Source organism: Rattus norvegicus, chromosome 18 (genome assembly GCF_036323735.1).
Source record: "Rattus norvegicus strain BN/NHsdMcwi chromosome 18, GRCr8, whole genome shotgun sequence".
In the NCBI taxonomy this organism is placed as follows: Eukaryota; Metazoa; Chordata; class Mammalia; order Rodentia; family Muridae; genus Rattus; species Rattus norvegicus.
The window spans coordinates 30319416-30461282 of NC_086036.1; the positions used below are offsets into that span (position 1 = coordinate 30319416).

At 45.7% G+C, this 141867-nt stretch overlaps 4 protein-coding genes, 1 long non-coding RNA gene and 1 other non-coding gene across 20 annotated transcripts; 3 read left to right on the top strand and 3 right to left on the bottom strand.

Moving 5' to 3' along the window:
• The first annotated feature begins 5953 nt into the window (after nt 1-5953).
• Nucleotides 5954-29870, top strand: Dele1 (DAP3 binding cell death enhancer 1). 3 transcript variants are annotated; one of them, XM_006254634.5, is made up of 13 exons: nt 5954-17038; nt 17704-17818; nt 17901-18018; nt 20078-20225; nt 21063-21221; nt 21424-21512; nt 21614-21710; nt 24134-24276; nt 25457-25615; nt 25699-25791; nt 27237-27396; nt 28306-28524; nt 29105-29870. In XM_006254634.5, the coding sequence occupies exons 1-12, from the start codon at nt 16990-16992 to the stop codon at nt 28521-28523; spliced, it is 1548 nt and encodes a 515-aa protein (XP_006254696.1). In that variant the 5' UTR covers nt 5954-16989; the 3' UTR covers nt 28524; nt 29105-29870.
• A 5624-nt stretch (nt 29871-35494) lies between these two features.
• Pcdh12 (protocadherin 12) lies at nt 35495-51070 on the bottom strand. The gene is made up of 4 exons (NM_053944.1): nt 47858-51070; nt 44615-44712; nt 41861-42012; nt 35495-36214 (listed from the first exon to the last, which is right to left on the bottom strand). Exons 1-4 carry the CDS (start codon nt 50735-50737, stop codon nt 35805-35807), a joined length of 3540 nt encoding a protein of 1179 aa, NP_446396.1. The 5' UTR covers nt 50738-51070; the 3' UTR covers nt 35495-35804.
• Nucleotides 51071-61656: 10586 nt separating this feature from the next.
• Nucleotides 61657-87444, top strand: Rnf14 (ring finger protein 14). 12 transcript variants are annotated; one of them, XM_063277541.1, is made up of 10 exons: nt 63890-64021; nt 65964-66113; nt 66543-66712; nt 67264-67425; nt 68404-68555; nt 75332-75874; nt 76976-77204; nt 80357-80529; nt 82271-82401; nt 86130-87361. In XM_063277541.1, the coding sequence occupies exons 4-10, from the start codon at nt 67272-67274 to the stop codon at nt 86185-86187; spliced, it is 1440 nt and encodes a 479-aa protein (XP_063133611.1). In that variant the 5' UTR covers nt 63890-64021; nt 65964-66113; nt 66543-66712; nt 67264-67271; the 3' UTR covers nt 86188-87361. The 12 variants fall into 12 exon arrangements, with proteins under 12 accessions (XP_063133610.1, XP_017456519.1, XP_006254699.1 ...); XM_063277537.1 differs by lacking the exon at nt 63890-64021 and adding an exon at nt 65060-65822; XM_063277539.1 differs by lacking the exon at nt 63890-64021 and adding an exon at nt 65064-65147.
• On the top strand, nt 64693-64795 carry LOC120098448 (U6 spliceosomal RNA). The gene has a single exon (XR_005496606.1). It is a non-coding gene; the product is annotated as a U6 spliceosomal RNA (small nuclear RNA).
• A 9739-nt stretch (nt 87445-97183) lies between the features above and the next one.
• Nucleotides 97184-109215, bottom strand: Gnpda1 (glucosamine-6-phosphate deaminase 1). Of its 2 annotated transcripts, none has more exons than XM_063277590.1 (7): nt 108860-109174; nt 108383-108512; nt 105639-105740; nt 102725-102907; nt 101517-101701; nt 99826-100000; nt 97184-98572 (listed from the first exon to the last, which is right to left on the bottom strand). In XM_063277590.1, exons 2-7 carry the CDS (start codon nt 108504-108506, stop codon nt 98472-98474), a joined length of 870 nt encoding a protein of 289 aa, XP_063133660.1. In that variant the 5' UTR covers nt 108507-108512; nt 108860-109174; the 3' UTR covers nt 97184-98471. The 2 variants fall into 2 exon arrangements, with proteins under 2 accessions (XP_063133660.1, NP_001128467.1); NM_001134995.1 differs by having other exon boundaries at nt 97192-98572; nt 109173-109215.
• A 20028-nt stretch (nt 109216-129243) lies between these two features.
• On the bottom strand, nt 129244-134561 carry LOC134482933 (uncharacterized). Its single transcript, XR_010059678.1, has 2 exons — nt 134397-134561; nt 129244-134273 (listed from the first exon to the last, which is right to left on the bottom strand). It is a non-coding gene; the product is annotated as an uncharacterized LOC134482933 (long non-coding RNA).
• Between the last annotated feature and the right edge of the window lie 7306 nt (nt 134562-141867).

Below are 141867 nucleotides of genomic sequence, written 5' to 3' on the forward strand. Positions count from 1 at the left end.
TATTAATATTGTGTGCAAGAGAAGGCAGGCTCCAGTGTATCACAGCACTGTGAATGGATGTCTGCCTTCTTCCCTGGGTCCCGGAGTCCACTTCAGCTGCCAGCCTTGCCCAGGAAGCGCTCGCACCTGCTTACCCATCTTGATGGTTTTGCTCTAGTTCCAGATACACCTATTTCCACTTGATACACCTGACATAAGGCCCAGGATCTGAATTTTTTGGTAAGAGCTCAAACACTTCTGATAGGTGGTCCAGGGACAAACAACATTAAATTGCGTTAAGCATCTTACATCTGCTGGGCAGTTACCCTCTGTAACCCCAGCATTCAGAAGGGAGGACCATAAGACTGAGCCTAGTTTGGCCTGTATAACGAAACCTTGTCACAGGCAAACAAACAACCAACTTCCTACCTCCAGTTAATACACATTTGAGCTTCTCTTTTGCTAACATGTGTCAGAGATTTCCTGCACATCTTTCCCCCGTAGCAGTTAGTTTTATGTTAGTTTGACAGCGACTGAAGTAATGGGAAGAGAGAACATCAAATGAGGAAGTGCGCCCATCAGATGGGCATGTAGGCAAGCCTATGGACTGTATTCTTAATTAGCGATTGACGTAGGAGGGCCCAGCCCGGTGTGGGAAGTGCCATCCCTGGGCCCGTGGTCTTGAATATTTATTATAAGAAAGCAGGCTGAAGCCAGGCATAGTGGCACATGCCTTTAATTCCACTATTTGGGAGGCAGAGGAAGGCAGTCTCTATGAGTTTGAGATCGGTCTGATCTACATAGTCAGTTCCAGGACAGCTTGAGATACATTGTGAGGCCCTGTTTCAAGAAACAAAACAAAACAAAACAAAACAAAAAAAACCCAACCCAAACCAAACCAAACAAAAAGACAAAATAGGAAGGCTGTCTGCGCAAGCCATTAGGAGCAAGCCAGTAAGCAGCACTCTTCCATGGCCTCTGCGTCAGTTTCTGTCTGAGTTCTTGCCTTCTGTTCTTGTCCTGACTTCTCTAGATGATGGATTATAAGATGTAAGATTAAATAAAACCTTTTCTTCCCAAGCTGCTCTTGGTCATGGCATTTTATCACCGTGTTTTATTACAGCAATAGAAACCTTAACTAACTCATCCCTAAATTGTAAACTTCATGAAAATATTATTTATGTCTTTCTTGTTTATCATAATAACCCCAGTATCTACAGTTTCTACAAAAAAAGGCGTCTGGATATTATATGCAGTCAGTAGACACAGGGTGAAATGTAGAGTACCCAACTGAGAAGACTGCTCATTCATGGGTTTAAACCAATAGGAAGTCACCAGCCAGTGACGATAGCAGGTGTTTGGGATCCCAGTGAGGTCCAATGAAACTTCAAAGCCTTCTCAGAGTGAGCTTTTTTTTTTTTTCCTTTTTTCCTTTTTTTTCTTTTTTCTTTTTTTCGGAGCTGGGGACGGAACCCAGGGCCAGGGTGAGCTTTTAACACACACACACACACACACACACACACACACACCACACACACACACACACACACCACACACACACACACACACACACACACACACACACACTGGGATGACATACTTCAGTTAGCAAGAAGAGTTAGCCAGAAAAATAACTCCCTAAGCTAAAAGGGAAGGTTTTGAGACATTTAGAGACTTTCTCAGAACTATGGACTTTGATGGGTTGGGTCTTTGTTTTCATTTTGCAGGTGGTGCTATCCACACTCTGGGTTTTATGGCCTTTATCATACTTCCATCACGGCGTCAGTTGTGATAAGGTCTGCGGCCCAGGCATCCACAGTGCTGGTGGTCAAGCTTTCATATGTCTCTGGTACTTTCACTTACCAGGGTGTGTGTCAACATACAGTGTGGAAATGGGTGGTGCTGTAGATTCAATGTTGGTCTCAAAAATCAGTTTGAAATTTATCGTTGTCGCCGTCTTAAGTGGAAGGCCTTCAAGAAATGATTAAGCCACGAGAGCTCTGACTGGGCTTATCCCTTTCCCTCTTTCCAGCCCTGTTTTTCAGTTTGGTGTGCTTAGCATACCCTTCTGCCATGTTGTGCAGCAGGGAGGCTCTGGTCAGATGTTGGTCAAAGATCTTGAGATCTCTAACCTCCAATACCAAGAGCAGAACACACTTCTGTTGTTTGTGGTCCACTGTGGCATCGTGTTATAACAGCACAAAGCAGACAAAGACTAGGTTCTATCTGGGGAGAGACATCTTGGAGCTTGTGGCAAGCCTTAAGCTTAGGGTCTTGGCTCCGAGACCCCTAAAAGGCTTCCATCCAGAGATGCACAGTTCTGCTGGCATCTCCTGGCTAGAGGACTCTGGCAAGACTTTCCTGGCCTCCCTGGCTGATTCCAGTGCCTTTTGGCGGGTGAGCCTTCTTACTCTTGGCCATTTCCACATTACCTTTATAGCACAAAGTCAGCAGAATAGCCTCCCTCACCATCAATGAGCTGGGCCTGAGCCAACAGACTGTCGCCTGGGCTAGCTTCTGAAGTCACATCCATACTGCAGGAAGCATGATACAGCCAAGTGGGTTCAGGCGAACATCCGGGGATCTACTGGAACCTCAGACCTGGTCCCCTCCTTTGCGGGAAATGGAATTTTCTCCTTTCTGATCTTATCCCTCTCATCTAGAACCAGTTTTCCCATTCCTTCCTTCTGTGTCTTCTCTGGGTGTGGGGGAGTTCAGAGTCATGTTTTCCAACTCTGCACTCAATTTGTAGCTGTCAGTTTCTCTAAATCAGTAAACACCTCCATATATACATACGCCATATATACATACACACAAAAATAGGCAGCCAATGCTTCAAAGGACCTTTTCTTAACTTTTGTCAGTGACTAATTATGTGGCTTTAAATCATTCCCTCAGCATGGAAAGTCACTTCCATTAGGTGCCTACTACAGATCAGACAGGGTTGGTTAGAGCTTAAACTACATAATCTCCCTCTGTGAACACACAACTTACCAAGTAAGTCATGTCTAAACAACTTTATTGTGAAGTGTAACAAATCCAGATGGTGCCTAAAATGTGCAGTTATCCCCCATCTTACCCTGTGGTTACTTATTACACAAATCTGTATGGTCATTGTGTGTGTGTGTGTGTGTGTGTGTGTGTGTGTGTGTGTGTGTGTGTGATTAAACTGGGGTCCTACTCATGCTTGGCAAGCATTCCACCATGGAGCTATAGATCCAGTATCCCTTGTTTTTCTATTTTTGGATTTTTATGTGATGTGTATGCTCTATTTCAACAATCTCAAGGACAAATTATAGATTGGATGAGTAGGCTTTAGTGTCCCAGTGAAGTCATGGTTCCAGCCTAGGTAGTTTTTGGGCAGAGTGAAGAGGAATGCTCTCTTATATGATCTAATGTTTGCACTGTACACCTCTTGAGTGCCCACTTCCTGTGTGAGCTGTAAGCGCCTGCCGAAGCACTACGTGGTGCCGTTCAAAGGGGCTCCAGAAGACAGCGAGTGTGCGCGAAGGTTCTAGATGTGTGCAGAGACTCGAAGTCAAACCTAGAGTCAACCATTCTCAGCTCTCCAGCTGTAGAGGAAGTTCCCCCAGAACATGTAGAAAAGGTTGGGCTGGGTGAGGCATGCATAGGGAAGGAATGTTGACCCCAGAGGAGGGTGCTATAACTCTAGTGTCACACTTCAAGTGACCTCAGGTGTTGTAGAGTGCTGCCTTCCAGACCACAGCATGGCTGTTGTCCAACTGCATTCTCAGCAACTGTGAGAACATGAGGGTCATACTTGATTGGACCCATTAACATCAATAACAGAGGGAGGAGGGCTTCACAAGGCTCTGCCTTTTCCCAAGGATAATAAATTCTCAGACTGGCTTCTGAGAGAGAGAGAGAGAGAGAGAGAGAGAGACTGAGACTGACTTTCTTTAGGAATGTAGCTGCCTGTAAGTTGATAGTGTTCCTATAGATAAACCATCACCTTTGATCCCAACTAAACTCACTGGTTCATTAGACTTGGTTAAAATTGTTTCTTCAGTCTATGGTTTGTTTCCTGTCTGGGACGAATAGACATTTGGTCATTTGTCACACAACATGGGAAACTCTGCTCTGCTTAGGCCTGACCTTAACAGCTATAGATCAGGACAGTGATAGGTCTAAGGGGTGTGTTCCATGGCAACTGTGGTTCTTAATGTTCAAATACTCCTATCCCACAATCTGCAGGCCTCTAGAGGGGTGGGGTAAGACAGGGTTACACTATGTAGCCTTGGCTGTCCTGTAACTCTCTATGTAGACCAGGCTGGCTTTATACTCAGAAATCTGCCTGCTTTTGCCTCTGCCTTTTGAGTGCTGGGGTTAAAGGCATGTGACACTATACCTAGCCTTGTAAGTTTCTTAATGTCTCAAAGTATCTTCCAATAGAACGTATTCCTGTACAGGTGAAGCGCCCTTCCTGTCAGGGAGGCCAGTATGGACGGATCAGGTACCCTGCAGGATGACTTCTCTGTTTCTCCCACGTTTGAGCCTATTTTCCAAATTCAATGGATAGTGTTCACAGTTATCCAAAGCTTTGAACCACCTAGTCTTTTCTTCTGCCTCCTGGGTGGAGAGTGGGAGGCTCTGATCTTTGCCAGGCAAATAGTTTAATATGGAATCCTGGCAGAGAAGGTGGGGTGGGGAACCAGTTGGTAGAGATGTGGGTTTGGATGGGATGAGTTGAACAATGCCCTAATTTGTTTCGGCATCGGTTTCCTTTTCTGTAAAACACACTGACATCAAAAAGGATGTAGTAACTGTTCCTATCATATATGTATGAAACCCAAAGCTCTAAAAAGTTAATTTGTTCAAGAATTCCCTCTGGAAAGTCGTCAAGATGCAGTCTGACTCCAGAGTTGGAGTTTGTAATGGTCGATGGGGTGGAAGAGTACTGGTCAGACGGGGAGATGCACAATCATATTAACATAAATGCCCACTATTAGATGTTTCCTACTATCCAAGGTGTCAAAAGGAAAGTGTACTTTAGTACCGAAAAGGACGGTATGAAGTGTTGGGGTGAGCAAGAAGTGTGCGGAACAGTTAGCCAGTCTGCCCCTCTCTCCTTCCCTTCCTCACTCTACCTCTCCCCCTGCCTCTGGAAGGCTCAGACAGAATCGCCACATTAGCGCTGGCCTGCAGAGCCAGCCCCTCCTCGAGGACGCCCAGCACCCACTCTGCAGGATGCTACCGCATCTCCCTGCCGCCAGCAGCCAAGGCTTGCAAGAGGGAGGAGGGCTGCAGTGGTTGCCACGGTTTATGCTTCTCCAGAGCTTCGAAGCAAGATTTCCCCAAAAAGCAATATTAAATAAATAAAAGGAAATTCAGCAGATGGGAACATGAATCAATGAAAACTCCCATATGAGTGCGAAGATTTATGTCAAAAAACAAAACATCAACATCTGGGAGCTGCCGCGTCTCCTCTTGGTTTTTCGTTTGGAATGGATTCTTGGTGTCGCTTTCCCCCTCTTTCTGGCTGCGAGAGAAGGCGGGGGGGGGGTGAGGGGGGAAGAAAAAAGGAGAATGAAAGCCATTTTAAAATAGTCGTTTTAAATCAGAAACGAAAGCCCGCTTTCCCCCCTCAAGGCCGGAGGGGATGTGATGCAGGCAGCAGAGCTGTGGGAGCCTGGGACCGAGAGCCCCCTGCCGGACGCGGCGGGGCGCCCCTGCCACCCGACCCGGGCAGCTCCCGGCTGCAGCCCCGCACAGCTGTGACGACCGCGCGCGTGCACACGCTCTAGCGCCCTCCGCACTGCGGTCGCTTCCCAGGCGGGTGAAGCCCAGGCCAGCGATTCTGTGACAGCTTCTCCAGGCGGTCAACCCCGCCGCCGGCTAGCTCATTCATGACCTGCAGGAGCCAGGGTTACCAATAGCGTACGGTCGAGATGGCAGCCCCACTTGCATTTAGCTCTTTGGCTGTACTACACAGGTATTTGTAGGGAAGGTGCTGGGGTCCTGATGTCTGGATTCAAATCTTAGCTGCTACAGCCCGCTGATGGCCTTTGAGCAGATTTACCTTCCTGAGGTAGCGTGGGAATAAGAGTACCGGATTCCTAGAGGATTGTGGGTGGTAAATGACAAAAGCACACAAGGTGCTTTAGCACAGTGTACATATACACAAAATTGAATAAATGTGAACTATTACCATTAGGACCGAAGCTCACGTCTCTCACTGTGGCTCTGCAGGATTCGTTCTCCCAGCTCTGCAGCCTTGTAGAAAGAAGCCTTCACATACCCTGTCACTAGGCTCCAGTTGCACCAACCTTGTCTTTTGCCCAACAGTCTTGTTCCCTTCTGCCTGAGGCTTTCTGTGGAGGCCTTTCATCTTCTGCTTCCACACAGCCTACTGTTCACATCATCCAGGAGACTCTTAATGCTTCCTCTCTCTCCAAAATGTGCCTTCTCTAGCAGAGCCTGGGCTTCTCCTTCCTTGCAAGGTTCCTGGATGAAATCTATCCTTCCTTAGCTTGGTTACATTCTTAATGTCCATCAATCTGACAGCTTGCTCCCGAAAGTCAGTGGTCTAATCTACTGTGGTCCTCGGCCTCCAGGCCAAGCCATTGGCAGTAGCTTCTTCAAGTGCAGTAAATGACCAGAGTGGACGATGAGGTTTTGAGGACAACCCCCTCCCCTGACTTCTCCATCACTCCCCCAACCCCTCCTACCTCCAGTTCACTTTCTCTTCTTGAGACAGGGTCTCATTGTAAAACAGGCTGGCCTCGAATTTACAGAGATCTGCCTGCCTCTGCCTCCAAGGTGCTGGGATTAAGACACACACTGCCACCCCCTGGCCTTTTCTTCTTTTATCGTTTTATGTATGCGAACACTTTGCCTGCATGTGTGTACCCTGTGGGAGCCTGGTGCCTATGCAGGACGGAAGACTGTCAGATATCCTGGAGTTATGAGTCATTACACGGGAGCTTGGAATCCAACCCAGGTCCTCTGCAAAAGCAGCCACTGCTCTTCATCGCTGAGCTGTTTCTCCCTGTATTCTGGATCTTCTTTACTGTCTCACCAATTCCTTCCAGCAGCAAATTCATATTCTTATTACCAACTATACCAGGCCCTGTGCTAGGAACCAAGAGCACAGACTCATACAATTTTATCTTTGACTGCGTGGAACCCAGGCCAGAGGTGGAAATGGAATCCAACAGAGGGCAACGCAGGAGGGAGACACACAGCAGAGTGGGGGCGGGGAGGGCCTTGGCTCTGAGAGGTAAGGGTGGACCAAGCTGGGTGCTTTCTCTGCATCATCATAGTAAAACTCAGGGCCACTGCGAAGGCCTATCATCATCCCCGCTGCACAGATGATGCATAAAAAAGTTGAGTCGCCCAGGGCCACGAAGATAGTGTTGGCAGCAGGGGGGTTGAAACGGGGCGGGTTCTGACTCAGAGCCAGAGCTGTGAACTACTTAGCCATGCTGCCAGGGAGCAAACAGCTGGGAGGCTGCTCGCCCTGCCCCAACCCCCAGCACTGTGCTTGTGAGAGTGGGAAGTGCAGTTCCAGCAGCAGGAGTGCCACCACCCAGGCGCAGGCAGGGAGAGCCAGGCTGTTGGACCCGAGGAAGTGGAACACTCTGCTCCACACACGGAGCCTAATGAGACAATGCTCACGAGGGCGCAGAGACCTGCAAGAGCTCAGCAGACTCAAGAGCACCTCTGGTTTCTGGCTGCCAGCACATGAGGAAGGCTTCGGTCTGAGCCTGGCACAACGCCCTAAGTGTGCAGCCGGCTCTCACCTCTCTCACCTCCTGCAAGCGCCGCAGATCTCGCTACAGCTTTTCATCACCCCCAGCATCTTTAAAGGCTGGATTCCCATGCTCTGTGCTGCTCTTCGATGGCAGCCGAACCTACATCCTCAGTTTGTAGCACAGGCTTTGGGAACTGGGAGGCGAATCCTGCCTCAGGCTCTTCTGAGCTGAGGCCTGGCTGAAGCCAGATAGGGCTTTCTTCAAGGAGCTGCTGAGACCACCTGTCTTTCAAGTTTCCCCATCCCCAGTACTCAGAAACCTGCAAGCTCCCCATCTGAAATGTCTTTTATTTTACTACATTGAGTTGAGTGTGTGTGTGTGTGTGTGTGTGTGTGTGTGTGTGTGTGTGTGCATCAGTGTGCATGCATTAAGTTCAGAGGTCAGCCTGCAGGAGTGGCTTCTCACTTTCTTTTTTTTTTTTCTTCTTCTTTTTTCTTTTTTTCAGAGCTGGGGACCGAACCCAGGGCCTTGTGCTTGCTAGGCAAGCGCTCTACCACTGAGCTAAATCCCCAACCCCAGCTTCTCACTTTCTACCACGTGGGTCTCTGGTATAAACTTGGGTTGTCAGGTTTGGTGGTCAGGTTTTATCTGCTGAGCCATCTCACCAACCTTTCTTTCTTACTTAAATGGTTTTTTTTATTTTATGTATATGAGTTATTTTGCCCCTATGTTCCACAGTGGTTTTTTTAAAAGATTTTTATTTTATGTATATTTGTTTTATGTATATGAGTACGCTGTCTTCATGCACACCAAAAGAGGGCATCAGATCCTATTACAGATGGCTGTGAGCCACCATGTGGCTGCTGGGGATTGAACCTGGGTCCTCTACAGGGACAGTGTTCTTAATTGCTGAGCCTGCTCTCTAGCAGAACAGCTGTGACCTCAGAAGTCCAGCATCTCAGGGGAAATCGCACAAGAGACACATTGCCTGGTGCAAGAGGGTGAGGGTGACTTTTGCAGAACCTAGTGATCAGCTGAGTGTGGGAGTGTCTGGCACCTTTGGGGTGTCTGTACCAATCAAAAGAAATCCATAAGGCAGGCTGGGGAGGGGCTCAATTTGTTGGATCCTGAATCCACATTTCTGGTCTTTCTTGGGATCCAACAGTATCCTGCTCTTAGGATTCGTTAATGTCCCACCCCCACCCCAGATACTGTTGCAGTTTTTATAGATGCCAGCTTCAGTGAGTCCCCAGTATTGACAATGACAATGCGAACTAACATGGGAGGAAGAGAAAGGTGCTGAGTCAACCCAGAGTTCAAGGTTGCTGCTTTCCTGGATCACTTGGAGAAATGCAGACAGAAATAAGGAAGCGGGGTGGAGAGTCCTTGGAGGTAAGATTGAAGGAGTAATGGGTTTAACTCAGTCAAATGCTCAGTCCAAATGTACCCTAGCGGTTGACGACCCCAGGGTCCAGGGCAGCAGAAAGACTGAGATAGAAGGGGTGACAAGCTTGAAAGCAGGGATTCATAAGGAACAAGAGGCAGCCTTCGTGTTGAGATTTGGCACTGGAGACAAAGAAACAGACTGATAATTGAAGAAGCAGAAGGATCAATTAAAAGTCTTGGCCAAGATAGGGAAGGCCTGTGTGTATTTCATAGGCGGAAAGCAAATATGTAGTGAAGAGATGCGTGCTTTGATATGAGGATCAGGATAATTATAGTGAAAACGCTGTAGAAGCGACAGGAAAGGAAGGAGACTGAGAACAGTTTGTCTTCGAACAAAAAAGCTCGAACTTCTCAAACTGAGCCTGGGTTCTTGTCATTCCTACTAAGTCACAACCATGTCCTAAATTTATTTGTATGGTGTGTGATTAAGTCCAAGTATGCTCACAGTAGCTCTCAAGTTCTCTCCACCATCACCACCACTACCACCACCACCATCATCATCGTGGTCTCACTCATTGTGTTTCCTCGTGAGATGGAATTAAGAGAAGTGAAGGGGAAGAACTAACCTAGCGAGATAACCAGGCAGTCAGTGGGGGTGCTGTACTAACCTATCGAGATAACCAGGCAGTCAGTGGGGGTGCTGTACTAACCTAGCGAGATAACCAGGCAGTCAGTGGGGGTGCTGTTGGTTATTGTGAAACCACTGCTCTTCTGCATAACTTCCTGACACTTCAAAGACTTGAAAATGGCCGCCTCCAGGGAGCCGGACTGGAGGGCAGAGAGCTGAAGCAGAGGTCTGCTGCTTTGATATAACCCTTTAGTACTATTTGACTTTTTTACTAGAGTAGAAACTCTTTAACGACCTTCTCTGCCCTCTTCCGCATTACCTTTTCAGTGGTAATGAGAAGATAATTTCGATTTCATCTATCTTTTTATCTGAGGTCAGTGGCATGCTCCCTGCTCCTTGCCAGCAGGCTCTTCCTCGGCGTGCTTCACACCCAAGGACAAATTGTCTGGCCACCTGACCAACCCCATGTCCAGATTCCTACCAGACAGCAGGTTTCCTGCAAAATGTTCTTTTAAAATTAAGTGAAACAAAACAAAACATTTGTAAGAGAGAGTTTGCGTTAAAAAATCCTCCAAGTAAAATGCAAAAAGAATTGATACCAACATTGAGGTAATGATGTAGCCTTCAGTGACAAACTTGAGGCTCAGAAGGGACAGGGTGACAATAAGGACTTGACCTCTTTCCTGGATCCAATCTATCTCTCTGTACCACACAGACACTACACTGACACTATACAGATAGACAGAGATTCTCATAGTTTGTATGTGTTTGGCCAAGGGAGTGGCACTATTTGGAGGTGTGGCCTTGTTGGAGTAGGTGTGTCACTGTGGGCATGGGCTTTAAGACCCTACTCCTCGCTGTCTGGAATTTAGTATTCCACTAGCAGCCTTCAGATGAAGCTGTAGAACTCTCAGCTCATCCTGCACCATACTTGCCTGCACGCTGCCATGCTCCCACCTAGATGGCAATGGACTGAACCTCTGAACCTGTAAGCCAGGCCCAATTAAATGTTCTTATGAGTTGCACTTGAAAAAAAAAAAAAAGAGAGTTGCAATTGGGGGCTGGAGAGATGGCTCAGTGGTTAAGAGCACTGACTGTTCTTTCAGAGGTCCTGAGTTCAAATCCCAGCAACCACATGATGGCGCACAACCATCTGTAATGAGGATCTGATGCCCTCTTCTGTTGTGTTTGAAGACAGCTACAGTGTACTCACATACATAAATCTTAAAAAAAAAAAAAAAAGAGTTGCCTTGGTCATGGTGTCTGTTCACAGCAGTAAAACCATAAAAAAAAACTAAACTAAGACACAGACACATACATACTCCCTAGTCTTTTTTTTTTTTTTTTGAGATAGGGTCTCATGCATTCTAGGCTGACCTCCAATTTGTTAGTATCTGAGGATGACCTTGCATTTCTGATTCTCTTGACTCCACTTCCCTATTACAGGCATGTGCCACCACGCCTTGTTTATGGAGTAATTGAGCACAAGTCTTCATGCAATCTAGGAAAGCACTCTCTTCCAAATGAGCTACATTCCCTAGCTTCAGCTGTACCTTTAGTCCCTCATTCAGCTTTGAAAGAAGTCAACCCGTGGGGACTGGTGAGATGGTTTAATAGGTCAAAGCTGCCACACAAGCATGAGGACCTGAGTTCAAATCTCCAGCACCCATGCAAAAACGTATGCATGCTTGAGTGGTAGGGGCATACGCATTTAATCCTGGCACTCAGGAGGCAGAGGCAGGCAGATCTAAGCAGGCAGATATAAGTTCGAGAGCAGCCTTGTATATAGAGCAAATTCCTGCTCAGCAAAAAGCTGCAAAAAGAAACTCTATCCTGAAACAATGGCAAAAAGTTGTGCATGGCGGTGCATACATATAACAACTCCAGTGTGGGGATGGATACAGAGACAATCAGATCCGAGAAGCTGCTGGCCAGAGACCTACCCAAACGGGAAGTTTCTAGTTTAGTAGAAGACCCTGTCTTAAAGGAATTAGGGTAGAGAGTGATAAAGGAAGACAATGTCCTTCTGTGGCTTTTGGATGCGTGTATCTAGGAACAGCACGCACACACGAATGCACGCACACACGTGTATACACAGAAAGTGGAAGAGAAAGAGAAGAGTAAGAAGAGAAGGAAGGAGGAGTTGATGTCACTGTTATCCAACAGGAGGCTCCTGCACAGCCTCTACTGGTCTCTGAAGGACACTTTCCCACACTCATGGCCTGGTGTCTTCCCTTCTATGCTACCTTGGGGCTGGCTCTCTGTCTCACTTTGCCTGACAGAGTGCGGAACGGAACCGGTGCAGGTGTCAGGTCTAGTTTTTGAGACACCTGGCAGTTCTACTTCGTGCCCTCTGAGCCACAATGTAAGAAGTTCAGCTGCCCAGATGGAGAGGCCATGTGGAGTCAAGAGGCTCTGAGACTCCATGCAGAACATACCCAGCCTTTCTGTAGCCCCAGTGGCCTTCATATGACTCTGGTTCCAGATGCCATCTAACTCTAACCTCATGAGAAACTCCAAGTGAGACCAGCAGTATCACATAGCCAAGCACCATCAATTCACAGAACTAGAGGAAAATAATGACTGTTTTAAGCCATAAAAATCTGGAGTATTTGTGGTGCTGCAATAAATAGCTGAAATGTCATTCTGTATTTTAATTGCCTGATGGCTTTGTTTGCACTACTATGTTGTTTCCTCAGTGAGGGTAGGGGCCATATCCTTCTGTTTTTATAAATTATCTTTATTCTTGAGAATTTCATACATGTATACAGTGCAATATGATCATGTACTAATCCACTGCCCACTTCTCTCTCCAACTTCCCCTGTATCTTCCCAGCACATCTCCTTCTCAACTTCAAGTCTTCGTTTCCCTTTGATAGCCCACAGTTAAATTAGTACTGCCCATATGTGCACGGATGTGGGCCGTCCCCGGCAGCCTAGGACAGCCCACCAGTGACCACATCCTCAAAAGAACAATCTTCCCTTTCCCAGCAGATATCAGCTGCCGATAGTTCCTCAAATAAGGGGTAGGGCCTGGAAAGCACCTCTCTCCACTCTATGGGAATTTTAGCTGTCTTGCCCTTGTGCAGGTAACCATACCTGCTCTGAGTTCCTGATGTGATAGTCACATTGTATCCTGAAGATAGCATTTCATAGCATCCCTCCCACCATCTGGCTCTCACATTCTTCTGCCTCCTCTTCCGACATCTTCCCTAAGCCTTGGGGGTTGGAAGGCGAGCGTTGAGGGCTGAGCACTCAGTCGATTCTCAGAACTTTGACCAGTTGTACATCTCTTCATTAACTGCTGCCCACTGTACAAACAAGCTGCTTTGTCTGCTCTGCGGTTGAGACTGGATCTCCTAGGCTGCCTATAGCTCATCGTTAGACTAGGTTGTCCTCAAACTCACGACAATCCTCCTACCTCAGCCTCCCAGCATCCTGAGTGCAACCATAGTGGGTCACGTGCATTTTCTTCAAGTTGTTAAATACTCTGGGCATTACCTAGCACTGAATAAACTCTCATGAACCTGATTAGTACAAATTAAAAATGCCTACAAAGGGGTTGGGGATTTAGCTCAGTGGTAGAGTGCTTGCCTAGCAAGCGCAAAGCCCTGGGTTCGGTCCCCAGCTCCAAAAAAAAAAAAAAAAAAAAAAAAGCCTACAAAAATAAAGGCAACAATAAATGTCTACAATACTTCCATTGTGGGAACAGAGTGGCTTGTATACACATCCCGAGAAGTGATTTACTTGGTACCTAGACAATAGGTTCTTTTTTTTTTTTTCCGGAGCTGGGGACCGAACCCAGGGCCTTGCGCTTCCTAGGTAAGTGCTCTACCACTGAGCTAAATCCCCAGCCCCCGACAATAGGTTCTTAATGACAACAGCTGGTCTTTGTAGAAGGATTGAATCAACTTGACTTTGGGTCACGATCCAAGCGCAGAGAGTGAGGACAGAAGAACAAAGTGGCTGATGGCTCAAGGCAAAAGTCAGGAGTTGCTCCAACAGCGTTGCTGTGGGTTGCACTGAGCAAGTGAATGGATGAGGAGTCCAGCAACCTCCACATAACTCACACCAAGCAGTCTCTTGATGTTCCCAAGAATCTGAGGGAAAAAATAACGTTCCTTCTTTCCCCCTGGAGCATGGGAAACCCACTAGCGACCACATCCTCAAAAATACAACAATCTTCCCTCTCCCAGCACAGATCAACTGCCAACATTTCCTCAAATAAGGGGTGGGGCCTGGAGAGCACCTCTCTCAGCTGTATCAGAATTTTAGCTTGCTTGATCTTGGGCAGGCAGCCACAGCTGCTGAGTTCACGGATGTACAGCTATGTCATGTCCTGAAGCCTTCTAGACCATGTCAGACTAACTATCTGACTTGCCTTGAACTCTCGACCCACCTGCTTCAGTTGTTCAAGGGTTAAGACTACCGGTTTTGTGTCACTACCCCTGGACTTGATACCATTTTGTAAATGGGGGCAGACACATTATTCTCCCTTTCAGACTCCTTCAACTAACGTCACACAGGCTGGGACCTAAATGGAAGTATGTACAATGAACATATTTTTGCTCACATCAGTAATTCTACGATTAGGGTCTGGTTCTTCTGGCAGTGTGCAGCTAAGGGACACTGTGTAAACATATTTTGTGGGCTGACGGTCTTGGTTAAGTCCCGTGTGGGACATAAAATGGGAAGATGCTACCCCTGCCCTGAGGGAGAGAACTGGGGAGACTACACTTACACAGATGAGATAATTAAATAGCAGGACAACATATAATTACTGCTAAACTGTGTAGTAAAATTAAGTGCTACAGGGATTGGGAAAAGCAGAGAAGTGAGGCTCCAGCACTTGGGGAGTCTTCATTGCAGACCCAAGATCTGGCTGAGCCTTGCAGAAGGAAGCCAACTAGAGACAGGCTGGGAGGAAGAAGAGCACAGAAGTCTCAGGAGAACAGAGCCAAGCACATTTGTGGGTTTATTTCAGGCAGCACATGAACTACGAAAGGTGTCCCAATTCCCCAAGCAAGAATGTTTCCGAATAGTTCCCCACATTCAGGTTCCTGGACACTCATTAGGCTTTCTCTGCTTGTAATGCCTCTCCCCTTCTCCTGATAAACTTGTGTTTAAAGACCCAACTCAAATCAAACCACACGTCTGAATCCTTCCACCATACATTCTCCCCACCCCCACTGCTCATGCTTCTATTAAGACGCTACTTACAGTTCCCTGCTCATCCCCTCCACTACTATAATTAATACTAATTTATATTTCTTGAGCACTTTCTATGCTTCAGGACCTCTGTAGACATTTATGTTGTTTTGACTCTCAGCTGCATAAGGTATTGTTTTCCCTACTTTTCAGATAACAGGCTGAGTGTGCTTTAAGAACCCGGCAATGTGGGGTTTGGGATTTAGCTCAGTGGTAGAGCGCTTGCCTAGCAAGCGCAAGGCCCTGGGTTCAGTCCCCAGCTCCAAAAAAAAAAAAAAAAAAAAAAGAACCCGGCAATGCTAACAGAGCTAGGACATCAGAAATCGGGTAATTGCGGGACTAGTGCCCATTTGCTTTTTGTCAGTGCTGGAGATTGAACTTGGTCTTCTGAAGGATTGGCCTGGCCTCTGACAATGAGCTCTGACTTCATCCCTACAACTCTGTTCTCTCTTTTTGAGACAGGATCTCACTATAAACCTCAGAATTGCCTAGACTCATTATGCCTTGAAACTGAGATCCTCCTACCTCAGCCTCCCTACAACTAGAACTATAAGCCTATACCCGACTCCATTCTTTTTTTTCCCCCTTGAGATCTCATGTAGCCCAGGCTGGCCAGGAACTATATAGCTGAGGACAGCCTTGAACTAATAATCCTCCTACCTCCACTTCCAAAGCCTTATGTCACCTCATCCTACTTCAGTCTACTCTTAATGTACTGGAGCCATATATTTTTGGAGACCACAAATGCTGTTTATCAATCTGTCCTCTCCTAGCCTGGAACGGTGGCTGACATATGGCTTGAGAGTGTTTTAAAGATAAACACAACTTTCACACCACATGCCTGGGTCTACGACTAGGTACAGCCAGTACTCCTTTATCCCAGACACTCCCTCCCACCTAAAAGTCACACACTCTGGGGGAAGGAGAGAGGAACTCTGAACACCTTTCATTTTTTTCACGGGACTCCAGAGTGCCGAAAGTGGGACCAGTTTACAAAAACTTAACTTTGACTGAAACTGAACTGGCAGCTCAGACTGACGAGGGCCTGTGAATTCTTAGGTGGTTTGAAAAGAGCAGCCACTCAAAAAATCTTCAGGAACAAGGAGTCAAGATTACTCCAGACCCTATCCTTTCACAGAGGCCCAGGCAACAGAGCATGAGCAGTAAGGGAAGGAAATAGCCCTACACTGTTAGCTTCAGCAGGCTGAGTTCTCCTAATTTTTTAGGGGCTTTGACTCAGGCCAAACCAGAATTCCTGGCTTAAAGGATTAAAAAGAATCTCAGGACTAACCACTCTGAAGAGCTGGAGATTTTACTAAAGATATCTTTAACATAGGTAACTCTAGGCATAGAAGACGCTTAGGAAAACAAAAACAATACATACCAGCGTGTCAATACGGACTCCTCGAGAGCTGCCATGTTAGCTAGATACCTCTTTAGTGGTTAAGTTACATCGCAAAAGGTTGCTAAGACCCACTCCACTCCTCTCATTGTTAAGTGAATGTATAAGGTGGTTTGTAGGTTGGAATTACAATGCGATAAAGTAAAACCAGGCGCCACAAAGGTTGCACAAAGGGTTTAGTACATGTCCTTTACCTGTAAACTGGGTTTCTGGTGAGATTCCTAAAGAAACAATAGTTTATGGCCTTAAACAACTATTAAGTGCGCTGGAATTCTGGCCCGCTGGCGAGGATTTCCTCTGCCTACAGCCTAAATGTAAAGAGACAAAACCGGACCAGAGCTAGAACCTGGGGGGCAAAACTGCTCTGAGAACTTCGGTCCACCAACCGGCCACCATTCGGATCCGCGCTCCCTCGCGGCTCCTGCAATGGCGATAGAGGACAAAATCTCGGCCCTGGCCCTGCTTCAAGTTCTTGTAGCTCTCACCTAGCTAGCGCCAAGCCCGCCCCATCCGCTACTTCCTTCCTAGAGCGTCATCCTTCCGGCAGGGCTCCTTGCTAATTGGCTGGCTGGGGACTCGGCTGCTAGGGACTGCGCAGTATCAACTCTGGTCCCTGTCCTGTCCTTCGGACCTCGATCCCTTGGCTGCAAGCTCTATGGTGCTGCTACGACATGTGGCGCCTGACAGGGATCCTGGGGCGAGGTAGGGGCTGTCTGCAAGGCGAGTTCCAGCAGGCGATGGACTTGTAACTACAGTGCGCCGCGATCCGCGGGAAGACCGCCATAGCGGCAGTGGGTAGAGTTAGATCTGGGGAGGGCGGGACATAGGGAGCAAGGCTCTATTCAGGCGTCCGGAGCCTTTGGAATTTGAGACGTGGTAGGACAAAGTGGGAAGAAGGTGGAGCTTAGATCCAAGGAGATGGGTGGAGCTCTGAAAGGGAGGAGTCAATGAAAGAAAGCCAATGGTAAGAGGAGGAATTTAAAGACACGTGCTCATTAGAGTGAGACTATATGGTTCTAGAACAGAAGTAGCCACTTGCATCAGAACTCCAGGAGGATTTTTTCAAAATAAACATGCTACATCCTTAAGGGTCTTGCTTTATTATTTCTGGGATGGTGATACCGTGGGATCCCTACTACGCTAAAGAGTTCTGTCTGTACCCTTGTTTAAGAACTACTTCAAGGGCTAGAGGAGCAGGCTCAGTGGTACAGAGCTTGCCTAGCATCTTGAAAGCCTTGGGTTCCATCTCCAGTAAATAATCACACAGACAATAGTGATTATTGGGCTCTCAGGATAAGGTGTTCTCAAAGGTTGGAGGGAAGATTGTAGATACCCTCCTCACTTCAATCCATTCCTGATGGTATGACTGTCCCTTGTCCCCACAGCTCTTCCTCGCCTGCTGGGACCAGGCTTCCGAGGGATAACACCCAAACCCACCAGTTCAGATGGGCCTCAGACAACCTCCACTACCCTGCCACTCCCTAGGGTCAACTTTGACAGGTAAGAGACTGACATTCTGTCATGTGTGGCCTTCAATTCCCAGTGTGTCCAGAACTTAATAGTCTCTAATTGCACCATCTAGATCAGGCTCCCATGGTTCAAAGAGGAACAGGGACCCAAAGTGCTGTGGATGGAAAGAGGCCTTCCACTGGATGTCTGCTCATGTCTCCCCAAACACTCTGCGGGATGCCGTCTCCTGGGTAAGGCTTCCCCACCCTGTCCTGGGAATGCTCTTGCATGGGGGAACATCCAAGTCTAGAAACACATATGTATTCATATGGTGAGGCCTATGACCCTGAGCATGTTCATGGAAACATTGTCATTCCTCCAGCCTCTGCCGTGCACTTACTCTTCTCCATTTGACAGACAGTTACTAACACTTCTGAGCTAATCATCAGGACAGAGTAGAGAACAAGGAAAATATAATTCTCTCCTTCATGGAGGTTAGTGCAAATGATAAGTATCTGATAGCACGGCTTACCAACATGAACTGTTATCCACACATTATCTTGTTTGATATTAAAAAAATCGTGCAAGGGAGATTTAACCTTCATTCCATACAGGAGGACAATCAGGCTTTGGAATGTTAGTAATATATCTGAGGTCACATGACTCTTAAGTGGTAGAACCAGTTTTTCCCGACTGACATTCAAGCTGTACCCCATGGCTGCCTCACCGAGTCTATCTTGTAGAATCACCTAATTCAGAGTCTGATGCATAAGGCTGCTTGATAAATATTTGTTGAACTTGATCTTTAAGGTTGGGAATGCATCAACAACATTAAGTCTCATGCTGGGCAGTAGTGGTGAATGGCTTTATTCCCAGCACTCAGGAGGCAGAAGCAGAAGCAAATGGAGCTCTGAGTTCGAAGCCAGCCTGGTCTACAGAGTAGGTGCCAGGACAGCCAGGATCACGCAGGGAAACCCTGTCTCGAGAAAACAAAACAAAAAATCAAACATTTAGTCTCATAGGGCAGAATCTTGACCCTGCAGGCAGTGTCCCACGTGGCCATTCTAGCTATAAGATATTCAGAGTGGATCACATCTCATTCTCAGGTCTTCTGCATCCCAACCTGGTACTACATGCTGTTTACCTTGGGCAAACGACTTGATCACTCTGATCCTCAATTTTTTTTAAACCTGCCATTTGGTGTCATCAGCAGAGCTGAATATGGAGTGTCTCTGTGATACAAGCATAGCTCTCTGGGTTTCTGTGGACTGGAAGAAGAGTATACCATAGAGAAGGGAGTATTTTTTTTTCATTGTGTCAAAGATCTGAGCTCTAGGTCGGTACCACACTGATTCTATTAGGGAACTAAGCCTGTTGTAGCCTACCAGCCAGCTCTCTAGGTTGTCATCTCTAGGTTCTTCTGTCACCACTGCCCACGTGGAAGGGCCTGCGCACAAACTGTTTCCCACGCCGTGTATCCGTCACCTTATCTTCCTAATGGTGGAGCCTTGTTTTTCTTCCTTCTGGCTGCAGCTCACTCGCCAGCCTCATGGGAACACTTCACGTCACCCTCCTCAGGCTCTGTGCAGCCCTCTGGTTGGCTTTCTTCTAGGTGTTTAGCATAATTGGTTGGTTATTGCATTTGTTTCTCTGTGAGTTTGGGTTTTGTCTTTTTCAACAAAAGCTACAAATGACATGCATTGTATGTTATATACATCTACGGCATAGATACAGACAGATTCTGCCTTTATCTGCTATGGTGCATAGTTCCTGCAGCAATGAAGAAGTATTGGGGTGTCTCCAGCACAGCACAGGAAGACGGGGTGAACAAGCAGCCCTGGGGATAGAATCAAGCCCAGCTCTTCTGTGTGACCTTTTCAAACTTCCCCTTATACATGTATGCTCTTAGGGCTTGGTTGGGTGCTCTGACTTGTCCCTAGATTTTAGGCTAAGCTCCAGCTTACCATAGCCTTTCTGTGCCTGCCTACAGCCTTTTATTCTGTCACTCGCTGGCGTATGCATTCAGCATGCATTTCTTATTGGCATCTACTTTTGCTTAACACTGCCCTGGGCTTTAGGGATACCAGAATGTTCATGGTCCATGGGCCTGCCTCTGTCTTGCTTATAAACTAAACAGGAGTGACAGACCCTAAGTGAATAATTGAGAAGGACTACAGAACACCAAAGGCCAGGCTCACATGCCATGAAAGTACACGGTGTGGAGCTGCCCCTGTTAGTCAAGAGAGGCTACCGGGCAATTGATAAATGACCGTTGGGGGCCGTGTCCCTGATGGACTGCTTTCTTTTCAGGGCACTCTGGCCGTGCTGGCCTTGCACCTGGCGAGGCAGATTCACTTCCATGCACCTCTGGTAGCAGGACCTCAGTCAGCTGAACGCTGCTCTTGGCACAGTCCCCTGTACCGCTTCCTCTCCTCTTCCTGGTGGCACCCGCACTCCTGTGAGTTCTTGGTCCTCAAGGGGCAACGGAGGGAGGCTGGGAGTTTTCTTTGGGCCAGGAAGTATCTCTGGCTACACCTCAGGAAGAGGGCCATCAGCGGCTCCTTACATTTCCTATCTAAAGTCAGAGGAAGAGGAGTGGGAAAATGCTATCCGCACTGGGTGTGGGCCATGCCGCCCCTAAGTGTTCTTCAGTGTCCTTCTGTCACCTCCTAGAGAGGAAGCCCCAAGGTCTAGGCTACTTTAGACCCTGGGTGTGGCTTCCTTTCCAATCCTCAACAAGTTAGGTTCAGTTCTACGGTCACTCATCAGTAACTCCTACTGAATATGTATTTTGGATTGTGTTCAAAAAGCCTATAACCTCATGATTATGACTCTGGAGTTAGCTTGAAAGGGTTCAAATCCCACAATTACAGTTTACTGACTACTCTTATGTCCCTGAAGAAATCGATTTTAATCTTCCCATACCTCAGTTTCTATGGCTAGCCGTGCCTAGCACATAGTATACACTTGGTTATTGTTGGTTGGAGTATAAGTTCTTGTCCTATTTAGCAGACAGTGTGTTAGCATTAAGCAGAGAGCTGGATACTAGGCTACAGACAGTGAATGAGGTAGGTACTCCCTGACACTGCGAGAATTCAAGTGATTTGTGCTTAGGACGGGACGTCACCATACAGATCCCTGTAAAGGAAGGCCAGACAAAGTAGAGAAGGAAGAGTAGAAAGGAGTTCCACAATTCTTCTGGCCTCCCAGATCTCAGAGAGACGGACTGGCAAGTGCCCCCTGCTTCCCAAGAACTGATCCCTTTCTCATGTGACATCTTGCTGGCTCTCTCCAGCACTTCGGAGGCATGTTCTTCCCAGTCCTGACTGCCCGGCTCCCAGGAACACTGGCCTGAGGGAACCAAGACTGGGCCAGGAAGAACCCGCAGCTCGATCCCAGGGCCTTCCTTCAGATAGCTCCCTGAAACCTGGCCTTCTGAACCTACCTGAAGAAGGTGCGACCTCACCTAATATCTACAGGTGGGGGAGGGGCTGGCAGATGGCCCTTTGTTACTCACTATACCCGGGTAACCAGTTGTCATTCCTTTGAGGCCTCTTGCTTTCTGGGGTGCCTGAGAGTTACTGGACATAGACAGGGCAGACAGGGAGACGTCACACCTTCTCTCTGACCATGGGGTGTCGGCCTTTCCCTTGCAGAGCCCAGTGACTTTGGCTTCCTGAATGCTAGCAGGGACTTCACATCCCAGGCAAAGGCAGCTGAGGCCGGCCCCCCTGGAGGAAAAAATGTATGGTCCAGGTTTGGAACCCTAGATACCCACTGCACTCTTGGGGCCAGTGGAGATCCAAGTGGATCACACCTTGACGCTGCTTTCTCTTTCTTCTCTAGGAGCAAGACAAGCCCAAGGCTCTTCCTCTGGAGGAGGCTGTGACTTCCATCCAGCAACTCTTTCAGCTCAGCGTTGCCATTGCTTTCAACTTCCTGGGTACCTGGTTCCCTAGACTAAGGAAACGGCATAGGGTGGGTGGGGTGCAGTCAGAGTAGAGAAGGGTTTAAACGAGGGGTTTATCTTCTCTTGGGTAGGTAGACCAGATGTGGCATGGTGGTTCAGCTCCCTGCTCATACAGGTTCAGCCAGTCTAAAACTAGCTCTCGCCTTGAGTCCTGGTCAGCTGGGAAGAAGGACACAGTATGCTAGAGGACCAGTCCTTTCCTCTAAGGGCGTGACCTTGAAGGTACCCTTTATGGAGGTACATAAACCACAAGGTAGACTTATAGGCCATCTGTTACAGAGGAGGCTGAGAAATGTCTTCAGTCAGACGGCCATGTGCTTCCTTGAAAATTCTGTCCTGTGTAGGCAGTAGAAAATAATTTTAGAGGACACCCAGCCTTCTCTGCCATGCTTAGAAAAGGCCCCAGTGCATAATGGGAACAAACCCTGATTAAGTCTAGGAGCTCCGCATGACTCAGCAGTTTGTCCTGGTTCTCTGGTAACTTGGCTCATGTCTCTACCATCTAAGGTGAATTCCCAGCAGCAGCTGATGGGGCCCAGTAGTTGAGTGGGTGAGAGACTGAGGCTCAGTTAGAGAATATTTACTGGCTGTACACCATTTTCTGTACACGATGTTGACCTGTGAATTGAAGGATAATAAATAGTAAACTGGACAGGTATCATGGTGTACAGTTTCAATCTCAACACTGGAGGCAGAGACAAGAAGATCCTTTGAATTTGAGGCCAGCCTGGTCTATGTAGTATATGCCAGGACAGACAAGGGTACATAATGAGGCTCTGGGTCAAAAAGGAAAAACAGTAATCTGGCAAATAAAATGAATTTCAGATGATAAATGTTTTGAAGAAATTGAATAAGGGGATGTTTTTGCAACTTGGGTAAGGAGTGACTTTTCATGTTGAAATATGCTGGAAGGGAGACCTTTGAGCTAACCCCAGCTGACGAAGGCAAGCTACTTTTGTTCCCATCTGGAGAAAGCTTTCCAGCAGAGGGGAAAGTGAGAGCAAAGGTCCTGAGGCAGCCTCAGGTTGTACTTGTCAAAGGGTAAAAGAGAGGTAAGCATAGCTGGAAGTTAGCGAACACAGAAAGGGTAGGTGGATGACGTCACAGAAGCAAGCGGCAGGAGCGAGATCACGTCAGGTTTTCTGAGCCCAGGAAGAGATTGTAAGACAGGAAGCCACTGAAGCATGAAGAAGGATGGTCATGTGACTCGTGTGGCTGTTTACAGAGCAACATGGATTGATGCCAGGCAGGCAGGAAGACCTTGCTGAGAACTAAGCAAGGTTTGATGAGGGCTTAGCCACGGCTAGGGGAAGCAGAGACCAGAGGAGTAGAGGAATCCAGGTTACTGGTGAACAGTGGCCTCTTCTGCCCCTTGTCTCTCCTTCCCAAGGACATGGGATCCGTGAACTCTAGACAGGGAGGGAAGTGACTTTAACTCTGCTTGCTGAAGGAGTGAGATCTGGAGGGGCAGGTTCTTCTCAGAATGCTTGTGCCCGTCCCTCCATTCACGTATTCATTTATTCAGCAAGTGCTGAGCCCTGTGGTGGAGCACAAAGGCAGCACAAGCTATAATCATATTTTGCATTTATGTAGAATTTTCATCCCATGCGAAATTACTTCTCCAGTCTTGTTCTGCCTGCCTCGAGGATTTTACAGTATAATTGAAGAGACAGGGCTTATTCTTTTGTAACAGCTGCGTCTGTAGACAAAGGTTTGGTATATTAGGAAAGTGCTAAAAAGAGTTTAAAACCCGGAGTGTAGTCTGAAGGTTCTAGAACAGAAGCGACGGGAGGCCTGGCAACAGAATCAGGACACGGGGTCTCAGGCAGGAGTCAGTTTGAGCAAAGATGAGAACTGGCAAAGTTGAGTCCTGGCTTTTTCCATAATGCCTGGGCAAAGGGCCCTGACTCATTCTCTGGGATCTCTTGACCTACTGAGCCTGGGGGACAGGAGTCAAGGATGTTCCTGAGACCCAGGGGCCAGCCCTTGATAGTGTTTCAAGGTCACCGCTGTCAGAATTACTTAGGATTCTTTCCTGTCTGTGAGAATCTTGTCACCCTGATTAAGATTCATACCCCTGACAACGTCTCATTGGTGGAGACGAGCACAGGCATATTGATGGACAGCCTCAATATGGAGGAGGGGGAGGGGTTCTTCCCAAAAGGCAGTCAGAACTTTGGCCACATAAGCAAACAGAGCCACCAGTCTCTGGCACCAAGCCCCTGACTTCTAACCTCCCACCCCCACCCCACCCCAGTGAGCCAACTGGAAAAGTAAATGTTGCACACTTGAAAGAGGGATTCTGGGAGGAGACGAGCAGCCGTCAGGGTGTGGTTGACGATGTAGAAACACAGTTTGGTGGGAACCGTGTGTGTGTTCTCCATGCTTTCCTACAGGGACAGAGAACATAAAGACAGGGGACTACACAGCAGCCTTCTCCTACTTCCAGAAAGCTGCAGACCGTGGCTACAGCAAAGCACAGTACAATGTGGGCTTGTGCCTAGAGCATGGCAGAGGCACCCCCAGGGACCTCAGCAAGGTACCGTTTCATCCCCAACCCAGCGAGCTCAAAAACTGAGCAGTAAGCAGAAGGGTAGTTCTACTTCTCTTCCTGGCTCTGTTGGAGCCCTGCTGTGACTCCAAAGTAAGATATTCCTAACTTACAGACATGTACTCAGAACCCAGGGGGTGCAGACACTTTGCCCTTCTTTGCAACTGTATGCTCAGAGCCTAGATTTGTGCCCTGATGGAAGAAAGTAATTTTAAGATAGAAAGACAGGTATACAAGGGTGTCATATGTGAAATATTTCGTTGACCTGAATGTGAAAGGAAGGGGGAGAATCACATTAATGTTCTTTTATGTCTGTGGTACCATAGTAATGATATATCAGACCTAAATCGACAGGCAAAAACACTCAAAGTATACTGTTATGTCTCCTTCACTGTATGAATGTATATTCATACATAAACATATAGGGGCCACAGAGATGGCTGAGCACTTAAGCCGACTAGCTGCTCTTTCAGAAGACCTGGGTTCAATTCCCAGTACCTACGTGGTGGCTCACAACCATCTGTAACTCCAATTCCAGGAGATCTGACATCCTCTTTGGCCTCCACAGGCACTGTACAAGCGTGGTGTACACACATACATGCAGGCAGAACTCCCATGCACACAAAATAAAAACAATTATATATTATATATTTTTATATATACCTGCAATGTATATAGACATGTATACAACCATACATGTGTAATTTTCCACATAGTGTGCAATGTGTATAACTTATCCATGGAAAAAACTTGGAAGCCTATACCCTATTAATTTTAATAAAGAATATCTTAATTGACCATGGTAACACATACCTATAATTCCATCACTCTGGAGGCTGAGGCAGAAGAATTTCCACATATTTGAGGCCAATCCGAGCTCTATAGACAGTGACAGGGCTGTTGATACAGAACTCTTGATATAAAACTCTATATCAACCCCCTCTCAAAAAAGCAGCAGATCAGAAACACCAGCAAAAGCCTAATGCTCTTTAGAATGCAAAATATATTGGGGTTTCACTATTGTATTTTAGGTTTCTGTTTTTAAGTTTTGACTTTCCACCATTTACCTGACTAATATATAATGATTATGTATTTATTTGAATGATTTTTAAAATTTCAAGGAAAGAGGCAAGTCATCTGCAGTCTGGTTCTCTCTCCTGTTGCCCAGGCTGTCCTCTTTTACCACCTGGCTGCTGTCCAGGGCCACAGCCTGGCTCAGTACCGCTATGCCAGGTGCCTGCTGCAAAGTCCAGGCTCTATGTCAGACCCCGAGCGACAGAGGGCTGTCTCTCTGCTGAAGCAGGCTGCAGACTCTGGCTTGACAGAGGTGAGTGCCGGTGCTGGGATCCGTCTAAGTGAGGTATCAGAGCCTGAAAGTGACCAAGATGCTTTGTCATTCCTCCCCAACAGGCCCAGGCTTTCCTTGGGGTACTGTTTACCAAGGAACCACACCTGGATGAACAGAAAGCTGTAAAATACTTTTGGCTGGCAGCCAGCAATGGGGTACGTATGAGGTCTCTGGTCTGTGCATGTTGGGGAGCAAGTCTGATAAGAAAAGGGATTTGGAAACTGGTTCTGAGCTCTGAGGTATGGTATGTTTTCTAGGAGCCTTTGGGCTGATTCAATAATCCTATCAATAATACTGATCAATAATGTCATGGCTTCCTCTGCTCCACTGTGTGACCTTAGACAGGGCCACTGGGGCGCTGAGGTTAAAGGTGGAGACTGCTCATCTGAGGTGGGAATGCTTGCTCTCCTTTGGGGTGTGGCATAGCAGGCTCCTCTACGAGCCACCGGGCCTGTTGCTACACATGCACCACACATCGGGCCGTCCATCACTTCTTGATTCAAATCTGCTTCATCGCCTTTAAAACAAGCACAAAATGCCCACCTTCTTCATCATCTGCTATCTGCCACCTCATGGAGAGATGCCTGGAAGCTATGCCTGAGACTAGCTGTCATGGTGGGACGTCAGATACAAATGGAGAGAGGGATACCTAGTTGTCTGCCCTGGGTGCTGACATTCAAGGGGCATCACCCAGTCTATTCCATGGGTGTTGGTTCCATGGGATGTTGATGAGGAATGCCAGGGGAATGACTGCTTGGATTTCAAGAGCACCAAGTGAAGACAGTTGTTTCAGTGTGGACAGTCTCAGAGATTTTTAATCACTGAAGCGCTGAGGTGATCGGCGGTTTGATGGATCCCTCCAGTGTATGGGATCAGTACGCATGTTCAGAAGAGCATAGACAAGTCAGCAGTCATGGATTGGAGCTCACAGTGTGCACAATGTCATTTTTCCTGCATAGGGCATCACTGCTTCTCTTTGAAAAATATGGTAAGAGCTCTAGTGAGGGGGAGAGCTCAGTGTTGTACATAGCCAAAGGGGAGTATGATGCTAGTGGCAATGACCTAAGCCTTTATCATGCAGTGACAACCTAAACAGGCAGTGCTTCTGTCACCTTGTTCTATAGGTAAGGAAACTTAGGCACCTAATACCTACTCATTCTGTCTCAAAGAGGAGCATCATGTCAGCGAGGAGAGAGAGCCAGAGCCACAGGCAGGGGGCAAAGCCTCTGACAAGGACATGCTTGTGTTGTGGTTTCTGTTTTGCAGTCCTCTCAGGCTAAGTCAGGGAGTCAGACCTGGCTTCGAGAAACCTGCCTGCAGGCTAGCCTGCTGGCCACTTTCCTGTCCATCAAGGGCTGAACCCTTCTGCAGGCTTTTTCATCCATTTCCTGCAAGAGAAGCCTTCACACTGACGGGGTGGAATCTCCCTGGGCAGAGGAACCTAACTCCTTTGGCAAGCACTGGGCCTCTACATTACATGGTCGAGGAGCTTGGAGTGTGTGTGGCAGGCTACGTGCATGAAGGCCCAGCATGCCCCCTGACTCCACCTTCCTCCTGACTGAGCATTACAGTTCTTCAGTTTGTCTGTCTTCTCCTTTAGGACTCTCAGAGCAGATTCCACTTGGGAATTTGCTATGAGAAGGGCCTTGGTGTACAGAGGAATCTGGGAGAGGCTGTGAAGTGCTACCAGAAGTCAGCGGCTATGGGGAACGAACCCGCCCAGGAGAGGCTTCGGACCCTCTTTAATGTGGAAGCAGCAGGTAATACAAGTCAAGGCCTGGTTCCTTCCATGCCTAGTGCCTTGTGACAAAAGAGGGTATTAGCCCCAGGTCTCCCTGTCAGTCCTGGCCCTAGCAGTAGTTAGAAGCCCAGCTTTCCGAGTGAAGCAAACATGTGTCTTAACCTCTGCTGACACTGAACTAGAACTCCATGCCTTTCAGTCTTAGTCTCTTCCCTAACAATCACAAGTTATCAACACCTTAGCTTGTTGTAAGCACTACATTTCAAGGGAAATAAAGGGCTTAGCATAACCAGTCATGGTGCTGCCTGCCAGGAGTGACAACATTAGGGATACTGAGCCACACATTCCCAGGCAGGTTGGATAACAGCAAGAAACTGCTTTAGGAAAAAATCATAGCAGAGTATAGCTCACAGTAAGTGTTTAGTAAACTAGGAAATGATGGTTGCTGTCAGGATTTTCTAAGAGATCCACTTGAGGCTGGCTGAGCCACCTTTCTAAGGCAGTGAAAACCCTACTCACATCTGAGTTACAGGAGCTGGGCCCCATTAGAAATTCCAGGGGAAGGAACCGGAGAGATGGCTCAGTGGTTAAGATCATTGTCTTCTCTTCCAGAGGCAGGACGCTGGATACATGATAAATAAATAAATCTTAAAAAAAGATAGAACAGAAATTTGAGGGGAGCCAGGTCCTTTAAGAAGACCCTGCCCTACAGGCAAGGTGGGTTACACCTTTAATTCCACCACTAGAGGCAGAGTCGGGCTCATCCCTGAGTTTGAGGCCAGTATAGTCTAAATAGTGAGTTCTAGGTCAGGCAGTATTATGTAGAGACCTCGCTGCAATCAAACAAACAGACCCAGCCCCCTCCACCCACCCCGCCCCCCCAGGACTGATGATTAAGCTTTGCTGTCACCTCTTTTTGTTGCCTCAGGGCCCAGCCACCTGGCTATAGGACTGAAGTCTTTCTCCAGCCCCTCCCTCTGTAGCCTGAACACCTTCTTGGCTGGCGCCTCAGGCCTCCCTCATGCCTCAAGCACTGGAAACCTAGGCCTCCTCTGCAGAAGTGGCCATCTTGGAACCAGCCATGGAGCCCCCAGCAGGGCTATGCCATCCTTGGAAAGGAGTCTCGTAAGACTGGGTTTTGGCTAAGGTGAGATTAAATGCAGCCCTGGCTGTGCCTGGTGGGCTAGGAAGAGGGTGACTGGAGGTTGGGTGGCAGAGATCTGCCGTTAGTATAAACCTAGGGTCACGATTCCGACTGGTACTCAGGCGCCCACCCAGTTCAAGTGCATGGCTAATTGGTGACTTTGGCTTTTTCTCCACTTGAGCCTTGGGCCTCCTCTCACGTAAGCCTCAAATGCAGCAAAAATATTCAGTCAGTAACCCCACACACCCCCCCCCCTTCTGTTTTTGAAGCTAACTTCTGTTCTTGAGCTTCTGTTTCCTCACCCTTAGACCATACCATAGTTTGCCAACAACCCTGGGTGTGTGCTTGCCCCTAACAGTTTACATGATGTATGTAATCAAGAGGCTTTGCTTTAGTAACATGTTTAATATACAATGGCAGAAGTACTGAGATGTTTCCATGAGTGGCTGAAGCTCAGGAAATCCTGACAGTGCTAGTCTTCTCGCCTTGTCCATCCCCAATGAGCTCATGATCATTTTTGTCTTTGATGTGGAAAAGAGAAGTTACCTGAGTGCTTGCTTGTGTCTGCTTGGCCTTTTTTCAGACCTCGTCCTTAGGAATGAGAGTTCTCAGAGACAGCACAATTTGAGTCCCAAAGAAGAGGCAAGTTAGCTACTTACCCTCCCAGAAACCATCAGCACCTCCCAGCTCCATAAAGAAGAGGAAGGTGTGTGAAGAGCTAGAGGGCTGTGCCACCTGGAAGCGATGACCGGATTTCTACCATGCTTCCTCAGTTGTAGACTGAAGGCTCCTGCCTTAAAGATTGAGGTGCAACCATTTCCCTGCAGAAAGATCCTTACTCCTTGCTTAGGTTCCCAAAGACAGACTGGTGCCTGCAGTTCCACGGCCTTAAGAATCACCAGGCTGCTGGGGTGGTGACCCACGCCCAATCCCAGCACTCAGGAGGCAGAGGGGCAGGCAGATGTCTATGAATTCAAGGCCAGCCTGGTCTACAAAGTGAGTTCCAGGACAGCCAAGGCTGTAATCACAGAGAAACCCTGTCTCAAATCACCACCACCACCACCATATAAAACAAAAAGAACAAAACAAAAAAAGAAGAGGAGGAGGAGGAGGAAGAGGAATTACCAGGTCAAGATGAAGATCAAAACTGACATCATGACTCTGGCCCAGACTTCTGGTCTACCAGTCCACACTGCCATGTTATTTGAAAACATTATCTATTGTCACCCTGTAGAACAGTGGAGATTAGGCACCTGGAGTCTTGGAGCCAGAGGGTGGAGACCATGAGTCCTTTTTAGGAAAGGTCAGGTAGGGATATATAAGTGTTTAATAAAACAGATGGTGGATTACCTCTCGGTCTTGCCCTTGAGTGTGTTGGAGAGAACCAGGGAGATGGGCAGAGGGAAGCAGGGCTGAGGCTCCATCCTCATCTCTAAACTCTCCATTAACCAATTTAAAGGGTCTTAAAAGCTCTCCAAGAGAGAGACTGAGACAAAAATGACTTCAGAGTCAACGCTAATGACTCCAATTACTGAATTTGTGAATAGCTGTTCCCCAGCTTCTGGAAATTAGCCCAAGTTCAATAGCAGAAATGTGGTTGTGGGTAGTGAGTGGGAGGGACTGAGGACCAGCACTGCCCCTACCTCCCACGGCTGCTGTTTCCTCGCCTGGCCAGCATGCTCAGTTCAAAGATGGCTTTGGGAGGGAAAGTATTTCCTTCTGCTGCCTACCCCGACCTCTCTCAATTTCTGTGAGGTCTTAAGCACCTCCTTTCGCCCAAGGCTCCAGTGCCTCCCCTGCATCCTCGCCATATACACTCTCCTCACCCACATTGGACACCTTACATGCTACCTTCCTCAGACCATGCTCCTTAGACATGGGTACCTGGTCATGTCCCAACACTCAGAGCAGCGTCCCATGCAAGGCAAAGGCTCTGTGTTCAGAGTCTGAAGCCCTGCAATACACTAACCTCTGTGGCAAAAATAAATCATAAATAGAAAGGTTTTTGTGGTCAGATGAGTTTGGGAAGCATTGCCCTAGACGGCCTCTTTTTATAGACTCACAGTACACAACAGCATAGGCAGTTCCAAGAAGCCCTGCAACAGGATGGAGGTTCTTCAGTGAAACAACAGAGCCTTCCTGGGTGTCCTGAGAAGTGTCAACACCAGTACTCCCAGGAGTCTCACTAAGCCAAATGAGGTCATTTGGGTCCCCTGAGCTCTGCTTGCTTCCCCAGCTGCATGTCAGACAGTGTATCCAGGTATCCTGCAGTGAGGTGCAACAAGGCTCTCCCTCCCACTCAGTCCTTGCTGGACTAGATACAGGCTGTGGGGGTACCTGAGTTGGGATGGGGTAGCGCTAACCTCTCCAGCCTCAGAAAGAAGAGCCTCTGCTGCGGGGGAGGGCAGGGTAGAAGTCCTAAGATGTTATGGGGGCACAAACCCACTGCTATGCAGTCTCGATACAGCCCCAGGGGACAGGCTTCAGGACAGACCCAAAACTGCTGTGCCTCTGCCATTGAAATTCTATTACTGACTCATTAGTGCCCTGAGAGAAAATTGTGACAGGATGACAGGGAAGTGGCCCCACAGCAGGACCAGCTTGTCTTGGGTGCTGGGCCATGCAAGGGCTAAGGCCTAGCTGTGGAACCAGTTCCTTAGCCATGAGATCTCTGAGCAAAGCTGTACTGATGCTCTGTCCAGGAAGCCATGATGCTGTGGTAGGAACAAGACCATTAGACCCTCATTGCTAATATAGTGCAGGGCACACAGGTGCTCAGCAATTGCTTAGTCAACAAATGGTGATTTCATGCACCCCATCTACTCTGTGCCCAGCAACAAACCCACACATAGTAGGTGCTTTAAATAATTGTAGATGGATGAATGGTTATGCCTTTCCCTTCTATGCCTTCTATGATCACTGTGCTACTTTTGACACTTAAAATTTCCAAGAGGGCTGGAAAGATGGCTCAGTGGTTAAGAGCACTGACTGCTCTCCCAGAGGTCCTGAGTTCAAATCCCAGCAACCACATGGTTGGGATCTGATTCCCTCTTCCGGTATGTCTGAAGACAACGACAGTATGCTCATATATAATAAATAAAGAAATCTTTAAAAAAAATTTCCAAGAAATACAAAACATGCCAAGTGTAGTATCTTACATCTGTAATCTTAGCATGCAAGAGGTTGAGACAGGAGGATTACCTTGAGTTCAAGGCCTGCAATGAGAAACTCTGACTCAAACAAGTTTATTGAGTGATGTTTATGCGTGCCTTCATAGTATACACCATTCTTAGGAGCCAGAAAATGCTGACCTACTTGGCAGGTAAATATGGTGTACCAAGCTGATCCGGTGCTGTCTCCCTCCCCCATCCTGTCCTTTTTGGGAATTTGGTTCCCTCCAGAGTCCCCAGGGTAGCATTGCCATCTCATTCTTGTTTCAGCCGGAGGAGAGGTAGGGTCAGTGAGCTGCCAAGCTGAAGTTGGGTGACAGACAGGAAGTCTGCCTGTCAATTTGAGCTGCCCCCAGGCTGAGTGAACACCGCATCGCACTCTTGGTGCTGGAGAACGGCTGACTATTGATTAAAAAAAAAATGTCCCTCTGTGCTTTCCAAATTAAGACGACATTTAACTGAGTGCTTGCTGGCTCGCCTGCTCTGTCTGTCTCCCAGAAGACAGAGCCCATCTTGGTGGAAACTTGTTTCAAGAATGTCCAAAGCCTCAGCTTTGACATCTTGGCTGATGTCAAGAAATTTCTGTAACCTTCCTGTTCAGCACACCCAGTTCTGTCACCATCTGTACCGCCTCACTCGGAGCCTATCACCGGGAAAGTGCTGGTGTCAGCGTGCTAGGAAGGGAAGCATGACGCAGGGTGCAGCACCAGCCCTCACCTCACACCCCTTCTCTAACAAAACTGCATTGCCTGAGAGTTCTCTGGGTTCTGCAGGGAAGGCTGAGAGGGCTGCAGTGGTCCTTAATCTTAGGGAAGCCAGAGTCCATGTTGAAAATCTGATGAAAGCACTATTCTTGCCCAAAAGGAAACTGCATCCCACCCTGTCTCGGCGTGCAGTTTAGCTGTTCATAGTTCCCAAAGCCCAGACATCATCAGTTGAGAACCTGTGATGGAAGCCAGGAAGTGCACACGTCTGAAAACCACTCAGGATGCTGGAGGAGAATTGCCTAGTGATCAAGTCCATGGCTAAGCAGTTACGTTCCAAGTTAGCCTAGGTTACCCCGCCCTGTTAAAAATAATAAAAGTTGGGGCTGGGGATTTAGCTCAGTGGTAGAGCGCTTACCTAGGAAGTGCAAGGCCCTGGGTTCGGTCCCCAGCTCCGAAAAAAAGAACCAAAAAAAAAAAAAAATAATAAAAGTTAAAATGTAAGTGGCCATGCCCTTACACAGTGGCACATGCCCTTAATCCCTGCATTCAGGAGGCAGAGGCAAGCAGATCTTGGTGAGATCAAGCCCAGACCGATCTACCAGGCCAACCAGGGCTACACAGTGAGACCCTGAGGTTTTTGGTTTTGTTTGATTTTTTTGGTTTGGTTTGGTTTTTGGCTTTGGAAACAGGGTTTCTCTGTATAGCTGTCTGTAGACTAGGATGGCTCAAACTCACAGAGGTCTGCCTACCTCTGTGTGTGTGTGTGTGTGTGTGTGTGTGTGTGTGTGTGTGTGTGTGTGTGTGTGTGTGTGTGTTAAAAGGGCAGCACCACCACTGACTTGTAAGACCCTGTTTTAAAAAAACAAACGAGGGGGTTGGGGATTTAGCTCAGTGGTAGAGCACTTGCCTAGGAAGTGCAAGGCCCTGGGTTCGGTCCCCAGCTCCGGAAAAAAAAAAAAAGAACCAAAAAAAAAAAAAAAACCAAACAAACGAAACACACGAACCCCACTGTGATGTAGACAATTGTCCCAAATCCCTGACCCCAGATCCTAGCCTTGCTGCACACTTACTGTGTAGCCTTGTGCAAGTCATCTGTTGTTTCCTCTTTCCGTAGCCTTGGTTATAAAATGAAGAGTTGAGACCTGACTATGACAGTCACACACTGGTAATCCCAGTACTTGGGAGGGAGAGTCAGCAGGATCAAGAGTTCAAGGTCACCCTCCACTCTCAAGAAGAGTTGAAACAGTGAACCGTTCAGACTGTATGTGTACAATGGTTCAGTGTCTTGGAGCCATGCTGCATAAACTTTTGCAGGTCCCATGTTTCCTTGGGAATCTGGTGAGAACCTTGTATCTTCTGCTCAGATGAAAATGCTTATGCACCAAGTTGTGTCTGGTGTGCAGGGGGTCGAGGGACTGGCGCTTGGGGACTATATTGACACAGTGGTTTAGTGTTTGGTTCTCCTGTTTTGTTTTTGTTTGTTTGAGATAGTTTCTCAGGGTAGCCCTGGTTAGCCTGGAACTTGCTCTGTAGACCAGGTTGGCCCCAAACTCAAGAGATCTGCCCACCTCTACCTCCTGAGTGCTGGGATCAGAGGCATGTGTCACCACTGCCTGTTTGGTTTAGATCTATGGTTCCAGGATTCCTGAGTCATCTCTCCACTCCATTTCTCCTCAACCTGCAAATCCACTAATTACTTGTGGGGTCAGCATGCTCTGTCTTTGTATTATAGTCTTCAGACTTTGTTTTCAGACAGTAGATCTACCCTCCCCCCCAATGAAGTCCTACTGGAGCGCCAACATAAATAAAAAGAAACTCTAAACATCTGTTTACCCATTTATTCATTCGTGTGTCTACTCAACAAGTATTTCAAGTGTCACCTGTGCCAGGCGCTTCTTAGACAAGCTGCTCGCTCGGCTCTCAGAGCCTCTTTCAGGGGCCTGGCACCCAACAGCTCTGTGAACCAGCTTGACCGGCCTCATGAGATGACCCTGACCTGGAGTGGGGTGATCAGAGACTCAGACCTTGCCTCTGAAGTGCTAACCTTCTTCAGGTCTCATACTCCTCATCTATAAGAAGGAATAACATCTCTGTATTCTAAGTGTGTTACCAGACCTATGTGGGACCATGACTGGCCTATCTACGGATGAGAGTCAAGAGCACTGAGCTATCCTAAGCTAGCTGTGGCAGTTTGGAAATTTCCAGGAACAAAAAAACCTTAGGAAAATATTAGCTATTCACTCTCCCCACCCCCGAAAGGCTGGCTGCTGTCAGTATGGATTTTCTAGTTCCGGTTCACACATTCTCCTCTGGGGCCTCAATTCACAGACCCAAGCCTGTCAATAGAAAAAGACTTCTCCAGATGGGGTGTCAGGAAGGGCTGCTCCTTGGAAAAGGAAGGGATTGGGACTGGGCAGACCCAAGCTCCTTTTACCCTGTGCTTGTAAGCTAGGACTTGTTCGGACCTGAGTGCCGTCTATCTGCAAGTCTTCATTCATCTCAGGGACTTTTCCTCCTCCATTCCTTGGTTTGCAATCTAGTGCCATGGTTGATGGCACAGGCTTTGGTGTTGAGCCAGTCTGACACACATTCTGGGTTTGCCTCTTCCCTGCTCAATCTTGGGGAAGACACTCAATGTTTCCAAGCTTGGCTCCTGAGAAATGGGTATAAAAACACTACCGACTTAGCATTGGACGTGCGACGGGGGGATTAAATTAAAGCCTAGTGCCTGGTGTATATAAATAGTCTATTTACAGTCTTGCTTTACCAACGTCCTGATTTTCTAGCTGAGAAGCATATTGTTGGATAACAGTGGAGTGGGGTCAAGGACACACATGTCCATCATCTGCGTACCTGTCACTGTGAACCAGTGTGACCCACTCCTATCATGACCCAACAAGAGTTTTATGCCAGGAAATCAATAACAAACAGCCCTCACTCTGGTACTCTGTCCTCCTTTGTGTGGTATGCAAACAGGAGAATGAGCTGCAGTTTTCCCTTTATTAGTAGGTTAGAGCTCATTGCCTGACTCCCCCAAGAGCCTGACCTCAGCCTTCCTCTGCTTAGGATTCTGCACTCTGTGGTATCTGTTCGTCCTGAGGATCACCTCTTTACACTCTGCATGTGTTATACCACAAACTCCTAGAGAGAAACAAGCTGTCCCTCTTGTCAGTAAAGCTCAGCCACCCAGACAATGTCTGCTCTAGTCAGTTGCTTGTTAGTCCTGGGCTCCTGCTTCCTCTGTGGGGAATAGCATAGCATCCGTTACTCCAAAGTTAGGGTTATCTCTGGCCAATGAATTCCACAAGTTTAGAAACCAGCTTATTCCCTGAGATCCTCAAGACCTGAGTGTCCTAACATTTCCCAGGGGACCCAAGTCCTGGATCCAAAGATGTTCCAACCATATTCATAGATTCCTGCCACAGCCAAGACTGCTCTCAGCTGCCTTTTTTCTACCCAGCTGTGCTTCTGAGCCCGAGGCCCCACTGGTGGCTAGGTCTAGACTCAGGGTCCTCCCGCACACTGAGAGCCTCCGCAAAGCCGCAGACGCAGCTTCCACAGGCACCGTGTTCTGCTCCAACAACATCTCCAGCAGTGAGCTCATCTCCGAGACGAAAGTGCTGGCCAGGCGCGTGCCTGTTGCGCTTAGCTCGGGACCGGGTCCGACTGTCTTGCCGAATGTCTGGAAGGTTCTCGGTTCCTCTGATGCTGCAGCATCAGGGGAAGACAAGTTGTCTCGGTAATTGGTAGTGAGGGGCAATGACAGTCTCGCCATCCAGGCTGGGTCAGGGGGACTCAGCTTGTCCAGGGCTAGACCTGCAGAGGAAGGAGGGACACGGTGAGGGCCAGATGCACAGAAGGGCTGGGAAGCCAGGCAGGGTGGGGCTGTAAGCAGGACAAGAGCAGTGAACAAGGAAGGAAGGGGAAATGGTGGAGGGGACATACTACGGTGAGAGGGAACCGGAAGGAAGAGGCCCTGCCAGACACCTCCCTCAGCAGGAAAGCTGCTGACCAAAGCAGCAGGAAGAGCTTAGTTGGAAGGAGGCACGAGGACTGATAGAATGAGCCTATTTCTGCCTGGCATGGAGGGATACCTATGGCATTCCAGCACCAGGGAAACTGAGGAGAGAGAGTCACATTAAATTTGAGGCCAGAAGGGGCTGGGGATTTAGCTCAGTGGTAGAGCGCTTACCTAGGAAGCGCAAGGCCCTGGGTTCGGTCCCCAGCTCCGAAAAAAAGAACCAAAAAAAAAAAAAAAAAAAAAAAAAATTTGAGGCCAGGAACATCTATGCTTCAAGTTCCAGGCCAGCCAGGGCTGTGTAATGAGACCCTACCTCAAAAGCAAACAAAAGTGAAAGAAATAATAATGACCATTTATGAACTGCTCATATGCCAAGAAATTGGATAGTCGTCTCATTTGACCTATTCAGACCCTTGAGATCAAAAGTCTTATCTCCGTTTTAAGGATGAGGAAACTGACACTCAAAGAAGTCTTGTCTAATAGGCAATTAAAACTGGGTTAGAGCTAGGTCTGGTGACTTTGAAGCCCTTGGAAGTCCCCAACCTTATCCACTCTCTGGAAAGCATGCTTTTCTTGGGTGCTCCTGGGGTCTGCCTCTGGAATTCCCATGACTGCTTTGTCACCAGCTGGCTCCAAGCACCTCCCTCTCACACTTGCTTTTCCAAAGGCAGGAAATCCTGGTCTACTGTCCAGCTGAAAGGGGGCTGCCAGCCTGAGGATGGTCTTGAGAAAGGGATGGGACAGGGCAATGGCAGCAACAGTGACAGCCTGGTTTGATCCTTAAGAAAGAAAACCTGTCCCCTAGATTCTCATGCCACACCAACTTTTTTCCTCATTTCCCCAACAGAAAATCCTGTCTCAAAAAATAATAATTCTATAAGCTAGATGTGTTGGCACAGGCCTGTAATCCCAGCACTCAGGGGGCTGAGGCAGGAGGATTACTGGGAGTTCCAGAATAGAATAGCTGAGGACTGAACCCAGGGCGTTGCGCTTGCTAGGCAAGCGCTCTACCACTGAGCTAAATCCCCAACCCCCAAGATTCTTTCTCAAATAACAACAAACTGGAGATGGGCTGGAGAGATGGCTCAGGGGTTAAGAGCTCTGACTGCTCTTCCAGAGGTCCTGAGTGCAATTCCCAGCTACCACATGGTGGCTCACAACCATCTGTAATGGGATCCTATGCCCTCTTCTGGTGTGTCTGACGACAGCGACAGTGCACTCACTCACATATGTGAAATAAATAAATAAATCTTAAAAAAATAACAACAAACAAACATGAATTCCAGCCTGGAAGCAAAGGCAGAGAGAGAGAGAGAGAGAGAGAGAGAGAGAGAGAGAGAGAGAGAGAGAGAGAAAACACAAACATTTATGGTAGCTGGTATTTTAATGTTTATTTCAGGTTAGTACTTTTAAATCTGTGCAAGAAGAAGATGCTGGAAGGAAATAGGGCAAAATGTAAACTGAAATTCTCAGGGCGTAAATGGTCTGTCTTTCTTGTTTGCTTGCTTGCCTGTGTTTCCTACATTGCCAGAATGTTACTTTTGCAATTTGGAAAGGTTATTCGGCTGCAGCTAATCATTTGTTTGGATTAGTGAATGATCCCCTGGTTCTTGTCTTCAGTTTTGGACTGTACAGGATGGAGGAGTCCCCCTCCCTTCCCCGGCCTGGGACTAAGTGAATGTTGTATGAGAACAGCTGGAAGGTGGTATGAGTTCCCTGTATAGTCTTCACTAAGACTTCAGTGAGTTTATGGCAACCAGTAAAATAGTCATCATTATCTCCCCTAGCCACCGGGTATGTGTGCGTGTGAGTGTGCTTGTACGCATGAGTGTGTGTGTGTGTGTGTGTGTGTGTGTGTGTGTGTGTGTGTGTGTGTGTGTGTAGGCTACCAGAAGTCAACATCAGATGTCTCATTCCGTTCCCTTCTATCCATTTATTTATTTATTTATTTATTTATTTATTTATTTATTTATTTATTATTTACGAGATCTCACTTTGTAGCCCCTGCTTGGCCTGGAACTCCTTATGTAGACCAAGCTAGCCTCAGACTCACAGTTATCCACCTGTCTCCACCTTCTGAGAACTGATTCTCTCACTAAACCTGAAGCTCACACCTCAGCTAGGCTGTCTAGTTAACAAGCGTCAGGGATCCTCTGATCTCTGCCTCCCCAGCACTGAGATTACCCATGCACCGTGAGGCCTGGCTTGTACATGGGTTTTAAGGAATCCAAACTCAGGTCCTCAGACTTGTGTGGTAAGCACGTCACCCCCTGAGTCATCACAGCCTTCACTCAGGTTTTTTATCTGATCACCAAGTCCCCTCCTAAGCACAGGCCTCAGTAGCCCCAAGGGCATCCAGTTCTTGAACAGCAATGTCGTTCTCATCCCTTCTTTTCTTCTTCCAAAGCCACTTTGCCCAATACCTTCTGGGCTGTGGGAAGGTGGGACAGGTCAAGGATTGAGCCTGCAGGTTCTAGCCACAACTGGTCAATGATAGAATTCAAAACTGTAGCTACCAACCATATGTGGGTACTGAGCCCTTGAAGTGTAGCTGATATGACTGAGGACTCAATATTTCATTTTATTTAATTTCACTTCATTTAAACTTAAAGTGCCATATGTGGCCAGTGGCTATCATATTGAACAGCACAGCTCTGAAATTTAGAGCCATATCGTCTATGTTAATAGCCATTAGCTGCATGACCCTGGGCAAATTATTAAACACTCTTGACCCCCAGCTTTTTTTTCTTTATGAAATGAGGATAATGAATAGCCCTTTCTCTTCATATTTTCTCCAGAGAAACTTACAATAGGTGACTTGCACTTTAAAAGCACTCTGTCAATGCTAGTTATGGTTTTTAGCCCCAGAAAGGGCAAAACCTGCCATGCCTTGAAGCCAGATGGAACCCGTGGGAAGTAAATCCACTGCACAAACTGGATGGATGGTCAGGGCAGCACGTGCCACCTGGAGGAGGGAGGTCCCACTGTAGGTGCTCAGTGGGAAGCGTCCTGCCTTAAAGTTCTTATTAGGTTTTTTGCTAATCTTTTGCTTTGTTTTTTCAGGACAAGTTCCTCTGTGTAGCCTTGGCTGTCCTGGAACTTACTCTGTAAACCAGGCTGGCCTCGAACTCATGGAGATCTGCCTTCCATGTACTGGTATTAAAGGTGTGTGGCACCACAGCCTGGTCCAGATTATGTTTATTGTTAAAATTAATCACTTTACTTTCCTTCTCTTCCTCCTCTTTTTCTTCCTTTTTTTTCTTTTTTCTTTAAAAAACAGGATCTTTTTTTTTTTTCTCTTTTCTTTTTTTCGGAGCTGGGGACCGAACCTAGGGCCTTGCGCTTGCTAGGCAAGTGCTCTACCACTGAGCTAAATCTCCAACCCCGAAAAAACAGGATCTTATATAGCCCAGAGTAGACAAGAATTCATCATGTGACCAAGGAGGATTTTAACGTTTCTGACCCTCCACTCCCAAAATCTGGTATTACAGGCATGGACCGACAGGCCCATTTAATACAGTGCTTGTGAATGAACCTAGGAACACTCTACCAAACAAAAACTAATTGTTCTTCTACCAAAAAAAAATTTTTTTGTTAGTTTCAATTAGCACATTAAGAAGTTGCCTCCGTTCTGGAGGGAAAGGTTATTTAAATATGCCAACAGCAACGGTGCAGTTCAGCTGCTTCTGCCCAGGTTTGGGCACCCCAGCCAGGAGGGAGCAAACTCTGGACGGGCCAGCTTACTTCCTGAGCCTGTGTTCACCTATACACTGCACTGGATGTTATGCGTCCCCAGAGGATTGCTTGTAGGATTTCCTGGTGCTGGGCACACAGACCAAGAATGAAGCGATTGCTTACTCAGCAATGACCCAAAAGTCAAGCCTTGTGCTATTTTATTCTCTTTCTTTTTTTAATTTTCAAAAGGTTTATTTGTTCTGATTTCTGTCTGGGCATCGTATGTACACCTGTTGCCTGTGAAGTTCCGAGAAGGGCACTGAATCCCCTGGAACTAGAGTGTGAGCTACTATGTGGATGCTAGCGATTAAACCCAGATCCTCTGGAAGAGCAGCCAGTGCTACTAACCACTGAATCATCTCCCAAGTCTATTCATTATTCTTTATTTTTTAAAGATTTATTTATTTATTTTATGTACATGAGCACACTGTAGCTGTCTTCAGACACACCAGACCCCATTACAGATGGTCGAGAGCCACTATATGGTTGCTGGGAATTGAAATTCAGGACCTCTGGAAGAGCAGTCGGTGCTCTCAACCACTGAGCCATCTCCCCAGCCCCCCCCCCTTTAAAAAAAAGATTTATTTATTTTAGTTATAGGAATACACTGTTGCTATCTTCAGGTACACCAGAAGAGGGCATCAGATCCAATTACGGAATTACAGATGGTTGTGAGCCACCATGTGGTTGCTGGGAATTGAACTCAGGACCTCTGGAAGAGCAGCTAACGCTCTGAACCACTGAACCATCTCTCTAGCCCCCTATTCATTATTCTTAACAATGATTTTTAAAAAATAGAACCTGGGGGCGAGATGGCTTATTGGTTAAGAGTACCAGCTGCTTTTCCAGAGGACCTGGAATTTTCAATTCCTAGCACCCACATGGCTGCTTACAACTGTCTGTAAATCCAGTTCCAGGGGATTCAGTACCCTCATACATACAAATGTGCAGGCATAAACACCAGTGCACATAAAATAAAAATAAATACATGAAAAAGGTAAAATCCGGGGTTGGGGATTTAGCTCAGTGGTAGAGCGCTTGCCTAGCAAGCACAAGGCCCTGGGTTCGGTCCCCAGTTCTGAAAAAAAGAAAAAAGAAAAAAAAAAAAGGTAAAAACCATGGTCATCAAACAAAGGAAAGCTGGGTATGTGGCTCATGCCTGTGATTCCAGTGCTTCCCACTGGGAAATCGAGGCAGGAGGATTTCGAAGAAGAATTCAAGGTCAGCCTGGGCTACATATTGACAGAGCAAAACCCTGTCTTAAATAACTAAACCTGGTTGGGGATTTAGCTCAGCGGTAGAGCACTTGCCTAGCAAGCGCAAGGGCCTGGGTTCAATCCCCAGCTCTGAAAAAAAAAAAAGAAAAGAAAACAAAAAAAAACAAAACAAAACAAAAAAAAAAAAAAAAAACACGGTTGGGGATTTAGCTCAGTGGTAGAGCGCTTGCCTAGCAAGCGTAAGGCCCTGGGTTCGGTCCCCAGCTCAAAAAAAAAAAAAAAAAAAAACCAAAAAACCAAAAAACTAAACCTACCACCATATAACTAAATAAGCAAACGTATAAATAACCACTTTCCGAGACTGCAGGGCAAATAAGATGCTGGCCACGCCCCTCTCGACAGTGGACTGGAGCAGAACTCTGCAGCCTGGGTGCATGGGAGGATGATGGGCACAGAGACAGCCCCAGGGTGACCCCGGGGCATCCCTACCTGTATTAGGATCCAACAGGCTGGACAACTCTTCTTCTAGAAGTCGCTTTACAGAAAGATCCTCCTCTGGGCTTGGGGGCCCTTCTTCCAAGTCAGGTTCTGATAGGCCACCAGGCCTGATGCCTAAGCCATCTGTGTCTGGGATGGTAGCTCTGTGAAGAAAGCCAGCAGGGTTTCAAGTGAGGAATTCCCAGGTAACTGTCTGTTCAGACAGCATGTGTCATCTATACAAGGACCTGGTACATGGCCTGGCTTACAGAGTCAGGGTGAACTGGGTCTTCCACTCCTGAAGATTGTTTCCTCTAGAAGGAAATGGGAGTAATACCTAGTAACTTCTCTGGGCCGTTGTAAAATGAGACTATTAGTAAGGTGCCCTGCAACAGTGTAACGGGTAGGCACACAGAAGAGAAATGACGCCATTGGGAGTGTTGCTCACTACTGCCCCCTCACGCCTCTGAAGAGTATAGCACAGGGCAACATTTAGTAAACTTCAGTCAACTTGGTCATCTACCCTGCACCAACCAGGCAAAGCTTTTTTTTTTTTTTTTTTTTTTTTTTTTTTTTTTTGCCTTTCTTATTCCTCACTCTCTTGTCAAGTACTCAGAGCATGGCCTGGCACACATAGGGTGCTTGACAAACATAGTCAAGGAAGAAGTAGTTTTCTCCCTACCAAAGTCACATCTCAGAGAAAAGGAGCAGGGGTTTGTGTGTGTGTGTGTGTGTGTGTGTGTGTGTGTGTGTGTGTATGTGTGTGTGTGTCTGTCTGTCTGTCTGTCTGTCAGTGTGTCTGTCTGTCTTTCTCTCTGTTTGTGTCTGTCTTTCTCTGTTTGTGTCTGTCTCTTTCTCTGTGTGTCTGTCTGTGTGTGTGTTTGTGTGTCTATGTCTCTCTTTCTGAGTGTGTGTCTGTCTCTGTGTGTGTCCATGTATCTATCTGTCTGTCACTCTCTCTCTCTTTCTGTGCTCTCTCTCCCTCTGTGTGTGTGTCTGTCTGTCTGTCTGTCTCTGTGTGTCTGTCTCTGTGTGTGTCCCTCCCTCTCTCTCTCTCTCTTTCTCTCTGTGTCTGTGTGTGTGTCTGACTCTTTCTCTCTCTCTCCCTCTCTCTCTCTCTCTCCCCCTCTGTGTGTGTGTGTGTTTGTATTGTGTGTGTGTTGCATCATATCTACATCAGCACCCCAGCTTCCTGCCTAAACATGGGATCCCTATGTTTCATTGATCCTCAGGGCCTCTGACAGTCCCTCAAGAGGAAGCTCATTTCTACAGGTGAAAAGCCTCCCCAGAGTCCCTAAGACCCAAGAGTCCTGTCTGCTGTCTGTTGTCCTCATTTCTGATTGTGCCCCTTGCTGCTGCCCTTAAGAGATCAGCTGGGGGTAGCAAGCTGGGGGTAATAATGCTGATTACCCTAAGCCAGGTGCGCTCCCAAAAGGTGCGGCGCTCGCTCACTGGACACTTTTAAGCCTATATGGAAGAGTCATTCCCGTTTTACCAGTGAGACAATTTCTGCAGCTTGCCTATCCTCCTGCTCCCACTTGTTGACTAAGTAATTAAGCAAGAATTCAAATCCAGACTCATGACTCTGGAATGCATGTACTATTAAGGCTCTGGAAAGCACACCAAAAAAGTGAAGGCCTTTAAAGCTGCCCTTCTGACCTCCTATCCCAGAGCTCCTGCTCCCCACCCCACCCCCCCAGCAAGTAGATATCGATCTAGAATTCCTTTCCCAAAGTAGGTCATAGAAACTAGAACTCTATCCAAAGCCAACCCTAAAACCTAAAAACAGGACTTGAATTTCCCCCTTACTTTCTGAGAGTTGGCAATAAAGAAATTCTCTGAGCTGCCTAGCTCAATTGCAGGTTATAAGTCCCTCGTTCCAGAAAAAAAACTCCTTGCCCATACCTGGGAGCAAGAAATGCTTGGTGGAACAGTACAGAAGCTATACAGATAGATAGACCTTGCTGGGGCTCCCCCGTCCTGGTCTTAATTTCCATTCGCTCAGACCCCTTTTACCCAATTATATTTTCTTAGGGATCCCTGCAATGCTGAACCCAAATTTAAAAACGGGTCTTTGGCTTTTCAATCTAAAGGTTTCTAAATTATGATTTGAAAAAAAATGTAACAGGGCCAGTGAGACAGATGCCTTAGTGGCTAAGGGTACTTGTCACCAAACCCAATGACCTGAGTTCAATCTTTAGCACCTAAGTACTGGAAAGAGAAAACAGACACCTACATGTGGTCCTCTATCCACATACACTCATATGCAAAATAAATGTAAAATCATTTTTAAAACGTTTTTATGGCTTTTCTCTTGTTCACTGGTGTATCACCAGTCTATTTCCACAGGCTCAAAAGTTGGGCCCGCAGAAAGAAAATCCATTTCTCCATTGACATCCTCTTGAGGTCTCTTCAATTCCAGGACTGCCCTGAGGGCCACACCCTCACATCTACACCCTGACATAGTAGAGCCAAGAGAAAGAAAGGAGAAAGTTACAGATTTCAAACCAATCAAGTAATCAGGAGACAGATAGTCAGAGGTAAGAGATGAAGTAATTTCCTTAGCGACACTGGGGCCTGTAAATATCATAAATACAGTGGCCCCAGGACGGAGCTTCCAGAGTGGGGGATGGGTGCTGTCTGCCGCAAACACTCCCTGGACTGGGTTCCTAGGGTGTGCTCACCCTTCCACAGATCACCAAGGCATAGGGAGGGTGGCTTAGGGACCCCCAGGGGACTGTGTTGTGGGTGCTACGTGCTGCTTACCTGCTGCTGCCGGGCTTGGCCGAGTATTTATTTCCTCGGTGGTTTGGTTTGGGCTGGAATTGGCCCTGATGCAGCAAGGACAGCAGCTGGGAGATTTGCTACAAGACAGGAAAAATCTGTTGACTCCACACAATTCCGACCCTGCACGCTTCCTCGCCGGATGTTTCCCTCAATGCTGGTGCTTTCTTTTTATAGTTTTTCCTCTGGCTTCAGATGCTTCTGTGATCAGATAGGGGGTTGGGGGGTGGGGGTGGACCTGTATGACTGAGTAAGGGACCTGGGGGGAGGGAGCTTCCTGGCTTTGTCTGTCACTGCAAACCCTGGGCAGCTGAAGCAGATAGATATAGAGTGGAGACCATCCCCACAAGCTCATTCCCGGGAGTGGCTGGTGGACTTTGAGGGTCAGAGTGAAAAAGGTATTTCCTGATCTTATGGTTGTTACTTTGATAAGGATTATCTTTGAACTGTACTCACACATTCTGGCCAATTCGTGTGGGCAATATGGACAACTGCATTGTATAGAGAAGAAATGGTGTCATTTAACCAATTCACTTATTCACCCTGTCAATCAATGGTCATGTATTTAAAAGCATTTGTGCCAGGCATAGTGTTTCCGTGGGACTTATAAAAACAAGAAAGGGATACCCCCCTTTTGTCTCTGGAAGTTCATGGTTTACAAGGAAGGGGGCATGGGGAGGAGAGGGGTGACTGACTATATTTGAGTGTTGGGAAGGGGTGGGCTTTGCAGGAGCAGAGGTCTCAGGCCTATTTTGGAGCAGGAAGCAAGTAGGAAGGTACTGCCGAAGAAAGCTATTCGTTTGCTTTCTGTCCTTTGAGACAGGATCTTACTGTGCTGTGCAGGCTAGCCTTGAACTCTTGCTTTAGCCTGCTGAAAGGGTGGAACTACAGGCATGTGCCACCAAACTTGGCTTTCGGGCAATTTGACAAATGTGTTTGTGAATTCTGGCTGTGTGCCACGAACTCCTGCAGAGCCCTAAGGCTCCACAGGAATTCCGCCAGAGACTAGGGGGTCTAGACAGTAGCAGAAGACGGCTTCTGTTAAGGGTCAGAAAAATGGAAGTTTCAGAAGGTGAAAGAAGTGGGGAACTGTCTAGATGTCAGGCCTATACCCTGAGGTCCTGGAGAGAGCAGAAGCAGACCTTGTCTTGGCAGACTGCATTCTCCTGTGGTCACTAGCTTGGAAATGTTCAGGCAGATTTTTGACATCTACTGAGATCTACCAGCTGAGTGGTCTCTCATCTCTGAAGTGGGTTTGCATCTCCACAGCATTGTCAGTGTTAATTAGATATGTTGATACTAAAAATCTCCTGCAGACTCAGGGATATAACCCCTAAAAATGTTGCTTCTCTGTGGCCGGGATGGGGAGAGTTAGGGTCCTATAACCTGCCTCAGGTAGATCCTGCCTCTCCCACCAGGCCCAGAAGCCCTTAAAAGGAAGACACCTGCTACCTCTTACCCAGGTAAAGCTAACCTGAAGGGCCACACCCAGCGCTGCATGCGGGCATTCTGAGTCACTTCACAGCTGGCAACCAAATTCTGGGGTTGGACTTGAGTCCACATTCTAAACCTGTTCATGCCTTACCTGCCATCTCCATGGCCCTAGAAAGTTACTTATGGCTTCTAAGTCAGTTTTCTCAGCAGCACGGGAGTGAGACTGAGGTCACATGGTGCTTACATTTCAGTGAGCCGAGGCACCTGACTCACTTGGAGCCTGTGGTGACACTTAGTAATTACCTGGTGACAACTAATCTCATTTGCGCCACACAGTAGCTGCGGGAAAAGAGACAGCATCCCAACCATTTAAGGAGATGGAAGCCGAGGTTCATGGTCTTCACAGCACCAAGGCCTGGAACTTGAACTTAGATCTGACTTTACTGAGGGGCTGAACTGTCAAAAAGACCTGGGCGCTGGACCTCGACTCTTGCCCTCCAATTGATTCCACGTGGGTACCTTTCTTTCCATCACTTTAGTGTGTCGTCCAGTGTCTCCTCTCCACTGGCATGTCCAGTGGCATGGTATTCGTGTTCATTCAAAAAGCAACTGGTGGAGGAATGAGCCTGGATGAATGCAGTCACTGGCTGTAGGTTCCTCTGGGTTTGCAGGGAGCCCCAGGGTAAGATTCCTAGGAGAATAGCTAAGTCACTCCCAGGTGGTTTCCTGGGAAGGGGGCTGGGAAGGAAGCTGTGTCCTTGCTCCAGGAGAAACCTGAGCTGATTGTCTGGTCCAATAGAAGTGTGTCTCTGACACACAGGCTAGCAGAGAAGCTCTCTGGATGTCAGAGAAGCAGTTAGTGATGTGTTAAGTACTAGTCCAGAGAAGACCTCCCATTTGTGGTTAGTAATTCCTGAAGCAGGAAACAGACAGTCATTCACCATCCCATTAATCCTTCCCTCCCTTCCCTCTCTTCCCTCCCCAGCAGAAGAGACCAAATAGGCTTGTCTTCCGTAATCCCATTTTGTAGATGAAGACAGTGAGACTCCACTGTTAAAGAAGTTCTAAGCTGCTGTGTGGCAACTTGGATCTGCCTAGCTAGAAGGGTTGTTTCCACTGTGCTGTTCTGTGAGCCCAGCACATAGACATTTGGGGTCTTAGGCAAGTCTAATGCTTCCCCTGGAGCCTGCAGCAGTGGTAAGTAGGCCTGACTCCTTCACAGGAAGGTGGCCTAGCCAAGACAGAGCAGGTTTGTAGCAGGATGGAGAGGTGCTTTGTGGAGGTAATAGTACTCACTGGCTGAGCGTGTGCTACAGGACAGACAGACACACTGATTGATTTGTTTTGTTTTTATGCAGACTTGGGAGAAGCATGCTAGTGAAGTAGATACCGTCAGTAGATAAACTGAGTAACTTCTCTATGAGCCACAGGTGGGAAGAGGTAGAGGCAGGATTCGAACCTTAGGCAACCTTACTCTAAGGTTTTTATTCCTAGTCACTACCTTTGCCAGGCTTGCATTAGCACATTACAGGAATTAACTGGCCTGGTCCTTAGGACAACTCTACATACTTCTTACTGACATACCCATGTCACCACTAAGAAAACTGAGGCTCACAGACAACTAATTAGTCTAGGGTCACACAGTGATTCTGGCCACTGTGCCCTTAACTCCTGCATCACTGTGTGCTGGGTGAGTCTAAGGATGAATATGGGAAATGGGGGTATCTGATGTTTTAGTGGTCTAATTCTTCTGGGGGTGACCAGAAAAAGTGCTGCCCATGCCAGAGGTACCTGAACAGGAGGAGAGTCCCCAGCAAGCTCCTCCACAGGGTTCCGTTCTGCAAAAGCAGCTACAGAGAGTCGAACCAGGCTCCTGAGAATCTGATGAGGACTGGACTCGCCTTTAGGAGACACTTTGCCATTGAGATTCCTCTGTCGTCTTAGGGTTGCAGAGGACGCTGGTGGGCTCTGTGGTGCCTCCTTGCTGCCTTGGTCTCCAGTCACCCTCGCTATGGGGCTGCCAGGCACCTTCAGAGGCTTTAAGAGTGGCTGGCGTAGGGTGGGTGGGGACTCAGGAAGGTTGAGGTTCTCTCGGGAGGCATTCCTCTGCCTGGGGTGGTTGAAGAGAAAGTTGAAGGTGTCCTGCAGTACCTCCTGGCTCTCTGCCAGTGCTCCCTGGTTGCCTTGGTTACGCAGGGTCCGGTATAGGGTTGGTGTGAGGTGGAAGGGGGCCTGTAGGCAGGAGTCCCAACCTGCCTCCATCAATGTCTCTTTACTGGTATCCTTGTGAGGTGGCCTAACTTCCTCAGCCTCATCCTCCTGGGCCCTAAGCATAGGCACCAGGTGGATATCTGCCTTCTGAATGTGTTTCTGGGGCCTCTTGGGCTGGTGGCGGTACATAGACTCAGCTTCCCGACAGTTGTAGGCCCTATTATCCCTTTTCTCTATCCGGCAGATGGATACAAGCAAAGCCAAGATCAATCCAAAGACGGCCAGCAGTACAGCCAGGCAGATCATAGCCAGCGCTGGTGTGCTCAGAATTCCGGGCTCGTGAGCAGAGTCCCTTAGGTGGTCCATGCTGGTGACAAACACGACCTTCAGTGAAACTTGGGTCTGCAAGGAGGGGCTCCCCTGGTCCTCTACCACTATGCCTAGGTCCCATTGACTCCCGATGAGGCTGCTGGCATTGGTGACATTAATGAATAGCTGCCCCAGGGAAGGGCTGAGGACAAAGAGATGAGCATCATTCCCACTTTGAATGCTGTAAAGGAGTTCCCCATTGGCCCCCGAGTCTGCATCCCTTGCCACGATTGTCACCAAAAGGAAGGACCAGGGGCTGTGGGTAGCCTTTGGTGGTGTTGGACCAGTACCTGCTGGATCCATGCCACTGGGGCTCTCAATGGGCAACAGAAGGTGGCCCGTGGAGGCATTTACAAGCACTGAAAGGGTGGCTTTGCCTTCACTGAGCGCAGGCTGAATCACTTCTGGGGTATTGTCGTTGGCATCCAAGAGGCTAACCCACACCGAGATGCTGGATGAGAGCTGGGGTTGCCCTCTGTCCTCTGCTATCACCTGGAACTCAAAGCCTGCCATCTCTTCATAGTCCAGCGACCTCTGAGCAGTGACTTCTCCTGTTTCAGAGTCAATAATGACTAAGTGAGAAACAGGGGAGTCCTTGATACGGTATGACACTTTTCCATTACTGCCCAAGTCAGCATCATGAGCTTTGAGCGTGATAAGGTGAAGAGAGGGGGGGTTGTTTTCCCAAGTGGAGACCTCATACCGGCTCTTCTCAAATACAGGGGCATTGTCATTGACATCACTGACCTGAATCTGGAGCTCCTTCTCAGCTGATAAGGCCTGGGGTCCTTGGTCTTGGGCAAACACAGTGAGAGTGTATGTGGGCCATTGCTCTCTGTCCAGCATGGCACTGGTGAGCAGCATGTACGTGTTGCCATTAGTCCTTTTCAGTCTGAAGTGACCTAGCTCTTGATTCAGCCAACAGTTGACTAGACCATTGTTTCCTGAGTCCAAGTCATTCGCACTGACAAGAGCAATGAAGCTGTCCCTGGGAAGATCTTCTGACACCAGCGACATCTGGGAGGCCCACGTGATGTGGATGCTTGGGGCGTTGTCATTGACATCCAGAACTTTGATGAGAACTTTGCAATGGCCTGGGATGGAATTGGGACCTAAGTCCCTTGCCTGGACATCCACCTCATAGGCAGGGTTTTTCTCGTAGTCTAGGGGTTGGAGCAGAACGATCTGGCCTGTCTTAGCATCTATACCAAAGGTATTCATCACCTCTGGGGACACATGCTTGCCAAAGAAGAATTCTACCTCCCCATTGGGGCCTTGGTCTGGATCCGTAGCAGTCAGGTTTATGAGAAGAGTACCAGGGGCAGTGTCTTCTGGGATTTCTAGTGCTAGTGAACTCTCAGCAAACACTGGGCTATTGTCATTGGAATCTAGGACATTGACCTTGACCACGCTGGTACCTGACTTGGGGGGATTCCCATTGTCATAGGCAGTCAGCACCAGATCAAAATATGAGTGGACTTCCCTGTCCAACTCCTTCACCACCACAAGTTCTGCGTGTTTGGTCTCATCAGGGCCCACAATAACATCCAGGGCAAAGTGTTCACTGGGAGACAGGGAATAGGAATATAAGCTGTTAGGGCCAGTGTCTTGGTCAAGAGCTCTGTCCAAGGGAATTCGTGTGTGCAGAGAAGCACTCTCAGAGATTTCCAGCTCCTGCTCATCTTTGGGAAACTGAGGCTGGTGGTCATTGATGTCCAGCACCTGAATCTCCACATGAATTAGAGCAGAAGCCCCTGTGGCAAGCACATCAAAGGACACCAGGCAGGGATCTTGCTGCCGACAGAGCTTCTCCCGATCCAGCCGGCTGGAAGTGTTGAGCAGGCCATCCTCAGAGTTCATCTGAATCGGCAGTGCCTGAGGCAGCTGCAGAATCTGAAAGGCATCTCCTGCCTTCCCACGCCTCTCCTCCACTCCTGGTTCTTGGGACAGTTTCCCTATCACGGTGCCAGATGGCACTTCCTCTGCCACTTGGAATTTCACCGTGACAGTGGCCACCTCCTGACAAGCCCCTGAAATGAACAAGTAGCTTCCTGGTCCTAAGAGCCCTAGCAGGAAAGGCAGAAGTAGCATCGTGCTTACCGGAGGGAGGGCTGGACTGGACCCACTGGACTTTTTCAAAGGCAGGACTCGTCCCCAAGTAGTTCCTGAATGGCTCGGTCAGCCTGGCTCTCCCACTTCAGACCTGCTGGTACAACTTTGTCCCATAATTAGAAGATGCTGTAAGAGGCAGGATTCCCAAGCAAGGCCATCTTCGTGACAAGTGATCTGAGAGGTCCCAGAACAGAGAAATTGCTAGAAGAGTTTCTCGTTCCACAGCAGCACCAGCTGGTCCACTTAGCAGTGATGGGCAAGCACCGGGCTGAGAGAGACTTGACCTAGTAAAGCAGGATGTAGGGATTTGACTTCCAAACAGTTTCTAGACTGGGGAAGCAGAGAAGCGGCTTTTTCCTATGGAAACCCCACCTACAGGAAAAGGGAGGGCTGTGAGTTTCAATGGCAATTAGAGAAAGAGCATTTCCTGTGAGGCCGAGAGGCCTGTTGCTGAAGAGGATGAGGCCAGGACTCCTGGGACAGACTGGATGAGAAGGTGCTGTCCATGTAGCAAGGCAGCCAATGAGGGACAAGGAGTCGCTGCGTGCATAACCAAGAGAGTTGAGAACTTGACCTCTGCTGATGTCCCCCTAGGGCATGTCAGGTTCCCCACCTCTCTACTTCATCTTTTTTCCTCGCCTTCCTCTCCCACTCTTCTACCTTCTGCCCCTGTCCTTTTCTTACACTTGCTGGACTCTCAGCCTCAACTTTGCCCCCACGCTTGTCTCTCTGAAAAGCAGCTGTGGTTAGGACAACAGCCACAGGAACTAAAGGGCGAGGGCTCGAATGCTGACTTTGCAATTAATTGGTCATCCGGGTCTACTGGGACAAATGACTTAACCTCTCTGAGCTTCTGTTCCTTCATCTTCAGCGAGGGGTGGGGAGCAGAAGAGATGTGCTCTCTGTAGGAAATCGTGGGGATTGGGAGAAATGATGTCTACAGTCCCTTGGCCTGGTCCAGATCCCAAATCAGAAATGCTAATGTTGGGGTAAGGTGATTGCAGTCCCCACAGCCCATCCTACCTGTGGCTGGAGCGTACATTAGCCGTGGGGTGGTTTTTGTTCACACAGACCCCTGAGGGTGCCAGTGGCAGCACTAGAAGCTGTTAAGGACCTGTCTGATCTGACTACAAGGCTCCCTCCCCCTCCCTTCCTGAGATCCTTGAGATCCATTGTTCTCTGCATCTGGTCCAACTTGAGTCCCTGACTGGGAAACCCCAAGCCTTTCTGCCTCTGTCTCAACCTTTTCATAGTTCCGTCTCCCACACCTTCCTCTCTCTTTCATCTGGTCTTTCTCTCCCTTCCTCCAATTCTTCTCACCACACCTTTGTTTATGAGAGACCTCCTCTGCCTGACTGCCCCCACTTCCATTCACCTTTCTCTCAGGCAGAGGAGGGGCAGGTGGCTTGCAAGGCCTCTTGACTTCTGCTTTTTCCTCAGTGTGTTGCCTCAAGTATTCATCCAGTCTTAAGGCTCAGCCTTCTGTAGGCTCTACTCTGGAGGTCTGTAAAGGTTTGAACGGGTGGAAATTAAGGTCAGCTTCCCAAAGATGGGTGTCTGTTGCTGAGCCCTTGGGGCCAGCGATGCCCCATTTGGACACAGTGACACCACTCAGGGCTTGTTGGCATGGGGACCCACTGCAGTCAGGTTGGGGTAGCTGAGGGTTAGTCACATGCACTCCCCTTTCCTTCTATTCTGCATTTCCCGCCTGCAGTTTGCTTAGTAGACTCTCTGAGTCCATAGACCACTTCCTGCCACTCAGCTTTGGTGACCTCAGAACGTTCACAGACTTAGAGCACAAGCGACTTGAGTCTCTGAGCCTCAGTTTCCTTTTCTGACAGTGTGTTGTCACTGATAAGTTTATAGTAAGAATGGAAAAAAAAAGTGGTTCACATGGAAGCCTGAGTATGGGGCCTAGTAGAAAGCTCTCGGCAGGCAGGACCACTCTTTCCTCCTTCTCATCTTGCAGGTTTAATGGCTCATATGCAAATGTGAAACCATTTATGCCTTTACCTTTCTAGGGTTTTTTTTTCCTCCCCCCTGTCTGGTCTATCTTAGCTCTGGATGAGCAAGATACAACCTATACTACAAGGAGAGCCATGTGTTCCCCTCAGGGCACAGGAACACAGCAGGTGCTCATTGCCCTCTGAGGACAGCATATACGATGACTTCACTGTCTGACCCTTATTCATCCTACGACTGCACCAGGCAGAGATGAGACTGTGACCCCCAAAGGGCTTCCAGTCAATGCAGAAGTCGAAATCGGGGAAATGAAAAGATGAGAACAGTGTGGTGGCTGTGCACTGTGGCCTGAGAGTCAGCAGCAAGGCCTCGGGGCAGGCGCTCCCTGGTGGACAGGAAGTTCACTAAGGCAAGGGAAAGAGCAACACTACAGAGGCAAAGCAGACACCACTCAGGGCTTGTTGGCATGGAGACCGGGGGCAGTCAGGTGGGGGTGACTGAGGGTTAGTATGCAAGCTCTCTCCCCTTTGCTCTTTCTTTCCTTCTATCCTGCATTTCCCTCCTGCAGTTTGCTTAGTGGACCAAGCCATGGAGAGCTAGCAGGGCCACCTGAGTCCATAACCCATTTCCTGTGACTCAGCTTTGGGGACCTCCTGCTGAGATTCAGGTTTCAGGGTCTCAGAGGGTGGTGACGGTCTGCCTATTAGGGATCTCTCCCCCAACTCTGCAGCAGCTTGTGGCTACTGACCCTGCTTTGGGAAAGAGGCATTGTCCTCTCAGGGTCTCAGCAGACTGGGCAGAGACCCTGAAGTGACAAGTTGGTTCCTGGCACTGCATCTGGAGACTGCATGTTGTGCAGAAGGAAAATGGGACCACGGTCACCCAATGATGAAAGGCCTAGGTTCCCACCGAAAGGACCTACCACTTATTCTGGAGAGGAGCTTTGGGAAGAACAGCGAAGTCAGCCAGGACTTGCCACCCTATGTCCTGAGTGGCTTACTTGTGTCCTTTCATTTCAACCCCATAGCCAAGTCATCGGGCTGATAAAGAGGCTGAACACAGGAAATTTGTCCAAGATCCTACGGATTTGCCTTCCAGAAAGCTTCTTCTGCTGCACCCGGGAAGGTGGCAGAGAGAGGGGAGGCCATTGAGAATCTGCTGGAGGGAGGGCCTGGATGCGGAAAACGTTTCCAAACTGGCAGTGTTTCCAGAATGCCATCTGGTGGCCAAAGGCAGAGAACAAAGCAGAAGCACAGAGGGGACTGTCACCAACCCGGAGGATTCATAGAGCTATGCTGCACAGAAGAAGATACCCAGAAAAGATAACACAATAACACATCTCTTAAAAGATGGCCCAGCCTGGGTGTGGCACATGCATGTCAGGCCAGCAGTTGGGAGGTAGAGGCGAAATGATCAAGAGTTCCATGTTATTCTTGGCTACGTAGCAAGTTGGAGGCCAGCCTGGGTTACATGTAACCCTGTCTCAATATAGCAACAGCGGCAAGGGATAACTAGTGCCCAGAAGAATGGAATTCATGGTTTTATGTGTTATTTATATTCTTGAGAAGAGATTGCTGTGAATATATAGCAATGCTATATAAAATTATATATAATAAATACAGGTACTCATGCATGCATATGTGTGTTATGACCACAAATACAAAAAGTTGGACTCACACCATGAGACTTTGAATGTGTGCTACACATGTGTTTTGCTGCTATTGCTTCTTTTTGGTTTGGGGGTTCTTTTTTCTTTTTTCTTTCTTTTCCGGAGCTGGGGACCAAACCCAGGGCCTTGCGCTTGCTAGGTAAGCGCTCTACCACTGACCTAAATCCCCAACCCCTTGGGGGTTCTTTTTTAAGACAGGGCTTCATATGGCTTAGGTTGACCTTGAACTCCCCTCAAAGCAAAGGATGACCTTGAATTCTTGCTCCTACCTCCACCCCCTGATCATTGAGGTTACAGAAGCATGTTACCATTAGCAGCCTGTTATATGTGATTTTGTCATTGTTTGTCTTTCTAGACAAGGTTTCTCTGTATAGACCAGACTACCCTGAAATATGCTCTATAGACCAGGCTGGCCTCAAACTCAGAGATCTGCCTGCCTCTGCATCCCAAGTGCTGGGATTAAGGACATGTTGTATGTATGTTTTTTTTTTAATTGTTGTTGTGTTTGTTTTATTGGCATTGGTGGCACGAAGCAAAACCACACCTTGAAAGTCCCAAAGGTTTATGAAAGATGTCAGACTGTTCACAGGTGATTGTCTCTGGGAACCCAGCCTCCATTTTGTCCTTCCTTCTTCTGGGCGAAGCTGACCTTTGGCAGCAGCTTGTCAAAGAATGAGTGGCGCTGTTGCTGGAGTTTGTCCAGAAAGACTTCATTTTCTTGAATTTGGAAAAAAGTTTGGAAGGAGCAGTGGTAGTATTTGAAAAAGGTTTAAAACAGCTAAGCACAACCTCCTTCAGGACCTAGAGATTTTAATATGAGGGTAGGTTAAGGCTGGTGCTTGATGTCTTTGCGCACCCTGAGGCTTGAGGTGAACTCTTGGCCACAGCTGAGAGGCAAAATGAGGAGGTTGAGAACCAGGGGATCTTTTCAGAGCACTTGGAACCCCCAGGGCTCACAGTGGTAAGATACAGCATTGACCAGACAGCTGGAGAAAGGCTAAGACCACTCAGTATAGACATTCTGGTCTGGCCTTCTGCATTGACTCTCCCTGAGTCTGCTCGATAAGTCATCTCCAAAGAGGTCTGGAAGCATTTGCTCTCAGGATCATTCCACTCATGAAGGTGGCTGGGCAGACCTTGTTGATGGGAGAGCCCAGAGTCTTGACTTAGAAGAATCAACTTTGTTATTCTGGGTCACTTGCTCCTGGCATGGCACTTTAGGACTTTCCTAGGACAGGTGACAAATGTCAAATCTCACATTGTGGCATCTCTTTCTAGACAAGTACAGGAAGAAAAATGGACTTTTCAAGGAGAAACTTGCCAAGATATAGGACTTTTCAAGAAATGAAAGGTGTTCTATCTTAGAAAAGTGCAGTCGTCCTCCAAGGGGCTCCACCCGGGAATGACTTGGAAAGCATTTTGAAATGCCAGAGGCCAGATAAGAAAATTCATATTCCTCTCTTCCTAGTCTGCCAAGGATGACGCTTAATTTCTAGCGTTCAATTATTACCTAGTTCAATTATTACTCTTTCTAGAAGGACTATACGTTCAGATCCTTGGGGGAGGGCTTGGTTGGATCCCTTTTCTGGAGAGACCGTGCTGGTGACTCACAACCATCTGTAATGAGATCTGATGCCCTCTTCTGGTGTGCATGAAGACTGCTACAGTGTACTCATATACATAAAAAATAAATAAATTAAAAAAAAAGAAACACAGGAATATAAAAAAAAAAGAAATAAGTAGCTGTGAAAACTGAGGAAGTGACGGTGAGAGCAGCACTGGGAGACATCAGGAAAGGGAGACGATGGTAGGGCTTTGGGAGAAGTTGTACCGAACTGTGGACCTTCTTCATGGTCTTCAGGGAAAATGCAAAAAATAATGGTATTTTTAAAATCTCTCTCTCTCTCTCTCTCTCTCTCTCTCTCTCTCTCTCTCTCTCTTTTTCTCTCTCTCTTCCTCCTCCTCCTCCTCCTCCCCCCTCATTCCAACTTTCAGAGGGGGAAGGCACTTATTTTCTTGTTTCTTTTTCTTTTTTCTTTTCCCAGAATTACTCTGTGCAGCCTACCAGTTCCAGAACTCACTCTGTGGACCAGACTGACCTGATTAACTGTGCCTGCCTCCGCCTCCCGAGTGCTAGGACAGAAGGCCTGGGCACCACTGCCCAGCTTCATTGACTTGTTTCAGTTCCGTTTTGTTTGTTTGTTTGTGTTTGTGTTGGTGTTGGTGTTGGTGTTACTGTTTGAAGCAGGCTCTCAGGCTGGCCTTGAACTCCTGGTCTTCCTATGTCATTTCTCAGGTCCTGGGGTTACAGATGTGTGTCTCTGCTCCTGGTTTATAGACTTCAATTCTAATAACTTATAGGTGATCCTGCATGCACCCAATCTCCATCCTAGCCATACTGGGCACTCTGCTTAGTTTCTGAGAAGCACCAGCAGCTTTATAGAGCCAAATTCTACAAGCAACTCCATAGCTTCACCAGGAAGTGCGTGTTTCCCTACTTGGCATCCTCCAGGTCACCGTCTCTCCCAATGCCTGTGGTCTCTCAGCTTCCCTGACCTCTGTGGTCACCTGGCTCCGTCTCTACATTCTGCATAATTCTCTGCTTCTTAGACCCCACTTTTGCCTCTCCTTTCCTATGGCTCCCAGGTGTAGCATGTCCCCCAGTACTGTCCTCGACCCTCTCCTGAGCATTACTGGCTCAGAGACATATGAAAATAAGGTTGCCCAGTTAGATCTGAATTTTAGATAAACATCGAATATATTTTTTGCTCTAAGTATTTTTACTCAACAGACCTGCCCCAAAATGTTTGCGTTTAGCACAGCTTTCTTCCTGTCCTTCCAGCCGCCCCCCATCCCACCTCACCCCCCGAATTCTGATCTACACAGTGAGTTTGAAAATGTATCAGTAAACACAAAAATCAAACACATGGACTGGGAGCATCATCTGCACATGAATATTCATGACTGACTCTGCTGGTTGGCCTTGTTATACACTCAGCATTTCTGGGTCAGTCTGGGATCGAACTGTTCTCACACTGAAAGAACCAGCCCAGAGGAAGCCCAGATTACACTCAGTCATTAAATCATTCAGTCACCCAATCATTCATTTATCTGGTGGAATTCAGCGTGTTCTTCTCTGTTTACAAGGTCAATTTTTAGGGGGCAAGGGAAATAGCTCAAGTTGACTCACATTTTCCCTCTCTCTGAACCCGGGGTTTGGTTATTTTTTTCCCCCTTCATATAGAATCTAGTCAGCTTAATCCTCTCCTTGCTCCAGAAAGGCTCTTTCAGGAAGGAAAATGAGCCTTCCCATCGTTATATAAATTCTCATGGGGCTTCCCTTTACAAGTTTTTGACAGCTAGGAGTTGAGCCTGGAGCTCTGAGGGAAACTGCCACACACTGATTTATGATGGCAGCTGCTGCTAAACCCCACCCTCCTTCCTCCTCACAGAAACACGCTACCTTGAGGTTACAAAACTCTTTTTGCTCTTATTCAAGGGAATAATAATAAAGTGCCAGGTTGCAAGTATAAACAGGACTGTTCTGTGCCTATTATTGTAATCAAATTTTATCTTGCATCAAAAGTACAGGAAATTCTCCACGCTGTCAGCCTCCTGAAGCCTCTGTAGAGATCTGTCTTTATCTCATCCTGGGATGACCCATGGGGCTGTTTGGACTTCCCTTGATCCAGGAAGCCAGTCACACCAGTGATCTGACTATTTTTCCTTACAGACCCAATTGACCACTTTATCTGTGAAAATTGTTGAGTTGATCCAAGTGTGGCACTGGACATGATGATGGGGACTCAGGACTCTTAACTGTCCAGGATCATGGCTTTGTTCTGTTATTTACCCTGTCAGAGACAATGGTAAACTAATGACCTTCTCCATAGTCAATTCCTCAGCTTTGGGACTTGGAGTTTAGTTCAGTGTTCAAATGCTTGACAGCAAGCACAAGCTCTGGTTCAGTCCTAGACTCAACGACAACACCTCTCAGCTTTAAAACAGGGTGAAGGGGCAGAAGACATGTCTTAGTGATTAGGAGCATGTTCTGCTCTCACAGAGGACCCGTGTTTGGCTCCCCGCATCCAAGAAAGCTGTCTCCCAATCACCTGTAACTGCAGTTCTAAGGGGATCCACTGCCTCTGATCTCATATGCATGTATTTATGTGCGTATACTTTCACGCACGCATACACCACATAATCAAAACTTAAAAACTTAAATAGGGATGGTGACAGCTAGGTTGGTGTTGATGATCATAGCCATGACTGTGTGTTGAGCTGTTGTATGTTTAGCTCAGTCCACAGCTTCTTCCAGCAGGACCTACTGCACGGTTAGGATTCTGCTAATTACTTGTAACGGAGTTATTTGTTTATCAATTTATCATTAGTTTGTTTCATTTTGTTTTTAGGATGAAACCTCCATTAAAAAAAAGTAACGATCAAGTTTTCAGAGTCCCTCAAGGTGAACAAACACACAGTGACGAGAGCTCTGTCAGCGGTGAGAGCCACTGCGTGTCTTAGTTGACTTTCTAATGTGCAGGAAAACATCCTTTGTGCTGCCACAGCCAGAACCACACGGACACTGCTAAGGTCGGCTGCCGGCCTGGATGGACCTGGCCCCCTTGAGTCACGAGGACAGAGCTTTTATTCAGCTCTGTTTTAGGAGCAGAAAAAGGACTCAGAATCTTGTGCAAGTTGGAAGCTCAGCTGGGTGTGGCTTTGCCCTGAGGGTGCCCATCTGCTTATTCCACTTCGGAGCCTGAGGCCTCTCCTAATCCCTTTGCCTCTTTCAGCCCAAGCCTTGGCTGTAGCATTAAGTCACCTGGTGTTCTCTTCCTCTCCAAACTGTGTCTTTCTCTCTCACTTGCTCCCCTCCTTTTTTTTGTAGACCTGTATAGTAGTCATAACAATAACCACACCACAGATTAAATATTATACCATCCCAAACTTGCCTCCACCAAACCAAAGAGTCTGTAGCTGCTTATTTAGCCTCAGGCAAGATCTTAGGACAAGGGCAGAAGGCAGCCACATTCTTTGTTAAACTATCACAGGAATGGCCTCTAAGCACATCCCTTCTAACATCTGTTGAACCAAGTCTCTCCACAGAGCTCATTGCTTTCAGCACTCTCTTATAGGACCCTAAGACAGTTCGTCACACTCTGCTTACAGCATGCAGCCATTTTTCCAGTTTTCCACATTCCTCAAAAAAAAAAAAATCAGTTAGGCTCTCCACAGTAACAGCCCACTGTCTGGTGCTAACATCTACCTTAGTTACTCTCTATTGCTGTGATGAAACACCCCAACCAAGTCAACTTCTAGAAGAAAGTTTGTTTGGGCTCATGACTTCAGAGGCATAAGAATCCTTCAGGGCTGAGAGCATAGCAGCAAGTGGCAGCCATGTCGGCAGAAACAGAAAGCTGGGAGTGTACATCCTGAGCCGCACGTGTGAGTGGAGAGAACTGGAAGCTGTTAAGGCTCTTTAGTTTTAAAGCCTGTCCCCAGTGACACACTTCCTTCAGCCAGGCCACACAGCCTAAACCTTCCCCCAAACAGTGCCAATAGCTAGGGATCAACTGTTCAAATGCCTTAAACTATACTAAGAGGGATATTTAAACTACCACTGAGGGATAGCACAGTGATAGAATGCTAGCCTAATATATGTAAGTCCCTGGGTTCAATTCCCAGAACTGAAAAAAATTGAAAATTCAATTGTTAGGCAGTGCTTATCAGCATCTAGTATTCTTTTTTTTTAAATTAACTTATTTATTCATATAAGTGCACTGTAGCTGTCTTTAGACACACCAGAAGAGGGCATCAGATCCCATTACAGATGGTTGTGAGCCGCCATGTGGCTGCTGGGATTTGAACTCAGGACCTCTGGAAGAGCAGTCTGTGCCCTTAACCACTGAACCATCTCTCCAGCCCAACCTCCAATATTCTTCATGGACTGGGCAGGACTTATCTTTCCATACTGCTGTTGTCTCTAATCTTGAACAGCCTGGTTCAGGGTGCTTGTGGATGGTGGTCTCTGGGTGTGCCTGGGAAGTGATTCTCTGATGCCCAGTGGAGGGCAACAAGTGTGGAAAGTCTATTGGCTTCTGTAGTAATCATCCCACTGAATGACTCGTGCCTGCTCTCTACTCATGGTCTGGGTCTACTCATCTGCCTTAGCTCACACTCTCCACTCTTGCACACCCAGGCTGCTCATTTGTGGACAGAGGATAGAGTTAGGTCTCTTCCACTCTCTGAAATCTTACTCTTACCTATCATTAGCCTGTAAACCTATTTATTTATTTGTTTGTTTAGGAGATAGAGTCTTTTTTTTTTAAGATTTATTTATTGTATATGAGTACACTGTAGCTGTCCTCAGACACCAGAAGAGGGCATCGGATCTCATTATAGATGGTTGTGAGCCACCATGTGGTTGCTGGGATTTGAACTCAGGACCTCTGGAAGAGCAGTCGGTGCTCTTAACCACTGAGCCATCTCTCTAGCCCCCTAGTCTTTTTGTTTTAATTAATTAATTCACCTTACATCCTGATAACAACCCCCTCCCCCGACCTGAAGAGATAGGGTTTTATTCTGTAGCCCATACAAACTGGGATTCATTTCACTATGTAGCACGGGCTAGCCTCAGACGCATAGAAAGCCTCTTACCGGAGTCTCTTAAATGCTGGGATTATAGGCATGTGCCACCAAACCTGGCCTCGTTATGTTGTAAAGTTTGAAGCTAACTTCCATAGGGCCTTCTATTTTGGGACAGAACTGTCTTCCTCCACATTATTTATTGCAGCAAATTCTAATTCTCTCACAGGCTACAGAAGTCAGACCATGAGGAATCTGTCATCACTTTGGCTGTATCCAAAAGATCACTTCTTCCTAGTAACACCATTTCTTCCTTTACAAAACAGGGAGACCATTACCTAAATCATGGGGTCCTGGGCTTTTGAGATAGTGCATATAAAATGCTTAATGAGTAGAGAGTTAGACAAAAGGGAAACGTTAATCTGAAAGCTTAACCAGGCACATGAAACCATGACGGAAAAACCTGCTGTTTCCACGGACTCTGATGACAAAATTTATCAAAAGGTTCTAGCCAATGTTTTTCTCAAAACTATAGTCCAAATCTTTAATTTGCTTTTAATTTCCATCAAATTATTAGCCCTGCTTTGAAATCTTCCTTTCCTCTCAGTGCTGTGCTGTGACCTCTGGTGTGAGGTCATGGCATGATGTCACAATCTACCTCCAGCTCCAACCTTGAGACTCTCTTGAGGTGATTCTTGAACCCCTTTGCTCTTTACATCTGAGAGATCACAAGGTATCTGGTTCTATTGGAGGTTCTCTTTTCTCCCTTCGCATCGTTAAAGGGTATGTAGCTATCCCAGGTTCTCTCACTTAGCTAAGACCTGAAGATTCTTCTATGCTTGGCCTAGAATCCCAGATCTGCAATCTACTTTAGTGGGGTTTCGGGGATGGGGTCCAGGGAGAAGGATACAGAACGAGAACACAGGACCTTAATAGATCATTAGAAGCACACTAACTTGAAGGTTCCCAGGATTAAAACATGTCTGTATTGTTTAAATGTCAAGATGAATGCTCTGTAAGTCCCCTCTTGTTAATCAAGATACAATTCTAAAAAAGTTAACTATTTAAAAAACATAGTCGGTGGTGTCTAATACATCCACCAAATTGTACAGTGGCCACTACTAATTCTACATTGTTCTATTCCTCAAAAATACTAATGGTTACCTCCCATAACCTTCCTGCTAACCATATAAATGGGAAAATACAAAATGTGGCCTTTTGTATCTGACTTCTTTCACTTGGCATAATGTTTTCCGGGTTCATCCATGTTGGGACACGTATTTGTATATTGTTTTTAGTTGCTGAATACTATTCTATTGTTGGATATACCACATTCTGTTCATTCATTGACAAAGTTTTAGTTCTTGTACACATTGCTGCCATGAACGTTTATGACCAAATGTTTATGCAAATATAGTTTTTTTTCTTTTCTTTTCTTTTTTTTTTTTTTTTTTTTTTTGGAGCTGGGGACCGAACCCAGGGCCTTATGCTCGCTAGGCAAGAGCTCTACCACTGAGCTAAATCCCCAACCCCCCAGCCATACTTCTTATAGTATGGGTTGTCTTTTTACTTCCTTAGTAGGGTCCCCTAAAACACAAATATTTCTTTATAAATCTTACGTTTCTTGAAACTACTTCTAGAGTTTTATGGATATGCCTCTCACATTTAAATATCTGGTCCATTTTAGCTAATGTTTGTACTATGCTTTGAAGTAAGAGATGTCATTTTAAATCCGGCTAACTATGTCAATAATCATTTTGGCTTTTAGTAACATATTGAAACCGAGTCTCAATTTCCTATGTAAAAGAGACTAGCAGACAGACCCAGATAATGAGACTTTGGTAAAGAGCAGGAAAATGTACATATAGCTCTAAGCACAGTGCTCGAAGCCTCCAACTGCTCAGTAAATGCAGCAGTTAATAAACGCAGTGAGTTAATGAGTTAAAGGGGAGTGGGGGTGGAGAGATGGCTCAGCGGTTAAGCCCACTGACTCCTCTTCCAGAGGTCTGAATTCAATTCCCAGAAACCACAAGATGGCTTACAAATATCTGTAATAGGATTTGATGCCCTCTTCTGGTTTGTCTGAAGACAAACAATGTATACATAAATAAATATTTTTTTAAAAACATGAGTCATTAAGGGAAACATGGGAAGATGGATGCACCATTCACCTCAAGATGTGAATCCCAAATCTGAGATTGATTGTTAAAGGTGTCTCTGCCCCCAGGTAGACCGTTACTTCAGGTTCACGTTTAGGGATTGGTAAAAACCTGCGTTTCTACAAATTTGAGGGTTTGAAGCTTGTTTGCGCATACGATAGGCGGCGGCTCCTGCAGCGATGGCCACAACCTGTAGAGGGCGCGCAGGAGCCAGATGCGCTCACGGCGGCTGCGCAGAGCACTCCCTACCCCGGCATCCGCCCCTCTCAGCTGACAGCTCTGGAGACGGAAGAGGCGGTTCTCAGGTGGTGCCCGGTGACTGCAGGCCTGGCTGGCTAGCGTGTTGCGAGGGCCCCAGTCAAGGGCATACTGCGGAACTTTCGGGCCCGGCTCAGCTAAGCGGCCGGAAGGTACGGCGGGGAGGCGCTGTGAGCGCGCGAGGCCGAGCCGAGTGGCCGGGCCTGCTCTGTGGACACTCGGCTCCCTGCCCGGGACAGAGCGGGGAGGCCGGCTCCGTGGGCCCTGAGGGTACAGGGCGGGGCGGATGGGCCCTGCGGCTGCCGCACGCCCGGGGAACAGTTCCTCTACGCCATTGCTAGCCCCGGGCCTATAGCCCTGCCTGATCCTGTCGGGTGTTGCTTGGGAGTCGTACAAATACGTCTGCATGGCGATTGGCAGACTGCGGAGAGAGAGACCCAGGCTGACCCCAGCGCTGGAGCCTGCAGGGAGTGGCCGGGAAGATGAATAGGATTTTCCCAAGCTAGGGAAAGCTGGCGGAGGAGGGGCTTCACGTCCTGCTGGAGTGGCTTCCGGTTTGCAACAGTAGCATAATTAAATTTTGTCTGTTTGGTGCTGCCAGGGTTGACTATTGTTCCCGGTTTACAGGTGAAAAAATTACGCATTTTATGCCCAGAGACAGTCCAGAAAAGAGCCCAGGCTGTCATATGTCTACATTGGCTTAAAGAAGTAGTAATAAGACTTGCTTCCCGTGGTTGTGGAGTCTAGCGTCAGTTAGTGCACCGAAAGGGTTTAGCATAATGCCTGGCACCGGTAAGAACTTAATAATTGTTACTGTTCTTACCAGTGTTACTGTGACAACCGTCCCAACTTCCTTCTAGGAGTGGAATGTGACAAAGCGGTCACTGATTCCTGTGGCCCTGGTCCTCCATTCCTGTGCATGCATTTTATTCCAGGTATTTTCTCGATGTCCAGGGCATGGCAAGATGCTAAAATAATAATCAGATGGAAAAGACTTGGGCCTGTTACGTAAAGGGCTATTGCAGGCTAGTAGGAGAGGAAGTGCAAGGTTCGTTTTAAAAGAAGACAGTATCTGTTGGGGAACAACCGTGTGGAGGTGGGTCTTTAGGTGCCCTCAAAGGCCAAGTGGATGGACTCAGGAAGTGAAAGCTAGCAACCTGAATTAAGGGCCACCTGGACCCAGCCTTTTGGTTGAGGTGGGGCCAGGTAGGATAAGTCATAAGGGACTGTCAAAGAGGTGGGTTTTTTTGGAGTAAGGATTATCAGACTGGATCAGTAATTCTTGAAAATCTAGAAGTATGCTCTCTCTGGCAGCACATATACTGAAATTGAGATGATACAGAGATTAGCAAGGCCTTGTGCCAGAATGACTTGCAAATTCCTGAATCGTTCTGTATTTGTGTGTGTGTGTGTGTGTGTGTGTGTGTGTGTGTGTGTGTGTGTGTGATTGTGGGGATAGGTTATGCAATTAGAAAGGAGACCGAGGGAGGAAATAGAGATTATCAGGAAGGGAGGGGGATAATAGAACACATGTGACGTGATTGCAGAAAGGGGAGGGGCTGCTAAAGCGGGATGAGTACAAAAGGGGATGGAGAGAAAGGGGGAGGAATTTTGTTTTCTTTTGAGTTTTTTTGCTTGTTTTGTTTTTGTTTTTTTCAAGAAAGGTTTTCTGGCTGTCCTAGAACTTGCTCTGTAGACCAAGCTGGAACTCAGAGATCTGCCTGCCTCTACCACCTGGGTACTGGGATTAAAGGTATATATATATATGCCTTCACTGCCTGCCTAGGAATTCAAGGCTCAGTGGGAAGGAATCTGAACAAAAGCAAATTATGTATGAAAATGCTGCAATGAAACCTTGTAGTCTGATTTCTAAAAAGTTGTGGGGGGTGGGATGCTAAACCCATTTGTTTTAAAATGTTATCCTACTTTGAGAGTTAATTATGTCACCTGCAAGGTTAATTTATGAGCAAAAGAGAATAAAAGCCAGAAGGGATGGGAAAGAGAAGCCTGACTTGATTGATCTTGAATATGGCTTGGATATTAGGATTTTGTTTTGTTTTTGTTTTGTTTTTTTTTTTTGTTTTTATTTTTCAAGACAGGATTTCTCTGTGTAGTCTTAGCTGTCCTGGAACTTGCTCTGTAGACCAGGCTAGCCTAGAACTCAGAGATCCACCTGCCTCTGTCTCCTCTGAGTGCTGGGATTAAAGGCATGTGCTGCTACCGCCACTCCACCTGGCTACTGGAATTACCAAAGCAGTTTCCTCAGGATTCTGATGTGCAGACAAGAAGGAGAATGCTAACCTAAAACCATGAAGTCAATAAATATATCTCTCGTATCTGAAAATCCTTTGTTTACAATGAAACAAAAGGCTTAATCTTATCCTCACCATGTGCTACTTTCTGGTCAGACTGTTGAAGATTCAGTAAGGTAATGTGATCGGACTCAGTACCATACACATTTGGTGCTCTATAAGCATAAATTAATTATCATATGACTTATTTGGAAATCATTTCTGAGAATATGGTTTAAAAATTAAAGTTTTATGTAACATTTTTGCACATAATTCAGGATGTTCCTCACATTCCGTAACCCACCTATGGATCACACTTCTGTAAAACTAAACTTCAATTTAGAGGTCACTCTCCCACTGAGCTACATTCCCTCAGTCATGGAGGTCTGGCTGTAAACCCTGAGTACCTCTTTCAAGCTTATGTGTATGTACGTATGCCTTTGTTCTGTTTTAAAATGTCATCCTACCTTCAGAGCTAACTGTCACTTTTGAGGCTAATTTATGGGCAGGTGAGAATAAAAGTAAGAGGGGATGGGAAATGAAGGAACGGAAGTAGAAGAGGGAGGGAGAAAGCAAAAAACAAATTTAAGATACTTGCTCGTTGTGGTGTCCTGTCATTTATATAACCACCTCAGTTACAGGGCTGAGGGCAGTTTGATAAGGTGTTATTACTGGGGAACATGCATTTGTCCTTTAACCATGTGACTCAGCCTGTGTTGGGAGAGTAAAACTACCTGCAGATTAGGTGGGGTTGGTGTGTTTGTTTGACTTAAGTCATGATAGTACAGATGGGGAGTTTGGGTCTGGAGAGGATCCTCACAAATCTTCCCTGTTTGTTTGTTTCTTTTTTTTTGCAGATGGCAGAATTTCTGTAGTATATTGGATGCAAATCCCACATCTTGGTTTCTTATCCAGCTTCAGTCTAGCTTCACTGGCTAGAAAATAAATGGGATTTGCACAAATTCCAAGCCACAGTGAAATAACGCTTGCAGCATTGATATCCTTTTCTCCTCGTTGTTACTAACAGGTACTAAGTGACCTACGATGGAACATGACTGACTGCTTAGGCAGGGCTTAAGAACTGCTGAGGAGGGGCTGGGGATTTAGCTCAGTGGTAGAGCGCTTACCTAGGAAGCACAAGGCCCTGGGTTCGGTCCCCAGCTCCGAAAAAAAAAGAACTGCTGAGGAAAAACAGCGTGTTTTTGAAAACGGGATTGTTTCAGATACAGGAGCTTTAGTTAAAAAAAAATGAGAAGAAAGAAAATGCAGTCATTTTAACGGCTGTTCAGATTTTGTAGCATTATCTTTTAGAATGCAAAATATCCTCTCATTTTGTTTCAGACTGGCTCCCATTCAGTTTCAGAAAGTAGTTGTGAGGAAGCAAGGCAGAGTTGTTTTCCTGGATTAGTCATTAGAAGCACAGCAGCCTGGTGTTAGCCCCAGTGCCTGGGGATTTAGTAGGAAAGAGTATGGATGAGCCCTTTGCTGCTGTTCGTGAGGGGGTTTTATATACCATGAAGCTTTCCCACTCTGCATTGCTATTGTTAACTGATTTGAATGATTGTCGTCAATCACCAGAAAATTCAATGTCGGCAGAAGACCTGGAAGCCCAGGAGGATGAACTACTGGCCCTGGCAAGTATTTATGATGGAGATGAGTTTAGAAAAGCAGAGTCTGTCCAAGGAGGGGAAACCAGGATCTATTTGGATCTGCCACAGAATTTCAAGATATTCGTGAGCGGTTAGTTAATATCTTCACATAGCCTTTTCTAAATAAAGATTATTCTCAATTTCTTATACTCGTTCTTTGTGTCTACAGTTCTAAGGGGTTACTGTATTAGTGGTACAGATTTAGTATATTTTCTATTTTAAAGGAAAATTGGGAGGTGGGGGATAAAAGTTTTCAATTTGATCCTTCCTTTTGGGCCACCGAATTGAGATATCATGCATATTTTATACAGCTAATCTTCTAATTAGTAGTTGATCAGCACAGTCGTTGATTATTGGAGGTAATCAAAGAAAACAGACAGTAATATATAGCTGTGAAGAGTCATGGAGTTCCCTAGAGTGCCACACGGTTGCTTTCTGCTTGATTTCTAGAATCAGAGCTACAGGTGTGGGACAGGTGTGGGACATGTTCTTACTCTGCCGCCTTTCTTGGGGAAAATCAAAACTGTTTGGGTCATTTGCAGAGACCTTGATGCACATTTTCTCAGTTTCTCTAGAAGCTGAGCTCACTTAGATGAAGCAGTGGCTGTGAGAGTTATGTCCTCACACCTGATACTATTTCGTTAGCACAAACGTCCCCAACAGATTCATGACTAGTTGGCATGTGCTGGTCTTAGTAAGTCACAGTTACTTCATAGAAATCAATGTCTTTTTCTCTAGATTGTGTCTTTGTCTACTATAAACCAACAATGAAACAAAGCATTGTTCATGACTTGGTCATTATTGTTAGGAACTGTACTAGGAAGTGTTTACAAGAATGAGTTGTATGACTTTATACATTACACGGCACCTAAGTAAATTTTTCAAGGGCTTAAAAGGTGTTGTTTGTTTCTGAAGGCAGAGACTAGGAAATTAACATTAAGGGATGGATGGTGCTTTGGGGAGGGTTTTTGTCCCCTTTACTAAGCATCAGGGCTGAGCACTGCTCAGTAGTGTTGGACACTCCAGTGTTGATCAACTGATCCTTTCTGATTTTTTTTTTTTGGTTCAGGCAATTCAAATGAGTGTCTCCAGAATAGTGGCTTTGAATACACCATTTGCTTTCTGCCACCACTTGTGCTGAACTTTGAACTGCCACCAGATTATCCATCCTCCTCCCCACCTTCATTCACACTTAGTGGCAAATGGCTGTCACCAACTCAGGTAGACCCAAAACTTAATTTCTCCTATCCATTTTTAGAAACTTTTAAAATCATCTTTAATTGAAGACTACCTTGGTGATCTTTAATTTAGTGCATAAAGAACAAATGGCTTTGATTTTGTAAATTTTCCCCGTAGTGTTCATGAATCTTAATGCTAATGAATTGAAAATGCTTGATGACTTTAGAGGACTGGCAGGGCTGGAGATTTGGCGCAGAGGTAGAATTCTTACCTCACATGCGCTAGGTCCTGGGTTTTAGCCTCAGTACTGGAGAAAGAAAGAAAGAAAGAAATGGCAGTAAACAAAACTTAATTAATCCTTATGAATTGCAACAGCAGTGATTTTTAATCAAGTCTCTTGTCTCTTTTCCTTGAGACAAGGTCTTCCTTATTTCCTTGGATAATGATATTATTTTTCTTAGTTTTTTATTCATTCCTTAAATAAAAGATTTAATTGTAATTACAACAGAAAGTTGAGCTAAATTGCTATAATAAGCAAATTCCTGAATAAATGTAATAAATGCTTCTCCATAAAAATTTGTGTATTAATATGGAGAATTGTCACTTAGCTGTGAATGCACACTAGTAGAAATATGTGCAGTCCTTGTGGCTGCTTTCTCAGCCTTGCTATATTACATTGAAAGCCTTCTTTCTCTCTGTGCTGTTTATCCTTTCCTGATAATATTAACTCCTATTAGTGGGTAATAATTGTACATATTTATGGGGCCAAGTGTGATATTTCAGTTGTGAGCAGCATGTATTGATCAAACTAGGATAATATGCATTTCTGACTCTGTATCATTTATGGCTGGAGCCTCCAAGCGCCTCTCTTAAACTTCAGTGTTTGATGAAGACATAAATATGAGTTGATGCTAGTACAGGTTCTGTGATGTGATAGATCAGTAGCTACTTTTCCTGAAGTTATGAAGATCGATAAGCTGATATTAAGTCAAAAGCTGTCTATTGTGGATCTCAGGGGAATAAATCATTAGTTTTTCCCTTTAATCATACAGTTTTGATGTTTATTTTTGAACATAGAGTTTTGCTACATAAGCCAGGCTGGGCTAAATCTCATGAATCTTCTCCCTCAGCTTTTTGAGAGCTGGGACTGTGTGCACAACAATTTGATTTTATCTTAGTCTTTGTTCTCCTACCTAATCTTTTCTATAAAGGTACCTTTGCAAGAATTAAGATTACAGCTTGAAAAGGAAGTTAAACTTTAAAGGGGATAACGCTTGTAGATAGAAAAAGTGACTGTAAGAACATGCAGAAGCAGTAGATAGACGGTAGCTCATTATCTGTTGAGGCTATCATTCGTGATCACTGGCATTTAGCAAGTTGTTGAGATGTTTAGAGATCCGTAGTTACTGATACGCTGCGCACTTTCATGTGCTTCAAACACATTCTCATAAAAAGGATACATTAATGGATATATGACTTTCAGATTTTAATATCTACTTACTGCTAGCTTTGGGGGGACTAGGGTATAGGGAAAGGTTCTTGTTTTGTCTTTAGGTAAAATTATACTAGAATTCCTTATGCAGAGAATTGATGTTTTAATTGGTTGTGGGTTTTTTTTTCTTTTTCTTTTTGATTTTGCTTTTGATATTCAAGTCTGACAAGGTTTCTCTGTGTAACAGTCCTGACTCCTGAAATTTCACTCTGTAAACCAGGCTGACCTTGAACTCACAGATATCTGCCTGCCTCTGCCTTTGAGTGCTGTGATTAAAGGCGTGTGCCTTTACAGTTGTGTTTCTTATTCAATTTTTGTCACTATACCCTGACTCCATGGCATTGTGAATTTTACCTGTGAAATTGACACTGGCCCTGTCATTCACTGGCAGGGGTGGATAGATAGAATCAGGAAGTGGGTCTAGTTATCTAGTATTTTTCTCTACTCTACCAGTAGACATCTCTCTTCCTCTCTATTCTCTACTTCACATTTATACGTATGTCTCTTCTAAAGTGGGACTGGAGAAGAAAGGAAGGAAAAGAATGGCCACCTATCAGACTTCACAGAACTTCCTTTTTAAATAGAGATGAATAGAGAGATGGCTCAGTGGTTAAGAGCACTGACTGCTATTCCCAAGGTCCTGAGCTCAATTCCCAGCAACCACATGGTGGCTCACAACCATCTGTAATGGGACTGATGCCCTCTTCTGGTATGTCTGAAGACAGTGACAGTGTACTCACATACATACATACATACATAAAGTCGTCCCCCGTCTCCCCCCCCCCCCCCCCCCCCCCCGGAGCTGGGGACCGAACCCAGGGCCTTGTGCTTTCTAGGCAAGCGCTTTACCACTGAGCTAAATCCCCAACCCCATAAGTAAGTCTTAAAAATAGTTACTATACTTTGGGGCTAGAGAGATGATGGCTCAGTGGTCAAGAACATTTGATGTTCTTGCAGAGGACCCTGGTTCAATTCCCAGCACCCACATGGGAGTTCACAACCATCCATAACTCCAACTTCAGGGAATCTGATGCTCTCTTGACCTCATTAGATACCAGGGTGGGGGGAAAATAAATATATATATATATATATACATATATATATACATATATATATAATTATATTTTACATATATATAATTATATTTTACATGTATATATATAGAGGGAGAGGCAAATTAAAACAAATAAAAACTAAAATAAATGTCTTACATTGCACATATTTTAGCAGGTTTTTCAAAAGCAATGTTCATATTAAAAACTTCAAGCAAATATGGAAAAGCTTTTTTTTTTTTTTTTTTTTTGGTTCTTTTTTTCGGAGCTGGGGACCGAACCCAGGGCCTTGCGCTTCCTAGGTAAGCGCTCTACCACTGAGCTAAATCCCCAGCCCCCCTGAGCTAAATCCCCAGCCCCCTGGAAAAGCTTTAATTGTCAGTAAATATTAAGTGCTCGTGCAGAATTATCAGAAGCACCAGACAGAGCAAGGAACAGAAAATGGTATTTTTGGGGTTGGGGATTTAGCTTAGTGGTAGAGCGCTTGCCTAGCAAACACAAGGCCCTGGGTTCGGTCCCCAGCTCCGAAAAAAAGAAAAAGAAAAAAAAAAAAAAGAAAATGGTATTTTTTTCATTGGGATTTAATTTACAAAGTTTGCTTGCCATCTGGAAGGCTTGCTTTTAGGTGTTTACCTGAAAAAAGAAAAGCTGCTTATAACTTCTGAGCTTCAGTTACAAATTTTTGCATTTCTATTGGGAAATCCTCTTACACTTGACTTTCTAATGAGATAGACCAGTTTTAGATGGAAAGTTAAAATAGTTTAACTTTGATGGAAGTGAGAGCCTGGTTTATGGCAGCCAAACATGTTGTATATGTCGAACATGTTGCTGGCCTGTAATTAATGCTCTGGGCCTGGCCCTCTGCTTCCCTCTGTTGCAGAGTTCTAGGTAAAGAGAGTGTTGCGAACCTGTGTCAGCTGGGGATTTTGCCCTGCTAGAATGCTCCTTGTCAACCACGGGCTGGAATCCAGTTCCCTGACTGAAAGGAAAAACGTTTATTCCAGCTGACCTGGCTCTTTGAAAGCTAACATTAATTTTGAAACCTTGAACAATATTTTCAATTTAACAATTTTAAAAGAATTTTTGAGACAAAGTCTCACATAGTTCTGGCTGGTCTTCAACCCACTGTATAGTTATGGATGCCCTTGAACTCCTGATGCTCCTTGCTTTGCCTCCCAAGTGCTGGGCTTGTAGGTGTGCTCTAGGATATTCATTTATTTCAACTTAATAGTATAAGCTGTATATGCTTATGGAATTATATATTTTGATTTATAGGTTATGTAATATTTGAGGCTAAACAACCAATATTGTTTTATAATTATGATAAATACGTTTATTTTCCCTCCTAGTTTTTTGAAAAATATATATAAGAATAATGTGGCTTTTGTTGCCTTTAGTCAGGGATTCATGTAGTCTGTTATCTCTGCATAGCGGAGACTGACCTTAAACCAACAGGTACCCTCTTCTACCTGTCAGGCGTTAGGACGTCAGGCCTGTGCTATCACAGTATCATCAACCTCTCCCTACCCTGTGCACAGGGGACTTCGTGCCCATGTGACTGTGGTTAGTGAGCACGAGGCAGTGTTCCTCCATCCTTCACTTCCCTGCCCCACCTCTGCCCTCAGATTCTGTAAAACGAACTCTTGTGTCTACTTTTATCTTTTTATTAAAAGTTTTTTATTTTTATGCTTATAAGTGTTTTTGCCCCTGTATGTCTTTGTGCACCACATGAATGCAGTGCCCATGGAGGCTAGAAAAGGGCATGAGGCCTTTTGGGACTGGAGTTACAGATGGTTATGAGCCACCCTGTGGGTTCTGGTAACTGAACTTGGGTCCTCTGGAAGAGTAGCCAATGCTCTTAACTGCTGAGCCATCTCTCCATCCCCCTTCCCTTAAAAAAAAAAAAAAAAAAAGCCAGGTGTTACCCCAGCACTCAGGAGGTAGAGGCAGGCAGATCTCTGAGTTTGAGGCCAGCCTGGTCTACAGAATGAGTTCCAGGACAGCCAAGAGAGACCGTGTCTCAAAAAACAAAGCAAATAAGCTAAAAAGGAAGATGACTTCAGACTCCTGATTCTTCTGCCTCTCTTAATTAAGCAGGCATACTTAAAGGTATACCCTGCCACACCTAGCTGAGGTTGATTTCTATATTTTACATACGAACAAACCACTCAGTACTTGTGTTTCTGAGCCTGGCTCATTTCACTCAACACAGCGATTCCCAGTTTCATCCATGTTGCAAATAAGAAGAGGCTTTTCTTTTTTGTAGGTGGGCAGTACTTCATTATTCTGTGTCCAGCTATTGATGTGTTTGGGTCGTTTCCTTCCTTGGCAATACTGACTAGCTCTGCATCACAGGAGTATGTATGCTATACACTCTCATCCTGACGATGTGTACCTGGTAGTAGGATTGCTAGATTATATTGCAGTTCTGGTTTTGAGCCTTTGAGAAACCTTTATACTGTTTCCCACAGAGCTGCACTGATACACATTCTTACCGTGTGCCGGGAGCTCCCTTTCCGATGTCTTTGCCAGCACTTACATTTTGTTTTGTTTTGTTTTGTTTTCCTTTTTTTTTTTTTTTTTTTTCCGGAGCTGGGGACTGAACCCAGGGCCTTGCTCTTGCTAGGCAAGCGCTCTACCACTGAGCTAAATCCCCAACCCCAGCACTTATGTTTTTGATGCTAGCCATTTGTGCTAGAGTGAGGAGGCAGTGCTTCACTGTGCCTGGGTATCACATCACTGCAGTCAGTGACACTGAGCTTTTCTGGCAAGCTCATGTCTTCACTAAGAATTGTTAGGTATTGATTGCCTTGTGTGTATTAGAAATGGCTGGGGATTAAACCTAGGGCCTTGTATGCTATGTATGTTCTCTGTCATTGAGTAATGCCCAGGTATTACTTAATGTTACTTAATGCTTACCTAGATGTTATTGTTTAAACCAGATCTGGTAGCAGTAGCCTTTGATCTTCTTCAGGAGGCTGAGGCAGGAACATCAAAAGTTCAAGAGCTGGACCTGTAAAATGGCTCTGCAGGCAGGGACATTTGTCCCTAAGCCCGATGACCAGAGTTTGGTCCCTGAAACCCATGTGATTGAAGGAGAGAACTTACTCCTGCAAGTTATCCTCTGATCTTAACATACAGGCCATGGCATGTGCATGTTTGTGCCCACACATAACTACATACAAAATAAGTATATATTTTGAAGGCAAACCTGAGCAATTTGGCCAGACTGTACCAAGTAAAGAGAAGCCTCAGAACTTTAGCTCATGGTAGTGCATCTGCCCTGAGTCCCATTCCCACTATAGCGAAAAAGAAAAAAGAAGCAGATTATTTTGGGCACTTGCGCTTTTGAAATTTGTCACACGTGCTGAGTGTTGCCTTGTCGGGTGTTGTACACAGCGTGACTACCCATCTGGTAGGTCATCCTTGTGCTCCATTGTTCCCTGTGCTCTGCAGAACCTGCTCAGTTTGACAAAACCTTTCACCGGTTTTGAGTTGATTTTTGTAACTGGTATATGTGTTGGGGGTGCCCTTAGTTTGGCTCTTTTGAGCATGAATATTCAATTTTTCCAGCACCATGTGTTGAAGATGCTGTCCTGTCTTGGATGTTTCTGCTTTGTTGTTTCTTGTGGACTAAGTAAACAAGCACTCTACCCGTGTTCCTGGTTTTGAATGATACTTTGTTGTTGTTGTTGTTTATTTATTTATTATTTTTTGTTTCAGCCCATTTACTATTCATATGAGCCTCACAAATTTCTGTTGGATAGATTTGTTATAGGAAGTGCAGTTAATCCAAAAGAGGAACAGAAGGGTATGGGAGAAGAGAACACAGGTAATTACCCAATTTTACTACCCAGATACAAGTGCAGTGAGACACTTCCAGGGCTTGGATAGCTTCCATACAGTGTTCTTTTTCTAATCACCATTCCAGATCACCTAACAGGAAGGGTAGGGCTCCTGAAGAGAAGCAGTCCCTTTAGGACTCAATTCCTTCCTAACACATGAGGTACAGAGTGACACTAAAACTGAGTCAGTAGCTTAAACAACAGCCTGGTTCTGTGTCCCATGGTAGTCTGTTGTCTTCATATTCTAATTTCTAATTTGTTTTACTCTGGCTCCTGTTGCTGAATGGTTGAACAATTTGGTGAGAATGTTGGTACTATTTTGTTAGTAAGAAAAAGAAGTGTCAGGAAGTTATGCTAAGTAAGCTTCAAAAGATCAGGAGCTGGTGTCTCATCTCTTCAAATTCAGCATCCTCCTGTGCTTTCTCCCAGCTCTCTGCTCTCTGCAAGCACCTGGACAACCTGTGGGAAGAACACCGAGGCCGTGTGGTGCTGTTTGCCTGGATGCAGTTTCTTAAGGAGGAGACCCTTACCTACCTGAATATTGTCTCTCCTTTTGAGCTCAAGATGGGGTCTCAGAAAAAGGTTCAGAGAAGGACAACAGCTCAGGCCTCTTCCAACACAGAGCTTGCTTTGGGAGGAGCTGCTGCTGCTGCTGCTGCGTCAGATGTAGACCAAGAAGACAGTGTGGATGAGAGAGCTGTACAGGATGTAGAATCATTGTCAAGTCTGATCCAGGAAATCTTGGACTTCAATCAAGATCGACAGATGAAGTGCTTCAATAGTAAACTGTTCTTGTGCAGTATCTGTTTCTGTGAGAAGCTGGGGAGTGATTGTATGTACTTCTTGGAGTGCAGACATGTATATTGCAAAGCCTGTCTGAAGGATTACTTTGAAATCCAGATCAAAGATGGTCAAGTTAAATGCCTCAACTGTCCAGAACCACAGTGTTCTTCGGTGGCTACTCCTGGTCAGGTACTATCCTCTGTTGATGTCATGTGCCCTCCAGGTCCTTTTTCACAAAGGGAAACATCTCAGAAATTTTTCTTTTTTGTTTCCTTCTGAGATAGGATCTTCCTATGTAGCCCAGACTGGACTCGAACACATGATCCTCCTGCTTTCACTTCCCAAATGCTGACATTAAGGTGGCTGCCACTACACTTGCTACAGGAATTTTACTAAATTAATGTGTTATTTTGCAGTGTTGAAGATCAACTGTAGGCCTCACATATGCTAGGCAAGCCCTTTCCCACTAAGTCACACCCTGACCCTCACAAACTTCCTTGATTAGTACTCAGGATAGACTAAGCCCTTAGATGCAGTCCACAAGTGTTTCATTGTGTCTCTTAAGAATGCTATAAGATGGGAACGGACATCCCCAACCACCTGTAATCCCAGTACTCCAGAGTCAATATCATCCTTGTCTGCTTAGTAAATTCAAGGCTAATTTGGGCTGCATGAGATTCATCTCAAAAAATCAAGATGGCTCAGTAGGTAAAGGCACTTGCCACGAAGCCTGATGACCTGAGTTCAACCGAGGAGAGAACCAACTCTCTCAGGTTGTCTTTTAATCCATACAAAGACATACACACAGGCAGATTTCTGCCCCTCCCTCTCTCTCTCTCTCTCTCTCTCTCTCTCTCTCTCTCTCTCTTGATGGGGTTTCTCTGTGTAGCCCCCTGCCCCCGACTGTCTGAGAACCAGGCTTGCCTGAACTCAGAGATCCACCCACTGGGTGCTGGAACTAAAAGAGTGCACCACTAAACTGTGACTTAGTTCTGACCAATGTGTACATCCACACACCCACAGCCTCAGCCAGAGAAAGGCATAGGAGGTGGAGGCAGGTGGATTGCTGAAAATTCAAAGCTAGTCTGGACTACATAGGAAAGCCCATCTCAACCGTGCCTCCCTCCCCTCCCAAAAAGGTGTAGACTGTTGCCAAACCTGCTTTGACTGAAGTGAGAATAGAGGTGTGACTTTTGTACCTGTCTGTTTTATATCAGCAGCCTCAGTCTTCACAGGATCAGAACTAGTTGGGAAAGCTTCAGATCTGTGGTGCTTTATATTCCCTCTCAGGTCAAAGAGCTGGTAGAAGCAGACTTATTTGCTCGCTATGACCGCCTCCTCCTCCAGTCTACTTTGGATCTAATGGCAGATGTGGTGTATTGTCCCCGTCCATGCTGCCAGCTCCCTGTGATGCAAGAGCCTGGTGGCACCATGGCTATCTGCTCCAGCTGCAATTTTGCCTTCTGCACCTTATGCAGACTGACCTATCACGGGGTTTCTCCATGTAAGGTAACGGCAGGTATGTTGTAACTGAACCCAACCCTCATCCACTAGCCTTCCCTTGTGAAGGCCTGTGACTTCCATTCCTATAGAGTCCTCAGCCTGTAGAATTTGTATCCTGTCCGAGTCAGAGCTGGTAGAAGCAGAGTTGCCCTGGCAGATGTGGCACATTGACACATCTTGCTAGTGCTGGATGAAATTCTCATTCAGAGGTTACTTTGTCAGTTACTATCTTGGCTCTGGAGGAAAGGAATGGGCAGAAGAGACAAAATCCTTTTGTGGAGCTTCCGATCTAGTGGGGCTGATAGACAACACAGTAAGTAGTGGTAAGTGCTAAGGAGGAGAAAGAAAGCAAGAGTTGGTTAGGAAGGGTTCTGAGGGGAGGGGATTTAATTAGCTAGAAGCAGGCAGAACCAGTTAGTTGGGAAGGCTTTCTAGGAAAAAGACTAGCATGTGGACTCTGCCCGTGAACATGAAGTAATTCAGGTCCTGATAGCAGATGCAGGCATCCAAGCTCCCTCTCTTGATTCTTTGGCAACGTGTGTTTCATCAGCCCCCAGTGCTTTCTCCCTGAGCACCTGTGTTGGAGTGAGCACAGGAGTGACACATGCCTGCCATTTTGGGTGCAGGTACCCTAGGGAATCAGGCCCTTGGCCCTGATCCTTGGTGCCCTGCCTTTCCTCAGTTAGTGAAGATGACAATAATAGTCAAGGTGTTGTAAAACGGAAGAGAACTAATAAAAATGCTTGTGACAGGTAGATAGGGAAATTGAAAGTCAGGGTTAAAAACTTGGAGCAATTTCAGAATATCTCAAGTCTAATACAAATCTGTAGTTGTTATTAATTTCTTTGCAAAAGTATTGATTCCTGACAGGAGGACTGGTCTTTGTCCTTGGCAGAGTGAGAGACAGTGAACTCATTGTTTGGGAGGAGCAGAGCTGTACTGAGGAAAGTAGATTAATAAATAACAGGAGCAGGGCTAGGGCTAGACAGCATGGGTGCAGTGGGTAGGAGTGCGTGCTGTGTAAACATGAGATCCTGAGTTTGAATCCCCAGCATCCATGTAAAAGTCTGGGTGTGGCCACATCTACCAGAAACCCCATTTTTGTCTGACAAAGACTGGTGGATCCTGGGAGCTCACTGACCAGTCAGCCCACCACTAAACCAGCATGCTCTGGTTTAGTGTCTAGAAGAATGAGGCAGAGAGTGGTAGAGAAAGATAGTGGATGTCCTCCTTTGGCCTCCACATTCATGTGCACAGATACACATATCTGTATTCTCCTATACACACACTACACACGTATCCTCAAAATAAAAATTAAGTAACTGGGACTTTAATGAGAGGTCATCAGTTGTATTGAGAAGTTGATGGAGTGCAATTGTGAACAAAAGCTTTTACCTATAGCTAGAACCTTTGCAAATGGTTGACTAGTCCAGTTAAGTAGTCGAGAAGCAGTATAAGCCAGTTGAGTATTGGGGGGAAAGGTGAAAAGAACATTTTTAAAAAAAATATGGGTGTATACATGTGAGTGCAGTGCCTGTGGAGGCCAGAAGAGGCATTACATTCCCCTGGAGCTGGAGTTCCAGGCATTGTGAGCTTCATGGTGACATTTGTGCTGGAAACGGAACCCAGGTCCTCTGGAGGAGCAGCAAGTGTTCTTAATAGCTGAGCCTTCTCTCCAGCCTCAAGGAAGTACTGCTTTAAAATTTACATTTGTCTGTCTGTCCATCAGTCTGCCTTTCTGCCTGTCTGTCTATTCTCGTTGTGGGAAGCACACTCATATCCTGGTGAGAATGTGGCAGTCAGAAGACTACTTGGTGAGTTGGTTCTTCCACTGTGTGGGCCTGACCATTGAAGTCAGGTCATCAGGCGTGGCAGCCAATTCTTCACCCACTGAGCCATCCTACCTACTCCGGGAAGAACTTTTCAGCACCTACAACAAAGCAACACTTAGTCACCATTTTTGTATGTCAAAATTTGGAGTTTTATGATGACTGATGTTTATATATTATAGAATCTGTGTCTACAACTTAAGAGATTTTGGTATGGCATTAAGGATTGAATTCAGGGTCTTGGCAAACACTCTGCCACTTGGCTCCATGGGTGGGGTTTTTTTTTTTTTTAATTGAAAAACCAATTTTTAATTGAATGTTGTCAGTTACATAAATATAGTGACATTGAGAAATCAAAGTCAAAGGAAAACTTGCCAGTTAGCAAGTATGACTCTTCTAGTGAATGGATTCCTTCCCTCCTCTGTCATGGTGCATAAGTAACTTTCACCTGGTTGTATTTTTTTGGGTCTTAGGATTTGGATTGAAGGTAACTACTCCAACATAAGCCTTTGTGTGTGTCTTGGTTTTTTCAGCACGTTGAGAACTTTATCTAGGGCTGGAGAGATGGCTCAGTGGTTAAGAGCACTGACTGTTCTTCCAGAGGTCCTGAGTTCAATCCCAGCTACAGTGTATTTATATATAATAAATAATTAAATCTTTAAAAGAAAACTTTATCTAATACACAGATCTAAACTATAGAAGATTGTTTACATTTTCACAAATATATTTATATATTCCATATATAAATATGAATATATTTATAATATTTCAAATATAAATATATTTCATAAATATATTTATGGTTTTTACTGGCATGTTAGTTATATACAATAATGGGTTTTATTATGAATTTTTCTTTCTTTTCTTTTTTTTTTTCCAAGATAGAGTTTCTCTGTGTAGCCCTGGATGTTGTGAAACTTCCTCTGTAGACCAGGCGCTGGCCTCAAACTCAAGAGATCTGCCTGCCTCCGCCTCCCAGGGACTGGGGTTAAAGCCCACTTTGAATGTACTATCACTACCTGATATTTCATTATGAAAGCTTTATACATGTATATGTTTTTATCATAATCGTTCCAGTGCCCCTTTTTGTCTCCTCCTCTTCCTCCACTGATCTAAATTTTATTTTATTTTATTTATTTATTTATTTTTTTGTGGAGTTTTTGTTTTGTTTTCAGGTCAGGGCATCACCATGTAGTTCTGGCTGACCTGGAACTCTATGCAGACCAGGCTAGCCTTTAAAGTTTACTCAATGAGATTTGCCAGCCTCTGCCTCCTACGTGGCTGGGGTCAAAGCTATGTACCACCATGTCCATTGTGGCCATTTTTAATGTTTTTCTAGAGAAATTAATAGACTTACGGAATGAATACCTACAAGCAGATGAAGCTACTAAAAGGTTCTTGGAACAGAGGTATGGCAAGAGGGTGATTCAGAAGGCCCTGGAGGAGATGGAGAGTAAAGACTGGCTGGAGAAGAACTCCAAGAGCTGCCCCTGCTGTGGAACGCCCATACAGGTAACCTCTGGGGGAGGGACAGACTCGGGAGCACAGCACCCTCCAAAGCCCACCGGTAAACTATAATAATTATGGAGAAAGCATCTGGGGACCTACTCAGCCTCCTGACTAAAAATTGAATTTCAGTAGTAAATACTGTAACTAACTGACCTTAAGTGTCCACAGGCTTCTCTATTCAAACTGCTTTTATACAAAGACAGTTTATCTCACATTGTGCCCACCTCAGAATTGAATAGATGATGCTCCACTTTGCTTTCTGTTGTTACAGCAACAACACAGGCTAGGTTAGTTACAAAGCTCATTTTGATTGTTCTGGTTCTGCCCTGAGACCATGCAGAGGATCAGGTGGTAGGAAGTGTGTCTCCACTGGTAATTCTCTCATAAAGCCACCAGTCTCCAGCGATGGAGCTCCACCCTGATGGCCTTATCTCACCCTCATCTCCAAGGGCCCTGCTTCTAGATACAACATTCGGGTCAAGTTCCATGTTTTAATACCTCTCAATGGGGAGTAAATTCCCAGGTTGAGGTTTGAAAGGGACAAACTCATTAGTAAGAGCATACAGAGATACAGTTAACTCTTAATGTCTGTGGTTTTAAAGATTGCTTATTTTTTTTCTGTGCGTATGATTGTTTGCCCATGTTTGTCTGAGTACCCTGTGCATGCCTGGTTCCTGCAGAGGCCAGAAGGCAACTTTGGATTTTCTGGAACTGGAGTTACAAATGGTTGTGAGCCCCCATGTGGGTGGTGAGAATTAAACCTGGGTCCCCTGGAAGAGCAGGGAGTGCTCTTATTCAAGGAGCCATCTCTCCAGCCCCAATTGGTATTTGTAAAACAGTCTGATCTGGGGCTGGGGACACACCTCAGTTGGTAGAGTGCTGGCCTGGAGGTCAGGAAGCCCTGGGTTTGGTCTCCAGTACAACAAACTAGACATACATGACAAAAGTCAAATAGTCCCCTTCACTCTTTGTAGAATGGATACCAAGAGTCCTTGATTTGGGAGGTGGGGGCAGGAAAATCAGAGGTTTAAAGTCACCTGTAGCTGTGTAGCAAGTTCAAGGCCAACATAGATTCATGAGATTTTAAAATCTGTAAAACATGGCCTTCCATTTGGTTTTATTTTTCTCATCGTGTACATTGTTTTTACTGAAACTGATGGTAATTCGTAATTCCTTAGAGCGTCATTAAGGAGAGCTGTGTCATGTTTGTCACTTCTGACATGCTTGAGCCCCGTGGTAGTATAAAATATGCCTCTGCTTATGCCACTAGTTTTGATTGGTGTAGAAATTTAGAACTCAGGCCCAGCCTGTAGTCCCAGCCATTTGGGAAGCTGAAGCAAGAGGATTGCCAGTGAACAACTTAGACCCAGTCTTAAAAGTGAATAGTAGAAAAGGAAAGGGATATAGCTTATGGTAGAATGCTTGCCTGGCATGTGTCTATCTCTGGTGCTGAAAATAAAGTAACGTTTTAATTAATCTGCTTATGTGTTCCTCTCCTATGTGTCACTTGTGTCTATTTACAAGAGAGATTTTGCCAAGTATGTAGTTATAGGAAGACCTGCTCGATATTTCTGTATTTTACCTGCAATGCAAAGTTGTAAGCGTAAGTGGCTGTCACTGTTGCCTGTGCAGCAGTCCTCCTTGAGAAAGGACAAAAAACCAGGGGAAGTGCACTGTGTGTTTTCCGGCACATGTATTCTGCTTTTACCACCATGATACTGTTCTTGTCTCTCCTTCCCACCAGAAATTAGACGGCTGCAACAAGATGACCTGTACTGGCTGTATGCAGTATTTCTGCTGGGTTTGCATGGGCTCTCTCTCAAGAGCAAACCCTTACAAACATTTCACTGATCCTGATTCTCCATGCTTTAACAGGTTTGTACACATAGGGTTCCTTAAGACTTAGCAGGTAAAAAAACTCAGGTGTGCCTGCATGAGGACATGTATATGCACAGGTGTACCCTGGATAGGCAGAGACCCAAGAGGGTTTCTGTCAGAGTTGAAGCTAGAAGTACAGATTGTTTGCAGGATGCCTGTTTTGTCACATGAGAACTGGGATCCGAACTCCTGTCCTCATGAATGAACAGCATTCTTGACCACTGAACCATCTTCCTAGCCCATCCGGAATGTTTTGATGCCAGTATGCAGGCTGGTTTATTTTCTGAATACCAGTTTTTTTTTTTTTTTTTCTAAAGTAGCTAGACTTGGAGAACTTTTTTCCCACATGTGATTTTTAAGTCTTCTTGAAAATGGGTAAAATTTTATTTTTTACTTTTTATCCTCACCTTAAAAAAAATTATACTTAGCTGGGCAGTAGTGGACACTCCTTTAATCCCAGTACTTGGAAAGGCCAAAGCAGGCAGATTGCTGAATTCAAGGCTAACCGGGTCTATAGAGTGAGTTCCAAGACAGCCAGGCTGTAAAGAGGAACCTTGCCTGGGAGGGTGGAGGGGATATGTTTATGGGTGTTTTGCTTGCATGTGCGTCTTATATTACATGTATGCCTGGTGCTCACAGAGTATGGAAAAGCATGTTGTGTCCCTTGGTACTGAAGTTAAAGATAGTTGTGAAGCCACTATTTACGTAGTGCTAGGAATCAAACCCAGGACTTCTGGAAGAGTAGCTGTGCTCTTAACAGTTGTACCATCTCTCCACCCCTACACCTACCCGTCATTTTTAATGACAAAGCATATGTGATATAGGCTGGTCTAGGATTTTAAAACTGTTTTAAATTATTTGTGTGGGAGGGTTTGGGTGTTGGCGTGTTGGTGTTGGTGCACGTGTGAGGTCAGGACAGCTTTCAGTACTTGTTACCTGCTTCTGCCACCTTCCCCTGGGAATCTAACTCAGGGCAGGCACCTCTGTCTGATGGGCCCTGGGGCTCGCCCTGGCTTGGAAGTCTCAGTACTCCTTTTTTTGTTTGTTTGTTTTTTGTTTGCTTGTTTTTCAAGACAAGGTTTCTCAGTGTAGCCTCATGTGTCCTGAAACTTATTCCGTAGTCCAGGCTAGCCTCGAACTCAGAGATCTGCCTGCCTTTACTCCACACTGAGCTTAGTTCTCCTTTTATGGTAAAAGTTTTCTAGCGTGTAGAAAGGTTGAGAGACTATAGCTGTGACTGGTGTGAGTAAACAGTGAACAGTACACTGACTTACTCTCTCTACTGTCTCAGAGAGGCATTGCTAAACTGCTTGAGGGTGAATTATGGCAATGCTTCCACTCTGTTACTTCATTATATATCCTAAATTTAGAAAATGCCTGTAAGACTGAGGGTGTAGTTCAATGCTTAGCATGTGTAGGAGCTTTGAGTTTAATCCCCTTCCCACACCCAGCTCCCCAAAACCAGAATGTTTCTATGCAATGATAGTACTTTAAAAGTGAATGGTGGCCAGGCATGGTGGTGCCCACCTTTAATTGTAACTTTCAGGAGGCAGAAACAGGAGGAGGATCTCTGAGTTTGAAGCTGGCCTGGTCTACATAGTGAGTTCCAGGACAGCCAGTGCGTCATAGAGAGACCTTTTCTCTTTTCTTTTTTCTTTTTTCTTTTTTTTTTTTTTTTTTCGGAGCTGGGGACCGAACCCAGGGCCTTCCGCTTGCTAGGCAAGCGCTCTACCACTGAGCTAAATCCCCAACCAGAGAGACCTTTTCTCAAAATAAATAACTAAGTGTGATATATACTATCTTGTTTTGATATATATCAAAACATATTTAAGACTTCCATTCATCGGGATAGCAAGATGGCTCAGCAGGTAAAGGCACTTGCTGCTCATGATCTGATGACCTGAGTTAGAGCCCTAGAACCAATATGAAGGTAGTTTAAATATCCTCTGACCTCTACATGTGCACCTCCAACTGCACAGCACATACTAATCTTAAAAACAACACACCTTCCTCTTAGCATTCAGAATATCTATTACCGTCAGTTAAGGAGCCAGGATCTAGTCAGCTTCAGTCTGGTTGTTTTTCTTTTTCTTTTTTCTCTTTTTTCTTTTTTTAAATCATTTCTTTACTTTATGTATAGGAGTACACTGTAGCTGTCTTCAGACACACCAGAAGAGGGCATCAGATCCCATTACAGATGGTTGTGAGCCACCATGTGGTTTCTGGGATTTGAACTCAGGACCTCTGGAAGAGCAGTCAGTGCTCTTAACCACTGGGCCGTCTCTCCAGTCCCTGTTTTTCTTAATATAATGTTTGGACTACTTACTTGTCAAGGAAAAACTGACTCTTTAAAAACTCTAAGCCAGCTTGTAGTGTTAGGTGACATTTCTAGAGTTTTGTCTCCATGACATCATTAGCTTTCTTCTCTGTCTTCTCTTTGCTGACACTGGAAGCCACATCTGGATGGAAGTTTGATTAGTTCTAATAACCATTTTATGAAGGGTATTTCATGTTATACTGAATGTGGTCGCTTCAGGAAAACCGTGCTCAGACTGACTCTGTGTCATAGTTAGTGTGCTGTCATTTCCTTCATGCAGAGCTATGCTTCCCTTGAGTTATTAGAAAAGAATCTGAGGTGATTTTTTGACACAGTGTGGGTTATTGTTCAGAAGTTCTCCAAGTCAGCATTGGTGTTTTGCTCCATTGGTTTCTGTAGAACTTAACACTCGTCATTGTAAAAGTGTAAGAGAAATGGGGGAAAGTGAGGCCTGCAGTGAACTGCTACAAGCTAGTGTTGGAAATGCAGCACCTTTAGAGAGAGTAAGGGAAGACTAAGGGCCTATACACAGCACTGCCCATGAGGACGCAGGGCTGTGAGAGAGAATGGGAAGATTAGCACATGACTGGGTATTTCCTCAAAGAGTTCAGTTTCTTCCAGTCTACATGATTCCCCATTGCTTATTTCACACCTACATATAGTATCAGTTTGGTGATGTTCATCCCCCATATTTTTCAAATAAACTAAAAAGAGGAATGGGGTACAAGTAAGAGGCAGTGTCCGGGCATGCAGCGGCATGCACTGACCAGTACTTTCCTTATTTATCACTTATCTTTAGATAAACAAGGTTTCTCTGTGTAATCTTGGCTGTCCTGAAACTCTGTAGACCAGGCTGGACTTGAACTCAGAGATTCATATGCCTCTGGTTCACAAGTGCTGGGATTAAAGGCATGTACTGCACCCAGCTTTGTTGCTGATTTTTTTTTTTTTTTTCCGGAGCTGAGGACCGAACCCAGGGCCTTGCACTTCCTAGGCAAGCGCTCTACCACTGAGCTAAATCCCCAACCCCGAGTTGCTGATTTTTTTGAGAAGGGCCTTGCCTTTCTCTCCATTCCCCTGGCCTTCATAAAACTTTACACTCCCGTAAGCTAGCCACCAAGGATCTCCTGTCTTTCCTCTTATTTCTTGCCCATTGTCTCTCTAGGGCAAGTGAATCTCCTTTGGTTGAGAACCTGGTTTTGAGGGTCCTGAGCTGATACTGTCTCCTTACACAAACATCTCTCAGCTTCTTTGGAAGGACCTAGATTTTAGCCCTCCTTAGTGAAATGGTTAAAGAAGAATATGCAGAGATGTTACCAGAGGAATAGACTGCTTTTGGGAGACGGAGAGAGAGTTGGATTGTGCTGTTTTGTCCACCGCCTGAGTGTGCCGTATTTTATGCTTGCAGGTTGTTCCATGCCGTGGATGTCAATGGAGACATTTGGGAAGATGAGATTGAGGACTAGTTCATTCCTGCTCGCAATGTAGAAATGGAATGGTTTGCCCTGACCTTCTGTCAAGTACACAAAGAGCCCTCGCAGGATATTTAGGGTACCATCTATTCACTCTTCAGTGTAGAAGGAAGAACAGGGTTTATATTTTCCTTTGGTTCTACTGATTAAGGCACGTACATTTCCATGTAACATAATCTGATAAAATTATATGCCAAAGGATCAGAAATGAAAACTATAGATTAAATATTATAATATGCCCAAACTGTGAATAGTTAAAAAGTAAATATTTATTTTCTCCCCCAAGCTTTAGGTTAGGGAGAGGGTCAAGAGTTAAGCTTTTAGACCATGTCCAAGAAGCCCCTGCAGCTGGGGACAGTCACAGCCCCAGCCACACTGTCCTGGGAGCCTGATCCATTCTCTGTACACTGCTCATTTCCATTCGTGCTTTGGAGAGAGCCTCTGCTCTGTAACTGACCAAATGTCCAGTGTTGTTCTGTTGTACTGCTTGCCAGAATAGAAATCTATAATAAATTAAAAAATATTTTTAGTATTATAATCCCTGTGGGTCACTTGATATTTATGAATAGTGTATTGAATCCCCTGGTTTAGAGCCAAATGTAGAATTTAGGATTCTGGCTCAGAATTCCTCTAGATTCAGAGTCAGAGCTGTCTGTGCTCCCTTTTGTTCTCAGCTTTCTCCCTTTGCCTCCCACCTTCTGTTGGCAAGTACAGTTTTAATGTTGATTACAGCAGTGTGTGTCTTTATTTCCTCTGCTAGAATAGAAAAGAGCCCAATATATTCCTCATGAATGCTCTCTGAACCTGTGAACAGCATCATGGTTCTACCCCACCTTCTGAACACTCGGGAATTGGGCTTCCTCCCCTCCCCTCCCCTCGTAGACAGCAGTGTTTGGAGTGATAATAGTAGCTTGATAGCTAGATTCCTAACCCTGGCTTTTATTGGCTTTTTGAAAAACTGTCTTCCTCCTGATTCCCTAAGTGGCTTGGTGTAGTCACTTGGTGGATGTTTTGGAAAGGACAGTAACTCACCTGTAGCTTGTGAACTTGTGTTTTCTACTGTGACATTGAAAATTAAGGATTGCTTAACTGTCAGCTCAAACTGTTGCTGGATTGTCAATGAGGATGCTTAATCTTAACAATAAAGTAATTTAAAATCATCCCGTAATTGGAGTAGGCATGGTGTCTGTTGCTTCTGTCACCAAAGCACTGACTGAATTAAAACTGACTGTGTTTCTGTTTGTTCTGTTAGTTGGTGTGTTTTGTTGTTGGGTTTTCTTCTAGAGATTGACCTCAAGCATGCTGAGTCTGAGCCTGCAACTAAGTGACACACACACAGTCATTTTTAAAGGGAGAAGGAAAGGACTCAGAACAGCACTTCCTTCCCTCCTCGGGGCACATATTTTGTTTGAATATGTTCCTTTTATGGGCTTCCATCCAGCACATTTTATATTATCACTAGAGTTAAAAAATAAGTGGAAGGTAAGAAAAGGAAATCAAATGACTATTGAGTATCTGCGAGAGATGTTAGCAGGGATTTATTTTGGGGTTCATTGGAGCCACTGACATGCCCTGGTCCATAAGCTATTTGGTAAACGATAGCAATCGTTTTAGCTATTGAGCAGTTTGTTGGTGAAATCTTAGAAGTGAGAGCAAAGGGGCTGGGGATTTAGCTCAGTGGTAGAGCGCTTGCCTAGCAAGCGCAAGGCCCTGGGTTCGGTCCCCAGCTCCGAAGGGGGAAAAAAAAAAAAGAGCAAAGCCTTTACAGTACTCTCATGAAAGAAACAGCCCTTGGTTATGTGTGGCTGTTAGAGAGCCAACAGTGGTTAGTCTTTGTTTCTTCCTTAGGTACAAAATCCTCACCCTCAATTTTAACATGGACAATTGGGTTTTTTTGTTGTTGTTGTTGTTGTTGTTTTTGTTGTTGTTGTTTTTAAAGATTTATTTATTTTATTTATATGAGTGCACTGTCTCTGTCTTCAGACACAGCAGAAGAGGGCATTGGATCCCATTACAGATGGTTGTGAACCACCATGTGGTTGCTGGGAATTGAAATTAGCACTTCTAGAAGAGCAGTCAGTGTTCTTAACCGCTGAGCCGTCTCTCCAGCTCTGACAATTGGGCTTTTAAATTATTATTTTTGAGGCAGCTAATTTTGAGATGGTATAATTTTAGTAGAATTTGGGGGGTTTTGTTTTGTTTTGTTTTTTTATGTGTACGCTGTTTTGCCTGCATGTATGTCTCTGTACACTGTATGTGTGGCTAGTGCCCGTGGAAGACAGAAGATCCCCTAGAAGTAGTTACAGATGATCGTGAGCTGCCTGGGTGGTACTAGGAATTGAACCCAGGTCCTCTGGAAGAGCAACAAGTGTTCTTATCTGCTGAGCCACCTCTCCAGCCTCAGTAAATTTATCTTTATTAAGTGAGTAAAGTGAGAGACTGGGTATTTCCCTGGATTGCCCTGTGAAATAAATGAGTTTCTGGAAGACTGCTGTGTCATGGAAATGCCTACTGGAATAAAGTGCTTTATACCTACCTCAGGCTCATGGCCTGTTTGACATAAGGCTGAGACTCGCCAGAAACTGAGTGAGCTTTGGAAGACCTTTTGTTAGGAGGTTAAAGAGACTCTGACTCCTGATTTTTTTTTTTTTTCACTGTAAAATGCTTGTGGGTCTAGAGCTGATAAAAGTAGGTAACTTTCCAAATAGCTTTTTTCTTGAAATGCGGGCTGTCACTTTTGTGACTTTGGCCTGCCTTTGTCAACTGAAATGCATGTTGTTTAATCTAGTTTTAAAAAGGAACCTAATTTTAGATTCATAGAAAAACTGCAAAGAAGCAAACTGTGATGCCCATGCTTGTAATCTCAGTGCTGGGCAAGCAAGACCGGGAGATCAGGAGTTCAAGGCCAACCTCGGTTACACAGTGAGTTCTAGGCCAATCTGGGCTACTGTCTCAGAAACAGGGCAGGAATTCACCTCATACTGCAAAAACAGTACTCTTTAACACCCCATGTTTCCCCAGTGTTGATACTATGTGTTAGTAACGTGGCACCATCAATGGCAGACACAGTTATTGGCCATGCCTTACACCATTTTCTTAGTTCTTTCCTTGTTTGTTTTTCTGTTTCAGGATCTCATGTCTCTACATATCACATTATGTTTAGTCCCCTGTTTCCTTAGATACCCCTTGGTGGTCATAGTTGTCCCATCCATTTTATTGTATAGATCAATATCCATTATATATTGATACATCTGGATTGAGCAGAGGCTGAAGGCTACAAGCTCGGCAAGCTGATGAAACTAGGTTTATTAGAAGCTTTGATAAATTAGTTACCGTTCAGGACATTTCACTGGCTTTGTTTTCAGTTTTAGGTTGCTTACCTGTTACAGTCATTTCTCTGCTCAGTTACCTGAAGGAAGAAAAAGCATTTAAACATTGAACAAATAAATCAGAATACATGGGGTCAGCCTATAGCAGTTCCCAGCTGGTGTGAAAGCACAAGTCTATCGTCTCAACTGGACCAGGATGTGCATGGCACGGAAAGTGGTTGGACTTGGTTTATGGTTTGTACTATGTTAATTGGGTTCCCAAAATTACATGGGAATTTGCACATCTGAATGTAAGATGCATGCTGAGGGTCCCTGCTCCAAGTTGGCTTTGATTGGTAGATAAAGTTGTCAGTGGCCAATGGCTGGGCAGGGAGACAGAAGCGAGACTTTTGGATCCCCGAGCAAGAAATGCATGAGAGAAAAAGGTTCTCCATGTCGGGGATGATAAGAAGATCCAGGCTTGAAAGCAGCAGAAGAAACAGTGAACCAATCACGTAAGGTCAGGGAAGAGTGGCTCCAGCCCACCCACCCCCACCCCAAAATTGAGTCTAGGGTAGCAAAGATAGAATATAGGTCTTAGTAATAACTCAGGAGTATTGGAGGGGAGGTGTTAGCATGGAAATTTGGGAGTGGCCCAGCCATTGAGCTGATTAATGATTAAGGTTTATTAAATATAAGGCTCTCTGTGTGTGTGTGTGTCTGTCTGTCTGTCAAGAATCCAGAGCATTGGGGTGGATAGCAAGGAATGTACACCCCCCCCCACACACACACCAAGGAGATTAGAGCAGATTAATCAACTACAGCAACAGAAAAGCCTCGATCTGGCTAGATCTGTAGCGTGATCAGTAGGGTTGTTCTCCTTCCTTCTAGCTTCATCCTCCTCCTCTTCTCCCTCCTCTTCCTCTTCCTCCTCCTCCACCTCCGCTTCTTCCTCTTCCTTCCCCTCCTTTTTTCTCCTTCCTCCTTTCATTTTTCTTACTCTTTTTTAAGGCAAGGTTTCTCTGTGTAGCCCTGGCTATACTGGAACTCCCCTGTAGACCAGGCTGGCCTCAAACTCAGAGATCTGCCTGCCTCTGCCTCCCACGTGCTGGAATTAAAAGAATGATTAACACACAGGGTTAATTAGGGTCATTTGTAGTAGTAGAGGTTCTAGTTAACATTTTAAATCTCTTTAGTATATGTTTCTGCCAAAAGAAGAACTAGGGAAGAACCTTAATGCTATGTATATGCTCATTGCTTTAAAAATGTCAAAGGCCGGGGTTGGGGATTTAGCTCAGTGGTAGAGCACAAGGCCCCAGGGCCTCAGCTCAAAAAAAAAAAAAAAAAAAAAAAGCCATCCAGAGCCTGTCCCACATGGGTATATAGCCCATATACATACAGCCAACCCAGACACTATTGTGGATGCCAAGAAGTGCATGCTGACAGGAGATTGATATAGCTGTCTGCCGAGGGGCTCTGTCAGAGCATGACAAATACAAAGGCGGATGCTCGCAGCCAACTACTGAACTGAGAACAGGGTCCCCAATGGAGTTAGAGAAAGGATTGAAGGAGGTAAAGGGGTTTGCAACCCTATAAGAAGAACACAATATCAACCAACCAGAACCCCCAGAGCTCCCAGAGACTAAACCGCCATCCCGAGAGAACACAGGGATGACCTATGGCTCCCTCCTCATATGTAGCAGAGGATGGCCTTGTTGGGCATTGATGGGAGGCGAGACCCTTAATCCTGTGAAGGTTCGATGGCCCAGTGTAGGGGAATACCAGGGCAAGGAGGTGGGAGGGAGTGGGTGAGAGAGTACCCTCATGGAAGCAGGGAGGGTGGGATAGGGGTTTCTGGAGGGGAAACCAGGAAATGGGATCACATTTAAAATATAAATTTATAAATGCAAAAATAAAGGGGGGGGTGTCAAATAATTGACCAGAAATTGCATCTCCCAGGTACTGTTACTAACACGGCCAGCAGGTGTCAGCAGTTGGTATGTCAGTAAAATTAGAAATCAGACCTGAATGGGCTGAGCTTGAACCCAGAAAATTCCAGTGGAGTCTGGGTGACCTACCAAGACTGACTCAAACAGATAAAAAGACAGTAACTTGTCAAGTGCTCTGTGGCAAAAAGCAGTTTTGCTGTTATTTTGGTTTTTGGAGACAGGGTTTCTCTGTAGACCAGGGTGGCTTCAAACTCAGGGGTCTGCCAGCCTCTGCCTCCCAAGTGCCAGGATTAAAGGTGTGAGCATCACCACCTGACAGCAAAGGCTGTTTTAATTTCTAGGATCTCGATTGTCCTCGGTAGATTCCTTTGTTGATTTCCTTGGCGATAAATAACATCGAGACAAAGGACGGCATTGCTGGAAACTTTTAAAGCCTCTCAAAAGGATGTTAGATACATTCTTATACAAATTCTATGTGGCAAGGCGACCCACCTGACTGCCACGGTTAGCCTTAGAGATCCACAGAAGCAGTTAGGTTATATGTAACGTTCCCAGGTAGGATGAAGGATCACTGGCACCCCCTGAGCCAGTTGCCTAAGTTCAGCCTACTGAAGGTTTGTAGTAGGAAGACTGGAATATATCTTTTTGGTGAAGTGTATTTTGTTTTAAGGGATGGTATCACTACATAGCACTGTATATAAATAATAGTCCTACTGTGGACTATTGGAACACTCTAAATGCTAAAAGGCCAAAGAGGCCAAGCCCACAAAGGAGACAGGAGAGAAGCCAGTCAGCTCCACCCCAGCAGGTGTGATCTAGAAGTCCTGGCATATCTAAAGGGAGATGTGATCACTCTCATAGCATGCTGCACATAGGTCAGTAACATGAACTGTAATGACTGGCCTTAGACGATCGATGTTGAGAGCACTGGAGACCGATGTTCTAATGAGGTATGTGTGAAAATCTGGAGTATGTTTGAAAAAGAATTGGGCGTCATAACAGGAAAATAAAGTTAAGGTGAAAAGCAACAGCTCTTCTCAGGTCATTCAGGGGACTGAAGTCTAACCTCTACCATAAAAGCGTAGAAAAATACATATCCGCCCTCCTCGAGTGGCCCTTCACACCTTGGTGACTTCTACTTCCAAGTGCCTCCCAGCTCTCACTGAAACAGTGTGTGTAGGGGTAAGGTTTGGGGACACCACCACCATGGGGACCATGACAGCACATGCTTGTGTTGTCATGCACACACACACACACACACACACACACACACACACACACACACACACCACAGACCTTGTGCTTTGGGCAGAAGAAGGGAAGGGAGCCACTGAAACATGAAATAACTACAGATTTGTCCTTGGAAGCCTGACCTCAGGGACTATCAGTGTGCTGGCCCCTTCTCTGATCTGCTACTACAAGGTCAACTGGATGTCTCCCGGCCCCTCTGGCTGCCTGTCTGAAGGATGGGTAGGGGTTGGCAAAGAATGGGTAGAAGTTCCCAGTCCAGGGGCTTTCACACACTGGGATGGAGCAGTCACAAAGGAGGTTTAATAAAAAATTTTAGAACGTTGTCCCTCTCTAGTAGGGGCCATCTGTATGACTCCTGAGAACCTGAGTGGCCACCGAGAGCACAGTAAGATTCAGGCACTATAAGGATTTTTAAAGGAGACCAAAGACAGGTGAGAAAACAAAGCAGGGAACCTCTGGCAGGCTACCTTGATCTTTATTTAGACACAGACTAACAAGTAACAAGTACATGATAGGCCTGCCTGGTTTGGCTCCTGTTCCCTATACAGCAGGTCCAGTTTCCAATGTAAAACAATGGCAGAAAAGAAGTAGACACAAAGCAAACATCGGACCTAGACTTCAATACAACACAGTTTTCTTGGGAGTTGACTGGGAGGTAACCATAACTTACATACTAAAGTCTTCAACAACAAAAGACGTGGAGGGATAGAAAAGTCAGCAAGATAAGAAACCAAAACCTAAAAGAAAGTTAAAAGTTAAACACTGTAGTGGCCACAGATATATAGTTAGCTCATCAATAGACTGGACACAGCCAGGGGGGGAAGTTAGTGAGCTAGAAGGCGTGTCAGTACAGACAGGGTACCCTGTGAGGCGTCCACTTAGGAAAGCACCTGTCAGCCTGTAAGCAGTTCTGAGAAGAGAGTTGGGCAGAGAAGCTGAGCAATGAATGAATATTGTTGTTTATTTGCAAGAGGTGGGAAGGGTGGCTCTGGTGATTGACGTTTGGGTCAGGGGACCTGTGGACTGGGCTCCTGTCTCCATCTCTGTTGAGCAGAGGGACCCACTACATGATGGCATACACATGCCCACACTGTCATCTTTTACTAAACAAAAACTTTCCATGCCTGCTGAAATATCTGTATTCCACCCCACCCACCCCCAATATTAGGCTTGCTGTGGTACAGATTCAGCTTGTCTCTACCGACTCTTGTAGAGATGGGCTTCTGCTGTGTGGCCAGGCTAGCCTGACTTAGTAAGGCTTGCATCATGTACTCTTTTTTTTTTTTTTTTCTTTTCTTTTTTTCGGAGCTGGGGACCGAACCCAGGGCCTTGCGCTTGCTAGGCAAGCGCTCTACCACTGAGCTAAATCCCCAACCCACATCATGTACTCTTTCAACTCTGCTGCACACACCTTGAAAGCGTCTTTACTTTCTAAGATTATTTCAGGCCCACCATGATCTCTGCCCGAAACATATGGTGTGGTTTTCTCCAAGGAGCACAGATTGGCCAAGGGGTGTATGTCCCACTTGACCTATAAAGGCATTGACTGACACAGGATGACTACTGTGGGGCTACCAGGAAAATAGACCCTAGAGACACCTAGAGACAAATCTTTGCAAGATGCCACATTGTATCTGATGTGTCCAACTTGGAATCATTAAGCCTTTACCCTAATTCATATTTTGTTTCATATTATGTCTATTATGTCTATTTTAACTTTAAAAATTGTGTGTGTGTGTGTGTGTGTGTGTGTGTGTGTGTGTGTGTGTGTGTGTGTGTGTGTGTGTGTTTGAGTGCTGGGATCAAAGGTGGCTCCAGCTTTCTTATTTACCTCCTTAATTGGTGATGCCGATTCAAAATACTCGATTGTGGACTTCATTTAAACATGCCATGCAATTGTATGGCAGTGCTGGGGTAACTCCAGAGCCTCGTGGTCCTAGGCAAGTGCAGTGGTTCGAATATGCTTGGTCCAGGGAGAGGCACTATTAGGAAGTGTGGTCTTCTTGGAGTAGGTGTAGCCTCATTGGAATAAGTGTGTCACTGTGAGATGGGCAAAAGCTTTCTGCTAGCTTCCTGGGGATTCCAATTTTCTCCTGAGCGCCTTCAGATCAAGATGTAGAATCCTGGGGCTGGGGATTTAGCTCAGTGGTAGAGCGCTTACCTAGGAAGCGCAAGGCCCTGGGTTCGGTCTCCAGCTCCGAAAAAAAGAACCAAAAAAAAAAAATGTAGAACCCTCAGCTCATTCTCCAGCACCATGTCTGTCTGGACACTGCCATGTTTCCTGTCTTGATGATAATGGACTGAACCTCTAAGCCAGCCCCAATGAAATGTTGTCCTTTATAAGAGTTGCCTTGGTGATGATGTCTCTTCACAGCAATGGAACCCTAAGACAGCAAATATCCACTGAACAGCATCTCCAACCTCTGCCTATTTTTAACAGCTGATTGCCTGCATTGATTCTTTCAGAACATTACAATGTACTGCCCATTTGTTCATTTCAACTGTGCTGCTCACCCATGTGCTCAATTCTTAGTCCTTTTTCACCTTTAAGATTGAGGAGATCAGCAGATAGCGTATGTGAGAATAGAATGTGAAGTTATGCTATATGTCTTGTTTACTCCTTCCTAGTTTATTTAGGGGTGTGTCTTGGTCACTGTTCTATTGCTGTGAAGAGACACAAAAACCAAGACAACTTTTATTAAAGAAAGCATTTAATTGGGAGTTGGGGGCTTATTTTTAGAAGGTTAGTCCATTATCATCATGGTGGGAGCTTGGTGACACTGACACTGCAGAGGGAGAGAGATCTGGCATGGGCTTTTTTTTTTTTTTTTTTTTTTTTTGGATAGTTTATGTATTTACATTTCAAATGTTATCCCCTTTCCTGATTTTCCCTCTGGAACCCCCATCTTACCTTCTCCCTGCTTCTATGAAGGCACTCCCCCTCCCAACCACCCACTCCCACCTCACCGCCCTGTCATTCCCTGACACTGGGGAAATGGAGCCTTCACAGGACCAAGGGCTTCTCCTCCTATTGATGCCAGACAATGCCATCCTCTGCTACATATGTAGATGGAACCATAGGTCATCCCTGTATTATCCTGGGATGGTGGTTTAGTCCCCGGGAGCTCTGGGGGTTCTGGTTGGTTGATATTGTTGTTCTTCCTATGGGGTTGCAAACCTCTTCAGCTCCTTTGATCCTTTCTCTAACTCTGGCATGGGCTTTTGAAACTTCAAAGCCTACCTCTAGCTACATAAGTCCTCCAACAAGGGCACACCTCCTAATCCTTCTAATCCTTTCAAATAGTGCCACTTCCTAGCGACTAAGCATTCAAATATGAGCCTATGGGTATAAAAGGAATTAATATCCTATGTATATTAATGCTGGAAATTAATATAGATGAAGCTGTTCCTTAACCAGCTCTTTCCCCAAATAACAATAACCTTTGAATATTTCAAAGCTTAGGCCGTAGTTGGGCAGTCTCACTAGCTCAGCTAAGTTAGCCACTGATCCCCATCCGGCCACGTGGCTGGCTATACCTTCCAGGCTCACAGTCATGTCGGTCTGCTTTCATGTCTCTTGGAAAGCCTTCCTCTTTCTTCTCAGGTCTTCTCTCTCCCAGGAAGTTCTGCCATCCACTTCCTGCCTAGACAATTGGCTACCGGATTTTTATTAAATCAATCAGAGAATGCTCTAGGTAGTAGGTAAGGAAAGGCAGAGATACAACATCACACAGTGTACTCCGACATCAGGGGCCACTCTTAGTCACTTGATTTGTCGTTGAACCCTGATTTTCAGTTACTCTCCTGGTGGGAACTATGGCTCATGGCAGCTTTCACACTTCCCGAAGCACTAAACTCATTTCTTCAGTTTTGTCCAACCTTAGACTTCAGTAAATGCTCCCAAGCTCTCTGTCCAGTTTACGACTTCTCGATGTTAATCAGCCAGGTCTCTCAATGAAGGCACTGAGAGCAGACCAGGCTGTGTGTGTGGCATCCACGGTCCCTGGGGCCAAGAAAACAAAAGCCAGGCTGCAGATAGACTGTGGCCCACACTCTTCTCTTCCTTTCCAACACCATGTTTACAGGGATTCCCCAAATACATTTTCACTAGATAACCTGCACCCTGGGAGATTTTGATTGGAGTGGCCCCATAGACTCATATATTTGAATGTCGTGGTTCCCGTTAGTGGACTTAAGAAGGACTGGGCAGTGCTGCTGCTGGAGGTGTGTCACGGAGGGTGGGCTCTGAGGTTACAAAAGCCCACACACAGCGGGCCAGTATCTTCCCTTCTGCCTGTCTTGCAGATACTATTCCAGCATCATGCCCACTCACTGCCATACTGTCATGATGCTGATGATCTAATCCTCTAAACTGTAAGCAAGACCCCAATTACATTCTCTTTCTTATAGAAGGTGCCTTGGTCATGTGTGTCTTCAAACAATGGTGAACTCTGGGGAATGTCAAAATCCATAAAAGACACATTTTATTTGAAAATATTCAATTTAATAGAAAATATCACATTGTAAACAAGTCCATTGATCCATTAGCTTAACACAGAACAGTACAATCACATATAAAAACTACAAACAAGTGCTGGTACCAAACACAGTACTTCTGGAGGGCCTGGCCAGAATCTGAAAGACCTCTCCTGGAAATAGGCAGCTCTAGCTTCAGACAGGCACAGGACAGAAAAGGAGGCAGCAACCAGTCCACAGAGGCAGAGAATATAAAGACAGGGGAGCCTGGGAAGGGAGCTTGAACGACAGGTGGGTGAAGGGTTGTAGTTCTGATGATCTGATGATGATACCTTGTCACCCTGAAAGGTGGGAATCACAGAGCGCTTTAAGCAAGGAGACAGCACTAGCTTGTATAATCTCGGCGCTCAGCTCTGAGGAGGAAAGAGAACACAGCTTGGATGTGTAAATGCGGTTCCCCACCTTGGGTGAGAAACACTGAAATCACGGCTGTGTTTGTGACCCAAGTGGATCTCCTTACTAGGGAGTGTGTAAGACTCTATGGAGGAAAACAGCTCAGACAGGAGGGCTTTTCACCTTTCTCTTGGAATCTTAAGAGAGAACGAGACATGACTGGCCTTTGGAAGAGTTTATCTGTGAGAGTCATCCTAGCCCCACATGCCCAGTCCTACCCAAAGCCTGTTTACAGAAAGGCTAGCTGTTGACAACATCCACACAATGGGGATGGGACAGGCTTCTCCCCCAGGTACCTGGTTCTGGCAGGATGGGCTGCTTCCTTATGCATAATTCAGGCTCAAGAAGTATATTCTTTAAAACAAAAATTCTCAATGGGAAGGCTGCCAGAAGAGGGGCTCTCAAGAATCCAAAAAGGCTGCGTCCAGAGTGCACAAGCCCTAATCCCTGCCCACTCAAGAAAGAGTGCGTATACAGAGTGCTTGACAGGAGTGTGCTGGGCATGTCGTACGGGCAGAAGGGCAGCGAGAGTCCTCCCCTGGGTAGAATGACAGCCAGTGATGGAGAGCTCTGTTACAAAACATTATGGAGTTGGGGACAGAGCTCAGTTAGCAAAGCACCTCCTTGACATGTGCATGGGCCCCAGGTCCAGCCTCCAGTACTGAAAAGAGGGAAAAGTTATAAACCGTGTTCTCCACAGCTAAACTCCCTAACCTGTATGTGCTGAGCAAGGATCTGCAGCAGCCATAGTGGACTGAAAGGTGATTCTCGTCTCCTACAGACACTTGAGGAAAGGCCTGCCTGTCCCTCTGAGGTCCCGAGCACCATGTCCCAGCAGAGGCTAGTCACTGTATGGCTTCTTAGCAGATTGGCTTTTCTGAATTTCCTTCTCCTTGATACTGTACAGGGGGTCCACCAACTTGTTATGAACAAGCATTAAACCTGTAACAAACGTAAAACAAACAGTAGTCAAAGCAGGCAGAGGCAAAGTCCACAGTTATCAGAGACTCTCAAGTGGCCCAGAGCAGACCTGGACCTCTGTGATCTCCAAACACTAAATACAGTTAGTTCTGGGGAGTGACAGAGTCCCCAACTCTGTGGGGACGGACTGAGCACAGATTTATCTTTTCGAGCTGGATGTGGTGGCACCGCCTTTAATTCCAGCACGTGGGAGGCAGAATCGGGCAGATCCCTGAGTGCAAAGCCAGCCTGATTTACAAAGTGAGCTTCAGGACAGCCGGGACTACACAGAGATACCCTGTCTTAAAAAAACAAAGAAAGATTCATCTTTTCAGCAAAGGGAACTCTAAGCATCTTGTAAAGGAAATAAAGATCCCCATAGAGCAGGGTTAGTGTCCTAGCTGCAGGAGAAATGTCTGGATGTCTGACAGAGAAAACTCAAGGCTCCACGTTTGCAATGTTACCACAGCCTATGGTTTATAGATTTCCTTGTCTCCTCAGTAGCAAACAGATCTCCTGAAACAGACCCTTCCAGTCGTGACTAGAACAAGGAATGACTATCACGGAGCAGCAGGGTATGACTACTACAGAAGTCACAGGGGGTGGGTAGGAAGATGGCTCAGTGGGTAAAGGTGTTTGCTGTATTATCCTGGTCACCCTAGTTTGAGCCCCAGAACCCATATAAAGTTGGTGGAAAGAACAAACTCCAAACTTGCCCTCTGACCTTCACATGTATACCATGGTATGTGTGTACACACACACACACACACACACACAATCACAAGTGTGGATTAAAATGTCCAGAATAAGTCATATGTGGTAGTGATGTCTCTAATTCCAACACTCAAGAGTCTGAGGCAAGATCATGACTTGGAGGCCATAAAGTAAGACTCTGTCTGAAAATAAAAAATAAAGCACGTGCTGGGTGTGGTGTTACACACATTTAGTCCCAGCACTCAGTATCTTCAAAGCTAGTTCCAGCTCAGCCAGAGATACACAGTGAGACCTTGACTCAAATACATAAAAATGAAATAAAGGGTTGGGGATTTAGCTCAGTGGTAGAGTGCTGGGTGTGGTGTTACACACATTTAGTCCCAGCACTCAGTATCTTCAAAGCTAGTTCCAGTCAACCAGAAATACACAGTGAGACCTTGACTCAAATACATAAAAATAAAATAAAAACCCAGAAAGCTAGATCCATGCCTCCCTCCCTCCCGCCTGGGCCTGAGCCTCACCTTTGAAATACTTGACGGTCTTCACTTTTAGTTCCAAGGTGGCATCCTCGTCACACACAAACACAGTGCGAGGATGCTGCTGAAAGGCAGACACCGTCCACATGTGGTTCACACCCTCTTCAATGGCTTTGTACAGAGCGAAAGCCTTGTGAGCACCTGTGATGAGGATCATCACCTGGGGACCAGAGAACAGGCCAGAGATGGAGACAGGCCAGCTTGGGAAGTGAGGTGAAGGCATTGGTCGGTGGGCCCCTGAGGTCGACTCTCAGAAAAGCTACCCCTTGTTGCTCTCCTTCAGGTTCAGAGCACTGAAGTGCTAGCATGACTCAGTGCGGTGTTCTCTGTTTACAGAAAGCAAAGGCTCCCCGGGACCTAAGACACCAAGAGTGCAGCTGCTGAGGTGACCCTAAGAGCTCAGCTCCGCAGACTGCTCCTCCATCCCAAGTCCTCCACTCCTGCCTCAGGGAGTGGACAACTTGAAATGGGAGCTCTGGATGGCCTAGAATCTCTGTAGACCAGGCTGGCCTTGAATTTGAGATCTGACTGCCTCTGTCTCCTGATTGCTGGGATTAAAGAAAGGCATTACTGCTCTTGTCTCAAAGGACTGAATGCAGAGGCATGGGGAGGTGACTAAAGCCTTACCTTACTTCTGGCCCTTGTTCCATTTCCAAATCAGAGATGGCTTGCAAACCCCCATGCTTTCAAGAGGCAAGAAATCCCCAAGGGATGGATTCGGGCCACCCAGTAGAAATCCAGGTACCAGAATTCACTAAAGTTCACCTCTCCACTAATTTATATACTTGCTTAGGGACTTGAGCAAAGAAACTGGAAAGTAATTATCTACAACCATTTCCCACTGAGTATAATAGTTCAGAAAAACAAAGAATGCCTCAAAATTCAAACACACAGGCCAGTGAATGGCTCGGCAATGAAGGTGCAGGCAAGCCTGACTGAGGTCACCCCTGGGTCTCATGTGGAGGAGCAAAACGACTCAGAAGTTATCCTGTTAACTCTTGAGAACTGTGACACGCATTTGCATACACATATGTACACACACATACAGTACACACATATGTACACACACATACAGTACACACACATACAGACTCGCATGAGAAACATGATTTTGAAAAGATAAAGTAAAATTCAGACACAGCAAGGAAACTGGAACCACAAAACAAAATTAAATTAAAATGATATCTGACTTTTTAGGAGAAAAACTCAGTAAACTCAACCCAAAACATTTAATCGCAATTTACTGCATTTACTGCCCTCAAGCACAGGGCTACTGACACAGCATCCCTGGGTTGCAGTTTCAAACCAACTGCAGGGACCAAACGTGTCTGCTCAAAACCAAGGCAGGTACAGATTCTTATTCCTCCATCAGTGCTGGGAGCGTCTGCCACAAGCTGTATCAAAGGGACATAAGCAGAGAAAGACAGCCCAGCCCCTGGCCCTAAGGCATAGACAAGAAGCTCAGAGAACTGCCCTCACCCCAGGATTGACCTCACCTCTGGAAGTGGAGAAGCAGTGTCAAGACTCGATAGGAGGTCAGCTCTATTTATCAAGGGTTCAGCTTTGCTAAGAATGAACACTTGGTGCCTGTACAGCTAAAAATTTACAACCAAATAACCCTCCCCCTCCCCTGCCCAACTTTAGCAGAAGCTGTGGCCTAGGCCTTGGACGTTTACCTCTTTAGCATCCATGACAGTGCCCACACCCACTGTCAGGGCCATGGTGGGCACCTTGGCAAGATCACCATCAAAGAATCTAGCGTTGGCCAGGATGGTGTCCATGGCCAGAGTCTTCACACGGGTCCTGGACACCAGACTGGAGCCTGGCTCATTGAAGGCAATGTGTCCATCGGGGCCAATGCCTGCAGGGATGGCAGAACAGCTCTGAGTTACAGAGACCAACACTTCAAAAGCACATAGTGTCCCCTGCTCGGGAAAAGATCTTTGAGAACTGCATTTCTTCTCATTGTATACTAGGCCAGATCTTCCTCAAGCATGTGACCTCCCTCCCTATCTCTCATACTTGAGGCACACACAAGACTCCGGTTAACTTTTTCCCCACCCTCAGACAGTTCAGAACTGTGCAAGACAGCTTTCCTCTCACCCCACACTGTGGAGAAGTATAACTCCTCTCCCCCCTTCTCCCCAGAGTTGGAACCCAGCAAACAAACCCTTGCCTGGACGGCTGAGGTCATGAGAGCTCAGGACCTGCAGGCTCCTGACTCCTCCCTACTATTTCTTCCTTCCTTTTTTAAAATAAAGGCAGAGACTTAAAATAGCCCTTGCAGTGCTAGAACTCAGTATGTAAACCCAGCTGGCCTTGAACTCAGAGATCCACCTGCCTCCACCTTCCAAGTGCTAGGACGTTGCCACAACCTTCCTGCTTCTCTTCTAAGAGGTTGGGTTAAGGAATAAGATACCATGCAGCTCCAACATGACAACACGTGGACACTCTAAGCACCCAAGAAGTGGGCACCCAGGTTCCTGCCTTCTCCCCATGCTCCTGGCCTCCCTAGGGTTCAACTGATAGACAGCACACAAGGACTGAACACTGCGTTTTGGAACTGGAGCCTATGACTTTAAATGTCTAGCTAAATTCCATGGATGTTTGGTAAGGCAGTCTTGAGGATATCAGGATCCAAATCCAAACCTCTCGAAGAGGCACTGAGTGCATGAAGAGGCCATTTCAGGTCACACAGTTCCAGGGTAGAAGGGCTGAGGCAACTAGGGCTTGCACTCTACGCCTTCCCTATCCCGCATGTGATAGATGACTCCGGTGTGTTAGCACTGAGAGGCCACATGGAGATATGCGTGTCCTTTTCTCCTGCCCACATACTGCAGCCATTCGAGGCCAGGATATGCACTGTGGAATGTGCCCTCCTCACCTCCAACAAAGAGCTCGATCCCTCCTGCAGCCTGGATCTTCTCCTCAAAGGAGTCGCACTCAGCCTGCAGGTCAGCCGCGTTTCCATCCAAAATGTGGGTGTTTTCAGGGTGGATGTCAATGTGCTTGAAGAAGTTATTCCACATGAAGGAGTGGTAGCTCTCTGGGTGCTCTCGAGGAAGACCTGTGGGGTCAGGGGGCACTCACTCAGCTGAGACTCCTTCTGAGGAGATCACACTGGCGTCAGGGTCACTTGGGAGACTGCCCACCTGACCCATGTCACGTAGGACAGGCTGAGCTGGTGTGCACTCAACCACAGCCGCTTCTGTGCTCAACTGTAGCTTCATATGGGGGAAGGGTACCGGGAATGGGAATCCTCACTCTCACCCCCACTGTAGCTCAGTGGTAGAGCATTTGCATAGCATATGAGACCCTCAGTTTGATCTCCAGCACCAGCCTGGGGTTGGGAGGCACACACATCACCTTTTCATAAGAGAATGGTCACAAGCTGCAGTCTAGGGACACTGTGCAGCTTGAGGAAGCATGCCCACCTGGGTGGCAGGACTGAGCCCACTGGGAAAGGCAGCAAGCACATCCCTTACCCCCTGCCTTCTAAACTACCCCTCATTCCTTTGTTCCCACTACGCCTGAACCCTGATTTAAGTATTGAGTGGTTGGGGAGAATATCAGAGCTTCCCAAAACTTGTTATTCTTAGCCAGAGGGATTTCAATGTTACGAATATTTAAAGTCATCCCAGCGGTGTGGTGCTGGTGCTTGCCTTTAATCCCAGCACCTGGGAGGCAGAGGCTGGTAGATCTCTGTCAGTTTGAGACCAGCCTGTTCTACAGGATGAGCTCCAGGACATCCAGGACTACACAGAGAAACCCTGTCTCAAAACAAAACAAGAATATTAAAGACGGGTTGGGGATTTAGCTCAGTGGTAGAGTGCTTGCCTAGTAAGCACTAGGCCCTGGGTTCGGTCCCCAGCTCCAAAAAAAAAAAAAAAAAAAAAAAGAATATTAAAGACAGTGTCTTTAATCCCAGCACCCAGCAGACAAAGGCAGATGGATCTCTAGAAGTTCAAAGCCAGCCTGGTCTACACAGTTAAGTTCCAGGCCAGACAAGACTTGCATAGTAACACCCCGTCTCAAAATGCTATAATTCTTTTTTAAAAAATCAGACTGATGAGAATGGTCATCAGTGGTGAGGTACTTGCCAAGCATACCCCAGGCCTCAGGTTCAATCTTCGGCTATGCCAAAACCAAAGGAAAATTTGTCTCAAAACATATTTAAAAGCAGGGATGGCAAGATGGCTCAGTGGTTAAAGGTACTTAGCACCAAGCCTGATAGACTGATTTCCAGGATCTATATGGTAGAAGAACAGACTCCAGCAAGTAACCCCCTGATGTGTACACACACACACACACACACACACACACACACACACACACACACACACACACACACACACGATGTAATTCTCTGAAAGAAATTGCTGTGCACAGAAGTACAAACTCGAAGTACAAACTCGAAATCCCAGCACTTGAGAGGTGAAGTAGGCAGATCATAAGTTCCAGACCAACTTCAGTTACACAGCAAGATCCTACCTCAGAAAACCAAAAGGAGAAAGAAAAAAACATTCGGGGTTGGGGATTTAGCTCAGTGGTAGAGCGCTTGCCTAGCAAGCGCAAGGCCCTGGGTTCGGTCCCCAGCTCTGGAAAAAAAAAAAAAAAAAGAAAAAAACATTCTGCTACATACTCTACATGGATGAACCCTGAAAACATGCTACCCAAAATCTAGGCACAGACATCCAAATGAACACGTTACTGACCTGACTCATATGAGGTACCTAGAGAAGTCAGATTCTGGGGTGAAATAGTAGTTCCCAGCACTTTGAAAGAGGGGGGGTGGGGTGGGGAGCTATCTGACAGGAAGTCACAGCTGGCCAGGGTTAGAGTGCATAGTTCTGGATAGGAGTCTCCAGAGGTGTGAAGGTAGAGGTGTGTAGTGCCCTCGGAGGTCACAAGAGGGGGCTGGATCTCTGGAGCTGAAGTTAAGAGGTAACCACCTGAGGTGGGTGCTTGGGTTGAATGCAGAAACAGTGTATGTTCTTCTTCTGGTAGACAAGGGGGTTGAGATGGGGTCGCTATGGAGTCCTGGCTATCCTGGAACTTGCTATGTAGACCAGGCTGGCTTGGTCTCACTAAGACCTTGAAAACATGCTACCACTTAAACTAATGAAGACGCTCTTCCCTCTGCCTTCCTAGTGCTGGGCTTAAAGCCAGTGCGTGTTCCTCACCCCCGAACCATCTCTGCAGCCTTGATTTTGAGCTTTTTAGACAAAATGCCAGTGTCCCAGGTGCCCCTTATTCCTTGGTCTAACACAACCTCCTGCCTATCAGCCCTTTCCCTAGACCCCAGCAGCCCGGCTACTTCAAAACACCCAGTTTTGAAGATGGCAACTGTTTAAGGTGTTTTACCAGGTTTCTCTTTGTTTGATTTTTATCATTTAAAATGAAACCACAACAAAATGACTGGGTGACAGAGATGACGACCAAGGTCACAAGTCCCATCCTCTACCAAGGGTGCCTGGCAGAAAGAGGCAACACAGTCCAGACATAGAACCTGGATCCCAGGATCGAATTTGCAGAGAGAAATGGCATGGAGTTGGGGACCAAGCAGAGGGGAAAAAGCACCTTCATATTAAGCAAGTATTCTCTAAAATGTCTGCAGTGCCCAAGAAGCTTCTATATCAATCACGGCATCTTTTAGTATGGCTACTAAGGTAAGCGCCATTCTACAACTGGGCAAGCAAGGCTGTAAGAGAAGGACCAATGAGCCATTCCTCTCCAAGGCTGAGCTCGTGAGAAGTGGCGATTCCCCAAGAATCAGGAAGAACACGAAAGACACTCACCCACATACTCGTCCATGTTGAAGGTTTTCACATATTTAAAGGACAGGTCCCCATTCTTATAGTACTCAATCAGCTTCTGGTAGCAGCCAAGCGGGGTGCTCCCTGTGAGAGGCAATTAGGAATGTCACCACAACCACAAACACCCTTCAGCTCCCAGGAGGATCAAGAAGTCTGTCAGCTCTGTAGTCTCCCCTATTCACCAGCCTATCGACTCTGTGCTTGGTGTCTAACGTCCCTAGACTTCTCTGCTCTAGAACAGGACTGTGAAGGTCTCTCAGGGTTAGCCACACAGCTGACAGAAGTCACTGGTTAGCATCTGCATGAGTACCAGACTCGATTACTCATGTGCTGTTCTAGAAGCATCAACTAGGTGCAAGGCACAGGGCTGTAGACGGGAAGACAGAGACAGCTAGCCTAGAGGAGACTGTAGAAATGGGGACACAGCAGAGATGTAAGCTGTGACAGGGTCACCCTGTGCTTCAGAGTTCAGGAAGACTTATCAGAGCAACACCAGTCCTGAGTGGAGTCTCGTGAGCAGATAAGCACACAAAAGGCAGGAAGACCACAGAGAGTAAGACTGACGAGCTGAACTGTGCGTACGGCTTAGTGATGGGGCCAAAAAGAACATAGATACACGAACGCTGACTGGAGAGTGGGTTAATTTAAAATTAACCTTCCAAGATGGGGGGGTGTGGTGGTGGAGTGGGGCTTAAGACGCAGGAATAGTTCCTCGCCAGGTGTAGAGACAAGAAGGAAATAAACACGAATGCCCCAAACACAATTCACGTAGACTATTAGGGAAAGCTTTGAATACAGACTGTGTATTAGATGATGCTGCAACATGCTGTGGCAGACCTGTCCTTGGGTCTATAGTGGTTATGCGGGACAAATGTTCTCATTCTTGGGAGGTTAGGGCTGCAAGACTTAAAGTGTCAGGTTGTCCAGAACCTACTTTCATGTGATTCCAACAACAAACTACAAGGGTAGACAAAGGAAAGAGCAAATGTGCCAAGATATTAACTGGCAAATCAAGACAAAGGACGTTTATACTGTGGGTGCCAGTTCTGAATAACTGAAACCTTCAAACTTACCCTCATCCAGCAGAGACTGTCATCCTTCTGCCTCACAAATATAATCCTGCAGAGGCTGCTCCAGCCTGTCAGGGGCTTTACCTCAAGGCCTCTGCACCACTGTCCTCTCAGAGGCCATGCTCTTCCTTCATGTCACTTCTTCAGGCCTCCCTCAGTGCCTCTTTCTCAGAGACCTCTGCCACCACATCTGACACGGCTCCGCCTAGGTACACCCCCCAGACTTTCTCCTGTTGCCTTCTAACATACTCTACATCTTGCTAATTAACTTGCTTACTCTGTTTTTCCCACTATAATTTAAGTTTTAAGAAGTAGGCATTTTTGCTTTTTTTTTTTTTTTAAATGTTGTTGCTATATCCCCAGAACCGTAACTGTTTGGTGTACAGCAGGCACTGGAAGACTTATCTACTGAGTGGGACTGGAGAGGTGGCTCAGCAGCTAGAAAGCTTTCCTTGCCAGGTGGGGTAGTGCACACCATTGATCGTAGCACTGGGGAGGGACAAGGTGGATTTCCGAGTGTGAATCCAGTCTGGTCTAGATAGCCAGTTCCAAGCCAAGGCTCCCTAGTGAGACCTTGACTCAAAAACAAACAAACAAACAAATGAACAAAATTTTCTTTCATGTGTGAGACTACGCATGTGAATGCAGGTGTCTGCAGATTCCAGAAGAGGGCTTTACATCACCTGAAGCTGGACTTAGGGATGGCTGGGGTCTACTGTCATTAGGTGCTAGACCTGAACTCCGGTCCTCTGCAAGAATGGCAGTGCTTTTAACTGTTGAGCCATCACCTCTCCAGCCCAAGAATGGTTTTAAAGTTTTTAAATATTTTTTTAATCAAAAGAATATTTCACGACATGAAAATTATGTAAGCCCAAACTTCAGTGTCTACAAAGAAAGTTTTTAAACGTCTAGCCACACGCATCCACATATATATCCACCAGTGGCTGTTTTCCTACCTACAGTGGCAAAATGAGCAGCTGTAATAGTGACACCTGAAATATTTACTGCAGAAGTCTGAAGGCCTCTTTACGGTGGATGGGTCGGACAAACCACCAAGGCACTGGATCAAAATATCTTCCTGTAAAGGTAACATTCAGACTCTTTTCCAGAAGACAATTGGACTTTATAATCAACTAAGCTTTATAGAAAAGTATTTGAATGATTAACTTCTCAGTTCTCCTATGAGTAGGGCTCAGCTAGTACCCTCTACCAGTAGAGAACGGGACTGAGTTAGGATTTAACTTCTGCTTCCTGTTTATGGTTAAACCTCTGTTTTTCAAGGACTGAGCTATGCCTCACCTGTAACTTTAACTAGGACTGGTTCTTTACTGCCTGTTCCAGGAACGGCAATCGTGCCTTTATTTCAAAAAGTTATTTATTACCATCTTGCACCCCTTTCTTTGTTTCAAAAGGTTATACGAACCCCGTGCCCATTGTCTTAGTTGTGATTACCTTGCTTTGGTTCTTTTTTTTTTTTTTTTTTTTTTTTTGGAGCTGGGGACCGAACCCAGGGCCTTGTGCTTCCTAGGCCAGCGCTCTAACCACTGAGCTAAATCCCCAACCCGTGATTACCCTGCTTTGTTATTACCTGTTATGTGCTTACTTTCCCCCAATTGGAAACCCGCTACCCACCACCCCCTCTTTCCCACTGCATACCGGTGGGGAGCCCCAGGGTGAAGTACTTGTCAGGTCCTGGGTTAAACTGGATGATGCGGTTCCTAATATACTTGGCCGCCCACTCACTGGCCTGTGAATAGTGTTCCAGAATAATGAGCTTCATCTCGACCTGCAGCGTGGACATAACAAATTGAATTAAGGGGAGGGCAGGGACAGAGAAGACTGGGGAGGAGGACAGAGTCCTTTCAGCCAAGCAACAGCCTTCTCCTCCCTCATAGGTGAACAGGTTGGGCGGCTTGTCTTCGCCAACCACCAGGAGGCGGTACTGAGGGGTCAGTCCTTGTCTGGAGAGGACCTTACAAAACACCAGAATTTTCTTGGCCCGTTCCTTCCAGTGTAAAATTGCACTCGTCAGTACCTGCCTCCTCGATTTCACGACAGCACGTGAACTACATAGCATACAGTCGGCGGGCCACTGTCACCAACAGCTGGGCCTGCTCCTGCCCACATCCTCACCTAGGGCAGGTCCCCTGCCTCCAGCTCCCTTCGAGTACCAGAGGTGCCGCGGAGTCACCGTAGGGCACTTGGAGAAGGTGGCGAGGCATGGAGAGGGGCGGGGTACTTCCTGCCCTCCCAGCTTGCTCCCAGGGTCCTTAGTTTCCCCTAAAGCACCGAGGGATACAGGTAACCCTGCGCAGGGAGGGCTAACGGCTCGCCGTCGTCCGCGTAGCCTGGCGTCCCCCACCCAGACTGCGCTCACGTCGCCCCTCGGGCCACCAGTGACCCAGGTCCGGGGGTCCGGAAATCCCGAAGGGTCGCTCCCACTTACTCGTAGGCTTTCCGCAGCTGCAGCGGCGACAGCACTGGCAGCCGGGCCGTGCACGTCACGTGGTCACAGGTCACGAGGTGCGCGCGCACTGCCAGCTGACTCAGGGCCGTCCTTTACTGCCAGGCAGCTCTGCCTGAGGCCCCAAGGTGTGACCTTCTGATCTGGGTGTGTCACTTAGATGTAAAGTGCAAAGTGGACTGCTGACTGTGCAGCCACAGCCCCTCTCAGCCCGGCGTGGGGTGCACACTGACACAGCAGTAGCACTAAGCCCTGGACAAGATGCCGGGGTGTAGGCCTTACGAGAGGATGCATTGTTTGAGCACTGGCTGTGTGCACTGGCGCCTTGAACACAGCTAAATCTGTAGCTAAATCTGGCTATTTCGGTCCCCAGCCCCTCCCTCCAGAATTCGGACCTTGAAAAGGAGACTTTAAAAAAGTATGGTTGTAAGGGGTTGGGGATTTAGCTCAGTGGTAGAGCGCTTGCCTAGGAAGCACAAGGCCCTGGGTTCGATCCCCAGCTCCGAAAAAAAAGAACCAAAAAAAAAAAAAAAAAGTATGGTTGTGCAGACTCCTGATTGTATGTCAGAGCAGAGATAAGACAGCAGTCCGTCAAGGGACTCCCTATGCTCAAGTCACAAAGCTGGGCAAAAGGCGCAACTACTGCTTAATTATCTCGTTTGTGATGTCTCTCGGAGGGATCTACTGTTCTCTTGCAGAAAGTTAGGTTGGTTACTTATGTCGAAATTACTGGGTGTCGGGGTTGGGGATTTAGCTCAGTGGTAGAGAGCTTGCCTAGGAAGCACAAGGCCCTGGGTTCGGTCCCCAGCTCCGAAAAAAAGAACAACAACAACAAAAAAAAAAAAAAAAGAAAAAAGAAATTACTGGGTGTCAGCCAGCCAGAGCGGAAGTCAGAACAAGGAGAGAAAAGAAGGCCCTTGTCATTCTTGGGTCCACCCTACTTCCTGTCTATGTTTTCACTTTGTAGTATCCAAACAAGACATAGTCTTTTAAAAAGACTTAAATGTATGTGCGTGTTTCTCTGTGTGTAAGTCTCATGTATGGAGGTGCCCAAGTTGGCCAGAAAGTGGCATTGAATCCCCAGGTGCTAAAGTTGTGGAGTTCCCTGACTTGGGTGCTAGGAACTGAATTCAGATCCTCCACAAGAGAAGCAAACACTTAACTGCCAAGCCACCTCTCCAGTTGTCTACCTTGGGGTATCTCAAACTCTGAGGGCATTTAGGAAATGCCCATGCTTAAGTCAGGGAGAAGAACTTATGTGGTCAGCCCTTCTATTATATTGGGCTTTGCCAAGAGCTTTGGTACCCATGTGTCTTAGTTAGGGTTCATATTGCAGTGATGAAACATAACCAAAAGCAACTTGAGGAGAAAAGGGGTTTTTGGCTTATACTTACTGTTTGTCATTGGAGGAAGTCAGGATGAGAACTCAAACAGGGCAGGAACCTGGAGGCAGGAGCCGATGCAAAGGCCGTGAGAGTGTATGTATGTGCACGCCTGCGCTGCTTACTGGCTTGTTCTCTGTGCTTGCTCAGCCTGTGTTCTTATAGAACCCAGGACCGCAAGCCCAGGTGTGGTTCTACCCACAATGGGCTGGGTCCTCCCTCATCTAATTAAGAAGATGCTCTCCAGGCTTTTGTGCAGCCTGGTCTTATGGAGGGATTTCCTCAGCTGAAGTTCCCTCTTCTCAGATGACTATAGATTGTGTCGAGCTGACATAAAACTGTCAGGCACAGCTGACCCCTTATCAACTTGATACACAAACATATCCCTGTTGAACTGCACCCTTTGCTTTTTCCTTTCATTCCCAAGGTCACACATTAATAAGAACATCACAATATAAAATATTTTACAAACTTAAAAACAATGGTATCAAGTGATCCCTTTCAAGAGTCAGGTGTGATTGTTAATATTTATACATGCACATACTTATCTGCGGCCTCACAGTCTGGAACATTCTAGGCCATGGTAAGCTCTTCATAATAGGGAAGAGATTCCCTAGATCCATTTAGCTCTGCATCAGCAGCAGTCTGAAGGAGTGTCATCCTAGCTCCTGGTGGCATTTCCTTCCTCAAACAACAAGGTGACTGTTTGGGTCCAAAGGAGACTCCAATCCCCCAAACTCCAAAAGGCAGTGCCAATATATAGAAAGGAACTGAACCGGACTAGAGGAGGTCTCCGATGGTTAAATAAAAGCCAACATTCTTCAGGAAATTGTGCAACTGGTTCCCGTCTGCCAAAAGGAGTTACACCTTTACCTCTGGCCGAGGGAGATGTGGCTACCTGGGGCTGGCTTATCAGTATTCCAAACCCCAGGCTGGTATCATAAAACATCTGTTACACATTTCAAAGGTCATGCTAGCATCCCTTCTCACCTCCTCCCTACCCTAAACCACCTTCAGCTTACTACAGGCTTCCCCATCCCATCGCCAATCACTCATTCTCCTTAAAACCCTCTATTCTCACATTTTCCCTATCGTCTCTCCCTTGCTATTTGCCCTTCTCTCACTGAGAGCCTTCACCATGTTCAGTCTATTTCTTTCTCTCTCTGCTCTAGAATCTTCCAGATGCCTCTGGCTGTTCTCTCATATCTACGATAAAAACCTTCCCCTTATTCATTCCATGGAGTGGTCATGTGGTCAGTTTATCCAGTGGCCATATTTAATGGACAGACCTAGGGGCTCATCTCTCTCTTCCTCTGGCTATATGTATGCATGGCTGTCTTGATCAAGGGGAGCTTTGTTGCTAAGACCAGAGGTGGTAGAGTCCATGGAGTAGACCTTTACAGTCTGAGGGACTTGTTCTTTGACCTCACTAAAGGTGTTAATATTGTGTTTTATAAAAAAGAAAGAACAAAAAAACGAACCAGGATGTTTGGTAGAGGCTCAGTGAGGTGGAAGGGGTTGCTGAGACATGCTTTCCCCCTGAGGTACCAGCCATATGACAGATATAGTATGGAATAGAGTTTATTTAGGGAATGGAAGTTGAAGGAAGAGAGAGAGAGAGAGAGAGAGAGAGAGAGAGAGAGAGAGAGAGAGCTGGCCAGGAACATGTGGAGAGGGGGAAGGGGAATGAGGAGAGAAGGGACAGGGAGAGTAAGAGAGTGAGGAGGAGGCAAACAGCCTCTCCCTTTTTAAAGATTTTATTTATTTATTATATATATAAGTGCACTGTAGCTGTCTTCAGACAGTCCAGGAGAGGCCATCAGATCTCATTACAGATGGTTGTGAGCCACCATGTGGTTTCTGGATTTGAACTCAGGACCTCTGAAAGAGTAGTCAGTGCTCTTAACCACTGAGCCATCTCTCCAGCCCCAAACAGCCCCTTTTATGCTGAGTCAGGCATACCTGGCCGTTATCAGGTTAACTGTGGGGTGAAGCCTAGAAGTAATGCTAACAGTTAATTTATTCTTTATCTGCTTTGAACTTAATCAGAAATCACATTTCAGCGTGAGGGGTACAGGCACTCCACAGGGAAGTTCCAGCCTCAAACTCCAAAGCTATCAGGTAGCACAGGCCTGGACTACAGCTTCTACATCCAGATCTTTCCCCAAGGGGAGAGGGCAGCTCTATGCAGCTGACCCCATCTTTCTTGAGTTCTCTCTCTGGCCTTTGTAAAGTCTGGAAGCCCTGGAGCCAGCCAACCCGGGGGTTAATCAGAACCGTCTGGGCTTCTGACTGTCTGATCTGCTGGTCTCATGCTTTTGAGGCAGTAACTCAAGCGAATGGTCATGTACCATCTACAGTGGTGTTAAATATGTTCACAGTGCTTTATGGCCAATCTTTAGAACTTTTCTATTTTGAGAGACAGGGTCTTACTACATAGCCCAGGCTCAGGCTGGCCTCTAATGTATGCTTGTGTGTGTGTGCACGCGCGCGCACACACACACACACACACACGCACGCACACACACAGCCTTTTTTTTAAGTTCTGGAGATTGAACCTAGGACTTCATGATTGCTTGGCAAGTGCTCACCCACTGGGCTATACCCCCCCCCCCCCAGATCAAGTTCTTGCAGCCTTGCTCCACCTCAGCTCCCCAGTGCTGGGATTACAGGTCCATGCCTTTTTTTTTTTTAAATTTTTATTGTTAATCTTTTTTTATTAGAGATTTCTTTATTTACATTTCAAACTTTATTCCCTTTCCCAGTTTCCTGTCCATAAGTCCCCTATCCTCTCCCCAGGCCCATGCCTTTATTCGTCAGTGATACGCCTTTTCATCTGACTGAACTGGAAGAGTACATTCACACCAGTTTCCCATTTCCTCTTTTCCTGGCCCTACTCACCCACCCCCAGTCCCTGACAGCCACCTCTCTACTCTCTGGCTATTCTAGATTGTTCTCAGAAGTAAACAACACACAATGCATTGTTTTGTTATTTCTTAGGCTATTAGGCATCTCTCTGGGGAAAATGTAAAATTACTATCTGCCTCCAAACTGAGACGGCACCAACAGCCGGAAAGAATGACTCATACAAGCCTACCTGGTGGGTAAAAATGAGTTTATTAGGGTTGCTTACGTCCTCTGAGCTTCTGTCTTCTATGACTCAAGAGCAAGCCTAGCTTAGGTCACTGCCCAGTGTTGGAGCACAGCCAGAGTCAGGCAAAGGTACACGACCCCATGCACACTGCCTGTCTGTGGGGAGGATGCCTCTTTTCACTGCTGTCTGGAAAGCAGATCAGATAAATTGCAGCTTGCAACAAAATGGGGTTACCCTGGGGGTCAGAAGATAAGTCTCATTACATTGGCATGTTTCATATAAGTGTCTACACGGTTCGCTTGTGTGGAAGTGTGGGTCAGAAGTTCCTCCTGAGACAGTAATATTTTATTTTATATAAGATACTTTTAGCTGTCATCTGCCAACCATCAATTCTAGTACACGTGTAACAGTATCAGGATTGCTAACCTATACAACCCCTGGGAAACAGCTTTGTTGAAGAGTACGGGGCTTGGTAGGCTTAAGATTTGCTGGCTGTAAGTCTCAGCTTTGTATCACTGTAACAAATGTCTGGGACAATCAAATTCTTTAAGTCTGTCTTCTCTCTCTTTCTCTCGTGTGTGTGTGTGTGTGTGTGTGTGTGTGTGTGTGTGTGTGTGTTTGTGTGTGAATTCAGAGGCCTTCAGAGTCCAGAAGGGGGCAAAGTCTTAACAGCCTTCAAATCATAGTGACACTGCTTTCCAAGTGCTAAGATTATAGGCATGTGAGTTCAAGGCTAGAGAACATATAGACAGACAGTGAATTCTAGTCCAGCCATCAGTGTTAGAGTGATACCCTGCCTTAAAAACAAAACAAAAGAAAGAAAGATTTATAATTCTCAAGCTTCTAGGATCCCAACTTTCTCTTCAAGGACATGCCTTCAGTTGATGGAAGACTTCTGTATTAGTTAATTTAATGTCAAACTGACACAGGCTAAAAGGCATCTAATTGAGAAAAATGCTTGCATAAGACTGAACTATAGGGGTTGGGGATTTAGCTCAGTGGTAGAGCACTTGCCTAGGAAGCGCAAGGCCGTGGGTTCGGTCCCCAGCCCTGAAAAAAAGAAAAAAAAAAAAAGACTAGACTATAAACAAGTCTGTAGAGCATTTTTTTTTTAAATAGAGGGGGCCCTCGGGCTGAGGATGACAAGTAGAGAGGTGGGCAGGACTCTGGCTTAGGTTATCCACAATTGTCTGAGAGCGCAAGGGGCCTTCTGCAGGAGACTTAGACACTGCACCTCTACAGACAAAGACTTCCTCCGTGTTCCCCACGGCAGTTCTTTTTTTTTTTTTTTTTTAAAGATTTATTTATTTTATATATAAGTACACTGTAGCTGTCTTCAGACACACCAGAAGAGGGCATCAGATCTCATTACAGATGGTTGTGAGCCACCATGTGGTTGCTGGGATTTGAACTCGGGACCTTTGGAAGAGTAATCAGTGCTCTTAACCGCTGAGCCATCTCTCCAGCACCCCCATGGCAGTTCTTGATGAGAGAGACAGTTCATGTTTGTCTATACCATTTATTGACTGTTCATCTTGGGAAATGGATGCATACCACTTCCTCAGGGAGGGCAGGAGATTAAACACCTTTTGCAGAAAGGAATGTCCAGAAAGGGAAGCTCATTGGCTAAACCCCTAGGGCCCATCTGGATACTTCATTAGCATGTAGAACTCTGTGCTTTGTGCTATGTGACCAATGGTCACGCCCCTATGTGGGAGTATGGTCATGTGTTCCAGGCCAGAAATCTGGTAGGGAGCAAGGAGACGACTACTGTCCTCAGACGGGTGCTGGGGTCTTTGAACCCACTCAACCTTACCAAGTTTCCTGGCATGGTCCACTGTCCCACACAGGCTAGCCTTGAACTTAAAGATCCCCCTGCCTCTGCCTCTCTGCCTCCTGACTGGCTGAGATGAAAGATGTGTGCCGCCAGACCCAACAATTTAGGTTTTCTTTTTGGAGGGGAGGCAGTTTAAGACAGGGTTTCTTTGCTCAGCTCCAGAGCATTTTCTTAATAAGTGATTGACATGGAGGGACCAGTCCATAGGAGTGGGGCTATACTTGGGCTGAGTCAATAAGAAAGCAAGCTGATCAAGCCATGAGTGCACTACTCCTCTGTGGCCTCTGTCAGCCCCAGCCTCCAGCTTCCTGCCTTGTTAGAGTTCTCATCCTGACTTCCTCCAGTGGTGAACAGTAATGTGGAGGAATAAACCAAGCAAACCCTTTCCTCCCCAAGTTGCTTTTGGTCATGTGTTTCATCATAGTAATCGTAACCCTAACCAAGACAACTTCCCATTAGGTCTCACCACATCAAGTTTCTATACCTCCTTCTAGTACCAAACTTGTAACTGACCTTCTGTACATGGTCATTTGGGGACAAGCATCTAAACTAAGATGGCGACTGTAGCCGTGATGGATTGCATATGCGTGGCCCAGAGAGTGGCACCACTGGGAGGTGTGTGGCCCTGTGGGTATGGACTTTAATACTCTTTCCTACCTTCCACTCACAGCCCTCAGATGAAGATGTAGAACTCTCGGCTCCTCCTGCAGCCTGCCTGCCTATATGCTGCCATGCTCCCACCTTGATGATACTGGACTGAATCTCTGAACCTGTAAGCCAGTCCCAATTAAATGCTGTCCTTTAGAAGACTTACCTTGGTCATGGTGTCTATTCACAGCAGTAAAACCCTCACTAAGACAGTAGCTCAGTGGTAGTACACTTGGGTTGGGAAGTACACTGGGTTCAATCTCCAGCACCGAAAAGAATCCAGACCACAGCACTATTCTAGATATCTATTTGTTCTAACAATCTCCAAATGGCTTTTTTTAGATTTATTTTTATTTCGTGTATAGAAGTGTTTGCCTGCATATATGTATGTATATCATATATGCTCCTGGGTCCCAAGGAGGCCAGAAGAGGAGGCCAGATTCCCAGAAGAGGAGTTACAGTTGTGAGTCAACCACGTTGGTGCTAGGAACGGAACCCGGGTTCTCTGCAAGAGCATCATGTACTCTCGACTGCTGAGCACCTCTCCAGCCCCTCCCAAATGATTCTCAAACCTTTGCATATAGCAAGATTCACTCTTTGTGGTAAAACTCTGCAAGCTTTAGCAAAGGCAGAGTGCCACGTGTCTACAGTTTATCACGCACTGCAGCTTCACCACACAGAACCAACTGACAACAGAGAAAACCTCTGCTTCACCTAGTTGTATTCTAAGTGCTTGGAAGCCACTCAGCTGTCTTCGGCCAGGGGAATCTCTGCCTTTCCTCATCCAGTTCTAAGTAGCTCTTCATCTGAAGATGGCTGCTTGGCTAGCCCCACCCCTTGGCTATGGCAGAATTCCTTTTAGAGGGGAAATTGAGAACCAACAGTTATTGTGGCTCCACCACAAAAGAATGACAATCAAATATGTTGTTGATGGTGTGGCTCAAACATGACATGGGAAGGCGGGTCAAAGGCCAGAAGATGCCGTATGGAGCAGGTTTGCATGATCAGGGCTACACTGCACTACATAGGTGGCAGGTTTTATTTTTTTTTTTTAGATAGGGTCTTACTCTGTATCTTAAATGGGTGTGAAAGAGGAGAGCCTCCTGTCCCTGCCTGCCCAGCGTTGGGATTAGGGTATGTGCCACCACCTCTGGCAACACTCAGTCTGGTTCTGAGCCTCAGAGCTACTGTCACTGGGCACTGTTTAACTCCTGATCAGCTACATGATTTCTTTGTGCCCCAATTCCTTTGTCTACAAAATAGAAGAATTTACAGTATGGTAGGAACAATTATTCCTGAGAGTGAGATCTCTAGAAAGAAGTAGATGCTTTAGTGTACTTAAGACCCTAAGAAAGTCCTTATTGTCATCACTAAGATTTTGGTTTGATGTGAAAAAATAAGTAGCATTGGGTTTTGCAGAAGAGAGAGGCATGTAGCGGTCATGGGCAGAGGCTCAGAGGCTCAGTGCTCGGGAAGCAGGTTCTAGAGTTAATACATAAAAATACAAGATGCAGATATGTTTGATTACTCCTAATTTTCATGCACGTGTGCATTAAAAGAAATATATCGCTATCCTCATATTGACTATCTGAAGTAAATTAGCGCAAGGCCCTGGGTTCGGTCCCCAGTTCTGAAGAAAAAAAAAAAAGAAATATATCGCTATCCTCATATTGACTATCTGAAGTAAATTATGTCTTAATCGCACACCTCTATTTCTCTGATGATTTACTTAACCTTAATTCTAGATTATTTTTCAGAATTTTCTTAAACACTTCTTACAGACATAGTCAGTGTTCCACTAAGACTTTACCATGGCCTCCCAGTGTCTTACTGTTTGTGTGTGTGCTCCTTCGAGAAGTCAGGATAACCTTGGGTTAGGGGTCTCTTTGTCAGTGTGCTGAGTAGGCCAGTCCAGCTGGCCTATGAGCTTTCCAGGAGTCTCCTGTCTTTGTCTGTCATCTTCCCACAAGAATACTGGGATTTCAGATGAAGGTGGGTGTTTGTTATAAGCTTTGGGGGATTTAAACTCAGGTCCTATTTCCATGGCAAGCATTTTTATATGCTGTGTTCTCTTCTCAACATCAACTTAGTCACCTTGGCCATTATGTTCATAATGAGAACCCATGCTCAAGACCAGCACCTAAGTCAGAGCACTGTCACTCCATAGCTTAGACTCAACAGTGTGGAGAAATGTGGTTGGTCCAGATTTGATTGACTGAAGCACATAACACATAACTCTCTTTTCTGTGCCCCAAGGCTACAGGGACGCTCCTAATCGATGACTTTCTAAAACGTTGCCCTCTGACAAAAAGGATCTTTGTCACCACTGCACCTTTAGCGGTGGTGACAAATCCAGCGACACTCATTGCTCTTCAGTTTGCATAATCCTATTGCTAAATTGACAAAAAAAACAAAAAAACAAAAACAAAAAACAAACAAACAAAAAAAACCCTCTGAACAAGTAAAGAGGTTTCACTCAATGGATTATTTAAAAGGTCAAGAATTTGGGGGTTCTTTCACTTAGGATTAACAGTGCTTCGAGTAAATGAAGCATTCCGTCAATAGCATTTGTTACAGATTGTCCTGGATCTTTGGATGTGAGAGAAATGAAAAACTCGAATGCCAATGACATCATTAAAATCTCAGGATTGCTCCCTTAGAAACCAGAAATGCTGATGCACGCAGTCAAAGCTTCACGACAATTACCACAGTCTTGATGGAAGACGCTGGGTGCTATTTGCGCAGCAGCACGCAGAATATGGAGCGACAGCTGACACCGTCTATAAAATCATTCACGCTTTGCTTCAACTTTGAATAACTGCTGTGTGTGCTTTTGTGGAAACATTCACCAAAAGTTTTCTTTGTATTACCACTAACAAAAGCAAAGTCTTCCTATTAACTGTTAACTCAGTAAACGACTGGGGAATTTGTTTCTCCAGTCTCATCTGGAAAGGGTCCTACTTGCAATAGCTTTATAAGCAAGCCTTCTCTGTGAGAAAAAAATACAGCGCGAAGGACAAGCTGTCCCTGCACGCTGACCACCTGTGCTGTGGCTACAGCAGGCCAAGTGAGCTCTCTGTGATACTGTGATAAGAAATGGGGTCACAGCTCCTTATGTTTTGGCAACAGATCTTATTTCTGCATTTGAAACGTGCTTCCAAGTTGAGCACTGGAAAATGAGCACAAGATTGGTCAGTGCTCTCCCTGAAGACCCAAGTTCGATTCCTAGTACCCACAGACATGTAACTCCAGTCCCAGGACACTAGGCATACGTGTGTACACAGACACACATGCAAACAAAACACTGCATACAACAAAAACACTTGTCCCCCCCCCCAAACTGGAAGATGCTTCTAGCAGTTCAGGTGGGGAGCCCTTACAACCTCTGCTTCCATTTTCCCCTTTCCTCTTTCTCCTCTTACACTCTCCGTTCCTCCCCATTCTCCTCTTCAATATAGAGCCCAGGAAACCTTCAAACTTAGTCTTCTTGCTCCAGACTCCTGAAAACCGGGAATATTGTCCACAGATAAAGAACTGAGATGTTCCTTGTATCGTCATGCCTGACTTTCATTCTTGTCTTAACCTGGATTTCTCTTAATCAAAACTTTATCTGATTTGTGTGTACAAATGAGGAAACTCTACAGAGCATGGCCTAGAACTTGCTCTGTACACAGAGATCTGCTTGCCTCTGTCTCCCAAGTGTTAGGATTAAAGGCTGGCACACCACTGCTCAGATCAAGCACTTTCTTTATGCCTGTTGATATATACTAGTTTATTTTTTAAGTCTTTTACCATTTTTATATTAAACGAACAACTGCACGATGCACGAGGAGCGTAATGGCGTTCTTTTCACACTTGAAAAATATTCATAACTAAGAAAATATGTTTCCCCCCGGCATTTATGGGATCCTATATGAATAAATAAAAGAACAAATAATGGAAGCCACTGCTAAAATGGAAGATACAGAATTTGCTAAGTACAGAGTGTTTTCTTTCTCAATCACTCACAAGTCTGAACTCGCAGTAAACCATAAACAGGGATGGTCGAAGGGTGTAGGTTTCCAGCTCTTAAGAGTTTCATAAAGCTGAAGTTGGCATGTAATGCAAAAAAAAAAAAAAAGAAAAGAAAAGAGAAAAAAAGAACTTCCTGTTTGCCAGAAAGAGACATCTGCGCATGTTCACAAAGTCTCAAAAGCCCAGAATCGGTATTATGAGGCTTTTGGGAACTTGGCATTCTGAGCCTGGCAGACTTTCAAAAGAGGAAGTGTCAAGGCATCTTAGGACTTTCAGCTGTGTTAGCTCATCAGCTCAAGGCTGCCCTTGACGTCACCAGAAGTCCTCGCTTATTGGCTGAGGTCTGGAGGGACCTCTGTGATTGGTTGTCTTTTTAACTCTGGCTCCGGAGCGTAGTTACTGGAGTGAGGCTGTCTCTGACTGGCTGAGGACGCCTGTGCTGTTATCTTCTTTAATTAACGGTGGCTACTGTTGGGATTTCTGCTGAGAACAGCGCTTTCCTTCCTGAATATGGATTTAATTCTAGGTCTTCCCGTCTGTTCTTCCATGGCCCAATCTGCTTCAGAGCAGAAGGAACTTCTCGGTTCTTTATTTGTAAAGATAATAAGCTTTTCAGCAAAGCACAGCCACTAAAGTGATTTAAGTGCCCGTTACTGTGGAAGAAAAATAGCATGGACAGAATTTTGAATGCATTGGAAGACGAATAGGGCTTTCGTGTGTGTGTGTGTGTGTGTGTGTGTGTGTGTGTGTGTGTGTGTGTGTGTCTAGATAAAAGTCAATTCAAGTCATGGAACAAAATACACGATGTGCTCAGTATATGCAAGCAACTGTGTGAAGAAGGCGTGGGGAAAGTAGAGGAGGTCCAAGGCAACAGAAGGGAAATAGAATTCTTATCTCCTTTTAAAAGAACCAGGCGGGGTTGGGGATTTAGCTCAGTGGTAGAGCGCTTGCCTAGCAAGCGGAAGGCCCTGGGTTCGGTCCCTAGCTCTGAAAAAAAGAAAAAAGAAAAAAGAAAAAAAAAAAAAAGAACCAGGCTTGTTCAAGGAACACAATGGAAGAGCCGAAAATGTCCATCAAAGCCTGACCAGTTTGGTGCAGGTATAATATAGAATAAAACGCAGCTATTGGAAGGTCACAATTAGGGGTGGCTCAGTAGGCATAGTGGTTACCTCATAAGCACGAAGACCTGTGTGATGGCTCATGTTTGCAATTCCAGTGGTAGGAAGGCAAGAGAGCTAATATCTGGGGCTTGTCAGCCAGATGGATTAGCCTATTCGGCAAGCTCCGGCCAACAAGAGGCTTTGTCCTGGAAACAAGGTGTATAGCACAGAAGGAGCGATCGTCTGGTCTTGATGTGCATACACATATGCACCTGCATGAAAACACACACAGAATGACAGGTAGGTATGGAGGCACACAGGCCTATAATACCAGCTACTTGGAGCAACTTTCTGAAGCAGGAAAACTATAACTTCAAGGCTTGTCTGAGCTACAGAATATGTTCAAGGCTAGCTTGAGCAATTTAGTAACCTTGTCTCAAAATTTAAAAACCAAAAACAACAACAACAGCAAGAGCATACAAATTTGGGGCTAGAGAGACGGCTCCAAAGTTTAGGGCACTTGTCGCTCTTGCAGACGACCTGGATTTGATTCCCAGCATTCATATGACATCCTGTAGTCATAAGTAACTCCAGTTCCAGGAGATCTGCTGCCCTCTTCTCTAACCTTCATAGGCACCAGACACATATGACATACATACATACATATATACATACATACATACATACATACATACAGGCAAAACATTCATACACAAAATCAAATTTAAAAAAAAAAAAACATGCATTTGGGGCTGGGGATTTAGCTCAGTGGTAGAGCGCTTACCTAGGAAGCGCAAGGCCCTGGGTTCGGTCCCCAGCTCCGAAAAAAAAAGAACCAAAAAAACAAAACAAAACAAAACAAAACAAAACCAAAAACATGCAAAATGGGCTGAAGATATAATTCAGTGCAACAGCAATTACCTAGCATGCCTGAGGCCCTGGGTTCAATCACTGCTGCAAAATAAGTAAGTAAATAAAATCAAAGGACCTTGTTCTACAAACTTTTGTGAGGATAATGTTAAGCATAAGAATTTTGGCACTTTTTTTTTGACCTTTTTTTATCGGGTTCTTTTACCTTTACCTCCCTTTTAATCCGTATTTTGCCCTAATCCCTTCCAACCCCACAATCCGAGGTAAGAGAGAAAGAAGGTTAGAGGGGGAAAGGGGCAGACACCTTTTTAGACTAGTTCCTGCTGATCAGAGACATCATGTTTCTTGGGGCTAGTCTAATGCTCATCATCAGGAAATCTCCAACTTCTTCTTGTCTCTTTGCTCACGGCCACTTGACAACCCAAACCAACAGGAACCAGCAGCATCAGGGCAAGCAGCCACCACAGGCCCTCTATGGGCTCTCCCATTTTATATCCTCTTCAGAGTCCCCAGACTTAAACATTCTACAGCTGGCAAAGATCACACCCCTGCTAGTAGAGTGCAAGGCGAATCATAATAACCTGTTGGGAAGCAGTCTCTACAGCTAAGATTAAAAGTATGTTCATGGGGTTGGGGATTTAGCTCAGTGGTAGAGCGCTTGCCTAGCAAGCGCAAGGCCCTGGGTTCAGTCCCCAGCTCCAAAAAAAAGAAAAAAAAATATGTTCACATAACATAACTGGATTTTTAAAGAAACCAAAATTCTCACTACATAAGAATGTTAGCATATGCTTAAGAGTCAGAAGTAAGAGAACTCCCAATGATTCTGGATACCGAGTCGGTTTGGAAAGATGCTGGACACATGGAGGAGAGGAAGGAGTGCAAGCAGAGACCAGAGGACTCTGAATCCTTCTGATGCCGTTTGATCTACTTATGCTTGGTGACAATTGCTTAAGACTGAGTCTTGTGTTCCTTACTTTGTCATTATGAACTAACGTTCCCAGATAAAAACCCACACCGTGTGGAACATTCTACAGGCTGACTGACTGACCAAACTCCTTGAGTGTGGAGACGTGGATAGCAGAGTTGGGAGCCAAATTGTCTTTGGCTACCTTCAGTCCCCATAACAGACATTTATTGCCAGCCTCTGTGTGCCACCTACCATCCTATGATTGTTGTGTAAATCTTTTGAGGATGTACAAATAGATCCCCAGCTTCCACCAATCCGAAGTCATCAACCAGTGCCTGAGGCCTGGATCAAAGATTTCCCAGCTTTGCTGCGACCCACATAACTTGTATTCCACCCACCTAGTGTTTCTACCAATGTTTGAAAAGTGCCGTGACTTACAACTTTCTTTTTTTCTTTTAATTTATTTATTTTATGTATACTAGTACACTGTAGTTGTCTTCAGACACACCAAAAGAGGGTATCCCATCCCATTACAGATGGTTGTGAGCCACCATGTGGATGCTGGGAATTGAACTCAGGACCTCAGGAAGGGCAGTCAGTGCTCTTAACCACTGAGCCATCTCTCCAGCCCCAACTTTCTTCTTTTTTTTTCTTTTCTTCTCTCTTCCTCCTCCTCTTCTTCCTCCTCTTCCTCTTCTTTTTCTTCCTTTGTTGTTGTCTTGAGACAGGGTCTCATTATGGAGGTCTGGATGTCCTGAAACTCACTCTCTGCAGAACAAGCTGACCTCGAACTCAGAGATCTGCCACAGAGACCCACCTCTGCTTTCCAAGTGCTGAAATTAAATTATGTGCCACTACACCTGGCTTTTCTACCTTACTAATGTTTACTTCTTACTATGGAAGCTTCATGGAACTGTGGCCATGTTGAAATACATTTGGGGTAACCTAAATCTGTATTTCCAGACCATAGTCATCCATATTTGGCTCCAAAGTAAACTCCTAACCCTCTCTGAGGTGAGAGTGGTTTCTACATTGATAGCCTCAAACTTGTTTACCTAAGGACAAGCTGGAACTTCTGATCCTTCTGCTTCTACCTCCAGAGTGCTGAAAATGTTCATGCAGTGCTGGGGAATGAATCCAGGGCCTCCTGTGTGGGAGGCAAGCACTCTACCAGATGAACTGCATCTTCAGCCTGAGAAACAACGCTTTAAAAATAAAATGTGCTGTCAGAGCAGAAGGGATGGTATGGTGCCTTGTGACACAGTGATCTGATCATGTGAGCCTGGCCATGTGGCCAGGGGAGGAAGGGGGAACATACTGTCAGGGCAGGGGTAGTGAAGGGGAAGGTAGTGGGGTGGGGGGACGTGAGAGTTGAGGCTTGTGGGGGGGGGGGGGCTTGTCCAGGTTGCAGAGACTCTTATACATAGCAAGAGCATGAGAAAGATCCTGGGTGAGACAGGCCCTTCATGCTCAGAGCGGATCGTCGTGCTTGCTGAGAGCGTGCTGACTCAACACTCAGCCAGAGAAGCAGAAAGCATTTTAATTATTGTGTGAGTGATCACTTCCTGGCAACACTCCTCTGCTGATGGAGGCAAAAAATCACCAGGGAGTCCCCAGAGTTTGCTAGGAGTTTCACCACCATGCCTGTGTGAGGGTAGTAACTCCTTTCCTAAGAGAACCAGGCCTCTGCAGTACAAGCTGTGTGACAGCAAGGCAGGGAAGAAGTGCAGAGTCATCCTCCTCCTCAGAGCCCCTGAGCTCTCACTGTGTCCTGGCGTAGTTCTTGGGTGCTTTGCACACATTGTCTTTTCACTTTGAACAATCCTAGGCATGGCTACTACGGTTTTACCCACAAGAAGGCATACATGGAGGCACATAAGGTCACTCAAGGACACCTAGATAGTCAATGGCTGACCCCGTGGGCTGTGCCCACATGAATACATATGAATATGTATTCATATTGTGCTTGCAGCATTGCCTTAGAAACAGTGGACACTATCAAACCTTCTCAAGGAATCTGTGTGGTCCCCAGGATCAGGTAAGGGGTCATGGGAGATATTAAGTCTTCCTGTATGCCATGGTAGCTTTTGAAACATGAATTGTTTTAACTGTTTAATACACATAACATAAATGAACGTTCTAATCATTTTAAAAGATCTTATCTTCAGCTATCTTCTGTCCTCTAGCTAGCCATATTTATGTTTCTCTGTTTATGACCCAACATCCTTAAGCCTATTAGGTAAATCCTTTTGGAATGTACAAATGAGCTCCTGGATTCCACCAAACCAGAGACTGAGTGTCATCAAATAGCATCTGAAGCCTGCAAGAAAGGTGCCCCATTTTGCTAGCACCCTATCTTTCACCAGCTGCTTTGAAAGCGCCTTGATCTGTAACTTTCTCTTGTTCTCTCACTGTAAAAATGGCAGGAAATTGTTGCATGTTGGAACATGGTGTTACTTGAATATGCATTCCCAGATCACAGTCATTCATATTTGGTTCCAGACCTTAGGAAAACCACTTCCAGGACTGTCTGATCAAGCAAGCTTTATTCAAAGGTGCACAAGGGATGGCCCAGATGGCACCTCACCCTAAGTCAGGATTTTAGAGAGCAGCCCCTCACTGGCTTTTGAGGTCCCTTTCATGGGAAAAGGCTAGGGTTGATAGCTTTCGAGATAGTTAGCTGTTAGTGCCGGGACAGAAGAGTGGGGGGCTCAGGGCTCAAGACCACCCATGGGGAAGATAAGTGTGAGAATCATGTGGAAGCAGAGTCATCACCGGTGTTCCAGAGTTTAGCAAGACAAAGGGGTGGCATAAGTCATGGAATTACAAATTCAGCATAGGTTTAAAACAGTTTGCAGGATACATTAGGTTCAGGAAACAGAAACATAGTCTCATAAGGTATGGAGACTTAATAACAATGTGTAACAATGTGGCTTCTGTTTTGGCTTGGGGGGGTATGTTTTTATGTTGACATTTAGACATGTATCACACTTAAATACACACAATTACACAATTGCTTTCAGTGTTGGAATCAAACCCGGGACCTCATACATACTAAGAAAGTACTGTCACTAAGCTATACTTACAATCCTATGCCCAATTTCAAAATAAATGCATATAAATTTATTTAATGCATTTTATTTGTTTGTTTATTTATTTATTTGTTTATTTGTTTGTTTGTTGTTGTGTTTGAAACAGGATCTCACTTTGAAGCTCTGGCTATCCTGGAACTCACTATGTAAGCCAGAGTGGCTTCAACCTTAGAGAGAGATCTGTCTGCTTCTGCCTTCCAAGTACTGGCATTTAAACATATATATATATATATATATATATATATATATATATATATATATATATATATATATATAGACACACACACACACGTACGTATATATATATATACACACACAGACACACAGACACACACACGTACATATATATATATACACACACAGACACACAGACACACACACGTACATATATATATATACACACACAGAGACACACACACGTACATATATATATATACACACACACACAGACACACACACACGTACATATATATATATACACACACACACACACACAGACACACACACACACAGACACACAGACACACAGACACAGGCACACACACACACGTACACATATATATACACACATATATATACACACACACACAGACACACACACACAGACACACACACACACAGACACACACACACACGTACATATATATATACACACACACACACTGTTGGGCTGGAGAGATGACTCAGTGGTTAAGAGCATTTACTGCTCTTCCAGAGGTCCTAAGTTCAATTCCCAGCATCCACATGGTGGCTACAACCATTTGTAAGGAGATCTGATACCCTCTTCTGGTGTATCTGAAGACAGCTACAGTGTACTCAAATGTTAAAAAAAATTCTAAAAAAAAATAAATACCCTGTAGTTATCTTCAGACACACCAGAAGGGGGCATCAGATCTCTTTACAGTTAGTTGTGAGCCACGATGTGGGTGCTGGGAATTGAACTCAGGACCTTTGGAAGAGTAGTCAGTGCTCTTAACCACTGAGTCATCTCTCCAGCCCTATGAGTAGTTTCAGTCTATGGTTGAACCACCCTGATAGCACTTGGTCTTGGAAGCTAAGCAGGGTCAGGCTGGTTAATATTTGGATAGGAGGTATGTAGGATGTAGGTAGGCTTAAACTGTACAGGAACCAGCAGTGTCTCACCCTTCCTAGTGAGCATATAGGGAGCTGTATAACTTCTAGAATGTTCTCTTAAATACAAGCACTGGGGATTGAACCCAGGGCCTCGTAAATGACAGGTAAGTATTGTACAGAGCTTCCGAGTGTCTAATCATGCATTTTTCAGTGACACCGGTTTCATGTGTCTAAGGAAGGGTTGCTTTTAAACCACTGACCTAGGTCTCAGGTCCCAGAGTAGGTAGCTGATCTGACTAGCCACAGGCAGCTTTTCCATTGTTTTAATTCAATTCTCTTTTTTAAAGCTACGTATTTACATTTTTGGAAGTGTAACTTTTATGTATTAAATTAGATGGACAGCTCAATTTTCATTTAGTACTTTTTGGTTTGGGGTTTGGTTGCTGCTGCTGCTGCTAGCTTGGTTTTTGAGTGTAGGCAAGGTTAGCCCACTAAGTTGCTTTAAAAGTCAGGATGACCTTGAATCTTTGACCAGTCTATCTTCACTACTAAGTGCTAGGATTACAGCCCTGGGACCCAAGGTACTGGGGGCTGACCTCAGGGCAAGCATTCTACCAACTGGGTTAAATTCTTAGCCCTAATTTTTTTTTTATTTAAATATACCTTGAGGGATTGGGGATTTAGCTCAGTGGTAGAGCGCTTGCCTAGCAAGCGCAAGACCCTGGGTTCTGTCCCCAGCCCCAAAAAAGAGAAAAAAAATATATATATACCTTGATACTTAAGCCACAAGTAGCTCAAAATGAAGTCTCCCACTGCTCAGCACAGCAGCCGCCAGCTGCATGCAGCTACTGCACGTTTAGTCATAGCTGAGATGCACCATTGGCAACTGGGTACCAGAAAAGCAACGTAGATCACTGATGTTTTTGCTGTCAATTAATATCCAAGAGAAGCTTCGAGTAGATTCTACTGAATAAAGTCTACTGTTTTTTTTTGTTTGTTTGTTTGTCTCAGTTTCTGTTTTGTTTTATGGCTAGTAGATATTTTTAAGATATGCTGCTTGCATTTCTTTGAGACAGACAGATAAAGAACAGTACCCTTGGACTAAAGCTCCTTCCTTGCTGGGATGGTTTGCATATGCTTGGCCCAGGGAGTGGCACTATTAGAAGGTGTGGCCTTGCCGCAGGAAGTGTGTCACTGTGGGGGTGGGCTTGGAGACCCTCCTCCTAGCTGCCTGAGATGCTCAGTCTGTTCTGGCTTCCTTTGGGTGAAGATGTAGAACTCAGCTCCTCCTGCACCATGCCTGCCTGGATGCTGTGATGCTGCCATGCTCCCACCTTGATGATAATGGACTGAACCTCTGAACCTGTAAGCCAGCCCCAATTAAATGTTGTCCTTTATAAAACTTATGTTGGTCATGGTGTCTGTTCACAGCAATAAAACCCTAACTAAAACACTTGTCAATGCCACCTCTTAAGTGTCATCGTCCACCCAGTCAGCTTCTATGTGACCTTCTTAAGTGGAACCTTATGGTAGGTAGTCTTTCACACTAGCCTCCCCCGAAACATTTAATCTGTAAAATCCACCCATCTTATTTTGTGGTATTCTGTGACATGGGTAGGCAATTTTTTTTTTCCTTTTCTTTTTTTCGGAGCTGCGGACCGAACCCAGGGCCTTGCGCTTGCTAGGCAAGTGCTCTACCACTGAGCCAAATCCCCAACCCCAACGATGGCAATTTTTTAAAAATTGTTCCATTACTCATTAACATTAGTGCTGTCTCCAGTTTGGGGTTATTATTAAGGAAGCTATGATAACAAGTTTGTATTTTCGGGGCTTAGAGAGCACCATGTTATGATGGCTCAAAATCAAATATAGCCAGTACTTTGAGATTTGAAATAAAGGCTGCTGGGTATGAATGAAATGCTCCCACAGAGCTGGACAGCAGCTTCAAATGGTTCCTCCTGCCGAACACACGATGATGAAGGGAACGACAGTGTCAAGCTCTGTTACTAAGCTACGAGGGTCAGCCAGTTAACATTTTCGGAACAGCATTTTTATTTTACATTGGGTTTTTATGGATGTAACTCTGTTACAAGACAGGGAACTTCTCTCTGTAAACATTTATCTTCTTGGAATTTAGGAAGGAAATTATTGGGTCATAGAACAAATGGATATTTTGCTTTAGGAATACAGACAGTTTTCCAAAGTTGCCCTTGCAATATACACTTTTCTCTGCCTTGGTCTTGCCAGAGGCCATATTGATGTCCCTGGTCTGTACTGCCACCAGAAACTGTGTGGAAGTCCATGATCCATGCTGCCCCTGGCTGCTATTGGGTCAGGGAGCTTCTTTTGTGGTGGTTTCGATGCCTACAGATTCATAACTGAGAATGAGAGACGTTGAAGACTTTTTGTGACAACCTTTCTTCCTACCTCCTAAAAAAAGAAAAGGAAACAGGCCTGAAGGAAGATAGTGAAGAGAGACCTTAAAAATTGTGATAAAGATGCTGGAGTATAACACTTCACAACTGATGGCTTCGGGAGCTCAGTTTTCTTTAAGGGGCTGACCACTGGGAGTTTGACCATGCTCCAATGAGTATATGGGCAATGAGTGTACGGCAATTCAAATTGGACTTGGTGTATTTTTTCTTCTTTTGTTGGGGGAGGGTAAGGCAACCCTGGGAAGAATGAGGAGTGTAAATGCATTATATGAAATTTCCAAATAATTAATAAAAACATTATGTACTGGGGTTGGGGGGAAGAATCCCAGGTCCTAGCTGAACTTGGTAGTGAACACCTTTAATCCCAGTACTTGGGAGGCAGAGGCAGGTGGATCTCTGAGTTCAAGGCCACCTTGGTCTACCTATTTCAGGATAGCCAGGGCTAGGTAGAGAGAAACCCTGTAACAACAACAACAGTAAGCCCAAGTCCAGGTCTTTCACATTCTTGCCAACTTTTTTTTTCCAGTCCAGTTAGCACATAGTCTAGCTTTGAGTCCAAATTAATATTTAGTATTTTCTTCTCTTTACAAAGAAACAAGCACTCACCTATAAGGAACACTGTCCTAGTTAGCTTTAACTCTCAACCTGACACAGCCTAGAGTCACCTAGGAAGGAAGTCTCCGGCTGAGAGAGTGCCCAGATTAGCCTTTAGCATATCTGTGGGAGGTGTCTCGACATCCACTGATGTAGCCCCTTTGGGTGTACATGAAAGGCATGGAAGCCCCAGCCTGGCAGTGAGCCAGCCAGCAGTGTTCATCTCGATTCCTGCTTCTGGTTTCCGTCTGAGTTTCTATCCTGTCTTTTTACAACTTTAACCTATAAACTGAGATAAGTCCTCCCCTCCCCTAAATTGCTTTTGGTCAGAGTATTTTATCACAGCAATAGAAAGGAAACTAGAACAGAAATATAGTCAAAAGGAAAAATTAAAGTTCCAGTGATTTCATGGTTTACCAGGTACTAATAACACATACACAAACACCACACACACACACACACACACACACACCACACACACACACACACACACACACACACCACACACACACATATACCACACACCACCTATACACAACACACAACACATAACACACATACATACCATACACATACACACCACACATACACACCACATACACACACATATACCACACACCACATATACACACCACACAACACACCACACACACACATACCACACATACATACCACATACACACACACACACAAACACACCACACACATACACACATACACTCTTTGAGTCTATATTGACAGAAATGGCATCGTAATGCAACTATTTTTTCAACAATTTACTATAATCATCTTTTCATGTCCATGAATATTCATCATGGCATAGTTTTAAAAGCTAAATAATGTTCCATTAGGTGGATGTGTCATAGTTGAATCAATTCCCTCGCTGTGGAGCAACAGCCAAATTTTCCCTATTACAATGTTATAATAAACAAAATGAATCTTTAATCATGTCCTTAACATTTTCCCACAGTAGGGCTGGGTGTACTGAAGCACACCTGTGATCCCAGTAGTTGGGAAACAGGAAAGAAGAGCTTTGTGAGTTTCAGGCCATCTAGGACCACATAGTGAGACCCTGCCTCAAAAACTAAATAAAAACTCGTGAGAACAGAGTTTCTCATCTGTCAGGACTGTGTTATCTCCTTTTTAGTTGTTGGCCAACGGGGACACAATAGACTCCCCTAAGCATGACAGTTATCGTCGGTATTCCTGGCGACCCTGCAGAGCTTGGGGATAGCACCCTACTGCTGAAGACATGGCATGTCTGAGTCACGAACATGGAGACCTCAAGCTGGTACTCTTCTGTGAGCCTCATTACTACTGGCTGGCATTTATGGTGCTGGAAGATGCTGTGCACGCTGACAAGAAGAAGTGTAGGCCTCGAGCTCTGCTGGCTGTGAACCTCATGAGCTACAACAATAACTGGTCTGACAGGATATACCTATTCATGGAATTGTGGCGTGCGTTTTATAAGGGTAACCGACCTCTTTGCCCTTGGATTAAAGACCTGCTCCATGAGATGGAACACGTGCTTGACACTATTAAGGGGCCAAGAAACTATGTCTACTAGGAAAAAATGCTATTATTCTGCTAAATTGACTTAGTAATAAAAGGACTTATTGTTACACCCATAGACCAGAGCATCTTTCAACCCTCATCGTAGAAGCTTCTCCTTCGGTAGATACCAATTAACACAGATGGCCCCTCTCCCCAACAACTGGTCACGTGCAGAGTACTCAGCCTTAAATTGGACATTCACATTATACCCTTCCCCCCAAGGCTCAGGGATCTCTGTGAAAAAGGGAATGGAAAGTTTGTGAGAACCTGAGATGATGGATAACATCAAGGAAACTGTTTCTAGACACAAACAGGGCAAACGCACATATCAACTCACAGTGATTGTAACAGCATGCACAGCCAGACACCATCCATTGAGTAGACTCAATGAGGGAAGAAAGAAAAAAATAAAGTAATCTCAGAGTTGGGTAGGAAGGGATAGGAGGGTTGAGAGGGCAGTGAGAGAGGGCTTGGGAGGGTTGATGTCTTAGTTAGGGTTGCTACTGCTGCAATGAAATGCCATGCCAAAAGCAACACAAGAAAGAAAGGGTTTATTCAGCTCACACTTCATCATCAAAGGAAGTCAGCACAGGAACCTGGAAACAAGGGCTGATGCAGAGGTCATAGAGGAACTCTGTTTACTGGCTTACACCTCATGGTTTGCTCAGTCTTCTTACAGAACTCAGGACCACTAGCCCAGGTGTGGCCCCACCCACAATGGACTGGGTCCTCCTTTATCAATCACTAATTAAGAAAATGCCCTACAGCAGGATATTATGGGACATATTCTTACTTAAGATTCCTTACTTTTAGATAATGCTAGGTAATGTGAAGTTGATATGAAATTATCTAGAATAGTCAGGTGGGGGTGGGGCATGCCTTTATTTTCAGCACTTGGGAGGCAAAGGTGGGCAGATCTCTCTGAGTTTGAGGCCAGCCTGGGCTACAGTGGGAGTTCCAGGACAGTCATAGCTAAACAGAGAAACCCTGCCTCAAAAAACCCCCCCAAAAACAAACAAACCAAAAAACCTATCCAGCACAGATGCATATGATCAAATACATTATATAAAAATTTGTAAATATATTCATTATTAATAATTAAATATAATTTTAAAATATTTTAAAAATATTTCATCAAAGATGGGTGTGGTGGGCATGTCTTCAATCCCAACACTCAGGGGGTAGAAACAAGCAGAACTCTGTGAGTTTGAGAACAGCCCAGTCTCCATAGTGAGTTCCAGGCTAACCAGAGCTACATAGTGAGACCTTGTCTATATCTATATAATTTTTCTTTTCTTTTTCTTACTCTTAATATTATTATTTGGAGACAAGGTAACTCTGGTTATTCTGGAACTCTCTGTGTAGACCAGGATGGCCTCAAACTCACAGAATTCTGTATAGAGCACTCTTGAAATAGACAAGGTCATAAGCAAGATTTTGATAGGACAATTCAGGATGGACTTCCCAAGATTCAGGACTAAATAGAGATGCGCAAAAGTCCAGGTGGTCCAGTATAGTTCAGAAGGAGGAATCCAATCTCTTCGTGAGGCTGAGGAGAGCATTGGCCTCTTGAAGGCTGAGGCTGAGGCAGCCTCTTCCAAAGAGACTGAGCAGTCCTGACAAGAAGATGAGCTGGAGATCACGGGACTGCCATAGGGGATAGAACCTCTCTGCTCTCACAGGGTGAAAGGGAGCTCTGTGAGGAGGGAGGGCAGAGTTTCTACTTTGGCACAGCATGGGCTGTGGAGTCCACAGTCAAGTGGGTCTCAAGGAGAAACTGGGAGGGAGCGCTCTTTGAGAGGACACATTGGCCCATGGAGGAGCACAGTGTAGGCAGATCCTACAGGCGATTCTCTACTGTCCCACCTCACCATCTTCCTTTCAGTAATAGGCTGTCTTACGTGGAAGCTAACCACTTTCTGTGTAAATATATTTCCCTGCTCTCCTTCCAGCTCCGCACGTCTGTGATTCCAGCACTTGAGAGACTGAAGCAGAAAGAGCTAAAGTTCAGGACCTGCCTGTACAGTGAGATCTTGTCTTAGAAAACAAAAGAAAGTAAATTTGCAGTAGAAAAGGACACTGCATTTTAGATGGAATGTGCTAACGGGCGTAATTATGACACTCAAGCTTTAAGCAACACAGGAAGAAAAGACTGACAGATATATGAAACTCAAATTCTGCGACAGCCATTCCAGCTGCTCAGGGAACTGAGGCAGGAGGATCATGTTTGAAGGAAGTTTCTTTCTCTAGTGTTTGCTTTATTAGGCTGTCCAGTTCAATTTCTAGTACTGCAAGGAATGAGTCTCTGGGAGAGAAAAACAAATCAAATAACAAATAAAAGCTGGAGAGAAACGTTTGCGCCCTGTGAAAATCGGTAAGAGTCTGGGGTGGAGCTAAGCTGGTGCTCATCCAGGAAGCTGTGGGTTGGATCCCTTCAGTATAAAACGTGGCGTGGCAGTGCACAAAGGTTCAAGGTCATATTCTGCCATCAAGAACGGCCCGAAAAAGAAGAAAGGAAGGGAATTAAATCCTAAACCCTTAAAGAGATCTTATAATTTCATGGGGGTGGGGGAGGGACGCGCGGGGAAGGGACTCCTCAACAGACCCAGCAGCAACCTCCTCTCGCGTAGCTGAGTAGTAAATGTCGACGCGATTTCATCTGCTGCTTCTAGGCTGATCACAGAGGAGTCCGCGGTAGGTGCTCAGATTGAGGCTGTGGATTTTAGCTCTCGACCCGATTGAAACACGCATGTCTCTAGGCAGGCTCAGCCCCCCCCCCCCCCCCCCCCCCCCCCCCCCCCCCCGGCGCTCGAGGCTCTCACTGAGGCACTTCCTGTTCTGTAATGAGTCACTGAGCTGGGAGGAACGGGAGGCCTGGGCTCCGCAGCGGCTTGGCTCTGTGCTATGCAGAGCTCAACCAGGATCCCTCCCTTCTTGCACAGACCTCTTTCTTGCAAAGGAGAAACAGAAAATTCAAATTGCAAAGTCGTCATCCTTCGGTCCTTACTACCTACCTACCTGAGGTTGTCAGAGCAGGCCAGGCTTCACAATCCAGAAAGCTGAGGGTTTGGTTTTCTCTCTCTTTGGGCCTGAAATATCCTCCTATCCATAGGCCATGCATTATGAAGCTCTTAATAATACTGTGCCTCTCCTCTGAATCAAGGCCTTGGCAGCAGTGACTTCTGACTGCATTTGTCTCCCATAGCACACTAGCATATCCATTTCCGCCTTTTCTGATCTGACTGCAGATGTTGGCATTGGAGTCAGTAAAAGCCAAGCACCAGATTCATTCCTGGACACGTGCTTAGTCCAGGCATAGATATGCATAGATACGAATATGTAATGCTGGGAGATAAAGGGTCTGTCCCTGAGGACAGTTGCTAATCTGGGCAGTAGTAAATTTTTGCCAGGCGTCATTCGATGCAAGGAAAAAACTGACCATGTGTAATGGTTTGAATGAAAACGGCCCTCATAAGCTCATGTTTAAATCCGTGGTCCCTAGTTAGTGGAACTGTTTGGAAAGGATTAGGAGGTGTGGACTTGTTGGAGAAGTTGTTAATTCTTTCGGCCTCATGCTTAAGGATCAAGATATAAGCTCTAAGCTACTACTCCAGCACCTGCCACGCTCCCTGCTAAAATGGATCCTACGGTGACTTGAATGAAAATGGCTTCCATAGGCTCAGAGGGAGTGGCATTATTGGAGGTGTGGCTTTCTTGGAATAGGCGTGGCCTTTTTGGAGGAAGATAGGAGGGGAGAGGGGTGGCTCTTTGAAGTTTCAGAGCCTCAAGCAAGGCCCAGTGTCACTCTCTCTTCCTGATGTTTGCTCAACCAGATGTAGAAATCTTGGCTACCTCTCCAGCACCATGTCTGCAGGCCACCACGCTTCTCGCCATGATGATAATGAACTAAACCTCTGAAACTGTAAGCCAGGCCCAGTTAAATGTTTTTCCTTATAAGAGTTGCCATGGGGCTGGAGAGATGGCTCAGCGGTTAAGAGCACCCGACTGCTCTTCCAGAGGTCATGAGTTCAATTCCCAGCAACCACATGGTGGCTCACAACCATCTGTAAAGAGATCTGATGCCCTCTTCTGGTGTGTCTGAAGACAGCTACAGTGTACTTATATATAATAAATGAATAAATAAAAAAATTAAAAAAAAAAAAAAAAGAGTTGCCATGGTCATGATGTCTCTTCACAGCATTAGAAACCTTAACCAAGACTCCACCCTTCTGAAACTGTAGACCATAACAAACTCTTTCTTCTATAAGTTGCTTTAGTCATGGTGCCTTATCACAGTAATAAAAAAGTAACTAAGGCACCATTGAATGAGGCCTAGCAGGGGCAGGGGATTCACTTCAGGCATTTGAATCTGGGAGCATCTTTTTTTTTTTTTTTTTTTTTTTTTTTTTTTTGTGGTTCTTTTTTTCGGAGCTGGGGACCGAACCCAGGGCCTTGCGCTTCCTAGGCAAGCGCTCTACCACTGAGCTAAATCCCCAGCCCCGAATCTGGGAGCATCTTGATTGCATCATTATAGCTCTTAGTATGTTACCCAGAAGAAATGACTCAGGGAACCGATAACATTGACTAGGTTTCCTACGGGAGCTGTGTTGGGCACCTAGAACAGACAGGCTCCAGTAAAGATGATAAGATGAGTGCATTCTCAGAGAGAATGGGAAAAGGCAGAGCCCTTGTATGTTGCTGCTGAGAATGTAAAATGGAGCAACCACTGCGAAAAGCATTCACCTCAAAAATGGTGCCGTCTGCCCTGGCAACTCCACATCTTAGGAGTAGACCCAAGAAAAGAGAAAGCATATGTTCACATAAAGACTCAAGCATCACTGTTTACAGCAATACAATTCATAAACGCCAGACTGTTGGAATAGCTCACCTGTCCAACCACTGATGAGTGACTAAGCATGGGATATACCCATGCAATGGAAAGGCGATCACCAATGCAAAGCAATGTTTTATGCTGTGATACAGATGAGCTTTGTCAATGTTATCTTTTTATTTCATGTACATAGGTATTTTGCCTGCATGTGTATCTGTGTACCGCATGCATATGATGCACACTAAGGTCAAAAGAGGGCATTGGATTCCTTAGCACTGAAGCTAGAGATAGTTGTGAGCTACCAAGTGGATGCTTGGGAATTGAACCTGGCTCCTCTGGAAGAGCGGCAAGTGCTCTTAACCACTGAGCCATCTCCCAGGCCCAAATCAATGTTATCTAAACGAAAGAAGACAGTGAGATAAGAGAGCACACTGAATGATTCCATTTGTGTGAAATGTCCAAATTGTATAGACAGAAAGATTATTGGTTGCCAGCAGTGTGGGTATTCTGTCTAAGCTCCACCCCCACAGTTGCCTGGCAACAGTCAGGTATGCCTGATGATAAAAGGGGCTGCTTGGTCCCTCCTCTTTCTCTTGTCTTTGCTCTTCTCTTCTCTGCTCTCTTGCCCTCTTCCCCTTTGTCCCTTCTCTCCCCATTCCCCTCCCACTTCCCTCCACGGGCTCACGGCTGGTCTTTATTCCTCTCCTCCTCTATTCTTCTTCTTTCATTAAACCTTTTCACGTGGAACTATATTGGTTTGGTGTGTTCTGTCTGGATGCGAGCCCCAACAAGCAGCTAGCAGAGAGAGGAAATGGAGATGCAAATGCCTAGACAATGATTTGTTTAATTTTAACTAATTAATTTTTGGGAGGTGGGGTATCACTATGTATCCCTGGCTGGCCTATGTCTTGCTCTATAGATCAGATAGTCTCAAACTTATACAGATCTGAATGCTGGAATTAAAGACATAAATCACCATGCCCACTTGTAATTTATTTTTGAGAAATGGTGTTTTGGGACTAGAGAGATGGCTCAGTGTTTAAGAGCACTTGTTGCTCTTAATGAAGATTAGGCTTCTATTCCCAGCACATACACAGTGGCTCACAACCATCTATAATTCTAGTTCCAGGGGATGCATCCCTGACTTCTGACCTCCTCAGGTACCTACTTGGTACACATGCACACGTGGAGGAAAAGCATTCATATGCATTTTTTTTTTTTTTTTGGTTCTTTTTTTCGGAGCTGGGGACCGAACCCAGGGCCTTGCGCTTCCTAGGTAAGCGCTCTACCACTGAGCTAAATCCCCAGCCCCTTCATACGCATTTTTAAAAGTAACAATTTGTTGTTTTATTTTTTTAGAAGAAGAAATGGTGTCTTCAGGCACGCACCACTACACCTTATCATAATTTATTTATTTTTTAAGAAATGATGTCTTACAATGTTGCCAAGGCTGGTGTTGAACTCCCAGGCTCAAGGGATTGTCTTGCCTAACTTCCTAAGCAGCTAGAACTACAACCATGTGCCTCCACACCCAATCTTATGAATATATAAAAGAACACTAGTTTTAATACTTTTAAGGGTGAATTTCTGGATTGTGAACTACATAACACTTTTTTTTAAGGTATAGTTATCTTATCCTGGTAGTGCAGAGAATTTTTTGTTATTTGACTCTGATTCCCCCTTAGGCATACTTTTTCTTTTTTAGTTTCATCTATGCCCCATTACATCCTGAGCCTTCCAGTATGCTTGGAAGCCTTGGGACTATAGGTAACTAATTTCCCTTTTGAAGTGTGTGTGTGTGTGTGTGTGTGTGTGTGTGTGTGTGTGTGTGGGGTGTGCTCCATTATTTTACTAAAAAATAATCTTATCAACTCAAAGAGGACAGGCAGCAGTAGATTCAAACTAATTTACAATTTTGTTTAAATTTACTTGTCAAAGGCAGAAATATTCAATTTTATGGATACTCCCAATTCTCTGCTCTGGGAATAGACTTCCAGGAAGCAATTATGCAGAACAAAATGTAATGGGTAGCAGGGGTGCCTGGTGAATTATTCATAACCTGATAATGATTTTAACCCATTTTTAACACGGCATGCTATTGATGTTAGATTCTGGAAAGTTCCCAGAGTAAACAGCACAGAGGTTTCCTTTATCTGTGCTTATATAACCGTAACCCTCCTGCCTGTCTTCCTAACCACTCAGATAATTAAAATCAAAAGAGCCCTGGCTCTGTATTCTTCCCCAAGGCCAGGCCAAGGTAGAAACTAACATCACTATCACTTCTCACCACAGTCTGCTGGGGCAGGGGATGGAAACAGACAGCACCTCACACAGTCCTTACTTACTGTTAATGGATGATCGAATGGATAGTAGAGAGGATGAGATATCTGTAGCAGGGAGGGCTGGACTAAGTGATTCTGAGTGTCACGTTCTCTGTTTCTCTATGAAACAAAAACTGTTTCATCACGCTACTGGGTGGTTGAGAGAATTTGAGGACATGGTAAGGGCCCGGGAAGCAATGGCTGGTGTAAGATTTTTCTTCCTAGTCGCAGCTATAAAACTTGCTCAGGATGGTTAGTTGAGGGGTCCAGCAAAAGCCGACTTGGGAGCCAAAGTCCCCAAAGAGGGCCACATAAATGAATCTCCTGGCATGATCTTGAAATACAAGTTTGCTCGAGCATGGCAGGGTACTCAACACCCCAGAGGCAGAGGCAGGTGGACCTTTTTGAGTTCAAGGCCAGACTGGTCTACCTAGAGTATTCCAGCCTAAGCTACACAGTGAGACCCTGCCTTAGAACAAAACACAGCAAAAATATTTTGGCTCTAAAGATTCTAACTCAGTAGAATTTTTCAAAAAGTATTTTGAATGAATTTTGACAAATGCATTCACATGTGTGTCTATATTAGATTGTTTTCTGTTGTTGAGATAAAACACCATCACCAAAAGCAACTTTGGGAGGAAAGGATTTATCTCATCTGATTGCTGATTCTCCATCATGGAGGGAACTAAAGACAGGAACTTGGTGTCAGGAACTGAGGCAGCGGTCATAGGGGAATAATGCTTTTTCCCCAGGTTTGCTCCACTGGCTCACTCACTTTGTTCTCCACTACATCTCAGGGACCACCTGCCCAAGGACGGTGCCACCCACAGCGGAGTGGGCCTTTTACAACAATCATCAATCAAGAAAAATGGCCCACAGACTTATCCACAAGCCAATCCAATGAGGGCATTTTCTCAGTCCCTCTTCTCAGATAACTCTAGCTTTCATCAAGTTCACACAAACAAACAAACAAACAAAAAGGAAACATCCAAAACTCAAATCACGACAGAGAACAGTTATTTTTATGGCCCTAGAACATCTCCTCTTCTCACTACTCTGGGGTAATCATCTTCCGGATTTCAGTTACTGTTCAAGTCTGAATGTGGAATGTCCCCAGAGGCTCATGTGTTTGAACACTTGGTGGCACTGTTTGGAGAGGTTGTGGAACCCTTAGAGGGTGCAGCCTTGTAGGAGTTAGTCCCTTTATGGGAGCAGGCTTTAGGGGTTTATAGTGTTACCCCACTTCCTCCTTGCTTTCTCTGCTCCTTGTGTGCAGTTGAGAGGCGGTATGTCAGCTTCCGGCTCCACAGCCATTCCTTTCCCTGCCACTGTGAATTTGTAGCCCTCTGGGACCATAAACAAAGACAAATCCTTCCTTAAAACACCTTTGCTTAGGGTGTTTTATCACTGCAACAGAAAGAAACGAAGTCGCCAAAGTTACCAAGTCCCCAGTTAGCAGTGGGGGTTTGGATAGCTTGCGGAACCTTAGGAGGTGGAGCCTGACTAGAGGAAGTGGATCACTGGGGGCAGGCTTAAGGTGTTGTAGTCTGATCCCTACTTCTGGTTTACTTTCAGCTTGCTGACTGAACCAACTAGTTTCCCACTACAAAGCCTTTCCCCACGACAATGGAATGTAACCCTTCTAACTGTAGCCCAGGATAAACCTTTCCTCCCTTCAATTGCTCTGGGCAGGTATTTTGTGATAGCAGTGGGACAAGTAACTAACCCAGTTATACAGACTAGTATTGCTTATTCATGGTTATATAGTCTACATGCTTGCATGCACTTCTTGTGTGCCTGCTTTTGGTTCTTATGCTGTCTTGGGATTCATCTTCATTGCTGAATGGTATCATATCAACAACCAATCACTTTTTTTCCCCCGGAGCTGGGGACCGAACCCAGGGCCTTGTGCTTGCTAGGCAAGCGCTCTACCACTGAGCTAAATCCCCAACCCCGACAACATGTTTTCTTAATAATAGATAGATAGGTAGATAGATAGATAGATAGATAGATAGATAGATAGATAGATAGATAGGAATAGAATGCTGGGTGATAGAATAGGGGTATGTCAATGCTACTTTATTTGGAGATGGGGTCTCGCTATGCTGCCTGAGTTGGTCCCACCTTCTTAAGTCAAGCAATCTTCCCGATTAGCTTCTCAAGTAGCTAGGGTTCCAAGTACACATTGCTGTGCCTAGGGATCGGCCAGATTTGGGGATTCTGAATGTCATAGCTAAATTGTCAATTTGATAAGGCAGCCCTCTGCTCATGCTTGTGTGACACTGCTTTGATGAGGTTGATTGAGGTGGGAAAACTTGTCCATTGTGGGTGGCACCAGTCCCTAAGATCCTGGACTGAATAAAAGGAGGAAGGGGGCTGAGCACAGGTATCCATTGCTCTATGCTTCTTGGCTACAATGTGACCAGCTACCTTGCACTCCCAACTGTGACTTCCCTACTTTGATGGGGCTGTAGTCTTGAACTGTGAGTGAAAACAAGCCCTTTCTCCCTTAAGTTGTTTTTGTCAGGCTATTTTGTCATAGCAACAGGGATTGTAACTAAGACACCCGGAAGTGAAAGCACAGCTTCCTTGATCTGATTGGTTACTTGCTTGGTGGCTGTCTTCTCGTACAGTGTTAGAGGCAAGAGACTCCACTAGGGAAGTTCTGTTTGCTCTGTCTCCAGAAGAAGAGGCCACCTGTCCCCTCCTGCTTGCCAATTTTTTTTTTTTTACTGGCATTGAAAATTCAGTCAAGGATTCTGTCTTATTTAGGGTTTCCATTGTTGTGAAGAGACATCATGACCAAGGCAACTCTTATAAAGGACAACATTTCATTGGTGCTGGCTTACAGGTTCAGATGTTTAGTCCATTATCATCACAGCAGGAAGCATGGCAGCAGCAGGCAGACATGGTGCTGGAGAAGG

Coding starts and splice junctions, on each gene's coding strand:
- Gnpda1 (XM_063277590.1), bottom strand. CDS start 108,506: ATGAAGCTCATTATTCTGGAACACTATTCACAGGCCAGTGAGTGGGCG. Junction 105,741..108,382: donor CACCCTGGGGCTCCCCACCG/GTATGCAGTGGG, acceptor TGCCTCTCACAG/GGAGCACCCCGCTTGGCTGC. Junction 102,908..105,638: donor CAACATGGACGAGTATGTGG/GTGAGTGTCTTT, acceptor CTGACCCCACAG/GTCTTCCTCGAGAGCACCCA.
- Dele1 (XM_006254634.5), top strand. CDS start 16,990: ATGTGGCGCCTGACAGGGATCCTGGGGCGAGGTAGGGGCTGTCTGCAA. Junction 17,819..17,900: donor CCTAGGGTCAACTTTGACAG/GTAAGAGACTGA, acceptor TGCACCATCTAG/ATCAGGCTCCCATGGTTCAA. Junction 21,711..24,133: donor CATTGCTTTCAACTTCCTGG/GTACCTGGTTCC, acceptor GCTTTCCTACAG/GGACAGAGAACATAAAGACA.
- Pcdh12 (NM_053944.1), bottom strand. CDS start 50,737: ATGCTACTTCTGCCTTTCCTGCTAGGGCTCTTAGGACCAGGAAGCTAC. Junction 44,713..47,857: donor GGGACTCTCCTCCTGTTCAG/GTACCTCTGGCA, acceptor CCTGTCTTGTAG/CAAATCTCCCAGCTGCTGTC. Junction 36,215..41,860: donor CCTGTTGGATCCTAATACAG/GTAGGGATGCCC, acceptor CTTCCTCTGCAG/GTCTAGCCCTGGACAAGCTG.
- Rnf14 (XM_063277540.1), top strand. CDS start 67,272: ATGTCGGCAGAAGACCTGGAAGCCCAGGAGGATGAACTACTGGCCCTG. Junction 77,205..80,356: donor TCCATGTAAGGTAACGGCAG/GTATGTTGTAAC, acceptor ATGTTTTTCTAG/AGAAATTAATAGACTTACGG. Junction 80,530..82,270: donor GCTGTGGAACGCCCATACAG/GTAACCTCTGGG, acceptor CCTTCCCACCAG/AAATTAGACGGCTGCAACAA.